This window comes from Pipistrellus hanaki, assembly GCF_964339955.1.
Source record: "Pipistrellus hanaki genome assembly, chromosome: 18".
NCBI lineage: Eukaryota > Metazoa > Chordata > Mammalia > Chiroptera > Vespertilionidae > Pipistrellus > Pipistrellus hanaki.
The window spans coordinates 40056560-40181188 of NC_140520.1; the positions used below are offsets into that span (position 1 = coordinate 40056560).

General features: G+C 53.6%; 5 protein-coding genes and 1 long non-coding RNA gene across 14 annotated transcripts in view; 2 read left to right on the forward strand and 4 right to left on the reverse strand.

Moving 5' to 3' along the window:
- Window positions 1–1640, reverse strand: part of LOC311612364 — a 2362-nt gene extending 722 nt beyond the window's left edge. The window contains exons 1-2 of the long non-coding RNA XR_014793282.1: window positions 276–1640; window positions 1–193 (exon numbers count right to left, since the gene is read on the reverse strand). The exon at window positions 1–193 is cut by the window's left edge and continues 722 nt beyond it. This is a non-coding gene — a long non-coding RNA (uncharacterized lncRNA). The remainder of the gene's footprint in view (window positions 194–275) is intronic.
- A 9024-nt stretch (window positions 1641–10664) lies between these two features.
- On the reverse strand, window positions 10665–19363 carry LOC311613343 (low affinity immunoglobulin gamma Fc region receptor III-like). Of its 2 annotated transcripts, none has more exons than XM_084867154.1 (5): window positions 18804–19363; window positions 18413–18433; window positions 17924–18184; window positions 14879–15133; window positions 10665–13379 (listed from the first exon to the last, which is right to left on the reverse strand). In XM_084867154.1, exons 1-5 carry the CDS (start codon window positions 18877–18879, stop codon window positions 13207–13209), a joined length of 786 nt encoding a protein of 261 aa, XP_084723280.1. In that variant the 5' UTR covers window positions 18880–19363; the 3' UTR covers window positions 10665–13206. The 2 variants fall into 2 exon arrangements, with proteins under 2 accessions (XP_084723280.1, XP_084723281.1); XM_084867155.1 differs by having other exon boundaries at window positions 17924–18178; window positions 18804–19359.
- An 18178-nt stretch (window positions 19364–37541) lies between these two features.
- On the forward strand, window positions 37542–47466 carry CFAP126 (cilia and flagella associated protein 126). 2 transcript variants are annotated; one of them, XM_084867188.1, is made up of 7 exons: window positions 37542–37567; window positions 43528–43861; window positions 44232–44408; window positions 45401–45463; window positions 45585–45665; window positions 46064–46240; window positions 46550–47466. In XM_084867188.1, exons 3-7 carry the CDS (start codon window positions 44382–44384, stop codon window positions 46748–46750), a joined length of 549 nt encoding a protein of 182 aa, XP_084723314.1. In that variant the 5' UTR covers window positions 37542–37567; window positions 43528–43861; window positions 44232–44381; the 3' UTR covers window positions 46751–47466. The 2 variants fall into 2 exon arrangements, with proteins under 2 accessions (XP_084723314.1, XP_084723313.1); XM_084867187.1 differs by lacking the exons at window positions 37542–37567; window positions 43528–43861 and having other exon boundaries at window positions 44160–44408.
- A 206-nt stretch (window positions 47467–47672) lies between these two features.
- Window positions 47673–83763, reverse strand: SDHC (succinate dehydrogenase complex subunit C). Of its 4 annotated transcripts, none has more exons than XM_084867191.1 (6): window positions 83684–83763; window positions 75103–75159; window positions 72488–72589; window positions 66335–66396; window positions 62470–62633; window positions 47673–48378 (listed from the first exon to the last, which is right to left on the reverse strand). In XM_084867191.1, the coding sequence occupies exons 1-6, from the start codon at window positions 83701–83703 to the stop codon at window positions 48274–48276; spliced, it is 510 nt and encodes a 169-aa protein (XP_084723317.1). In that variant the 5' UTR covers window positions 83704–83763; the 3' UTR covers window positions 47673–48273. The 4 variants fall into 4 exon arrangements, with proteins under 4 accessions (XP_084723317.1, XP_084723320.1, XP_084723319.1 ...); XM_084867194.1 differs by having other exon boundaries at window positions 83616–83728; XM_084867193.1 differs by having other exon boundaries at window positions 75103–75237; window positions 83684–83723.
- On the forward strand, window positions 82701–90901 carry MPZ (myelin protein zero). 4 transcript variants are annotated; one of them, XM_084867146.1, is made up of 7 exons: window positions 83787–84085; window positions 86353–86433; window positions 88514–88680; window positions 88819–89032; window positions 89182–89317; window positions 89624–89684; window positions 89758–90901. In XM_084867146.1, the coding sequence occupies exons 2-7, from the start codon at window positions 86367–86369 to the stop codon at window positions 89857–89859; spliced, it is 747 nt and encodes a 248-aa protein (XP_084723272.1). In that variant the 5' UTR covers window positions 83787–84085; window positions 86353–86366; the 3' UTR covers window positions 89860–90901. The 4 variants fall into 4 exon arrangements, with proteins under 4 accessions (XP_084723270.1, XP_084723269.1, XP_084723272.1 ...); XM_084867144.1 differs by lacking the exons at window positions 83787–84085; window positions 86353–86433 and adding an exon at window positions 82701–83601 and having other exon boundaries at window positions 90196–90901; XM_084867145.1 differs by lacking the exon at window positions 83787–84085 and having other exon boundaries at window positions 86324–86433; window positions 90196–90901.
- A 1369-nt stretch (window positions 90902–92270) lies between these two features.
- Window positions 92271–105168, reverse strand: PCP4L1 (Purkinje cell protein 4 like 1). The gene is made up of 3 exons (XM_084867201.1): window positions 104930–105168; window positions 94611–94665; window positions 92271–93829 (listed from the first exon to the last, which is right to left on the reverse strand). The coding sequence occupies exons 1-3, from the start codon at window positions 104936–104938 to the stop codon at window positions 93678–93680; spliced, it is 216 nt and encodes a 71-aa protein (XP_084723327.1). The 5' UTR covers window positions 104939–105168; the 3' UTR covers window positions 92271–93677.
- Between the last annotated feature and the right edge of the window lie 19461 nt (window positions 105169–124629).

The following is a 124629-nucleotide window of genomic DNA, read 5'->3' on the forward strand; positions in this document are numbered from 1 at the left end:
CCGCAAAGCAGTCTCCGTCAGAGCCGCGCTCACGTCCCGGGGCTGCCGGGCCGGGGTGCCGCGGTGGGACTCGGCTGCCACCGCCGCACGTCGGTGCGCGAGATGAACCGAAGGAACGGTGGGAATTCAGAGTTCGGGGCTGACGGCCGAGCTGGGACCTGGGGTTCTCCTCTGGCGGGCGGGAGAAGGCAGCCTGCCGGCAGATCAGATGGGATCTTGATTGTAGTGTTAATGACCCAACGCGTTTCCCGCAGAACCAGTCAAACCGCACTCACCAGAACTGTTGCCCGTCATCCACGAAATTCTCAGGCGGGGCGAACTCTGCAGAAAACCTAGCGTTCTGCAAGAAGAACCTTTGTGTCAGCAAAAGGAAAACATGGACAACGGCTTGGAGGGAAAAGGACACGACCTCCCCGTCGGGGAATCGAACCCCGGTCTCCCGCGTGACAGGCGGGGATACTCACCACTATACTAACGAGGAAAACCATGGAGACACTTTCAAAACCACTGTTTAGGAATCTACTTCTACGCTTCCACAGCGATTTCTTCTGTAACAGTTGCAAGTTGCTAGCAAAGTTGCACATTTGCCTCCTAGAAAGGGCGTCGGACCCTGTCGGCGATTGGAACGGAGGATCGAGGGGAGACCGCCCGCAGGGGGCACAACGTAATGGGAGTCCGATAGAAATTTAAATTTTCCAATGGTCACATTTAAAAAAAATCAGAAGAAGCAGGTGATAATTTTCATAATCTACCTTATGTAACCCAATATATGCAAAATACCATTTCAACACGTAACTAACATGAACACATTAATCAGATTGTTTTCTGTACTTCGTCTTCACGCCGGTATGTAGGCTACACTCACACACAGCAAATCGTAGCTCGGACGTTACATTTTCACAGGGAAAACTTGGTCACTGCTTAGATTTCATAATCTTGATGGAGGAGTGAGAGTAAAGTCATACACCCAGTTTGCTCTTGGCGCGGAGAAAAACACGCATGCGTTGGCCGGGAATCGAACCCGGGTCAACTGCTTGGAAGGCAGCTATGCTCACCACTATACCACCAACGCCTTGGCTAACTGCTGTTCGAGAATCCGTACATGAGGCCAGTGCAAGCCGTACACTCTCCCCAGCTGTTTTCTTGTGTTTTGTCTGTGACCCCAAGGCGTCCTTTGAGAAAATCGCATCTCATACTCCTCCTGTCCTCTCGCCCATATAGCGCCCCAGCCCCGAGTCCACCAGGCGTCAAACCCTAACCAAGATTTGAGACCGCCGGCAAGGGGCCACCAGGCGTGGCTCGCCCGCCAGAGAAGAGGCGCCAGGGAAAATAGGTCTTTACCGCTTAGGATGGTGAAGAAGGGGGGCAATTCTATTGGCAGTGCTTGGCGAAGGAGTCCAGGAACAGTTCTATTTTATTTAAAATCATTCACGTCACACTGATGTCACCTGACATGACACGACGTGGTAAGATATGTAACCTTAGGGTTAAATAAGAGCTGCTTCCTTTGGTGTCAGGATGGCCGAGCGGTCTAAGGCGCTGCGTTCAGGTCGCAGTCTCCCCTGGAGGCGTGGGTTCGAATCCCACTCCTGACAAAGTGGGTTTTTTCTCCTTTTCCCCTCAAATTTGGAGCGGATATAGAACTCAGTATTTCTTCTGTAGACAAAAGACTAGTCTATTTAGGGAGCAGTCTATTCCTAACTGTGGAAAACACTTTTCCTTTAGACTCCAGTTTCACAATGCCTATGTATTCTTTCTTTTTTCTTTTTTTAATATATTTTATTGATTTTTTTACAGAGAGGAAGGGAGAGAGAGAGAGCTAGAAACATGGACCAGCTGCCTCTTGCACATCCCCCACTGGGGATGCCCGCAACCAATGTACATGCCCTTGACCGGAATCGAACCTGGGACCTTTCAGTCCGCAGACCCATGCTCTACCACTGAGCCAAACCGGTTTCGGCTATTCTTTCTTTTTCTGTGATATTTCTTTCTTTTAAAAATATCTTTGTGGTTGAGAGTCTCCCCTTTGCTCCCCATTGCCCTCTTCCACCCGTCTCCCACCCCACCCTAGGCCTTCACCCCCCTATTGTCTGTGTCCAGATCTTTGGTTAATCTCTTCCTGCCTCCCCACTTCCCTCTGAGATTCGTAAGTCTGTTCCACAGTTCCATGCCTCTGAGTCTATTTTATTCATGATTATTTTTTTAATATATTTTATTGATTTTGTACAGAGAGGAAGGGAGAGAGATAGTTAGAAACATCAATGAGAGAGAATCATCGATCAGCTGCCTCTTGCACACCCCCTACCGGGGATGTGCCCGCAACCAAGGTACATGCCCTTGACTGGAATCGAACCCTGGACCCTTCAGTCCCCAAGCCGACGCTCTATCCATTGAGCCAACCGGTTTTGGCCATGATTATTTTTTTAATAAATCTTTATTGTTCAGATTATTACAGGTTTTCCTCTTTCCCCCCTCTTTCCCCATAGCTCCCCTCCACCTGATTCCCAACTCCACCCCGTGCCCTTACCCCCGCCCCTGTCTTCATCCATAGGTGTAAGATTTTTGTCCAATCTCTTCCCTCACCCCTCAGACTCCCTTCCTCCTGAGAATTGTTAGTCCAATCCCTTTCTATGTCCCTGATTCTATTATGTTTACCAGCCCATTTTGTTCTTCAGATTTCTTATTCACTTGATTTTTAGATTCACTTGTTGGTATGTATTTTATGTCTTTTTGTTGTTCGTAATTTTTACCTTTACTTTTCTTCTTCTTCTTCCTCTCCTTAAAGAATACCCTTCAGCATTTCATGTAATCCTGGTTTGGTGTTGATGAACTCCTTTAACTTTTTCTTGTCTGTGAAGCTCTTTATCTGACCTTCAATTCTGAATGATAGCTTTGCTGGGTAGAGTAATCTTGGTTGTATGTTCTTGTTGTTCATCATTTTGAATATTTCTTGCCACTCCCTTCTGGCCTGCATAGTTTCTGTTGAGAAATCAGCTGACAGTTGTATGGGTGCTCCCTTGTAGGTAACTAGCTGTTTTTCTCTTGCTGCTTGTAAGATTCTCTCTTTGTTTTTTGCCCTTGGCATTTTAATTATGATGTGTCTTGGTGTGTTCCTCTTTGGATTCCTCTTGTTTGGGGTTCTGTATGCTTCCTGAACTTGTAAGTCTATTTCTTTTATCAGGTAGGGAAAGTTTCTATCATTATTTCTTTCAATAGTCCTTCAATATCCTGCTCGCTCTCTTCTGGCACCCCAAAAATCCGGATGTTGGTACGTTTTAAGCAGTCCCTGAGGCTCCTTACACTATTCTCACACTTTTGGATTCTTCTTTCTTTCTGCTTCTCTGGTAGGGTGATTTTTTTTCTTCCTTATATTCTAGATCTTTGGTTTGATTCTTGGGGTACGTTGATCTATAGTTGAGTTTCTGTATATTCTTTATTTCAGAGATTGTATGCTTAATTTCTGATTGGTCCTTTTCCATTTTTTTGGTATTCTCTTTAAGGTCCTTGAAGGTCTCACCAAGCTTCTTGGAGGTCTCATCAAGTTTCTGAAAGGTTTTTAGAAGATTCTTGAGAAATCTTATAAATGTGATTCTGAACTCTGTATCATTCAGTAGTTTACTTTCCTCCATCTCTCCTATTTGTGACATGTTTCTGTGTCTCCTCACTGTGTTGATGGAGTGGCTTTGTGTGATAGGTGACCTATCAGCTTCCCCAATCACCTGAGGTGGTCGCTTTTGGTATATCCCTTTGTGTGCTGAGTGCAAAGTCTTGGTATAATTAAGCCTTGTTTACTGTTGGTACTCTGGGAGGAATTGATCTCCAGGACAATTGTCTGTGAGGACCCGCTCTGTCTATAAAGGAAGAACTGCTGCACTGGAGACAGTTTGTTTCAGTGGGGCTTTGGTGCTCACTGAGTCCATCTCCCGAATGTGTCACTTATGGGTGTGAATGGTTGAAATTGACCACTAGGAACACTGGCTTCTGGATCTCCAATGGGATTCAGTTCAGGAGCTACAGCGAGAACTACAGTTTTCTCCTGTTTGCTTGGAACTTGGCGGTTTTGTTGCTGGAGCTGCAGTTTATATATGGTTAAGCTGTCTCAATACAGGCCATTCATATGTAAAAGTAGCTTTGTGGTGCCTGGGAGGGTCTGTAGAATCTGCGGTTGGGGCCTCAGGGCAGGGTCTCGGGGCAGGCGGGGCCTCAGGGTGGGCGGGGTCTCAGGACATCAATAGGTTGGGGCGTGGCTAACAGCAATGGCTGCATCAGCTGTCCCTGCCCTTCCGTGTTTCCAAGTCCCCGCTCCAGCGCAGTAAACAATGATTGCGAGCACCTCTGCATGAGTCGCCCTCACTTCGGCCTTGATGGCCCAGCTTCTCCCCGGAGGCGTCTGGGTCCCCCATGTGACCCCAGAAACTGGATTTCAAAGTGATAGGGAGCTTGTTTCCTTTTGGGTTGAAAAGAAAAGCCTCGCCAAGCGCCCAGTCGCCCGCCACCAGCTCGATTCACCACCAGCTCGATTCACATGCCTCCATACCTAGGCTCCTCAGCTTTTCAGCCAGCCTTCCCGTGGTTTTGGATGATAGATGTCCTTTGTACCAGTATTAGTTTTAATTTTTTTAAATTGTTGTGCAAGCGGCAGACCAGCTGTTCACCTATGCTGCCATCTTGGTTTCTCTTTATTAATGATTATTTTGTTCATTAGATTTCTTGTTCGTTTATTTTGATTTTTAGATTAAATTGTTGACATATCTGTATTTATTGCCATTTCATTGTTCATATTTTTAATCTTTTTCTTCTTCTTCCTCTTCTTAAAGAATACCGTCCAACATTTCATGTAATACTGGTCTGGTTATGATGAACTTCTTTAGCTTTTTCTTGTCTGGGAAGCTCTTTATCTTACCTTCAATTCTAAATGATAGCTTTGCTAAGTAGAGTAATCTTGGTTGTAGGTCCTTGCTACTCATCACTTTGAATATTTCTTGCCTGTGAATATCCCTTCTGGCCTGAGAAGTTTCTGAAGAAATCAGCTGATAGTTGTATGGGCGTTCCCTTGTAGGTAACTAACTTTTTCTCTTGCTGATTTTAAGATTTTCTCTTTGTCTTTAGCCCTTGGCATTTTAATTATGATGTATATTGGTGTGGGCCTCTTTTGGGTTCTTCTTGTTTGGGACTCTGCACTTCCTGGACTTGTGAGTCTATTTCTTTCATCAGGTGGGGGAAGTTTTCTGTCATTATTACTTCAAATATGTTTTCAATATCTTGTTCTCTATTATTGTTCTGATACACCCATAATGCGAATGTTGATATGCTTAAACTTGTCCTTACACTATTTCATATTTTTGGACTCTTTTTTTCTTTTTGCTCTTCTGATTGGGTTCTCACTGAGCCTTTCCTTTGAGTGCGTTGCTTGTGGATATGCACAGATGTAAGCTATGGTCTGAAGCTCTCCATTGGGTGACTGGGTCTGCCTCTCCCCTCGGAACGTGCAAAATCAGCCACTGCCTGGGGCCATTGAGCTGGAGCTACAGAGAGATCTGCAGGTGGCTGCTACTTGTATAGGGCTAGAAAGTGTTCAGGAGAGATCCAGCTGTGAAGCAAGGCAGGTTGCTGCTAGCACCAGGTCTTGGACCTCTTATTGATAGATTTGAGTCACACTGATACCAGCTGCTACTTGCTTGAGGGATTTTTTTTAAAGTCTGAGGCCTGAGCTAGGACAGGCCATTCATATGGAAAAGCTGCTGCAAACAGCTTGGGTGGGACTGCAAATTGGGTAGGGCTGGATCTCAGGGAATCACCAGGGCAGAGCCAACAGTGTGAGCCACTCAGGAACAATGATCTCAGCAAGCTCCCCCATCTGGGAGAAAGCTGCCCCAAGTTATTGCTCCAATACCAGACAATCCAGTTTCTCCCAGGATGTCTCTGCATCCCCCAAAGCCACCGCCTGGCACTGGAGCTCAGAGGAAGAGGGAGGCTGTAAGTTCCTACCCTAGCCCTTCAAAATGCACTACCTGGAGCTCCAGCAGCCTCTGTGTCACTCAGCCACGATTCCTGCTGATTTTTACAACCCAAAGTAATGAGGACTTCTCTCTTTCCAGCTCTGGAACCATGGGCCAGGGGTCTGGTGTGGGGCTGGGACTCCTTGTTTCTCACAGGAAGCTTCTGCAGCTGAGATATACCTCCTGATTTGGGGGCGGGGGGGAGAAAAAAAGAAAAAAAAAAAACCTCCACACGTGGTTGTAGGACCAGTCCATTCTTCTCCGCTGCCCCACCAACCAGCCTCAGTGTACTATCTTTACTGTTCTAGTTGTAGGACTTCCATTTGGCCAGATTTCAGGAGGTTCTGTGTGGAGGTTCTGTGCCCCTGGGAAGGCACATGAGCATTCTTTAATTCTGTCAGCTGAACCCAGTGGCGAAGACACACCCTGGGAACAGGCCTCGCCAAAAGGGCAAGGGTGTTGTCAGCTGGACCTTCATTTCAGCCCATGGTGTGGAGAAGTGGGTTTTGCTATCTAAATCCAGCCTAGCACCAGGAATGCTCAGGCCTACTCAAGAATGTAAATAATCTCCTTTGTCTTGACCTTTTGGTGAAACTTCCTGGTATTTGGGGGTATAAAATGAACACTCTGCATCAGCTCTGGGTCACTGTCTCTCCATCAGAAGAGGGTAGCAGTCCACCTGGCCCCAGGTTTTCTTTCTTCTTTCTATCTCTGTGTCTGGTCTTCTCTTTCTTTCTTTTTTTTTTCTTTTTTTCTTTTTAATATATTTTATTGATTTTTCTTACAGAGAGGAAGGGAGAGAGATAGAGAGCTAGAAACATTGATGAGAGAGAAACACAACCAGCTGCCTCTTGCATACCCCCTGCTAGGGATGTGCCCGCAACCAATGTACATGCCCTTAACCAGAATCGAACCTGGGACTTTTCAGTCTGCAGACGGACGCTCTACCGCTGAGCCAAACCGGTTTCAGCTTGTCTTTCTTTTTTTTCTCAATCCCCAGCCACTTCTACTCAGGAATTCCACTCTCTACCTGCACTGGACGTGGAAAAGAAAAAATAGTTACAGTTCTGCATGATGGTTGTTCTGTATTTTAGTTGTAATTTTGATGTGGTTGTGGGAGGCCTCGAGTACCAGTGTTTAGTTACACCACCATCTTCTCATTCATTTGTTTCTTCGACAGCAATGCATCGAGCCTTTTCTAAATGCCAAGCACACTAGGGCAGGCCAATAACAGTGACTCCTCTGATGAAAAGAAAAGGCTTCAACCCAGATCCCTCAGTTTGCTGTAATTGTCCTGAGACTTTTCAGTGCTCAGGCAGTGGCGGCAAAGCCTCAGATTCCCAGCCCTGACCCACTCCCACCACCAATTCAAATTCAGTAGGTTTGCCAAGTCACTAATACCAGGAAGAGAACTCACCCAGTGGAATAGGGTTGGGGGGAGTCACAGAGAGGAAAGGGCAAGTCATGGAGTGGCTTATTCCAACTCTTTTTTCTTGCTGATGCAAAGAAGCTGGTTTCTGATTTGGGAGCAGCGGCGATGCAGAAGTCTTGCTGTTGTTTGGGGAAGAGGGACAGAGTTGGCGGAAGAGGTTGGTGTGTGAAGTCCCTAAGTGTGAGGACAGATTAGTGTAAGTCGGCCAAACTGCACTCTTGGTTATTTCCTAGACTCTGATCTTGGGAAATGCCTTTGACCTCTTTGCTTGGGGTAAATGGAGGTGGCATTGCTGTTAGTGAGATAGCCTAGGAGCTTATTAGCAATGCAGACTTCAGACCTGGGAACACATTGTAAGGCCTCCAGGGCTCCATATGCTTGTTGAATGTGGTTAGCACTGGGCCGTCTCATCTATCTTTGTGAAGGCTGGCATTTAACTTGGACTGTTCTATCCCTTCTTCTACTCAGGCACCCTTTATTCTGGATCATTCAAGCACTTACACCGTGCCGAGAACAAAGACTACAAAAGTTAAATTACAAAATGTGAACTGAACACGATGGTAGTGCACTCCCAGGAGACAATGAACACTGAAGCCAAATTGGACCTGCACCCTGAAGTATGTAGCAACCATACTTAGGTAAAAACTGCTGTTTGAACTTTAACCCTGCTCTTCTGGCTTATGCACTCACTTACTTGCTTAAACAATAGGGCAGTTGCCTCAGCTTCCAGATTGAGACCTGGAAACTCACAAAGGTAACTTTCCTGTGCCTGTGGACCAGAACCACAGGAGACTGATTCCCACTAACTCAGTAGCTCCAGGAGTTGAAACTGCAGATAACCTTTAGAGATTAACTTTGCTCCGTTCTGCTTCTGTACTATCTGCTTCTGCAAGATAGGGTCACATTCCTACGTGCAGCAGGATGAGGCTGGGAACGACCCTGCAGCTGTTCCCAGCCTTTAGAATTTAGAATTTGGGACAAAGGAAAATGTTTGTGGTTTAGACCTTTAAAAGGACTGCCTACACCTGGAATAGTGCCATCGAGAGGGTGGACTCCTCCTGTGTGTGGTGCTCTCTCAGCCGTCGCTGACCAGCTCAATAAATCCTTGCCTGCTTTTTTATTTTTTAAATATTTTTTATTGATTTTTTTTTACAGAGAGCAAGGGAGAGAGATAGAGAACTAGAAACATTGATGAGAGAGAAACACAACCAGCTGCCTCTTGCACACCCCCTACTGGGGATGTGCCCGCAACCAACATACATGCCCTTGATCGGAATCAAACCTAGGACCTTTCAGTCCGCAGACTGACGCTTTACCGCTGAGCCAAACAGGTTTCAGCTTGCCTGCTTTTTTAATCAATTAGCAGCCTCCGCTGTGTTGGAGACCGGGTGTAAGCTGACATGGTCCTTGCACCCAAAGGGGCTAGCAAGGCTGGTCCCCTACCCACACAGTTTTCCCAGACTTGTTTGGATGGCGGTTATCAGTAGAATGAGAGCAATCTTTGTAGACTGAGAGCCACCTTTCATGGCTTACCAAGAAGTCTGTAACAATGTACTGAGATTTGCTCTACTGAGAATCTGCCTGATTTGCTGTACTGAGAATTTGTCCTTCTGCTTTGTCTCTCCCTTAGAGATTAAGAGGAACAAAGAATACATTCCTCTTGACAGACTTCCGATTCAGTGTTTTGTGTATAAAAGGCATTTCGCAGTTAATAAACTTGCTGCAGTCTCTCGGTGGCCTGTAGTTCTCCTGATCCCGCTCTCCTGTCTCCCTTTCTTTTCTTTTCTAATTAATTTATTTATTTTATTGATTATGGTATCACATAATTATCCTTATCCCCCATTCCCATCCCAAACCCCTCCCTACATATGCCCCCACCCCCTGTTCTCCATGGCCACTGGCTAGGCCCATATGCATGCACACAAGTCCTTTGGTTGATCTCTTCCCCTTACCCCTACTTTCCCTCTGTCCTCCTCTCTTTTCTCAATTCCCACCTCCCTACCTCTGCCCGTTCAACCTGTCAGGCTGGCCCTGGTACCGTGGTCTTATTTTTGACTACAGGGTTGGACCCCACAACACGCCCCATGATGGAGGTAAATGAAACAGGCCAGGGAGCCGGGACAAGTGGAACAGGGAAACGGAGGCAGGGAGCTGAGCACACTGCAGAGCAATGCCCAGCAGATCAGAAGGTCCCCTCGGAGAGATGACACTGGGCATCCGTGGTGTTTCAGCTCCAGCGGCACCAGGACCAGTGGTGATGACTGACGACCTGCCCTGACACTGACCCGTCGGTGGAGACCACGGCCTGGAGGAGCCCACCCGGAAAATGGTGACTGTTCTGCTGAACCCTCCCTCCGACCTCCCCTAAGGTTCCGCCTGTGAGAGAGAAATGAGCGCCTCAAGACAAAGGACAGGGCCTGCTCCCCTCCGGAGGGCAGCCCGCCAGTCCCTCTCCCTCCTCTCCCCTCCCTCCCCCAAAGGCACCTCCGACCCCAAAGGACCCCGCAGGCTCGCAGCCAGGGTCATGGGCAGCGGCAGCTCCCCCTGGCCTGACCCCAGCCCCTTCGCTCTGACCGCCCGGAGAGCGAGGCAGCCCGGGCTCCCGCGTCTTCTGGGGGAGCCACGGAGGCTCCACAGACGCTGATGAGATGCAGTGAGACAGGCACTCGCCCTGTGACCTTCCCCCAAACACCTGCCTGACAGCCTCACGGCGGGCCGGCCGCCGTGCAACCGCCGCTTTAAAGTCTCCAGACTGCCGGCAGCCTCTGCATTGGGAGCGGGGGCGACCGTCCCGCTAAGGACGGACCCAGCGCCCGCGGAGAAAGGGGATGCTGCAGGAGCCATCTGTGTGGGCATTGGTGGTTCAGTGGTAGAATTCTCGCCTGCCACGCGGGAGGCCCGGGTTCGATTCCCGGCCAATGCAGCTGCTCTTTTCTCCTTTTCCCGCGCCCTCACAGGAGCTGGGGCCCAGCGCTGGGCTCCTTGTGGCGCGACCCCTGCGGACCGCAGCCTCAGCTTGGCCTTGGCTGGCCCCTGGGACCCGCCTGGCGGCAGGGGGCGCCAAGGTCTCCATCAGCCTGCTGTTGTGTGACCTTTGGAATTTGCCGATTCTTTTTTTTTTTTTTTTTTAATCAATCTTTATTGCTCATATTATTACAAAGGTTCCTTATTTCTTCCCCCCTCCACCAGGTTCTCACCCCCCCTCCGCCCCCTCCTCATTCCCCATTGTCCTCATCCATAGGTGCACAGTTTATGTTCAGTCTCTTCCTCCCTCCCTTTCCCCGATAGTAAACGCTTTTCAGATAGTAAATCAGTTACTTAGCATTTTCTCATATCAATAATACTCCACATGCCCAATGATACACTTCACACAAAAGACATTTCCAAATAGGTCAACCAACCTCATCCAGGCCCCACCCAAGGCACTCACAGATCAACACCCCAGTGCTATACTAACTCAACACATCCAGATCTAAGCCTTCATCACTTGATTCAGCAGACCCTCAAGTTCCCACAAAAGTTTCCAGCCATGTCTGAGAGGCAGCCTTGGGGCGGGGGCAGGCGAGGAGCGAGCTGTTCCGGGCCTGGCTGCTCCGGGCCTGGCCTCTGTTGCTCTGGTTCGTTCCACAACCAGCTGCTCCGGGTCTGGTCACTGCCGCTCCCGACCTAGTTGCTCTAGACTTGGCTGCTGCTGCTCCGGGCCTGGCCGCACCAGACCCGGCTGCTCCGGGCCTGGCCGCTCCCAGCCTAGCAGCTGCTGCTCCCGGCCTGGCCGCACCAGACCCGGCTGCTCCGGGCCTGGCCACTCCCAGCCTGGCAGCCGCTGCTCCGGGCCTGGCCGCTCCGGGCCTGTGGAATTTGCCAATTCTAATGAAACTACTACTGTTAAGGAGAAGCTGCATGTGGCTCTCTCCTTCTCAGATGGCTCTCCTCCTTCAGGAAGCAGGGCCTGGGGAGGGTGCGGCCGGGAAGGAGCTCCGTCAGCCCTCACTTCCTCCAAGCTGCCCTCCTGGTTCCCTGCCTTCCGGTCGAGGCCAGCGGCCAGGGGTGTTGGGCATTTTAGCCAAAGGCCTGAGAGAGGGGGGCCGGAGCCTGGCCTCCTCAGGGACGGCCTGTCCCAGCTCCCCACCTTCCTCCCAGCCTGAGCCACAAAGCCCCACCGACCCCCAGAGCTCCAGGCAGCACCCTGAGCCTGAACTTGGACTGCAGCATCCATCAATCACAGCTGCCAGTGCACCCACCGCTCCCCCTGTGAGCGCAGACCTCCCTCATAGACCTGCTCACATGTCACCTGTGAGCTCAGGCCTCCCCTCAGAGACCTGCTCACGTGTCACCTGTGAGCTCAGACATCCCCCTCATAGACCTGCTCCAGTGTCACCTGTGAGCTCAGGCCTCCCCTCAGAGACCTGCTCCCGTGTCACCTGTGAGCTCAGGCCTCCCCTCAGAGACCTGCTCCCGTGTCACCTGTGAGCTCAGGCATCCCCTCAGAGACCTGCTCACGTGTCACCTGTGAGCTCAGGCATCCCCTCAGAGACCTGCTCACGTGTCACCTGTGAGCTCAGGCCTCCCCTCAGAGACCTGCTCATGGGCAGGAACTTCGTTGGAGCACTGGGAAAAACAGAACTGACACCAAAGCGATGGCTTTCAATAGTGCTGTGAAGTGTCTGAGGCTGATGGCCGAGGACAAAAAGCAAGTTGTAGAACAAAGCGTGTCCTATGTCCAGCACCACGTCCATAAAGGTCTGCGCTTATGCACCGGTGACATCACCCACCGTACATCCTGAGCAAGCTCATCCAGGCCACTGCTTCCTCCGTTTTAAAACAAGGAGACTGCACTACATCGTTTCTAGATTTAAAATTCCCTACATTTGCTAAAGAATTTACTCATTCCAGGAGCACTGATTGAGTTCTTTATCACGTGCCAGACCCTGCGCTGGCTGTGGGTGCACAGCAGTGAACAAAGGCCTGCTCTCCTGGGGCCCCACCCGAGGGCAGAGGCTGGTGACAGCACAATGAGGAAAAGCACAGCAGATGGGTCAGGAGAAGGCGGGAGTGGAATCATATTGAATGATCAGAGACCTCACTGATAAGGTGACATTTGGATAAAGACCATGATGAAGTATGATGGCACATCTGTAAGAAAGAACATTCCAGAAACAGGGAATAACATGAACCCTGGGCAGAAGTATGATCAGTGAGTGGAAGGAAGGAAGGAAGGAAGGAACAGGAGCAGTGAGGTGAGGTGGAGGCAGTGAGGCCTGAGAGCACTGCACAGGCCTTAGCTTGTATTCTTAAGTGCAAGGAGTGCTAGGGCGTGGCTTGGAGCAAAGACGTGGCCGGTGAGCACATTGAAGAGGACTCTGGCCAGAACAGACCGGGCAGGAGGCTGTGGCAGTGCAGGGCTAGCAGGCCTAGAGGTCAGAGCCGTGGTCAGGTGTGGGGCTGATGTGAAAGTGGAAGCAGGACTTAGTGAGTGTGTGTGTGTGTGTGTGTGTGTGTGTGAAGAGAGAGAGAGAGAGAGAGAGAGAGAGAGAGAGAGAGAGAGAGAGAGGGAGAGGGAGAGAGAGAGAGAGAGAGGAGAGAGAGAGAGGAGCCTCTGTGAGGCCTGTGGAGACTCAGGTCAGTCCTCTTGACCAGCAGGAAGTCCGTGAGGGCGAGCCTGGGGGTGGGCCCTTCCTGCCCCAGGCCCAGCGCAGCTGCGGCTCGCCCAGCAGGAGGGCGGGAGGCAGAAGTCTGGCCTGCAGAGCCTGCAGCTCCTGCAGGTGAGATGAGGGGTCACTTGTCTGCAGGGCTCTTGGTCCATGTGACTTGGTCATTCCTCCTGTCCCTCGCTGAGCTTCGAAGCTCTTTCTGCACAAAGAAGTAGAGCCTCGTGTCCACTGCGAACAGGAGCCCCATCACCAGGCAGAACGCGAAGTGGGGCCACAGAGGGAGGACGGGTGATGTGGCTGCGGGTGGAGAGGACATTGTTAAAGGCCCGGTCAGAAGTTAAAGGCCCGGTCAGAACCAGAGCCAGGCCCCCAGGGCGCCCTCCCGCTGTGGAGTCCTCCAGGCCAGGGGCCGAGGCCTGCGCCTGCCAGGAGCAGTGGTCCGGAGCAGCGGTCCGAGCCTCCTGGCCTCCCCAGCACAGCTCCGCCAGCCCCTGCCAGGGGGCGCTGCGCCCGCTTGGAGGACCTGACAGAAGCTGGGGGCTCGCCTCCCGGGGCCACTTTGGCATGTGGGTGTTTTGAGCTAAGGCAACCCAGACCCTGTGGGCTCATGAGAGGCGTTTCCCATTGATTCTAGAGAGTGGAAGAGAGAGAGAGAGACAGAGAAACACCGATGTGAGAGGAACATGGGTGGGTTCCTCCTGCAGGAGCCCAGGCCCGGGAGGAGCCTGTAACCGAGGTACATGCTCTTGACCAGAATTGAACCCAGGACCAAAGGGTCCACAGGCCGAAGCTCTATCTACTGAGCCAAACCAGCCAGGGCCAGAAATAACTTTTTATGGCCTGTGTAGAGGGCAGAGAAAACTAGCTCAGAACTGAACATCTGCTCTTCTTATCATCTTCCAATGACCTTCCTTCATGTCAAAGCCCCTCCCCACCACCACCACCACCAAGCCTCATCTCATCCTCAGCTCAGAATGTCTTATGTCCCTCATTATCCCTTTCTGTCTCTGCAGGTCCCCATACGCATGTGTGTAATTAAATTTGCTCATTTTCTTGTTAATCTGTCTCATGTCATTTTAATTATTAGACCAGATGAGAGAAGCTTAAAGGGTAGAGAACATTTTTCCTCCCCCACAAAGTCATAGAGGAAAAGGTTTTTGTGGTCACGTAGGTTTTGCAAATGCCTTATGAATTTTAGTTTAAAAGTTTTCTTTACAACAAGGCTTCTCGAGACTTAAATGTGCGCCATGAATACAAACTGTGCCGGGGCCCGGCCTGGGGAGCAGTGAGCGGGGAGACCGCACACCTCGCCCTCGGTGTCCCGCGCCTCCTCCCAGCCCGGGGCTGGCCGGCCACTGGCCCGGGAATGTCCCTGAGGGACGCACTCCGAGGTCGGGCGCACAGCTCCTCTCCTCAAGGTCAGAAGACCGTGCTTTGTGCGGCAGACGCCCTGCTGCAGGCGGCCCTGACCGGAGCTGAGGTTGGAGCTAGGCGGACAGGGGCTGAGGGACACAGCGCTCAGAGCCTGCCGAGGGCCACGTGCCACGTCTGCAGGAGGGGGAAGGGGGAAGGCGGTGTGTCTGCGAGGAGGTGAGAGGGCGAAGGTGGCTTTTATCCCGAGAGCTAAACTCCGAGTGTGTGGCACCGTTTCCTAGTCCCTCAGGAGGGAGCTGGACCAGGGCTCCATGCCCTCCCGGCAGTGCAGCTAGGACGGGCGGTCCCCTGGGTGCCCGCTCAGGGGAGCCGGTGCTGCGGGGACCCTGCCCTCCCTCCTGCCACCTGGGCAGGGCTCCCACCTGGGACGGTGATGCTCACGGGCTGCGATGAGTGCCGCGTCTGCCCCAGGAACCCCGAGCAGTGGTACGCGCCGCTGTGGCTGGCGTCTGCGTGTGGGATGGAGAAGCTGGAGTTCGTGTGGGCAAACCACTTGGGCTTCCCGTCCTGGAAGAACGTGATCTTGTACAGGCGCCAGTTCCTCCAGCTGTGGCACCGCAGCACGATGGGCTCCCCCTGCGGGACCAGCAGGCGGGGCGTCTGGAGCAGCAGCCAGGCTGGAAGACACAAAGGGCAGGAGAGGGGCTGAGGCTGCATGCTGGCCCTGCAGCCCATGTGGGGCTGCCTCACTCGGGGGGGGGGGGGGGGGGCAGCAATGGAGATGCCTCCTGGCAGGCATGCCGTTCCATTATCCTGAGGCTGCGGGCCTGAGGGAGGAAGTCTTGCAGAGTCTCAGATGTGAAGAGTAGGAACCCCCTCAGGCCGCGCCAGGCCTTAGAAGCTTCCCCGGAGGGAGGGTGGTGCCCCGGAGGTGACAGCGGTCTGTGGGCACAGCGGGCACAGCGCTGTGGGCCGGGTTCCCAGCGGAAGGACACTCCTGAACACGCTGGGGAAGGGAAGGAGTGACCCTGGGGCCTGGTGAGGCCTCACCCACCTTCCACCCGCAGAGCAGCGCGGGCGGTTGATTCAGGTCCGTGTGACTGAACCAGAGCAGCAGTGGCACAGGCTTCCCTGCCTGCCACAAGCTCGGGCGCCCTCCCTGCCAGAGGAGGCAGAGTCCGGAAGCGGGTGCTGAGGAGCACGGTCTGGAAAGCACATTTCAGAGACACTGGAAAAGCCCTTCTCCAGTTGCTATAAAAGCTCAGCCGGAGCTCAAGGCCCCTCACTTAAGTGATCGCTCAGCCAAGACAACCTGACTGTGGAGGGCGGGGGAGGGAGGGGGGGGGACCTGATGAGACGGCGGGAGACGCATCTGGAGTTGGGATTCTGGTCCTGGCTTTTCCCAGGAGCCCCTGGGCTCTGAGGCCTGTGGCTGCGCTTCTTTGCAGTGAAGGGGTGGGACCAGCTGGCTTCCCTCTAGCAATCCTTCAGAGCAAAGGTCTTAAAAATCTCAAGTTCTCTAGCAGACAGGAGATCAAAAGACACCTGATGTCTTCAAGTAAGTTTACCTGGTCTTCTATTTGAAGGATGATTTTTCATCAAAAATGACTGAAAACTTGGGAAAATCAGTCATAAGTAAGAATAATTCATTATGAAAGCACCCGGTAAATTGTTTATTTTTCCCAGAAAGTCTGGAGAAAAAGTCCTAATGTCACTAATTTGTCTGTTGCATGGATTTTAGTGTTCGCCGTAACACAGCATGAGGGTTATCAGGCCAAAATTCATTACTGTATTTCCGGTACAATTTACCTTGAGTGTTTGTCTCTTAAATCAGTTTGTACTTGTCAGTTTTCTTTCAGCATTCTTACCATCATGTAGAATCTATCTTTTCAGAGAAAATTAAATCAGAGCAAAATTTCAAAGTTAAAAAAATAAAATAATAAAATCTCAAGTTCTACTTTTTGTAGGAAAAGTCGGGAGCACAGCCAGCTGTTGGGGCGGCCGTGGGCAGAGAGCAGACGGCTGTGCTGTCAGGGGCAGGTGTGGTGGCCGAGTTGGGGGAGGAAGGGAACCTTGTAGGTTCATGTTCGGTTAATAGTTAAATAACCAGGAACAATGAGCACACGTAAGTGCGTGCACACTAGTATGTGCAGGAGCACAGACATGAGAGACAGGCTGGGTGAGGCGTGTATGACCGAGCTAAGGGTGAGGCAAGGCCCGGGGCCTCGGAGAGGAGGAAGGGCAGGACATGCGAAGAGGAGATGTGCAGTAGTCAGTGGTGTGCCTGCCCTCTGCATGGGCCACAAGCAGTTCCTGCTGGTGACAGCTCTGCCTTCTCTCCGGGAGCGGTGAGGGCTCCTCAGGAACCTGCTGGGTCTCAGTCACCTTCAGCTCAAAACAGTTCCCAGGCCAAAGTCACCCGGCGGGGAGCGCTGTCTGGACCCCTGGGCAGTCCTGATGGCCGCTCACTGGGGCTCCACCGGAGAAACGGGGCTCTGAGGAAGCAGGATCTAGAAGACGGCCCAGCCCCCTCACACAGGACTGAGCGCTGCCTGCCTCCGCGCAGCGCCCTGAATCAGCCAGCTCGGGCACAACTGTGCCCCCATTTCACACCCGGGGCGTGGTCCCTGTGGAGGAGGGTTTCTCCGCAGTCTATGAGGCTGAACGCTCAGACATATATGTAACCCCAAGTCAGATCAATTTAAAGCATCTAATGACCTCATCTCCGTCAGGAATAAAAGATGACGTCATTGCATTAAACTCCAAGCCTCCCCCCACTTCTGCCTCATCTTCCAGATCCCACGACCCCTGGCCTCCTGCCTGCGAGGAAGGCCTCCTAGTTAGTCTGACAGCTCCCCTGGGAGCTGGCCTGGAGGCCACTTCACAATGGACATGCCACTGGCTGAGACCACATTCCACTGGCTGAGACCATTCTCTGTCCCCCCCGAAACCCACACCGGCACAGAGTTCTCTGCCCAGAGTCTTACCAGCCTGACTCCCCGTCTTTGGGGGCTGGGCCATGGGGGCTCAGCCCATCTGGGGTCCAGATGACCTGACACATTCAAATCCCTCCCCACTTCGGCCTCGTGCGTTCCTCCTCTGTTGACCCTCGCCCTCCTCACTCATGCCCGGCGTGCCCAGCCGCGCCTCTGCCTCCTGTGGGTCTCCAGCCGCCGTCTGACCACACAGCCATGAGGGCAGGCAGGCTGCACACATATTTCCTCTGCTGCTCTCACCCCTGTTTGTGGCCTTGTCACCTTCTTGCTCAATCAGGTCTGAGGCCAAGCAGCCTCCCGTATTCTGAGGAACCCACAGAAGCAAAGAGGCAGGGTGCGAGGGGAAATGACTGGGCAGAAACCACTTCCAACAGCGCGGGCCACACTTCCCAGAAAGCGGCCACACCTTCCGAACCCTCTGCCAGGCCAGCGGCTCTCAGGCCGCCTCCCAGTCCCGGCCCCTCCACTGACCGGAAGTCACGTCCAGGTGCACGGGGTCGCTGAGGCTGGTCTGGCCCGTCTGGCACCGGTAGGCCCCGCGGTGGCTGCTGCTGGCCTTGAAGCTGTAGCGGGGCTGGGCCTGGGTGGGGATGGCGGTCCCGTTGTGGAACCACCGGGTGGAGTTGTCCCCTGGGCTGCGGGCCCCCTGGCAGCTCAGAGTCACGTTGTCCTCGGGGAACACCTGGAGCCAGGGGGGCTGGAGGCTCAGCACGGCCTTGGGGAGACCTGGCGGCGGGAGCAGACTGGCGGATGAGTGACCTTGGAGGCCCATGGGTTCCTCCAGGGCCCTCGGGCCAGAGTCCCCTGGAGACCACCCACAGCCCCGTGTGCTTCCGGCGCCGCAGCCCTTTGTCTTTGTGGATCCAGCAGGAGTCTCACCAAGAACCAAACCCCAGGCCCCTCTAAAGAGGGGGACTGCCCACGCCCGCTCAACCACCAGGAAGCATTCAGCAGACTCACCAGCTCCCCGGTCTGCAGAGGCTGTGAAAGAGAAGAGGGCGGTCAGCGGGTCAGCAGGCGCAGAGGAAGCCCGGGGAGCAGATGCAGTTGTGTGTGTGCGGGGGGAGGGGGGGGGCACAACAAGAGCCTGCTTCCTTGGATGTGGTGCAAGATGCTCACTGCTCACGCCCTAGTCTCACCCTGTCTCCCCTACAAAGTCCACGTGAGTGCCTGGTGCAGGAACTGTGGAAGGGCCTCTGAACTGTGGCTTAGGGACTGGCCGATGGCTAAGAGGCAGGCTTCTCTCTCTGCCCAGCTCCACAGGCCCAGCCTGCTCCTCACCAGCAGGTCCCTGGTGGAAACCACCCTACCCCAGGGAGGCCCTCACTCACCCAGGGAGGCCCTCACTCACCCAGCAGCAGCAACAACGCTAAAACTGTCCGTGGGTGAAGCAGCCGCAGACAACTGGGATGCACATTCTGAAGCATTTTGGTCTTCAAAGTCCACGCAGGACTGGGCCTGAGTCCATCAGGGTTCCGGAAATGAACCAAGGAAAGAGGAAGGAAGCTGCCCACCCCCTCACAGAACGTCCAACAGTCACCAGACTTCGATTCTGCTAACGAATCAGCAGCACGATCAAACGAGCGTCCAGTGTGTCTGAGAGGAACCCTTTCCCATGTAGCTGGTCCTGCACCCTGGGACTCCGGCGGTTACAGCGCCGGCGAGCAACGGGGCGCCCAGGAAGCAGCGCTGGGGGCGGGCCTTGTGGGCCTCAGGTTGGGCCTCCCAGACGCCCTGAGCCTTCTCGCCGGCACACAGAGCGCTAAAGGACTGAGTCCCGGACAAGACAGAACCCGTTTATGTCTGCAGCCGATAAGGAGGTCTGCTAAACAACCACAAGCAGAGGGATAGTTCTCTGTGGGCAACACCCAACCCCAGGCAATCTCTAAAGACACCACTGCCCCCTTCGTCTGCCCTTCAAACCCCGACTCCTCCAGCCCTCCAAATACAGAGGAAAGTTTTCAAGTTTGAGAAATAATTTTGTGCCCAGATGGCATGGCTCAGTGGTTGAGCACAGACCGGTGAGCCAGGAGGCACAGGCTGGCTGTGGGCTCGATAGTTGTACAGGAGGCTTCTCTCGCATCATTGATGTTTCTATCTCTCTTTCTCCTCTGAAATCAATGAAAACATATAAAATAATTTTTAAAATAATTTTGTTAAGAGAGCCATACAATAATGTAAAGGCTGTTGTATATCCTGTGCAGGTGGTTGGACAGTGTAAGTCAGTGGAACAACATGAAATAACTCGCAGTCGGGCGAGTCTCAGGGGAGGGATGGGAAGCTAAAAGCTTACTGAGGTATTTATTTGCCTAAGCAGGATCACATAAGCTCTTCTTCAAACAAAAATACTTCAGAGAAAAAATCCAGTAAGTGGTTCACTCTCCCAGATCCTGCTGCCACTGTCCGCCTCCACTGTAACTTTTTTTTTTTAAATATGTTTTTATTGATTTCAGAGAGGAAGGGAGAGGGAGAGAGAGAAGCATCAATGATGAGAATTACTGAAACCGGTTTGGCTCAGTGGATAGAGTGTCGGTCTGCGGACTGAAAGGTCCCAAGTTCGATTCCGGTCAAGGGCATGTACATTGGTTGCGGGCACATTCCCAGTCAGAGGTGTGCAGGAGGCAGCTGGTCGATGTTTCTCTCTCATCGATGTTTCTAGCTCTCTATCCCTCTACCTTCCTCTCTGTGAAAAATCAATAAAATATATATTTTTTAAAAATGATGAGAATCATTGATGGCTACCTCCTGCACGCCCCCTACTGGGTATAGAGTCCACAGCCTGGGACCCTTTAAAGCTGCCATTTTCATAGAAATGTAGGTTTATTTCTATAGAAACGTGCTTAATACAAAGGGCTGAAATAAATGAGTAATTGTTAACGTAAAATAATAGAACATTTTAATAAAAATTAATATTTTTCTTGAACATTAACTTACCAGATACTGAATAGCTGCACAAATTAATAAGCATAATGCAAATAAACCTATTTTTGTTGTCTCCAAAAACAAAATATTTCCTGTTGCGCACACCAAACAAGTCAATTCAAGAAAAATGACATGGCCAAAACCGGTTTGGCTCAGTGGTAGAGCGTCAGTCTGCGGACTGAAAGGTCCCAGGTTCGATTCTGGTCGAGGGCATGTACCTTGGTTGTGGGCACATCCCCGGTAGGAGGGGTGCAAGAGGCAACTGGTCGATGTTTCTCTCTCATCAACGTTTCTGGCTCTCTATCTCTCTCCCTTCCTCTCTGTAAAAATCAATAAAATATATTTAAAAAAAGAAAAGAAAAATGACATGGCCGAAACCGGTTTGGCTCAGTGGTAGAGCGTCGGTCTGCGGACTGAAAGGTCGCAGGTTCGGTTCGATTCCGGTCAGGGGCATGTATGTTGGTTGCCGGCACATCCCTGGTGGGGGGTGTGCGGGAGGCGCTGGTTGGTGTTTCTCTCTCATCGATGTTTCTAGCTCTCTATCTTTCTCCCTTCCTCTCTGTAAAAAATCAATAAAAATATTTAAAAAAGAAAAGAAAAGAAAAGAAAAATGACATGGCCATCGGCTGCTAAAATATTTGCTGCTGGTATAGTGAAGAGAAATGGTGAACCTGCACATAAGGCACATAAGGAAAATGAAAGCAACACGATTATAGTCATCAGTCATTAGAGAACATTGTAGTTCACTATTAATAACTAGAGGCCCGGTGCACAAAATTCATGCAAGGGACTTGGGCCCTTGCAGCCCTGGCTTCGTCTGAAAGGTCGTCCGGAAGATCTTATCCTTTCTTTACTATCCCCTCTTGATAGGGGGGATATCAAGAGGGTGTGTGGTCTAATTAGCATATTACACTTTTATTATTATAGATTACATATAACAGGATATTATAAAAATTAAGTTATGAATTTTTTAATAAACCTTTATTGTTCATATTATTACAAAAGTTCCTCATTTTTTCCCCTCCACCAGGCTCCCACCCCACCCTTTGCCCATTCCCCACCCCCCATTGTCCTCATCCATAGGTGGACAATCCATGTTCAGTCTCCTCCCGCACCTCCCACTCCTCCCTTCCCTGAGAATCATCAGTCCACTCCCCTTCCATACTTCCGACTCCACTATATTCAACAGTCAATATTGTTCATCAGGTTTTTTATTTTTTATTATTTTTTAAAATATATATATTTTATTGATTTTTTACAGAGAGGAAGGGAGAGAGATAGAGAGTTAGAAACATCGATGAGAGAGAGTCATCGATCAGCTGCCTCTTGCACACCCCCTACTGGGGATATGCCCACAACCAAGGTACAGGCCCTTGACCGGAATTGAACCCGGGACCCTTCAGTCCCCAAGCCGACGCTCTATCCATTGAGCCAAACCGGTCTCGGCAGGTTTTTTATTTTTTATTTTTTAAAATATATTTTATTGGTTTTGTACAGAGAGGAAGGGAGAGAGATAGTCAGAAACATTGATGAGAGTCATCGATCAGCTGTCTCTTGGACACCCCCACTGGGGATGTGCCCGCAACCAAGGTACATGTCCTTGACGGGAATCGAACCTGGGACCCTTCAGTCCCCAGGCCGACGCTCTATCCACTGAGCCAAACCGGATTCGGCTCATCAGGTTTTTTTAATTTCCTTGGGGTTTTTTTTTTTTTTTCTTTTCTTTTTTTCACTGGCTTCCAAAGGGGAGTCCAAGGTTAAAAGGAATTTCAGGCTGGGACCGGTTTGGCTCAGCGAATAGAGCGTCGGCCTGCAGACTGAAAGGTCAGAGGTTCGATTCCAGTCAAAGCATGTACCTTTGTTGCGGGCACATCCCCAGTAGGGGGGGTGCAAGAGGCAGCTGATGGATGATCCTCTCTCATGGATGTTTCTTGCTCTCTATCCTTCACTCTTCCTCTCTGTGAAAAATCAATAAAATATATATTTTTTTAAAAAAAGGGTGTGCCCAGATCCCACTCATCAAAATCTGGGCAAGCTCCCCATTTCCTCGGCACAAGATTTAGCACACTGAGACTCGGGCAAGCCAAGGTCCCACTTGTTTCCCATTCCAAGCACATGGACCAAGAAATCAGCACTGATAAAGAGAATTCTGCCAGTGCCCTCGGGCCCAGCCGAGAAGAATCAAAAGAACATCCATGTGCCTTCTCAGGCGGCTCTCCTCACCCCACCCTTTTTCACCAATCAAAATAAAATCTAAACATCAATAACAGGACTCTAAAATTAAAAACAATTGTAAACAATGCCAATGCAAAAACCAAACCACACACACACTACTTTCAAAACCCGAATGTCAAGAGCAAAACTCTGGCTATTAAACAACAACAACAATGCCAATGCAAAACAGCTAAATGAGAAATTAAAACTATGGACATATTAATATTTTTAGCTACTAAGTGAGTCTCTTTTGTTGCTGGTGTAGATTCACTCAGAGTCCTTGGACTTGCTGCACAAGACTTTGCAGAAGACTGGAAGCCAACAGATGCCAGCACGAGCATGAACATGTAAAGAAGTAGCTTCCCCTCCAGTCTTTAATTTCCTCACATGACTCCATGTTGGCACCCCAGTCCCCCGTGTAACCTTCAACTCTCCTCTCCCACTTTGCTGTCGTCTGGGAAACTCTCTGTCCTTTTGGGTGAAGGAACACAGGAGCCTCTCTGAGTCTATTGTGATGACGGACACAACACTCTGGCACCCGAATTGGCCGCACCACTCCTTCTCTCCCCCCACCCTGAACCCAGGGTTCAACCCCACAACACTCCAGGCCTGGCTGCTGCTGCTGCTCTGGGCCTGGCTGCTGCTGCTCCAGGCCTGACTGCTCCGGGCCTGGTTGCTCCGGGCCCAGCTGCTGCTGCTCTGGGCCTGCTTGCTCCGGGCCTGGATGCTCTGGGCCTGGCTGCTGATGCTCCGGGCCCAGCTGCTGCTGTTCTGGGCCTGGATGCTCCAGGCCTGGCTGCTGCTGCTGCTTCAGGCTCGGATGCTCCAGGCCTGGCTGCTCCAGGCCTGCCATTCTTCCATTTCTCCAGCTGGTCACATTCTAAGAGCCCCATCGGTCCCCCATCGCTCCCACCATCATAACTGTTGACCACTAACTACCCAGTACCTCCTTCCTGCGGTCCCAGATGACAGATGTCCTTCATATTAGTTTCAATCCTCAAATTGTTGTGGGAGCTGCAGACCAACCCCTCACCCACGCCGCCATCTTGGTTTCTCCTCCAATTGGTACTCTCGTTTGTGTTCCATTTCCTTGTCTCGGCATTTTTGCAGCTTCCCTGAGTTGGTAATCTTAAAAGTCTCTGTGTTCTGCTTGGATGGGGTGGATTTTCAGGGTGGAGCCTACAGCCTTGGCTTCCGTCAGCCACGCCCTATGTGGCTCCTGAGTCTCAGTGTTCCTCAGTGTCCTTTGGTTCTCACTGCAAGCACCTCTGAGAGTGAGGTGCCCTCGAGTTTCGCCTGCTACCAAACAGTCTAGTCTCTCCCCCAATGAGCCCAGAACTGGGGTTCAATTCAGTTGGAAGTGGGATTGGAAGTGGGGTTAAGAGCAGTCCGTAGCTTTTGTCTCCTTCCCACCAGGGCAATCCCGGTGGCACAGCCAACCATCCCTTCTCTGCCTGCAACGTGCGTGCCTCTGGGGGCTCTGCCTTTCACCGCTCCCCCCGGGGTTCTGCCTTACAGCCCAAGCTCCCTCTGTTTGAGCCTGGGTCCCTGGGGTCTGGCCTAGAACTGTGGTTCAGTGCTGTCGGGTCTGGGGTTCGGCACAATCCGGAGCTTTTATTTCCTTCCCGCTAGGGAACGCCAGCCAGGCACTCAGCCTCCACCTCCTCTCCACATGCACAGCGTGTCTCCGTACCTTAGGCTTTTACAGCTTCTCTGATTTTCCTTCTGGTTTTCTCTTTCCTTCTCGTTGTAGAATTTCCAGTCATTCGACTTTCCTGTAGTTCTGGGTAATGTCCATTTTATATTTTAGTTGTATTTTATTGAAATTGTTGTGTGTAGCTGCGGTTATGTGTTTACCTGTGCAGCCATCTTGGATCCTCCCTGAATTTTTTATTGAAATGTTTCTTACAGCCAAAACTGATTTAGCTCAGTGGATAGAGCATTGGCCTGCAGACTGAAAGGTCCCAGGTTTGATTCCGGCCAAGGGCATGTACTTTGGTTGCGGGCACATTCCCAGTAGGCAGTGAGCAGGAAGCAGCTGATCGATGTTTCTCTCTCATCAATGTTTCTAACTCTCTATCCCTCTTCCTTTCTCTCTGTAAAAAATCAATAAAGTATATTTAAAAAAAAAAACAAACACGTTTCTTACATACTGTTGTATTGGTTAGGCCACAAAAATATTCACTGTGGGCCACATGTGGCCTGAGAGCTGCAAATTTGACATGCTTGCTTTAGTCCACAGGCTGAAGCTCTACCCACTGAGCCAAACCAGCTAGAGCTCCACTGTCACTCTTGCCTGTGACGCTCTCCTCGTAACTCCTCGGAGCTCTGAGGGCAAGAGAAGGTGTCCCTCTGCTGGTGTGGGGAGCACTACCCCACGGCCCTGTCTTAACGGCGGGAAGTTCCGGTAGGTCCACACCTTACCCACCACACTACGTGATTAAAAATAGGCTTGTTATATTTAAAATGGGTTTGCACAATTTTTGGAAACTCATGCGCCTGTCCATAGGGTATTGAAGAGGGAACAGTCAGGGCCTCTTCAAGAGGGAATAGTAAAAAAAGGATAAAATTTGTTTAATAATATATTTGATATAACTCAGCATACAGGGTGTCCCTCACTCGAACAGCTGAGTGTGCCGCACCAGCACAGCCAAGGGTTTGGTGAGCCTGAGCCGGGGCGACGAAGGATGGAGAAGTGATAGACAAAGAGGAAAGGCTGGGTCTAGGTGGAACTTCTGTGCCTGGCTGAGGCCACAGAACAGATCCAGACTGCAGAGCTGAGGCTTTACTTTATGGTCAGGAACGAACAAGGTAATCTGCGATGTTCTTGTAAGTTTCAGTTGTTTTGGCAGCACTTGCTCCCCCCCCACCCCCCCAGCCCACTAGCTACCCAGGAAAGATCTGGGGAGCAGTCACAAGATCAAGCTTAATTATGCTTAGAGGGCTGTGCCCTCCAAGCTGGGACTTGTTTGTGACTTTGCCAGCAGGTCAGTTCAAGGCTTAACCCTATAACCACTTCCTACAGCTGAGAGCTTGGTGAAATGAAGTGTACCTTAATAAACAGCCTTTGTGGTCAATCACAGCTGTGCACACGTTCTGGGGACAGCCTGTACCTAGGTCTGTCATCACAAAGTGCCACAACTCAGGGACTTAAATGGCAAAAACGTGTTGTCTCAGAGTCTCAGAGGCCAGACCTCAGACCAAAGCCTCAGCTCACTTCTCCACTGGCCCTCCCTGCAGACCAGCTTGGTCACTGCCCACAGCAGGCAGGGGCAGTCAGAAGGGCCTCTGGGCGGATGTTCTGAGAAGAACCCTTCCTGCCTCAGAGCAGCGTTGGTGGCACCTGGGTCCCTTGGCTTGTCACAATGTAACTTCAGGCTCTGCCTCCATCTCTGCCTACGTGGCCTCCTTACGTCTATGTGTCGGACCCTCTTCTTACAGGGAGACCAGTTATTAGATTTAGGGGCCACCCTAAGTCCAGAATGATTTTCTCTTAAGGTCCTTAGCTAATTACACCTGCAAAGACCCTATTCCAAACAAGGTCCATTCTCCATTCAGAGTAGATTCAAATCCTATAACACTATGAAGCCACTTCCACGTGTTGGGAGTGAAACCCTCACTCTTTGCTCTTAGTGTGGAGGTGCTCCTGTTATGCCGGATGTTGGGAGCCATTTGACGCCAGTGGTCTTGATCTGGCATCTGCAAGGGGAGTTCAGAAATCTGGAGAAGGGGCCAAAACCGGTTTGGCTCAGTGGATAGAGAGTTGGTCTGTGGACTGAAAGGCCCCAAGTTTGATTCTGAGCAAGGGCATGTACATTGGTTGTGGGTACATCCCCGGTAGGGAGGTGTACAGGAGGTAGCTGGTGGATGTTTCTCCCTTCCTCTCTGTAAAAAATCAATAACATATATTTTTAAAAAAAAGAAATCTGGAGAAGGGGCTGTGCATAAATTAATAAATAGTCCAGAGATGAAACCTAATTTTGAAAGGCATTTGGGGGGTAGAGGAGCTTGGCTGAAGAAACCAAATTCTCCTTGTCTCAGGACCCCTTGCTTTATTAACACAATTTGTCCTAAGGCAAGGTGGAGATATACACTTCAAAGGGTATGGTTTTGTACAGAAGCATTGTCAGATTGGGGAATTGCCTTCTGCTGGTCAGATGTTTGGCTAACAGGAGGCAATAACATGTAGATTAAGATGCCCTGAGCTGTCTGGCAGCAAACAATCAGTTTAATGCATCCTTTTCAGGTTTAGGAAAATGCCTTTAGCCATCTCCTATAGCAATAACATATGTGACTCAGCCCTTATTGAGTCCCCAAGTTCCATCAACCTTTCGATGAAACTCTTGTAATTATGCTGGAACTGGCTTCCGGCACTGTTAAAGAGAGAAAGGTGCTTCAATATCACAAGCTGGCGTGAGTTAGCCCACAGGTCACCGCCAGAAGGGCGGGGGGGGGGGGGGGGGGGGAGGGGGGGGGGCGGGGGGGGGGGGCTTGCCTGTTAGAACTTCACCTATGAAACCCTCATGGACGGTACATATTTGCCAGCTGTCTTGGTCTCCTTTTCTTACTGATTTCTGAGAAAACTAGATAGAGAATATAACTGATTTCCCTTGTTGAAATATTGCAAATGTTTTTGTTGTTCTATTTTTGCCATTTAACCCTGCATATGGGGATTTTGAGCATTTGAATGTTTTCATTAAAAGAACATGTGACTTTCCAGGCTGGTGTTGCTCCGTGGTTGGACCAGGAGGTTAGAGTGCCATTCTCTGTCGGGGGCATGCCTAGATTTCGGACCCCACCTCCAGTGTGGGCATGCAGGAAGCAGCTAATCAGTGATTCTCTCGCATCGTTGATGTTTCTTTTTCTTTTTTTTAATCTTTACTAGTATTGTTGAAAGTGTTATATAGGTCCTCCTTTTCCCCCATTACCCTCTTCCAGCTGCTCCCATCCCCCACCAGGCCCTCACCACCACCCCTGTGTCCACGGGTTATGCATATTTGCATTCAAGTTTATTTGTTGATCTCTTCCCACCAACAGGTTCAACAATCTGTTCATGCTTCTATCTGTCTCTGGGTCTATTTTTGATGATCAGTTTATTTGGTTCATTAGATTCCACATATGAGGGAGATCATGTGATACTTATCTTTCTCTAACTGGCTTATCTTCCTTGGTATAATGCTCTCCAGGTCCCTCTATGCTGTTGCAAATGGTAAGAGTGCTTTCTTTTGTATTGCCCCATAGTATTCCATTGTGTAGATGTACCACAGGTTTTTTATCCAGTTGTCTGCTGATGGGCACTTCCAAGACTTATTATAAATTGCACTGCTATGAACAGAAGGGTGCATATAATCATTGATGTTTCTCTCTCCCTCTCTCTCTCCCTGTCTCTAAAAATCATTTTTTTAAAAAAATGTGACTTTGTCATACAAAGAAATAATCTATCCACACCAATATTGTAATTGCTCTGGTACCATGGTTTGGATTATGTAAATTTGAATATTTGACACATCACAACTGTATCAAGGTATACAGAGGCAGTAAAGAAACAATAAGCCTAAGACTCCCATAAGCCCCATCCCTGGGACCCAAACCGTTTTCCCACAGTGTGTCAGAAAGAAACATACCAGCAACAACCTAAAGAACCATACATGTCTAACGGGACACCAGCTGCTCCAAAGGACAGATCTAGGAAACCAGGAAATAGACTAACTATGATTATTTGGATACCAGAGGCCCAGTACATGAAATTTGTGCACTGGAGGGGGGGACATCCCTCAGCCGGGCCTGTGCCCTCTCACAGTCCAGGACCCCTTGGGGGATTTTTGGGACCCCCTCGCTCCTTACAGCTAGACTTGCTACTCTTTAGCGGGGGTGGGAGAGGCTGCACTCAACAGCTGTGAGCCTGGCTTCTGGCTGAGCAGTCCTCTGGGAGCGCACTGACCACCAGGGGGCAGCTCCTGTGTTGAGCATCTGCCCTCTGGTGGCCAGTATGCATCTTAGCGACCAGTGGTTCTGGTTGTTCTACCTTAAGGGTAGATTAGGCTTTTATTGTATAGACTAGAGTCCTGGTGCACAAAATTTGTGCATGGGGAGGGGGTCCCCTAAGCCTCTCCAATCCAGGACCCCTCAGGGGATGCCTGACATCCCTCTTACAATCCTGGACCACTGTCTCCTAATCACTCACCTGCCTGCCTGCCTGGTTGCCCCCAACTGCCCCCCTGATGCCCTGGTCGCCCCTAACTGCCCACCCCCCCCGCCGGCCTGGTCACCCAAGCAGCCTGCTTGTTCAGTCGTTTGGTCGTCCCCTCACTAACCCTCCTGCTGGCCTGGTCATAGGCAGCCATCCTGTGAGGGCGTGATGGTCACTTTGTATACTACCTCTTTATTATATAGGATTATATAGATAGAGATGAGATAGAGATATACCAGATGATATGGATAGCTATAGATACAGATATATAGATATAGATATAGATAGTGATAGTGAAATATTTGGAAAGGTTAGCATTCACACCACTCACTGGAAATCAGGGTGGTCCACATTACATGGAACAGGACAGGGCACAGGTGAAGATGCCAAAACTACATCTGTATGCTGGGCCACAGCGGGGAGGGAACCTGCCACCACAGGAATGAAGACCGCAAAGGCCCGCTTTGCTGAGAGGAACCTAAATCCACCCACAGGTTAGCGGGCCAGGCCCTGGGCGGCGGGAGGGGCAGAGCCGGGGCCGAGGTGGCGGCAGGATGGAGCGGACCGGCGCGGTCAGCTGTGCTCACAGGAGCGTCCTATGGGGAGAAGCCCCGGGAGGGGCAACAACTCCAGGAACGAGAGCACAGGCCCCACGGAAAGATCAAGCCCGCGTCCCGACGGAGCACGCCCGCCGCCGGCGCGGAGCCGGGGCGGCTGCCGGAGGGCGGAGCTCCCCCCGGGAGCGGGCGGGCGGCGAGGCGCATCCTCCGGGAGAGGCTAAGCGACCGCCTCCAGCGCCACCCGCCGGGCAGGGCCCGGTGACCCGGGCGTCCGAGCCCTTTCCACCGGACCCTCTGGCAGGCGGGGGGTCGGGTCGGGGCTGCGGGCGGGACCAGGGTGAGCTCCCCAGACGGAGGGGAAAGGCCACAGGCGTTCCGGCGGCGAGGCGGGCTGAGGGTTGGGATGGAGGCGTAGCCCGGCAGGTTGAGCCCAGACGTGCAGGGAGGCGGGAAAAGGGGGCGGCTACCGTTGGCTAAAAGGTGAATGGGATGCGGGCTCGCTGTGGACCAAGAAGAAGCTTCCCTGACCGGGAATCGAACCCGGGCCGCGGCGGTGAGAGCGCCGAATCCTAACCACTAGACCACCAGGGAGCGGCGAGTGGAGCGCCTGGCCTGCGCCTCCTGCCCCCGCGCCTCCTGCCCCTCCGGGCGCCGCGCCTCTGCCTTTCCCAGGGCAGCTGCCCAGCGCCCGGCCCATCGTGCCCGCCCCGCCGCACCCTCAGCAACTGCCAGCCCCGCTTCCTGGAGGCCCACGACCCGGGTGCAGCCCCAGGTCCCGCACTCAGCTGCGGGCGGAATGGAGCGGGGAATACAAGCAGCTGGGCCCACACAGCGTTCTCCTCCGCAGGCCCGGCCGCCTCCCGGCCCCTCGCTGCCCGGCTGCTCCTGGTCCCTGGGTTCCTCGCCGCAGCGCCTCCAGCGCCCTGGTTCCCAAAGCCCTTCTCCGCCGGTGACACTGCCCGCACCGACGGGGCTCCTGGCCCATCAGCAGCAGCTCAGCTGTGCTCACGTCGCCAGTCCGTTCCCGCCGCACTTATGGCGCCGGTGGGCCGGAGCTGGGGGTCGGGAGGCCTGGCTGGGAGTGGGCGGTGAACCGCGGGTGTAAGGTGGAGGCCGGAGTTTGCAGGGCCCCAAGGGTGTCAGTCAGGAATCCGCTGAAAGGGCCCCGTCTCCAACCTGCGCCAGTGAGCACAGAAAAAAAGCTTCACCTCCCCGTCGGGGAATCGAACCCCGGTCTCCCGCGTGACAGGCGGGGATACTCACCACTATACTAACGAGGACGGCACGGGGTACCCTCCAGGGACCGCCCGTGGTAAGGCTCACGCCTACCCCTGCCCTCGCCGCCCTGCTGCTGTGGAAGCTCCACCTGAAAACCTGCGGCTCCCAACGAAGCAGCCGGTGAGCGCAGCCTGTCCCCGCCCCACACCCGCACGGAGGCACTGACCCTCCGAGGGCGCGCTGCCCGTGGCCTCCAACGCGGGGCTGCCCAAGAGAAGGAGGCCCAAGAGGGCGAATGCGCCCCGAAGACAAGCCGGTTGGCGCGCGGCGTGCCCGGGCCCAGGTCGCCTTCCCTGGCTCCCCGTTAGCGGCCGTCCATTGGGCACCCGACAGCCGCCTGACCGGAGAGACGTGGGAGGAGGCCTCAGGGGGGTCACAGTTGGGTGTCAGCCATGTGAGCGCCAACACAGCTAGGCCTTCCGTCAGGATGGCCGAGCGGTCTAAGGCGCTGCGTCCAGGTCGCAGTCTCCCCTGGAGGCGTGGGTTCAAATCCCACTCCTGACAGCTGTTTAAACTTTTGCACGAGGTTCCCCTGCTGCATTATATCCATCGCAGCTTTTTCCCTCCTTGCGGCTGGTCCTGACTAGCACCCTTGGGGCCCTGCAAACTCTGGCCTCCACCTTACACCCTCAATACATCGCCCACTCCCAACCTGCACCACAAATAGGCAGAAAACCCAGACGCCGTAGGCGCTCAGCTATTCCCTCCACACGTCACCTGCCGGGGCTGGGATCTGAGCACGAGCCAGGCTTGGTCCCGCTCCTGGCCTCCTCTGGTGACAATGCTGTGTGTTCTCAGCCTGGAGCACTACGAACACACAGCATTGGCCGGCAGAGTCTGCCTTGGTCTCTTGGTCCTTGGTTGGGCCGCGCGCAGGGGTCATAGACGTGCCTGCGGCCTCGGTTTTAGGTCAGGACTGCCGCCTGCTCAAAAGAAACGGGTGTTAGTGTGGCGCCTGGCACTACTCTCACTGGTGCATGGGTGGTTCAGTGGTAGAATTCTCGCCTGCCACGCGGGAGGCCCGGGTTCGATTTCTGGCCCATGCAGCTAGGTTTACTTTTGGTCCCACCGGCCGATACCTCCCTGGTCTCTCCTCACCAACCAGATACCGTTAGAGTCACGCCATTCACTACAAAGCAATGCGAGCACTTGCGCACTCCCCTTGACTATTCATCACGCTCTAGCTCTCTCCCACCCTACGCTGGCAAAACTACCCGAGCCACTCTTGGGAGATGGAGACATCGCGCCCTCCTGTAAGATCACAAGTCAACATGGCGCACAAGTAGGTGGAAAATAATTCCAGTCTCATCTCACCGAATTCCCCGCGTTCTCTTTTCAAGCACTGGGCCGCTGCTCCACCATTAACACCCAACGTGCAGGAAGGCAACTTTTCAAGCACTGGGCCGCTGCTCCACCATTAACACCCAACGTGCAGGAAGCCAGGTTGCCGCGGGCGGGGGATAGGCAGAGCACTTTGCCTAAAATGAGTGAGGTCTTGCTGGAGAGGCAGAAGAAGACTTTCCACCAGGGACTAGCGAACTAGTGTGTGAGCAAGTGTCTCATGTATTAAAGCACTTCTGGGCCACCTATGTGGAGCTTCCACAGTTCCAGTTTTCCTTGCTTTTCTAAGTATAGACTTCCTCTCTCCCCTACCCACACATGCCCTTACCCACTTCCTGCCTGTGCACCTTCAAAAAACTACCCGCTCCTCCTGGCGCTCACACGGCCCAGATCGCGGGTCCTGAGTCCAACACCCCTCGCAGGTGCAAGGGGCAAAAGCACCGCATCGCTGCGTTGGCCGGGAATCGAACCCGGGTCAACTGCTTGGAAGGCAGCTATGCTCACCACTATACCACCAACGCTGCAGCAGGAAGGCGCTTCAGAATCTCTAGTCCTAACTGGTACCAGCGCAGGGGCTTGCCGCTGCCAACAGAGCCAGCCCCAAGCAGCTGCTCTAATTTGTCGATCCGACTGCCTCTCCAGGACGCTCTCGCTGGCCAACTGCTCCTGCCCTCCGATTCCATGCCGCTGCCCCCAGGTCGTGTCTCCAGCCGGGGGTCACCAAACCCACCTCCACTGGGCGACACCGCGCGCGCAGACTGAGCGGCCTCCTCCGCCCCCAGCTGCGCTTCCCCTCCACCAGCCGCCTGGGGAGGGCCGCTCATAGACGCTGCGGTGGCGGGAGGAAAAGTGGGGAGAGGGATTGTTGGGGAACACCCGGCACCACCAATTGAGTCTCGACGCAGGGCGAAGGAGCGAAAAGAGGGACTCTCGTCGGCAAGCTACCAACGACCAAAAAGGACACGCCTCCCCGTCCGGATGCCCGGTCTCCCGCGTGACAGGCGGGATACTCACCACTACACTAACAGGACGGCACATAGTTCCTACCCCCCAACCCCCGCCCTCGCCCCTTTACCTTGCCCAGTGCAGCCCTGTGGTCCCCTACCGGACTTCAAACCAACAGCGCCGCCCACAGAGCAGGACTGATCAGGGCCTGTCCCCGCCCCACACCCACACGGAGGCACTGAATCCCCGAGTGCGCGCTGCCCAAGAGGAGGAGGCCCAAGAGGGCGAATGGGGCCCGAGGCCGAGCCAGTTGGCGCGAGGCGTGCCCGGGCCCAGGAAGGGCGAGAGGCCGTGGGCCGCCCAGCCAGGCCGGTCGCCTGTGCTTGCTCCCCGTCGGCACACTAACGGCCGTCCATGGGGCACCCCGGCAGCTGCCTGACCGGAGACGCGGGGGGAGGCCACAGTTGGGTGTCAGCCATGTGAGCGCCAAGACTGCCACAAGTCCTGTCAGGATGGCCGAGCGGTCTAAGGCGCTGCGTTCAGGTCGCAGTCTCCCCTGGAGGCGTGGGTTCGAATCCCACTCCTGACAGTTATTTTGCAGCCAGTTCCAAGCTTTTAATCCGGGAGCCAGCTAAGCTTGGTCCCGCTATTGGCCTCCTCTGGTGACACTGACAGTTTATTATTCATTTATTCATTTTATTTTTTATTTTTTTTAAATATATATTTTATTGATTTTACACAGAGAGGAATTGAGAGGGATAGAGAGCTAGAAACGTGGATGAGAGAGAAACATCAGCCGCCTCCTGCATACCCCCCACTGGGGATGTGCCCGCAACCAAGGTACATGCCCTTGACCGGAATCGAACCTGGGACCCTTCAGTACGCAGGCTGATGCTCTATCCACTGAGCCAAACCGGTCTCGGCCATTTATTCATTTTAATGCTTCATGAATTTGCATGTCATCCTTGTCCCAGGGACCATGCTAATCTTCTCTGTATCTTTCCAATTTTAGTATAGTAGTGGCCAGGTGCATGAAATTCATGCACATTAAAAAGGGATTAGAGGAAATATTTTAATATTGCTATTTGCCCTTTCTCTATAATAGAAGTGTCAGAGATTAAAGAAAATTAGTAAAATGTATATGAAAACCTTCCTCCTGTCAGAGTCTGGAGTGCACGGTGGGACCCAGAGTCAAGTCCCTGCCCACCCAAAGTGCCTCAAAATTGTGCAAGTTCCAGACCCAGCCGGACCCACCCCCATTAAGCACCACCTGCCAGGGCATGTGGCCTGAGATCTCCCATCAAACCCCACCTGGTGGGGGGCGTGGCCTGAGGTCGCCTGTCAAGCCCCACAGGGGTGGGAGGGGGGGTGCAGTCTCAGGTCGCTGCTGATTGCTAATTAAGGCTCATTTTGGGAACTAGGCCTCCGCTGTGGGGGCAGCCATCTTTTGTGGCAGAGTGACGGTCAATTTGCATATTCCCTCTTTATTATATAGGATGTGCTGCTGAAGCAAACAGACACTGACAGTCTTGCAGAGCAACCCTGAGCGATGGAGAAAATGGAGGATGAGCTGGCAAGTTCGCCCAATTCCTCTGTCCCACTGTCTCTGTGCTGTGCCCTAAACCTCTGACTGCCTGGCCTCTCTGTTTCAGGTCCTGCCTCTGTCTCCTGCACGAACGGAACCGGTGCCACGGGAGGAGCCAGTGCCATGGGGGGGAGAGGGGGGAGCCGGTGCCACAAGGGGGAGCAGGTGCCACGGGGGGAGCAGTGGCTGGCCTATCTATGGCTGCTGCTGGCGCCGAGTGGCTCAGTGTAGGGCTCTTGCCTGCCACTCGGGAGGCCCGGACTCAGTTCCCAGCCTCTGCAATCCACCGTCCATTTTGGGTCTGTAAGCGGGACATCCAGCTTCCGACTCAGGCTGCCCCTGAAGACACCTGTCCTCACGGGCCGCCCCACTCACCTCTCCTGTGGCTGCAACAGGGGACCCACTGGACCCGGGAGCTGAACTCCAAGCCCCGACATCTGGACTGCTCAGCCCCTCCCGCGCCCAGCACTCCCTGTCGCCTTCCAAGCCCCGCTAGAGCCAGGCCCCGCTGCGAGAACGCCTGCTCCCCCCGCCCCCGCCCCCCTCCCAGCTCCCGTACGCGGTGGGCAGCACCTTCCGGGAGGGTCACAGGTGCGGAGCCAGCCGTCCTGTCCCCGCGCACAGCCCCAGCCAGGGGCCTCCGCACCGGAGGCGGCCCCCCAAACCCCCCTCTGGCCCAGCACGGCCTCCACCACAGCACGGCCGCCAGCCCCTCGCCCCCAGGAGCACTAGCCGCCCCCTTCCACCCACAGCACCCCCTGACTCCTCACCCTCACCCACCCGGGGGGACCGCCTGCGGGGACCGCAGCGCCGTGATTGCCTCCGCGACAGGGCTCGTGCAGACGGGGTGCGTGTGCGCGGGCGACGGGAGCAGCAGCGCGTGGACAGAGGTCGGGCTCCGTCGCCGACGGGGAGGGCGCTGGCGAGCCAGGGCGCGCGGGCAGGAAAGCGGGGGGCGGGGCGGAGGCCCCTCGGCGGGCGCACCTGGTGTGGGCGCGGAGGGGCCCTGCAGGAGGCGGCGCTGGGGGTGCGGGTGGCCGGTAGGGAGGACGGAGAGCGTCCGGGGTGCGCCGCCCGCACGCCGCCTCCAGCTCCTCCGCGCGTGGCCGCCGGGGCGGGCAGGGCCCATCGCCTCGGGCTGCCGGGTCACCCCTCCGCCTGCGGGGGGCGCCGTCCTCCGAGCGCACACGACGCCCGGGCCCTGCACCCTCGATGGGCACCGCGGCTCCGAACCCGCTCGCAGCGGGGAAGGCCCTGCGAGGTGGGCCCGGCAGCCGGCCCCGGGTGTGGGAAGGGGGCTCCCTAGACGGAGGGGGCGCCGGACTCACGCGAGAAGGCCCTGCGAGGTGGGCCCGGCAGCCGGCCCCGGGTGTGGGAAGGGGGCTCCCTAGACGGAGGGGGCGCCGGACTCAGGGAGAAGGCCACCAGAGTTGGCCAAAAGGTGGGTGCGCGGACCGGCAGCCGGCCCCGGGTGTGGGAAGGGGGCTCCCTAGACGGAGGGGGCGCCGGACTCAGGGAGAAGGCCACCAGAGTTGGCCAAAAGGTGGGTGCGCGGACGTGGAGAGAAAAAGCGCCTGGCCGGGCACCGAACCCGGACAGACGGTGAGAGCGCCGAGTCCTGTGCCCTGGAGCAAGGAGCGGAGCGGGGGGACCTCGCAGCGCCTCCAAAACGGACTCGCTACCTCCCCGTCGGGGAATCGAACCCCGGTCTCCCGCGTGACAGGCGGGGATACTCACCACTATACTAACGAGGACGGCCCTGTCTGTGCCCTCCGCCGGCGCCTGCACGGCCCTCCACGCCCCGCTCAGAGCAGGGGTCCGCCTGCGCCCCCCATGTCAAACCAGCGGCGCCCTCCAGGAGAGCAGCCGGCACACGGACCTGAGATGACTCGGAGTCTGTCCCCGACCCGAGCCGGACCGCGAGAAGCAAGTGGGCGCGCGGTGCCAGAGGAAGGGAGAAGGATAGAGATTTAGAAACATCAATGTGAGAGAAACATCGATGTGAGAGAAACATCGATCAGCTGCCTCTTGCACACCCCCTACTGGGGATGTGCCCGCAACCAAGGTACATGCCCTTGACCAGAATCGAACCTGGGACCTTTCAGTCCGTAGGCTGAGCCAAACCGGTTTCGGCCCGTCCTGCTTTTTGGCTCCCGGAATAAAGCCCGGGTCATCGCAGCCCCCACAGAGCGGGTGCCCACCTCCCCGCTTTGTGTGACCCTGCTGTCTTACCTTGGGCATTTCCGCCTTCTTCTTTCCTCTTAGAGATACTCAGGGTTTGTGGGCCACAGGCTTTGAGCGGATGGAACCACCGCTGGCTTCAGGAGCGGCCTGAGCAGCACGCCGTTCCCTCTTCGGTGAAAAGCTGGAGGAAAAAGCCCTTTCCTGTGGGAGGAGGCGATGGCGAGCCGCGGGGGCGTGCTGAGAACAGGAGTGCACAGCCTGCTTGGGGATGGAGTCCACACTGAGGAACGACCACGAGAAGCAAACCCAGGTTTACTAGGAATGGGAGGCAGTTGCCCCTCGTTGTTAAAGCCAACGTTCTGTTAAGCGGCTTGACCTGATAAACTGCTGCCCACCGAGCGCTCAGTCACTGGCATTTCTGATGTCTCTCCAATTCTACACAGGCTCAGCCAGGTCACCTCCCATCTTGGGGTTCTCACCAACCCCCCCCCCCCTTTCCTTTGCTTATTTAGCCTACACCCACATTCTCCTCCAGGCTCCTGCCAGACCCCAGCTCTGGGAGCAGCCGGTCAGCAGGTGCCACGCAGTGCGCTGGGCATCTGCACCAGCCAACAGCAGGTGAGTGGTCACTGCTGTCGTAACGATCTTCTCTTCTTCATGTTCTAATGCCTCTTGCCCCTGTTTCATCCCCACACTGTCTCCACTCCCTGCCTCCCGGATAATCCACTCCACACCATTGCGAAGATGAAGTCATTTAACCTCGGCTGTCATTTTCAACAAGAAGTTTGGGGTCCTGAACGCCATCCACAGAGGTTCTCGCACCGCTGCAGGCCCACTCGCGCACTCTGGCCCGGGTGGGTCCGTCTCCACTCTCTCCGGCTTCCTCAGAGGAGAAGGTGCAGTGCCTATAAGAGAGGTATAACCCGACGTTAACGAGCTGTCAGTTTGACTTAGTTCAGTCGCTTTGTCTTTACACGTTTTAAAACCCCTTTAACACTTCCTTCATTGCAGTGTTAGAAAACTAAATGTAAGAGTGCAGAAAGGGAGCCCTCCACGCGAGCTCTCCATCCGTGGTTTCCTGTCCTGAGTCCCACTGACCCCGTGCACAGCGCGTCACTCCTTCGCTCCGGGCGGCTTCCCCACGCCCAGCAATCCTGTGACCCGCTGGGCGTCCTGCAGTCAACTGTGGGGGTGTTTGTGCCGTTCGTGACTCCCAGGAAAGAAAGACAGGAAGGAGCAATCAGAGTTTTTCCTGGACAAGTGTCTCCTGAATTAAGTGCTGGCAAATGTAAGGTGTATTTTTATATTTTCAAATATGAGCTGGGGTCCCTGTGGTGGCCAAGTCCCCAGCTCTCCTACTGCCTGTTGTTGGCACCATTTCCTGGCCTGGGTGCCAGAGATCCACACTCCCTGCCCAGCTGCTCCGGGGGCACCAGTGACCAGCACTGAGGGGCCCAGAGCCCAGCGGGCAGAGCGAGGATTTGCAGTTGTTTTGGGGCATCAGGGAGGTGGGTTGCTGGGGGTGGCACCTGGCAGGGATGCGCCCTCAAGGACTGTGAAGGGCTTTACAAACACACCTGTTATTGGCAGTTTCCGTAGTGTAGTGGTTATCACGTTTGCCTCACACGCGAAAGGTCCCCGGTTTGAAACCCGGCGGAAACAGCTAAGGTTCCTTTTGTGGCCCATTCCCATAAGTCTGGCCATAATTGGGGAATGGCTGATCACGGTCACAGTTCCGGACACTGAGGGATCACCAAGACGCGGTCCCGGCCACACACGGGTGGGAGGGAGGTAGCAGAGCAGGTGTTATGTAGGGGAGGAGGGTTGGGGCACTGGAGGGGATGACCCTGCCTGTCCACCTCCTCCCTGAGCTATTCCTTTAAAAGGCAGCTGAGGCCTTAACTGGTTTTGCTCAGTGGATAGAGCATCAGCCTGCGGACTGAAGGGTCCCAAATTTGATTCCAGGCAAGGGCATGTACCTTAGTTGCAGGCACATCCCCACCAGTAGGAGCGCAAGAGGCAGCTGATAGATGTTTCTATCAGAGCTTTCCTCCGCCCCTCTCCCCCTTGCCCCCCTCCCCACTACCGCAGCTGGCCCTGCCCCGGCCACTGCCACTGCTTGCTCCATGGCCAATCGCATCGCACCCGCCTTTGCTGGCCTGGCGCCAGTGAGTGTAATAGCGTGGTCATCGGATGGTTGTTCCGCTGTCTGGCCATTTGGTTGATTTGCATATTATACTTTTATTATTATAGACTAGAGGCCCAGTGCATGAAATCCCCTGGGGAACAGGCCTGAGCTGTCAGGGTGGAGGGCAGGGTGATGTGCTCGCAGCCATCAGCTGGGCTTTGGCTGAGCAGAGCTCCCGCTGTGGGAGAGCGCTGATCACCAGGGGGCAGCTCCTGTGTTGAGTGTCAAGGAGTTAGATTTTATAGGACCAGAAAATGATCTTAGGCACCTAGACCTTTTAATGTTCATTACTGTGTGTTACTGAAAGCTGTAGAGGAGATTAGAGATACATGCTGAGGTGGCAGTCCTCAAATGTTCTCTACAGAAGGCCAGACCACAGCATGGCAGCATGGTCCGTACTTTTAGGGGGGGGGGGGTTCAGCACTAAGCCCCTCCCGCCTCCGGGGAGGTCACTGTGAGGCCAGATGAGACGTAGGGTGGCGCACACACAAGGACTTCTCCTCATCCCCCCGGAGGCCACGTCCAGGGTGGGCTAGTCTCTTCCAGGAACTGAAGAGGATGTGCCAGCTCTCCCTCCCCCATGCCACCTGCCATCAGTGGTCAGTGAGCCGGGGGTCCTGTGGGCAGGGGACATGTCCCCCCATCCCCATCAGCCTGGCCTGGCTCAGGAGACTCACTGTGCATCACTACCCGGCACTATTTCTCACCAGGGTTTCTCCCAGGCAATGCCCTGTGGGGTATTTTCCTAGGCACGCAGAGACATGCTGTGTATGACCTCTTTCTGGCTAGAGGTCATGGCGATCCTCCACCAAGAGGAAGCTGAAGTTCCTTCCTGATTCTCAGCTGAAAAACCCAAATTTTGGCTCCTAGAGCCTCTCGTGCGCCTTCCCCTGCTCCCTCTGAAACGCCACGGAGCTGAGCCGCTGTTCCGCGCTCAGCACCTGCCCCAGCCCCGGGACTAACACTGGAGCAATTGAAGGGAGTGGCCGAGCAGGCGGGCAAGATTTCTTCCTTTGTGTGGCGCTAGTTCTGAAACTGCTCTCCCCTGGGGGAGACTTGGGCTCAAGAGAGAAAATGAGTCCTGCTCAAGTGGCTGAGTCGCCCAGGACCCAGGAGGTCACTGGTTTGATTCCTGGTCCTGAAACTGTTGTAGTTTCCTAGGGACAAAGGATCTTTTTCTAATGAGGCGACTCTGGTGGCTCCTGGATAGGGCTGGTCACCTGCGAGGCCGTGGTGAGAAGTTGGAATTTTCAGCCCCTCCACAGTCCTCCGGAGAGGAGGGAAGCTGGGGATGGAGTTATAATAATAATGCACTAGGCCTGTGTGATGAAGGCTCCATAAAAGTCCTGAGACTTTCCAGGTGGGGGAGCACATGGAAGGGTGGGGACGGTGAAGCCCGAGCCTGCCGCCTGGATGCTCACCTGTACCCTCTCTCACATTGTTTCTTAAAAATGCATATTTCAGCCCTAACCCGTTTGGCTCAGTTGCTATAGTGTCACCCTGTAGACTGGAGGGTCCCAGGTTTGATTCCAGTCAAGGGCATGTACCTTGGTTGCGGGCACATCCCCAGTAGGAGGTGTGCAGGAGGCAGCTGATCGATGTTTCTCTCTCATTGATGTTTCTGACTTTTTATCCCTCTCCCTTCCTCTCTGTAAAAAAAATCAATAAAATATATATTTTTAGCCGAAACCGGTTTGGCTCAATGGATAGATTGTCGGCTTGGGGACTGAAGGGTCCCGGGTTCGATTCCGGTCAAGGGCATGTACCTTGCTTGTGGGCATATCCCCAGTACAGGGTGTGCAAGAGGCAGCTGATCGATGACTCTCTCATCGATGTTTCAAACTCTATCTCTCTCCCTTCCTCTCTACAAAATCAATAAAATATATTTAAATAAATAAATAAATAAAGATGCCCCAGTAAGGCTGCTGAGGCTTTCATCTGTTCCGTAAAAAAAAAAAAAATAAAATACATATATATATATATATATATATTTACTACATATTTCAGCCCTCACTGGTTTGGCACAGTGGATTGAGTGTCGGCCTGCAGACTGAAGAGTCCCAGTTTTGATTCTGGTCAAGGGCATGTACCATGGTTGCGGGGACCATGTTTCTAACTCTCTATCCCTCTCCCTTCCTCTCTGTAAAAAAATCAATAAAATATATTTTTTTAAAATACATATTTCAGAGAGGAAGGGAGAGAGAGAAACATCAATGACGAGAGAGAATCACTGATGTGCTGCCTCCTGCATGCTCCACACTAGGAATTGAGCCCACAATCTGGGCATGTGCCCTGACCAGAATGAAACTCAGGACCTGGGAGTCCACAGGCCAACAATCTATCCACTGAGCCAGACCGGGTAGGGCTATCATACCTTTTACAATGAGCTGGTAAACAGTAAGCAGTGTTTCCCTAAACCTTGTGAGCTACCCTAGCAAAGGAGCCGGACCTGAGGAGGGTCATGGGAACCTCTGACGTACAGTGGATGGGTCAGAAGCACAGGTGGCAACCTGGACTTGAATGACCTCTGAAGTGGGGGCGGACTTACTGGCTGAGCCTTACCCTGTGGGCCTGAGCTCTCTCCAGTGAGTGGTGTCAGAACTGAGTTAAATGGTGGAACACCAGCTGGAGTCATGGATGGCCCGGTGTCGTGAGCGCTGTGTGTCATGTGACAGGAGAAACCCAGGAGGACTGGGTTCCCCACACAGAGCATCGGTGCTCTTCCTGTTGCTCTACCCTCACACCTAAGTTTACTCCTAGTTCATACCTAGGATGGCAATCAGGGCCATGCCTTCTCACAAACTCTCCCTAACCTCTCCTTGTTGATAACTGTACTGTGTACAAGATTGCTAAGAAATCTGTAAATATAAATGTGTGAAAGAAAAGAGCCACATGCTGACCTGACAAGCTCAGGGGGGCCTGTGTGGCAGTCTTGCAAACCCAGAGACCTAAGATAATCATAAAAGATGGTTTGAAAATTAAATATTTTAAGTACAAACAGGTTATAGTGGGTAGTCATTTCCTAGGCCGATATTTTTCCAGACAAAGATCAACTTAGATCTTCTTTACTGAGCCCATTTGCCTTCCTGCCTCTAAGATAACATATCTGTGAGATGTCTGGGTGGCTTGTAACTTCCCCTTTTCCGGAGCCCCTGGTGAACAACCAAATGTGGTGGGCAGCTGGGACAGATGCCTCAAATTCCTTCGTTATCATGTTAATTGTTCCTGCACTCACCTAAGTACCCGTCCATCATTTTACTTTTTATCCAATCCCAGGGGTTTCCCACCGCTTTGCTTTCTCCCGCTCCTTACTCCATCACCAATGAATTTCATGTAACCCACCTATGTCCCTCCTTTGATTTCAGTGTATAAATAGAGTAATGTAGCCCACCATTCTCCGGAGCATTATCTCAATCCATTGAGGTTCTGCTTCCCAGTATATGTCGACAGTTTGGCTCAAATAAACTCACAAAAATTCTTAAAGGTTTCAATGGTTTTTTTTGTTAACAAATGAATACATGTGAGTGATTTGTTGATATTCTATTTCAGTACATTATAAATAACTAGGGGTCCGGGGCACAGAATTCACACACTGGGGGGAGGGGGTCCCTCAGCCCGGCCTGTGCCCTCTTGCAGTCTGGGCGTCCTTGGGGGATTCCAGCTGACATCCTCAGTGCTGCCATGGAGGCAAGAGAGGCTCCCGCCAGCACCACTGCACTTGCCAGCTGTGAGCCTGGCTCAGGGCTTTTGGCTGAGAGGCACTTCCCCCTGTGGGAGTGCACTGACCACCAGGGGGCAGACACTCTGCAGGAGCTGCCCATGGTGGTCAGTGCACATCATAGCAACCGGTCATTTTACTGCTGTCAATTTGCATATTAGCCTTTTGTTACGTATATAAGACAGTATCTATTTCCAGATTTTATGGCCACCTTGTATACTGTGGAAGCACACAGCTACCACATACTACACTGCTTCCATAACCACCATTTACTCTTAACCTGCTAGGGCACATGTGTCAAACACAAGGCCCGCGGGCCAAATCCAGCCCGCCAGGCCTTGCAATGTGGCCCGCACCGCGCTGTCATCACTGCACTCCGCTGTCAGTTTATGACATTGTCAGTTTATGACTGTTCAGTAAACCATTCGGCCCGCGATTTAGGCTGGATTTTAGATTTTGGCCCCCTTCTCTGATTGAGTTCGACACCCCTACGCTAGGGAGAGACACTGATGTCTCTTCAGTTGCTCTGATTGCCTGCAGCTGGTCCTTCAAACGCCTCAAGAAGTGCTGTTGCCGGGACCGGTTTGGCTCAGAGGATAGAACATTGGTCTGCAGACTGAAAGATTCCAAGTTCGATTCCGGTCAAGGGCATGTACATTGGTTGCGGGCACATGCCCGGTAGGGGGTGTGCAGGAGGCAGCTGGTCGATGTTTCTCTCTCATCGATGTTTCTAGCTCTCTGTTCCTCTCCCTTCCTCTCTGTAAAAAGTCAATATATAAAAAAATATTTTTAAAAAAATATTTTTTTAAAATATATTTATATATTTTTAAATATATATATATATATTTTTATATATGTTTCAGGGAGGCTTAGATCCTTCCGGAAACACGGCAGGCCAGAGTGTGCTGTAAGGATCCCCTGCACTGGGTTCTGTCATCGACCTCCTCCAGGTCCACCCCAGCTCCTCACCTCCTCAGCCCGCCACCGACCTGGGGCTCCAGGGAATGAAGCAGGACAAGAAGTCACGTGAGGATCGCAGCCAAGATGTGCTCTTCCTTCCGGAACAAATCTGAGCCGGCAGCTTTTTAAAACATTACTCCTTTGTTCCGTGTCTGGGAAGATAAAGTAGTGGCCCCTACCAACAGGCCTCGGCAGTGCTGACCCCCGACTGAGCCTGGCATCATCCGGTTCCGTACTCACTCTGCCTTTCACCCTGCGAAGCAGGGCTCTGCCACCCCCACATGAGTCCAGTGCCCAGTGCCACACAGCTCCTATGTCCCCACGGTAAGGCCTCGACCCCAGGTCTGGCTCTCACGTCCATGCTACACGGCAACACACTGCCCACGAACACACCTCTGGGGACCCTCGCTTGTCACTTGAGTCAAAGACTGCCTGGAAGTTGATAAAAGCAGGTGAGTGATACTAGAAGAAAAGGGTTGCTGCCCATCTGGCGGGGCTCAGCAGTTGAGTGTTGACCTAGGAACCAGAGGTCACGATTTGATCCCAGTGTGGCGTGTGCAGGAGGCAGCCAATCAATGATTCTCTCTCATCGTTGATGTTTTTCTCTCTCCTCTCTGAAATCAATACAAATATTTAAAAAGAAAGAAAGGGTTGCTATTTAGCTAATTTTCTCCCATTGACATACTACTCTTAGCTTCTAGGGAACAAGGTCAGGGTAGGGTCATCCAAAGAAGTGAGTAAGACGAAGAGCAAGGGGCCTGCCTGCTCATTGGGAGGTTGTCTCCAAGGCCAGCCTTCTGCAGTTGCCAGGCAACCAATGTAAACAGCACAGAGTCGCAGGATCATGGCCACTAACTACAGTGCCAACCAGGTAAGTTCTCTTTTTCCATCTCTTTAACGTTTTGAATTTTGCCTTTAAAATTCTACCTTTGGACTGACACCTCCCCTAGGATTCTGGTCACTGAATGGCTGGCTGGCTCCGCGGGGGTAAGGTAGCATTTCCCAGCTCCTCAGGGTAGGAAGGGCCCAGGGACCAGCAAAAGGCATTGCTGGGTTACTTTTAAGGTCTAAACTAGAGGTCAGCACATTTTCTGGAAAGGGCCAGAAACTAAACATTTTAGCTTTGTGGGCCAAGTGACAAAATGAGATAGGAGACACTTACATAACAACAGAAAACACAGAAGTCAGAGTGTAACCACTGAGTGCCATTGCTTGTAACATAATGAAAAGAATGGATTCTTTTGGGAGAAACATTTTGCTTGATTGGGATACAAACTTAGTGTTCCCTTTTTTCAAATTAACTACAATTGTTCATCTATAAAAACGGTTTCGGCTCTCAAGCATCAGGGTGGATTGGCATTTGCTGACCGCTGGTCTAGACAAACACGGTCTAACAAAAAGATAATGCGAATCACAAATGCAAGCTGAACTTCCTAGTAGCTACATAAAAGTTTTAAAATGGTTAATTTTAATAATCTAATTTAGCTCAATAAATTAAAAATTATTTCAACATTTAATCATCAATATTTTAAAAGTTACAATCAAATGTTTTACGTTCCCTTTTTTGTACCAAGTCCTCCAGATCGCACGCCTCCCCACTCTGCTCCCGTTGCCGGTCAGAATGGAGGCGTGTTCTTCTATTATACAAGCACCTGTGTGGAGGTCACGTTTCAAGTGCTCAGGAGCTGCCCTGTGTGGCCAGAGGCTCCATCAGGACAACACACTCTAGTCCAGACAAACTGCCCCCCACCCCCTACCCCACCCCACACAGTGCAGGCCTTTGATCCTCCAACCCAGCGACCAGCGTGGCTGTGGTCCGCGGGGCAGGGCTCGGAGCTCAGAGGCTTCCCCTTCTCTCCGCAGTACGAAAAAGCATTCTCAGCCAAGTACCTGCAGAACTGGTGTCTTGCCAAGCCAACAAAGGAGGTATCCATGTTTCTACGTAATCACTGCCCCAGCCTCCTTCCCACATCCTCCACTCCCTCAGCCCTCCCTCAAGCCCCAATACTTTCTCTGCTTCGCCAGCGCTTCTCTTCCTTTCCCCCAGAGCATTCCTTCCCACGAAGGCTACACTCAGATAATCGCCAACGACCGTGGCCATCTGCTGCCTTCAGTGCCCCGTTCCAAGGTGAGACACTCGCCTCCGTTCTGACCGACGACGGGAGCAGTGGGGAGGCGTGCGGGCTCGCCGCCGCTGCCTAGGAAGTGAAGTCCAGTCTCCTTCACGTTGGAATTCGAGTGCCCCCAGCTGCCAGCCAGTCTACCCCACAGGGCAGGGCATTAGCAGCAGGTCCCTACACTGTGGGCGGCCTGTATAAAACGGACGCCCTCGCGGTGACACTTCCGTGGTGGCATGCTGCCAAACAGCCGGAGGTCGCAGCGGTGAAGCCGGCAGAGGCCACTGCGTGGGGGAGGGGCTAGCTCTCAGTCCCGTTTCATTGCCACCCAGCCCCAAAGGAAAGGATGAACACAGGGTCTGCCAGGCAGGCACTGCCAGGAGTGAGAAGCCCTGCTTCTTCCTTTTAGGCAAGTCCTTGGGGTTCCTTCATGGGCACCTGGCAGATGCCTCTGAAGATACCCCCTGCTCGGGTGACCCTGACGTCCCGCACAGCTGCTGGTGCTGCCTCCCTCACCAAGTGGATCCAGAAAAATCCTGACTTACTCAAGGCATCCAACGGGCTTCGTCCAGAAATCTTGGGCAAGGTACCTCTCATCCATCCCAGCATCTCAATTCCAGCCCATGTTATACCCCGGCTACTCCAGCAGGGGGCCCTCTAACCATCTGGCTTGCCCCGTGTGTCCCTCAGCACCTTCAGGGCGCTTAAGGGCTGAGCTAAGGACATCTTCCCACACCACACAAGGCCACCTGACCTCACCAGGGTCAGGGAGCGCATCAGCGCTAACTCTTATTGTTTGGAACCTGACCTTTGACCCATGGTGCGGGGAGAGACAGAATTCTCTGGACTGGGAAGGCCTAGGCCTGACCTAGCTCTTTTCTGTTCCACCCGACAGCCCCAGGAGCCAGCCAGTCAGAAGAAACCCCGGCACTCTGTCCAGCAAGCACCAAGTCCAACCATCATCCCAGGCTCCCCAGCCACAAACGTCAGCTCCCCAGACCAGCCCCGAAGTGCACACCCCTCCGCAGGTCACACCCCGGGTCCCCTCAGCCCCGCCAGCGCTCCCAAGTGCCCACCTGGAAGCCTATGCACGTAGGACCTGGGCCGGTCACTCTAGCCGGGCCGGGGACCCCGCCTGGGACTCTGCGGGCCCCGCTGCCCAGAGATGAGTGAAGTAGGAGCCCAGGCAGGGAAATGTAGAAATAAAGGCAAATTTGGAAAATAAACATCACTGTTTACTCTTTCACGGATTCTGATTTTTCCCTCCTGCCTCTTATCACCAATAAACAGAAGGGCTGGGGAAGGGAAAACATGACAGAGGCTTGGGGGAACACATCTGTGCGAGGACCACTCCAGAAATGGCCAAGGGAAGTTGGTCTGCATCACAGGACCCGCTCCCACGGGCACACGGAGGACAGCGCGGGGTCCGCGCTCACTGCCCTGCACAGAGTGCTCTTCTAGAACCCGAGGCCACTGTTTGGAAAGGAGCCTCTTTGGTCCAAGTTGTATGACCATGTTCGGACCAGTAGGGAGCTGGCCTTACGGCCGCTTACAGAACAGAGTCGGTTAGCCAGCAGGAAGCTGGCTCGGACACCAGCTCCTGCGCGGGGAGGATGCACTGTTAACCAGCGGGTGCGGCCGCCTGCTTCAGGGGCTGCTCTGAGGAGCTGTTTTTTCTGGTGGCTCCTTGTAGCCATGGCTACTTGGGCTACAACCAAGAATCTCTACTATGCCCACGACTTCTCATGTCTCCTCCGTCCAACCCCCGGCGTCCCAGCAGGTAGGTCCCTGGCAGAGGAGCTGGGCCATGCTGGCGTCCTCAAGGCTCCCGCACGGCAGGACAGCTCCGTTCCTGTACCGAGTCCCTGAAACTCTCCCCCGATGCCAAACAAACTGTTTCCCTCCTGAGAGGTCAGATCGAGGGACGGAAATGCCTGCGACCTGAGGGAAGGGGGGAAACTGGCTCCTCCTCACCGCCATTCTCTTGGTTCCTCTAGATTTCAAGGAAGAGTCAAAGATAAAATTAGTATTTTTATTTCCAGAAAAAGATGTCACATGAACATTGATTAGAAAACATGACAATTAGAGGCTTGTTTTTCTAGAATTGCAAGGAAAAGAAATAACCCTCCACAGGTTCAGCAATACTTTTTTGGATCTTCTCTTGTATCAAAAACTATATATCTTCTCCCCAAAGCACCTGCTTCAAAAGCCAACCCCTCTGGCCGGGACAGGCTAATCTCCCACCATGTGGGTGCCGAGGACCCTGGGTCTGACCAGTGAACAGAACTGTCCTTGAAGCCACAACCCACAGGCAGCGGCACCCACAGCCCCACTCCCAGTCCGCATGGCGGAGGCCATAGAGCTGGCTTTGTTTCCACCGTCTCGGGAAGAGGAGCCAAGAGCTGACCCTCAGCACAAATCAAGGCCCAATATGGAGAGAATAAGGGCTGCAAGCGGGGGCAGGAGCAGGGAGCTGCTGCAGCCACCTTAGAAACAAGGGGGTCCTGGGACCCTTTCTACAGCTGAGCTCCAGGGACAGCGCAAGCACACAGGTCTGAGCAGCGAGAGTGAGGAAATGTGCGACTGATCATCGGGGCAGGAGGAGCGGGGCGGAGCTCTTCACATGGCTGCCAGCCCCAGCGAGGACAGCACGCTGAGGACCAGGACAGCCACCCCAGACTGGGTCAGCTGCGGGATCTTCAGGCCTTTTCCCAGGTCCCACACCTGCAGGAAACGGAAGAAGAAAAAGAAAGAATCTCAGCGATCAGGACCCTGGGCTGGGCCCCAGCGCCCTTCCCAGAGGGCACCTGGCGGTGCAGCCTGCAGCGGGCTCCAGGCCCCAGTGCCCACACAGCCCGCCCAGCACCGGGCGCCGTGCCTGCGGGCAGGCTACCAGACTGAACAGACCAGCTTCCCAAGCACCTTCTTTCAAAAACTCTCCTCAGAATGCTAAAGGGTGATAGGGGTAGTTTTGTGGTCAAATAAGCTGGTAAACATTTAACTGCAAGACTTCCAAGCCATGCGTGGATGTGCACTGAGTCTCCAAGCGGGGACTTAAAGACAAGGTCTCCTAGATACAGTCATCCCGGGTCCCTTTGGAGAAGGCTATCAGCCCCTGAGGCCTAACCAGCATCTAGAAAAAACTCTGGGCTCTAGAACACTATTTCTCAATTTTGTCTTGGCTGTGACCCTCCACTGAGAAAAAAATAAAAATAAAAAATAAAAAAATATATATGTGTGTGTGTGTGTGTGTTAAATACTTGTACTGGTTTTTAGAGAAAGGGAGAGGGCGGGACAGACGCGTCAATGAGAGCATAACATCCACACTGACCAGCTGCCTCCTGCACACCACCACTGAGGACCAAACCTGAAACATGAGCAGCGCCTTGAGCCAGAATCAAACCAGCAACCTTTTGGTGCCTGGGACAATGCCCAACCAACGGAGCCACACTGCCAGGGCAAGAAATATATTTTTAATTAGTGCCCACTCCTGTTAAAGGAAAAAGCACAGACTCCCAGAAACATCCTCGCAGCCACCCCGCTGGAACTCGCTGGCAGCACAGGAAGGCCACCTGGCGCCCAGGCCCTCTCCATCCCCACAGAAACGTGAACCCGTCTGCAGGATAAGCCCTTCTCCTCTCTCCCAAAGAAGACCTGCCCGACCCAAAAATAACCCTTTCTTTTCTGTTGTCAACATCTCCCTTGCCCGACTGCTCTTCCTATAAAAACCTTCCCCTGGACACAGCCCCTGAGCGCCCTCTAGCGGCTGGAGGGGAGGCTGTGCTCAGGACGCCCTCACAGAGCCAACGGGTGAGTCTTCCATGGACTCAGCTGGCTGTTACTGACATCTGCACAGAAGAGTTCACGGAATAAAAAAACAATACTTATAATCACCATGTGCTACATTCTATGTGTAATACTCCACTTAAATTTCTTTTTTTGTTGGTAGCAACCCACTAATTGGTTGTCTACCCATTGGGTCAAAAACCATTTAAAACCACTGACTTAGACTCTCTCGTGCCCCAGAGAATTAACACATTTTTCAGCTCGAGCTGAACGATGGGTCCCTTATGGTGAAAGGGAGGTCTTCAGATTCCACTTTCCCACATGATGGCCACACACACCCGCCCACATTCCGAATGTGATGGTAAACGTGACCAAATCAGCAGCACTTCAGAGAAAACAGAGCCCAGAGAAAAGGAAAAGGACGCCCCACCTCAGCCCCAAACAGCTTCTTCCCAGCTTAAGAGGGAGGCCACAGTCACAAAAGCTGTATGCCCATCAGGCAGTCTCACCCAGCGGGAGGCCTGCTGGGGGGGGGGGGGAGGTGCCTCTGGAGCACTGCAGATCCTGGCCCTGCTTCACAGAACAACTGGCCACACCCGAGGCCCTACCAGCACTCAGAGCCCGCACCCGGGGCCCTATCCGCACTCAGAGCCCGCACTCAGAGCCCGCACCTGGGGCCCTACCCGCACTCAGAGCCCGCACTCAGAGCCCGCACCCGGGGCCCTATCCGCACTCAGAGCCCGCACCCGGGGCCCTATCCGCACTCAGAGCCCGCACCAGGGGCCCTATCCGCACTCAGAGCCCGCACCCGGGGCCCTATCCGCACTCAGAGCCCGCACCCGGGGCCCTATCCGCACTCAGAGCCCGCACCCGGGGCCCTATCCGCACTCAGAGCCCGCACCCGGGGCCCTATCCGCACTCAGAGCCCGCACCCGGGGCCCTATCCGCACTCAGAGCCCGCACCCGGGGCCCTATCCGCACTCAGAGCCCGCACCAGGGGCCCTATCCGCACTCAGAGCCCGCACCCGGGGCCCTATCCGCACTCAGAGCCCGCACCCGGGGCCCTATCCGCACTCAGAGCCCGCACCCGGGGCCCTATCTGCACTCAGAGCCCGCACTCAGAGCCCGCACCGGGGCCCTATCCGCACTCAGAGCCCGCACCCGGGGCCCTATCCGCACTCAGAGCCCGCACCCGGGGCCCTATCCGCACTCAGAGCCCGCACCCGGGGCCCTATCCGCACTCAGAGCCCGCACCCGGGGCCCTATCCGCACTCAGAGCCCGCACCCGGGGCCCTATCCGCACTCAGAGCCCGCACCCGGGACCCTATCCGCACTCAGAGCCCGCACCCGGGGCCCTATCCGCACTCAGAGCCCGCACCCGGGGCCCTATCTGCACTCAGAGCCCGCACTCAGAGCCCGCACCAGGGGCCCTATCCGCACTCAGAGCCCGCACCCGGGGCCCTATCTGCACTCAGAGCCCGCACCTGGGGCCCTATCTGCACTCAGAGCCCGCACCTGGGGCCCTACCCGCACTCAGAGCCCGCACTCAGAGCCCGCACCAGGGGCCCTATCCGCACTCAGAGCCCGCACCCGGGGCCCTATCCGCACTCAGAGCCCGCACCCGGGGCCCTACCCGCACTCAGAGCCCGCACTCAGAGCCCGCACCAGGGGCCCTATCCGCACTCAGAGCCCGCACCAGGGGCCCTATCCGCACTCAGAGCCCGCACCCGGGGCCCTATCCGCACTCAGAGCCCGCACCCGGGGCCCTATCCGCACTCAGAGCCCGCACCCGGGGCCCTATCCGCACTCAGAGCCCGCACCCGGGGCCCTATCCGCACTCAAAGCCCGCACCCGGGGCCCTATCCGCACTCAGAGCCCGCACCCGGGGCCCTATCCGCACTCAGAGCCCGCACCCGGGGCCCTATCCGCACTCAGAGCCCGCACCTGGGGCCCTATCTGCACTCAGAGCCCGCACCTGGGGCCCTATCTGCACTCAGAGCCCGCACTCAGAGCCCGCACCGGGGCCCTATCCGCACTCAGAGCCCGCACCCGGGGCCCTATCCGCACTCAGAGCCCGCACCTGGGGCCCTATCCGCACTCAGAGCCCGCACCCGGGGCCCTATCCGCACTCAGAGCCCGCACCCGGGGCCCTATCCGCACTCAGAGCCCGCACCCGGGGCCCTATCTGCACTCAGAGCCCGCACCCGGGGCCCTATCTGCACTCAGAGCCTGCACCCGGGGCCCTATCTGCACTCAGAGCCCGCACTCAGAGCCCGCACCAGGGGCCCTATCCGCACTCAGAGCCCGCACCCGGGGCCCTATCTGCACTCAGAGCCCGCACCCGGGGCCCTATCTGCACCCAGAGCCCGCACCCGGGGCCCTATCCGCACTCAGAGCCCGCACCCGGGGCCCTATCCGCACTCAGAGCCCGCACCCGGGGCCCTATCCGCACTCAGAGCCCGCACCCGGGGCCCTATCCGCACTCAGAGCCCGCACCCGGGGCCCTATCCGCACTCAGAGCCCGCACCCGGGGCCCTATCCGCACTCAGAGCCCGCACCCGGGGCCCTATCCGCACTCAGAGCCCGCACCCGGGGCCCTATCCGCACTCAGAGCCCGCACCCGGGGCCCTATCCGCACTCAGAGCCCGCACCCGGGGCTCTATCCGCACTCAGAGCCCGCACCCGGGACCCTATCCGCACTCAGAGCCCGCACCTGGGGCCCTATCTGCACTCAGAACCCGCACCTGGGGCCCTATCTGCACTCAGAGCCCGCACTCAGAGCCCGCACCGCGGCCCTATCCGCACTCAGAGCCCGCACCCGGGGCCCTATCCGCACTCAGAGCCCGCACCTGGGGCCCTATCCGCACTCAGAGCCCGCACCCGGGGCCCTATCCGCACTCAGAGCCCGCACCCGGGGCCCTATCCGCACTCAGAGCCCGCACCCGGGGCCCTATCCGCACTCAGAGCCCGCACCCGGGGCCCTATCCGCACTCAGAGCCCGCACCTGGGGCCCTATCTGCACTCAGAGCCCGCACCTGGGGCCCTATCTGCACTCAGAGCCCGCACTCAGAGCCCGCACCGGGGCCCTATCCGCACTCAGAGCCCGCACCCGGGGCCCTATCCGCACTCAGAGCCCGCACCCGGGGCCCTATCCGCACTCAGAGCCCGCACCCGGGGCCCTATCCGCACTCAGAGCCCGCACCCGGGGCCCTATCCGCACTCAGAGCCCGCACCCGGGGCCCTATCTGCACTCAGAGCCCGCACCCGGGGCCCTATCTGCACTCAGAGCCTGCACCCGGGGCCCTATCTGCACTCAGAGCCCGCACTCAGAGCCCGCACCAGGGGCCCTATCCGCACTCAGAGCCCGCACCCGGGGCCCTATCTGCACTCAGAGCCCGCACCTGGGGCCCTATCTGCACTCAGAGCCCGCACCCGGGGCCCTATCCGCACTCAGAGCCCGCACCCGGGGCCCTATCTGCACTCAGAGCCCGCACCTGGGGCCCTATCTGCACTCAGAGCCCGCACCCGGGGCCCTATCCGCACTCAGAGCCCGCACCCGGGGCCCTATCCCCACTCAGAGCCCGCACCCGGGGCCCTATCCGCACTCAGAGCCCGCACCCGGGGCCCTATCCGCACTCAGAGCCCGCACCCGGGGCCCTATCCGCACTCAGAGCCCGCACCCGGGGCCCTATCCGCACTCAGAGCCCGCACCCGGGGCCCTATCCGCACTCAGAGCCCGCACCCGGGGCCCTATCCGCACTCAGAGCCCGCACCTGGGGCTCTATCTGCACTCAGAACCCGCACCTGGGGCCCTATCTGCACTCAGAGCCCGCACTCAGAGCCCGCACCGGGGCCCTATCCGCACTCAGAGCCCGCACCCGGGGCCCTATCCGCACTCAGAGCCCGCACCCGGGGCCCTATCCGCACTCAGAGCCCGCACCCGGGGCCCTATCCGCACTCAGAGCCCGCACCCGGGGCCCTATCCGCACTCAGAGCCCGCACCCGGGGCCCTATCCGCACTCAGAGCCCGCACCCGGGGCCCTATCCGCACTCAGAGCCTGCACCCGGGGCCCTATCCGCACTCAGAGCCCGCACCCGGGGCCCTATCTGCACTCAGAGCCCGCACTCAGAGCCCGCACCAGGGGCCCTATCCGCACTCAGAGCCCGCACCCGGGGCCCTATCTGCACTCAGAGCCCGCACCTGGGGCCCTATCTGCACTCAGAGCCCGCACCTGGGGCCCTACCCGCACTCAGAGCCCGCACTCAGAGCCCGCACCAGGGGCCCTATCCGCACTCAGAGCCCGCACCCGGGGCCCTATCCGCACTCAGAGCCCGCACCCGGGGCCCTACCCGCACTCAGAGCCCGCACTCAGAGCCCGCACCAGGGGCCCTATCCGCACTCAGAGCCCGCACCAGGGGCCCTATCCGCACTCAGAGCCCGCACCCGGGGCCCTATCCGCACTCAGAGCCCGCACCCGGGGCCCTATCCGCACTCAGAGCCCGCACCCGGGGCCCTATCCGCACTCAGAGCCCGCACCAGGGGCCCTATCCGCACTCAGAGCCCGCACCCGGGGCCCTATCCGCACTCAGAGCCCGCACCCGGGGCCCTATCCGCACTCAGAGCCCGCACCCGGGGCCCTATCCGCACTCAGAGCCCGCACCTGGGGCCCTATCTGCACTCAGAGCCCGCACCTGGGGCCCTATCTGCACTCAGAGCCCGCACTCAGAGCCCGCACCGGGGCCCTATCCGCACTCAGAGCCCGCACCCGGGGCCCTATCCGCACTCAGAGCCCGCACCCGGGGCCCTATCCGCACTCAGAGCCCGCACCCGGGGCCCTATCCGCACTCAGAGCCCGCACCCGGGGCCCTATCCGCACTCAGAGCCCGCACCAGGGGCCCTATCCGCACTCAGAGCCCGCACCCGGGGCCCTATCCGCACTCAGAGCCCGCACCCGGGGCCCTATCCGCACTCAGAGCCCGCACCCGGGGCCCTATCCGCACTCAGAGCCCGCACCAGGGGCCCTATCCGCACTCAGAGCCCGCACCCGGGGCCCTATCTGCACTCAGAGCCCGCACCTGGGGCCCTATCTGCACTCAGAGCCCGCACCCGGGGCCCTATCCGCACTCAGAGCCCGCACCCGGGGCCCTATCCGCACTCAGAGCCCGCACCCGGGGCCCTATCTGCACTCAGAGCCCGCACCTGGGGCCCTATCTGCACTCAGAGCCCGCACTCAGGGCCCGCACCAGGGGCCCTATCCGCACTCAGAGCCCGCACCAGGGGCCCTATCTGCACTCAGAGCCCGCACCTGGGGCCCTATCTGCACTCAGAGCCCGCACCTGGGGCCCTATCCGCACTCAGAGCCCGCACCTGGGGCCCTATCTGCACTCAGAGCCCGCACCTGGGGCCCTATCAGCACTCAGAGCCCGCACCTGGGGCCCTATCTGCACTCAGAGCCCGCACTCAGAGCCCGCACCTGGGGCCCTATCTGCACTCAGAGCCCGCACCCGGGGCCCTATCCGCACTCAGAGCCCGCACCCGGGGCCCTATCCGCACTCAGAGCCCGCACCCGGGGCCCTATCCGCACTCAGAGCCCGCACCCGGGGCCCTATCCGCACTCAGAGCCCGCACCCGGGGCCCTATCCGCACTCAGAGCCCGCACCCGGGGCCCTATCCGCACTCAGAGCCCGCACCCGGGGCCCTATCCGCACTCAGAGCCCGCACCCGGGGCCCTATCCGCACTCAGAGCCCGCACCCGGGGCCCTATCCGCACTCAGAGCCCGCACCCGGGGCCCTATCCGCACTCAGAGCCCGCACCTGGGGCCCTATCCGCACTCAGAGCCCGCACCTGGGGCCCTATCCGCACTCAGAGCCCGCACCTGGGGCCCTATCTGCACTCAGAGCCCGCACTCAGAGCCCGCACCTGGGGCCCTATCCGCACTCAGAGCCCGCACCCGGGGCCCTATCTGCACTCAGAGCCCGCACCTGGGGCCCTATCAGCACTCAGAGCCCGCACCTGGGGCCCTATCTGCACTCAGAGCCCGCACTCAGAGCCCGCACCTGGGGCCCTATCTGCACTCAGAGCCCGCACCAGGGGCCCTATCCGCACTCAGAGCCCGCACCAGGGGCCCTATCCGCACTCAGAGCCCGCACCCGGGGCCCTATCCGCACTCAGAGCCCGCACCCGGGGCCCTATCCGCACTCAGAGCCCGCACCCGGGGCCCTATCCGCACTCAGAGCCCGCACCCGGGGCCCTATCCGCACTCAGAGCCCGCACCCGGGGCCCTATCCGCACTCAGAGCCCGCACCCGGGGCCCTATCCGCACTCAGAGCCCGCACCCGGGGCCCTATCCGCACTCAGAGCCCGCACCCGGGGCCCTATCCGCACTCAGAGCCCGCACCCGGGGCCCTATCCGCACTCAGAGCCCGCACCCGGGGCCCTATCCGCACTCAGAGCCCGCACCCGGGGCCCTATCTGCACTCAGAGCCCGCACCTGGGGCCCTATCTGCACTCAGAGCCCGCACTCAGAGCCCGCACCGGGGCCCTATCCGCACTCAGAGCCCGCACCCGGGGCCCTACCCGCACTCAGAGCCGGCACCCGGGGCCCTATCTGCACTCAGAGCCCGCACCCGGGGCCCTACCCGCACTCAGAGCCCGCACCTGGGGCCCTATCCGCACTCAGAGCCCGCACCCGGGGCCCTATCTGCACTCAGAGCCCGCACTCAGAGCCCGCACCTGGGGCCCTATCTGCACTCAGAGCCCGCACCCAGGGCCACACTTGCTAAGAGAAAAGGAACAGCAGATGCAAAGGCAAGGGAAGCCACACTGCTCTGGCTTGGCCTTCAGGTGGGCGTCGTCCAGCCACCAAAAAAGGAGGAGGGTTCAGTGTTGCTCTCTCACATCAGTGTTTCTCTTTCTTTCCTTCTCTCTCCTTCCTCTTTCCCTCCTTCTCTCCCTCCCACCCTCCCTCTAAAAAAACAAACAAACCAGAATCAGCCGGGATTAAAAAAAAAGCCACACCTTAGTCCTGAGATTCTTTTCCCCTCCCCTCCCCGAGAGGAAGCCCAGACAGGAGGCCCTGCCCGCCAAGGATGCCGGCCCCCCTGAGAGAGGGGAGGACACTGGCCACCGCCCCTCAGAGGGGGTGATGCCGCCCCTCAGAGGGGGTGATGCCGCCCCTCAGAGGGGGTGGGGGAGCTGCCCCTCAGAGGGGGTGGGGGAGCTGCCCCTCAGAGGGGGTGGGGGGAGCTGCCCCTCAGAGGGGGTGATGCCACCCCTCAGAGGGGGTGGGGGAGCTGCCCCTCAGAGGGGGTGGGGGAGCTGCCCCTCAGAGGGGGTGGGGGAGCTGCCCCTCAGAGGGGGTGGGGGGAGCTGCCCCTCAGAGGGGGTGATGCCGCCCCTCAGAGGGGGTGGGGGAGCTGCCCCTCAGAGGGGGTGGGGGAGCTGCCCCTCAGAGGGGGTGGGGGGAGCTGCCCCTCAGAGGGGGTGATGCCGCCCCTCAGAGGGGGTGGGGGAGCTGCTCCTCAGAGGGGGTGGGGGAGCTGCTCCTCAGAGGGGGTGGGGGAGCTGCTCCTCAGAGGGGGTGGGGGGAGCTGCCCCTCAGAGGGGGTGATGCCGCCCCTCAGAGGGGGTGGGGGGAGCTGCCCCTCAGAGGGGGTGATGCCGCCCCTCAGAGGGGGTGGGGGGAGCTGCCCCTCAGAGGGGGTGGGGGAGCTGCCCCTCAGAGGGGGTGGGGGGAGCTGCCCCTCAGAGGGGGTGGGGGAGCTGCTCCTCAGAGGGGGTGGGGGGAGCTGCCCCTCAGAGGGGGTGGGGGAGCTGCTCCTCAGAGGGGGTGGGGGGAGCTGCCCCTCAGAGGGGGTGGGGGAGCTGCTCCTCAGAGGGGGTGGGGGAGCTGCTCCTCAGAGGGGGTGGGGGGAGCTGCTCCTCAGAGGGGGTGATGCCGCCCCTCAGAGGGGGTGGGGGAGCTGCCCCTCAGAGGGGGTGGGGGAGCTGCCCCTCAGAGGGGGTGGGGGGAGCTGCCCCTCAGAGGGGGTGGGGGGAGCTGCCCCTCAGAGGGGGTGGGGGAGCTGCTCCTCAGGGAGGGGGGATGCCAGCCGCAGCCCCTCAGAGGAAGGCCCTCCTGCAGGAAGCAGAGCCCTCTCTGGCCACACTGAGCCTGTCTCCGAGCAGCCCACAGACACAGACTTCAGTCATTTGTCCCTCACTTTTCTATTCTTTTAAACTGCTATTGGACCAGACTGAAACACAGTGCTTGTCTCCAGGCTCTAAAAGGTCAACAAAGGCAAAAGCACTCATGTGACAGATGGCTCAGGCTGGGAAGTAATGGAAAACCAGAGAGAACTGAGCTGCATTTGTCTTCCTGGGAACGGAAGCAAGACTAGGGGGAGGAGACACAGAATTCTCAATCTCAAAGGTGCTGGAGGAGGGAGTGATCTTCTTTATAAAGAAGAGACACGAGTCTAAACTGACCCCAAGGTTCTCAGGCCATTAAACATTCCTACACCCAATATCAAAATCTGGGACCCGCCCTAGCTGGCTGGGCTCAGTGGATGGAGCATTGGCCTGCAGACGAAAGGTTCCAAGGTTCAGACCAAAGGTTCCCAGGTTCGATTCCCATCAAGGGCACAGACCTTGGTGGCAGGCTCCTCCCAGCCTGAGCCTCCCTCGCCCTTTCCATGCAAGAAGCAACCAATCGATGTGCTTCTCTCACATCATTGTTTCTCTCTTTCCCTCTCTTTTCTGCTCTCCCTAAAATCAATGAAAAAAACATCCTTGGGGAGGATCCAAGATGGCTGCTCAGGTAGACACCTAACCGCAGCCGCACACAACAATTTCAATGGAATACAACTAAAATATAAAATGGACATTGCCCAGAGCTACAGGTAGTCGACTGACTGAAAATTCTACAACAAGAAGGAAAGAGAAAACCAGAAGGAAAATCAGAGGAGCTGAAAAAAAGCCTAAGGTACGGAGACATGCTGCGCGCGCGTGCACGTGCGCAGAGGGAACAGAACCGGAGAAGAGAAGGCTGGGTGCCTGCCTGGCGTTCCCTAGCAGGAAGGAAATAAAAGCCCCGGACTGGGCTGAACCCCAGAACCGGCAGCGCTGAGCCCCAGTTCTGGGCCAGACCCTGGGGACCCAAGCTCAGGCAGGGGGGGACGGAATCCCAGGGGAGCAGCGAAAAGCAGAGCCCCTGGAGTCGCGCACATTGCGCGCAGAGGACAGTCTGTTGACTCTGATGCTAGACTCCCCTGGCGGGAAGGAGAAAAAAAATCCAGACTGGGAGGACTGCGATGAGGAGCAGGAGCCGCTGCCAGACACCGGCCAGCCGGGCGCCGGCAAGGAGCCGGGCGACGTGGCCCCCCCCCGGGGGGGTGTACCGCTGGGCCCTCGACCGCTGATCACAGGCCACGGAGCCGAGGCTGGGGGCTGCTTCCCGGGCGGCGCCAACCCCGGCAACAGGCTGAAGCCGCACAGGAGGCCGTGGAGAACAAAGGGGCACCGCAGGCCAGCCTGCTGAGCTTCCAGGATGAGGAGGAAGAAACCAAATAAGTTTTCAATGTGAAGAAATCAAGTTATAGCAAAAGATAGTAAAATTACTTAAGAAAGAATACAAAGAAGATCTTGAAAAATCTAAGACTAAGCCGGGACCGGTTTGGCTCAGTGGATAGAGCGTCGGCTTGGGGACTGAAGGGTCCCGGGTTCGATTCCGGTCAAGGGCATGTGCCTTGGTTGCGGGCATATCCCCGGTGGGGGGTGTGCAAGAGGCGGCTGATTGATGACTCTCTCTCATCGATGTTTCTAACTCTGTATCTCTCTCCCTCTCTGTACAAAATCAATAAAATTTATTTAAAAAAAAAAAAAGAAAAATCTAAGACTAAGACAGAAATCAACTCAGCAGTCAACATTGCAACATAAATGTGTTTAAAAAAAAAAAAAAAAGACAGAATGTTGGAACGGCAGCAGTCAGGCCCAGATTGGCCAGGCCCAAGGCAGTGGCAGCCGGGCCTGGATCAGCAGCAGCCAGGCCCCAGAGCAGCAGCAGCCAGGCCCAGAGCAGCCAGACCTGGGGCAGTGGCAGCCAGGCCTGGGGCGGAGGTGGCCAAGCCCAGGGTGGCCGGGCCCGGAGCAGCCAGGCCCAGAGCAGCAGCAACCAAGCCCAGAGCAGCCAGGTCAGGAGTGGCCGGGCCCGGAGCAGCAGTAGCCAGGTCGGGAGCATCCAGGTCGGAAGTGGCCAGGCCCGGAGCAGCCGGTCCCAGAGCAGCCGGTCCCAGAGCAGCTGGGTCGGGAGCAGCCAGGCCCAGAGCAGCAGCAGCCGGGCCTGGAGCAGCTGGTCCAAGAGCAGCCAGGTCGAGAGCAGCCAGGCCCGGAGGAGCAGCATCAAGGCCGGGAGCGGCCAGGCCCGGAGCAGCTGGGCCCAGAGCAGCCGGGTCGGGACCAACAAGGCCCAGAGCAGCAGCAACCAAGCGCGGAGCAGCCAGGTCGGGAGTGGTCGGGCCCAGAGCAGCCCAGAGCAGCCGGGTCGAGAGCAGCCAGGCCCGGAGCAGCAGCAACCAAGCCCGGAGCAGCCAGGTCAGGAGAGGCCGGGCCCGGAGCAGCCAGGCCCAGAGCAGCCGGGTCGGGAACAGCCAGGCCCGGAGCAGCAGCAACCAAGCCCGGAGCATCCAGGTCGGAAGCGGCCAGGCCCGGAGCAGCCGGTCCCAGAGCAGCTGGGTCGGGAACAGCCAGGCCTGGAGCAGCTGGTCCAAGAGCAGCCAGGCCCGGAGGAGCAGCATCAAGGCCGGGAGCGGCCAGGCCCGGAGCAGCTGGGCCCAGAGCAGCCGGGTCGGGACCAACAAGGCCCAGAGCAGCAGCAACCAAGCGCGGAGCAGCCAGGTCGGGAGTGGTCGGGCCCAGAGCAGCCCAGAGCAGCCGGGTCGAGAGCAGCCAGGCCCGGAGCAGCAGCAACCAAGCCCGGAGCAGCCAGGTCGGGAGAGGCCGGGCCCGGAGCAGCCAGGCCCAGAGCAGCCGGGTCGGGAACAGCCAGGCCCGGAGCAGCAGCAACCAAGCCCGGAGCATCCAGGTCGGAAGCGGCCAGGCCCGGAGCAGCCGGTCCCAGAGCAGCTGGGTCGGGAACAGCCAGGCCTGGAGCAGCTGGTCCAAGAGCAGCCAGGCCTGGAGGAGCAGCATCAAGGCCGGGAGCGGCCGGGCCCGGAGCAGCCGGGCCCAGAGCAGCTGGGCCCAGAGCAGCCGGGCCAGAAGCAGCCAGTCCCAGAACAGTAGCAACCAAGCCTGGAGCAGCCAGGTCGGGAGCAGCCAGTCCCAGAACAGCAGCAACCAAGCCCAGAGCAGCCAGGTTGGGAGCGTCCAGGCCCAGAGCGGCCAGATTGGGAGCAGCCAGGCCCGTAGCAGTAACCTAGAGCAGCCAGGCCCGGAGCAGCCGTGTCGGGAGCAGCAGCAGCCAGGCCGGGAGCGGCAGTGGCCAGACCCGGAGCAGCTGGTTGTGGAACGGACCAGAGCAACAGAGGCCAGGCCCGGAGCAGCCAGGCCCGGAATAGCTCGCTCCTTGCCTGCACACACCCCAGGGCTGCCTCTCAGACATGGCTGGAAACTTTTGTGGGAACTTGAGGGTCTGCTGAATCAAGTGATGAAGTCTTAGATCTGGATGTGTTGAGTTAGTATAGCGCTGGGGTGTTGATCTGTGAGTGCCTTGTGTGGGGTCTGGATGAGGTTGATCGATCTATTTGGAAATGTCTATTGTGTGAAGTGTATCTCCTTGGGCATGTGGAGGTATTATTGATTTGAGAAAATGCTAAGTAACTGATTTACTATCTGAAAAATTTAAAGTTCTGAAAGTTTAAGGTCTCTTGCCAAAAAGAGGTTTTAAAGCTAACACCTTAATTTTAATGGAGAAAGGGGAGGACAAGCCCTTCCCACCCAGAACTGGTGATCTAATTCCAACCAGCAGCTATCTTTAAACAATGTGTTCATTTACATTTGAATGGCTACACCTTTTGATAGCCTAAGGGCAAGTTTACATGTAAATAAGTTTGCTTCTCAATTCCCAGGGCAGAAAAAACAAGGTTTAAAATTATTAGATTTTAAAATTTATTCTTAGAAGTGTAAAAGTTTATTAATTAAAAAAACAACAACAAAAAAAGGAGATTGAAAAGCCTGATGAACAATATTAGCTGTTAATTGTAGTAGAGTCAGAGATACGGGAGGGGAGTGGACTGACAGTTCTCAGGGTAAGGGGGAGTGGTGGATGAGGGAAGAGACTGAATATAAACTGTGCACCTATGGATGAGGACAATGGGCGGGTGGGGAGGGGGTAGAGGGTGGGGTGGGAACCTGGTGGAGGGGGAAAGAAATGAGGAACCTTTGTAATAATATGAACAATAAAGATTGATAGCAAAAGTCAGCCCTGGCCACTTTGGCTCAGTGGGTAGAGCGTTGGCCTGTGGACTGAAGGTCCCAGATTTGATTCTGGTCAAGGGCACATACCTGCACCTCCGATGCAGGCTTGATGCCCGGTAGTGGTTGGGGTGAGTGTAGGAGGCAACCAATTGGTGTCTCTCACATCAATGTATCGCTCCCTGTCTCTCCCTCCCCCTTCCACTCTAAGAATCAATAGAAAATATCCTCGGGTGAGGATGAATAACAACAACAACAAGATACAAAAGTCAGTGTATTTGGCACCAGCCATACCTCACTCTGAGCTGACAGCAATGTCAGACTGAAAGCAGTGGCCAGTGTCCTCTGGCTCACAATGGAATCCCCGGACCTGCGACAGGGCCTAAGCCAGGAGGCACCAAGTCCTCGTCTAGGAAACACGCCTTCCATGCCAGATGGCTGGCCTGGCTTCAGGGGTCCCTTTAGTAACAACCCTCTTACAACTGTCAGGCCTCACAGTGCTCCGCTCCGCCCCCAGCAGAGCTGTCCAGAAAACCCTGAGCACAAGTAGCTCTCTGACAGCACTGAACGCAGACAGCACTGAACCCAGCCTGCCCACCTCCTTCACCCGGACACGCCGGAACCTCAGTGAACTTACCAAGTGTCGGACGCCGTTCCAGGTGTGATACGTGAGAGGGAAGGCGAGCGCAAACTTGGCAGAGTGGATCAGCACCGGCCCCAGACTCAGGGACTTCACCAGCTCCAGATGAGACTCAAAGTTCCCCGGGAGCAACAGGGCTGACAAGCCAAAGAGAGAGACCCCTGCGGAGACAACCACAAAAGCCATTACCGCTGCCCACCAGCCAGCCCGCGGCACCATCGGGCTGGCTGACAGCGCCCCATTCTGGACCGCCTGCGCCAGAGCGCATTGCGTTCACAGCTCAGTCCCTCTGAGCACCTGCTGTTCGGCCGTCTTCTCCTCCTAAGCACTCCTCTCCTGTTCTGTTCTTCGTGCTAGCTTACCCCGCCCCAGGCTCCCTCGACTCTCACCTGCCGTTCTCAAGGAATTTACCTGGTCTCACCCACATTTCCACACCATCTTCACTGTGAAAAATCGTGAGTATATTAATCCCCACTGAACCTAAGCAATGGAAGGCTGTCACTAGCCATCACTTTCTATCTTTTTTTTTTTTTTTAAGGTTTTAACATATCACTTACTGAGAGGACCTCAGAAGCTAGATATATTTATTTTATTATTTTTTAATATATATTTTATTGATTTTTTACAGAGAGGGATAGAGACCTAGAAACATTGATGAGAGAGAAACACCGACCAGCTGCCTCCTGCACACCCCCTACCGGGCATGTGCCTGCAACCACTGTATATGCTCTTGACCGGAATCGAACCTGGGACCTTTCAGTCTGCAGACTGACACTCTATCCACTGAGCCAAACTGGTTTCAGCCACTTTCTATATTTTAAAGAATTGTCTGTAAAGTTCTTTTTCAATAAATTCTATTTTAAAGTCAAACTAGTGTCACCCTTCTTTTCAAGTTCAACCTGCTTTCTGGAGTTCTACATTGGCCACCAAGTTTCTACAGCCTGAACAAATACCTCCTGTCTCTACCAGCTGCTCTGCTGCAGGAAGAAACGACAGCAAGAACCTCTCCGCCCCCACGGTCACGGGGCCACGTCCCAGCGTGTGCACCAAGGCCACTCCGTGCTCTCCCACAGGCCCTGCTCTCAAGCAGCAGTCCAAATCATCACTCCAGTGACTGGCACTTCCAATCCCTAAGCCTGTGGAATGCCCTCCTCCACCTCCTCGTCATGAACTTTCAACTCACCCTTCCCTCAAGCTCGCCAGCTCCTCAGCTGGCCTCTCCTCTGAGATTGCCTCTCTATCAAAGTTATCACAATGCATTGTAAGCATCTGTCTTACTCCTCATACTCCTCTACCCTTGAGGGTAGAGGCTATTAATACCATTCCCCAATTTCCAACGTGTATCGGGAGATGAATTAGAAGGGAGGAGGAATGAACAGTTCTGAAATGACACTGTGAGCAAAGATTTCCTACGAGCTAGTGTGTATGAGTGTAAACAAGACAGATGCAGGCCCACTCTCTGCAGTCTAATAAAAGAGACAAGTTTATAAGAATGAATCAAACAAAATAATTACAAAGGATATAACACAAACTATGAAACAACCAATGTGGTAGGAACTGTGAAGGACAGTGCTGTGAAACTGAAAACTAACAATAGATCTAGCACAGAAGCCGCTTCATCATGCAGTGAGCACAGGACATGGGGATGTCCTTTGTGAGGAAACTAAGCACACATGACACAGCCGGGCGTGGGGGAACAGAGCACGGGGGCAGATCAGGTGGCACTTAGGCCGTGGTGGAGACCTGAATTTCAATCTAAGAGAAAAGGCAAATAATAGTAATAGAACAGTGAAAATAGAAGATTCTAAGCCTGACATGATTCAAAAATATTTTAAAAAAATTTTTCTTGCTATTGTGTGAAAACTAAATTGGAGGCGAGCCACAACATGCAAAGATCATGTTGCTGGGACGGATTCATTTCAGGCCAAATGAGCCGAGTCTTGCTGCCATCTGGCCAGTACACTTCCCCCTCCGAGAGGCTGTGGCTATTAAACTGATTGTGCTTCTCGTCCCTGTTCCTGTAAGTCAACATCTAGAGTCTAGTTCCTTGAAATCCCATCAATGCTGGGAGAAGCATCATTGAGTACCATTTTATAAGGAATAAACTGAGGTTTGGAGAACTGACGAAGTCGCCTAAGTCATCCACCTGGCGACCTCTGCTCCCTTCAGCACTGGAGAGAACACGGGGCTGCTGCCACAGGAAACAGCTACTACCTCCCGCCCTAGAGCCAGGGAGATCTGGGAAGAACAGGATACATGCCGACTACATGGTCATTCAAAGGGGTAAAGAAAAAAACACAAAAACAAGTAATTACTAAGTACAGTTGTGAAAAAATATATTTAATTTCAGCAAACCAATACTTTATCATCGGAGTCCATGATCAGTCTGTCCCCATTCAGTGGTGAGAGTTATGCTTAGGCAACACAGAGAACTACAGCCAGAGAAATAAGCTGCTCTGCTCTCCCAGTGCTTATAGGGTGAGTCTGCCCATCAATACCCCCACTAAGCAGAAAGCACCCACCTAAAAATGACAAGACTCAAGCAAGCAGAAATACAGTAACGATGAACTTCCAGGTAAAATAGCCTAATCATGAACATATCCCGTTATTTCAGTGCAAGTAGGTTAACCACCAGAAACCATCCCGGATTCCCAGGTGACAGTCAGCCTTATACCTGGGCCCCATTCTTCCCCAGCCCAGGGAATGGCAGCATCCATGGGATCTCAGCTGGGAGTGCCCATCCTCACTGTCACCAGCAAAACGAATTTGGCTGCGAGTGGCAGAGACATGGCTTTAGATAAAGTCTGCCACTGTCTCAGCTGCAGCTCCCTCAATGCAGGACTCCTACACTGAAGCCACCAGCCTTGCTGATGACCACAACCACTTCGGTAAAACAGTCCTCAGAAGCCTAGGAGCCCTGGCCGGGTTGGCTCGGGGGACAGAGCGTCGGCCTGCAGAGTGAAAGGTCCTGGGTTCAATTCTGGCCAAGAGCACATATCTCGGTGGCAGGCTCCTCCCTGTGCAGGAGGCACCCAATTGATGTGTTTCTCTCACATCAACATTTCTCTCTCTCTTTCCCTCTCTCTTCCACTCTCTAAAAAGCAATGGAAAAACACATCCTCGGTGAGGACTAAAAATAAATAAATAAATAAATATAAAAGAAGCCTAGCATGTTATGAAAAACAAAAATATCTCCATGTCTCCAGCAGCTGATTCTCTTACAAACTATCTCCCTCCTGTGGAAAGATGCATCCAATCCCAGAAGCTGTAACAAACCTCACTACTGGAAAAGGAGGAACTGAGACCAGTGTACCATCACCCGGGGCTCTACTTACATCACATAAACAGGCAGCACTGTGGTCTGTGACTGAGACAGGGAGACTGGAGAGTGAGTCAGGCATTGGGCCTGATCAATTCTGGGTGACAAGGAATGAGGCTAAAATGGAGACTAGAAACAAGGCTGATGACTGACCTCAGATTGTGTTGGGTCTGCGTTCAGCCAGCCAGCCATCTTATCACATTTCTATCTCTGCACTGTGAGTTTAGTAAATATACCAGCAGGACATGCTAGGGATAATTTTTAAATCCCTAAGCAAAGAATCTGAGCATAATGGATACTCTTAATTAATTGTTAAAGTAATGAATGAAAAATAAGCTTAAAACAGACTCGTCTTTTTCTCTAAAGCAAGTTGCTGAGTTGCAAGAAAGGCAGTGCCCGGATCCAAAGAAACAGCAAAGTTATTCTCAGAAGTGCGTGCGCACGGACGTGTTTGTGTGTGTGTGTGTGTGTGTGTGTGTGTGTGTGTGTGTGCGCGCGTGCGCGCGCACACGCGCGCGCGCGCGCAAAAACAGACAGACGTACCTGCACTCAAGGCAACACCAGTGCCGCGGTGGCCAATGGACATCGCCATGGGAAGAGACCAACTGCAAAGAAACATAAAAGCAACTGAAAAAGGGAAAGATGAGCCCTAGCTTGGCCAGAGTGGCTCAACGGTTGAGTGTTGACCCATGAAGCAGGAGGTCACGGTTCAATTTCCAGTCAGGACACATCCCCCAGTTGTACCCACTTGTACGTTCATAGGCTCGATCTCCAGTAGGGATTGTGCAGGAGGCAGTCGATCAATGATCCTTTCTCATCACTAATCTATCTTTCTTTCTTTCTTTCTTTCTCTCTCTCTCTCTCTCTCTCTCTCTCTCTCTCTCTTTCTCATCACTAATCTTTCTTTCTTTCTTTCTCTCTCTCTCTCTCTCTCTCTCTCTCTCTCTCTCTCTCTCTCTCCTTCTCCCTCTCCCCCTCTCCCTCTCTCTTTTTCTCTCTCTTCCTCTCACTCCCTCTCCCTAAAACCAATTTAAAAAATACTTAAAAAAAAGAAAAGATGAGCCCTAGCTGGTTAGAACATCAGCCCATGGACCGAAGGGCAGTGGGTTCGATTCTGGTGAAGGATACATACCTTGGTTGCAGGCTTGATCCCGGCCCCAGTTGGGGTAGATGTCGCAGGCAACCATTAATACATCAATGTTTCTCTTTCTCTGTCTCTATCCCTCCCTTCTATCTATAAAAAAGTCAACATGATATCCTTTGGAGAGGACTAACAAAAAAAAAAAAAAAAAAAAAAAAGGAAAAGATGAACACACTAGAGTCCACTCTGGCAAAGAGAATAGAAATCACTGTTGAAACAAGCAATATTTAAACAGAAACAATCAGCTTTCACATTCCTGTGGTCCACGTTCTCGTTTTTATTTTTTTTTAAATATATTTTTATTGATTTTTTACAGAGAGGAAGGGAGAGAGATAGAGAGCTAGAAACGTCGAAGAGAGAGAAACACCGACCAGCCGCCTCCTGCACACCCCCCACCGTGGATGTGCCCGCAACCAGTGTACATGCCCTTGACCGGAATCGAACCTGGGACCTTTCAGTCCGCAGGCCAACGCTCTATCCACTGAGCCAAACCGGTTTCGGCACGTTCTCGTTTTTAATGAGAGCACTGATCTATTTAAGCAGCAGCCTTCCCTTTGACTAGACCACATGTGTCAAACACAAGGCCCGCGGGCCAAATCCAGCCCGCCAGGCCTTGCAATGTGGCCCGCACCGCGCTGTCATCACTGCACTCCGCTGTCAGTTTATGACTGTTCAGTAAACCATTCGGCCCGCGATTTAGGCTGGATTTTAGATTTTGGCCCCTTCTCTGATTGAGTTCAACACCCCTAGACTAGACTGTGTCGCTGACGGAGCTGAAACGAGGGATGAAGGTAACTCACGCACCTCCTTTCACAAAGAAAAGCACCATGCTCAAAGACAGCAGTAAATCTGCACAGTTAGGAGACAGTCACTAGAATGCAGCCCCTGTTCCATTTCTCCATCATAAAACAGAAGTAGAAGAAAACCTAAGTGAGATTTACTTATCCACTGTTTCATATAATATACAACCATCCTTGAGCTTCTTTGTTTTTTTAAATTTTATTTTCAATTAAGTTGACATACAATGTTATATTATGTTTTTATTAATGTGTAGCGAGAAAGAAAGAGGGAGAGGGAGAGGGAGAGAGAGAGGGAGAGGGAGAAAGAAATATAAATGGGCTGCCTTCTGCATGTCCCCTACTGGGGATCAAGCCCGCAACCTGGGCATGTGCCCTGACCGGGAATCGAACCGGTGACCTCTTGGTGCACGGGAAGATACCCAACTGAGCCACACCTGCTGGACTAAAATCTTTCTCTAACATCCTTTTCAAGAACTCATTTTCCCTTAATACACTTTTGCTTTGATGAACTGACTCAATATATTGAATATAAAGAGTGCTTCAGAAACTGCTAACTCCACCATTTACTTCAATGCCTCCTCCAAAAAAACTCCAGAACTTGGAAACAGGAATTATGATTCCAGACATCTCGGGCGTCTTTCCCAGACATGTCACCGTGGAGACAGCCCCGTTCACTGCTATCTCACTTTTTTCCACAAACGTGTCTAGAATTTCAAAACAGGACAAACAGACAAGACTCATCTCACCAGCCCACTACCGTTTGTGATGACCCATGAAGAAAGGCCAGGGCTTTAAATATAGATTCTGAATACTTTGAAGAGTTCTTTATCATTATAATCCTCCCCAAATCCTTTCTGTCTAAAAAAAAGTTTCACCATAAAGTAGTAAGGATTGAGATCACTTATCAGTATCCTTCTGTTTTAATATTGGACATTTGTCCAATTTCTGCAATCAGAATTATTTCTGGAATCCGCCTCAGAAACAATCTGAAGGGCTGTGGTATGTGTGGAGGTGGCTGAAGAATGGCCAGGCTCCCTGGCAAGAACACAGGAAAGAGGGCAGCAGGGCTCAGGATGCTCGCTGGGTTAGCCAGAAAGGAGCAGATCTTCAGGAAGACACTGGCGTTACAGCTTCAGTGCTACTTCTGAGGACAACGGATAACAGACACACATGTGCGTGTTCACACACACATGCCCTAGCTCTACTGACAGGGTCTAGAAGCAAGGACCGCTGGGAGCAATGAGCACATCTAGCCCCAGGTCATGATGTCACAGGACCCCCCTGAAGAACTGGCCAAGCATGGAACAACCTGAACATCAAAACAGATGAGCTAACAGTGTAAAAAAAGACATCTACCCACCTCCGCCTCTGCTCTGGTTCCTGAGACAGAGCGCCTAAACCTTACAGTCTCCCGAGGAGCAGGGCCTAGGGGCATCTTTTTTTTTTTTTTTTAATATATTTTATTGATTTTTTACAGAGGAAGGGAGAGAGAGAGATAGTTAGAAACATCGATGAGAGAGAGAGTCATCGATCAGCTGCCTCCAGCACGCCCCCTACTGGGAGGTGCCCACAACCAATGTACATGTCCTTGACCGGAATCGAACCTGGGACCCTTCAGTCCGCAGGCTGACGCTCTATCCACTGAGCCAAACCAGTCTTGGCATCAGGAGCATCTTTTGTTCTAACAGTTGGTCTCCTGAGCCCCCAGTTCCTAAATCCATTGGAATGTCCTGGGTGGTAAGAGCATCCTTTGTTCTAATGAAGTGGCTCTGGCTGTGGGCTGGTCACCAGAAAGACCAAACCATGATTAGAAGGTTGGAACTTTCAGCCCAACCCGCCTTCTTCCAGGAAAGGGGAAGGGCTTCAGGTGCATTACTGATTTACCAGGCCCAGATGATGAAGCCTCCATAACAAAACAAAAAGTGGGGTTTGGAGAGGGGTTTTTGTTTTTGTTTTTGTTAGTCCTCATCCAAGCATACATTCCCACTGACTTTTAGAGAGAATGTAAGAGGAAGAAAGAGAAAGGAACATCGACACGAGAGAGACAAATCAATTGGTTGCCTCCCGCAAGAGCCCCGACCTGAGCCTGCGACTGAGATACATGCCTTTGACCGAAATAGAACCTGGGATCCTTAGGTCTGCAGGCCGATGCTCTACCCACTGAGCCAAACCAGCTAGGACTGGAGAGTTTTTAGGTTTAAATACATCTTTAGGTCAGGAACCTATACACACACAGGAACCTGTATCATCTGTAATACCCTTTATAATAAATGAGTTAATGTAAGTAGACATTTCCAAGTCCTGTGAGCCCAAATCACTGAACCCAAGGCAGGGATCGTGGGAAGCCGACTGATACCTGGCCAGCAGAATACAGGTCTCAGCCTATATGAAGTGGAGGCAGTCATGTGGGACTGAGCCCCTAAACTGTGGGGCATTCGCTAACTTCAGACAATTAGTGTCATAATATCAGATACCTAGTGTTCAGATCACAGAAGATCCAATTGGTGCCCAGAGTTGGAAAACTGGTTGGTGTGGGGGGGGGGAACCTTACACATGGGTGACATTGAGAAGAAACTGTGGTGTTTTCTGTTAGTTGGTTTCACAAAAGTGGAGGAGATACAAATGAGTTTTTCCTTTTAGAAATCCTTGAGTCTGTACCAATGAAGAAAGCAAGCCTCACCCTAGTAATAAATAGATCAAGAAGGTATGATGGAATTAGAAAAAACACTCTTTGGCAACCATCATAGTAATAACGATTCAGGGGGGTAAAAGTCTGATGAGAAATAGAGTATTTATAGGCTCAGGGCATCTCCCCACCAAAATCAGTATTAATAACACAAACCTAGCAGACACATCTTAATCCATGATGCAAGTCTGTGTCAGCAGTGATGGACTGAGCCATCAGCTGCCTCCTGGACACTAAGAGCACAGCATCTCTTAGAGGCAGTCCTGCCCATAAAGTATAAATCACAAGAGTGCATCAGAAAAACCTGATAAGCAACATTCTAAAAATGTCAAGGTGATAAAAGATAAGGAAAAACTAAAAACTGTTCCATCCTGAGGAAGGTTAAAAAGACCACTGAGTGATACACAGCCTGTGGGGTCTTGGACCTATATGAAGGACATTACTGGGGCAACCAACAAAATATGTGTTGGACCTGATGATCAGATGCTGACTGGATCAATGTTAACTTTCTTTTTTAAAAAATTTATTTCTTTAATTTTTAGAGAGAGGGGAAGGAGAGGGATAGAGACAGAAACACCGATGATGAGAGAGAATCATTGATTGACTGCTTCCTGCACGTCCCCTTCTAGGTTTGAGCCAGAAACCAGGCATATGTCCTGACTGGGAATCCAACAGTGTTCTCTTGGTTTTTGGGTTGACCCTCAGCCACTGAGCCACGCCAGTTGGGCGTGACCTCTGTGATGACTGCACAATGAAGAGGCCTTCATTTCAGGAAGCACAGATGCAGTATGAAGGGACGGTGGTAGGCAGAACCACCACCTCCCTCGTGTTGTAAGACTGCAGGTGAAATGAAGGTTGCTGACAAGCTCACCTTACAATAAGGAGGCCCCCTGGAGGATCTGGATGGGCCTAATGTAATTGCAAGGGGGGCAGAAGAGCACAGTCAGGGGAGAAATATGAGATGAAAGCAGGGTCAAAGTAATGATGGGAGACAAATTTGACCCCTCACTGCTGGTTCTGAAGATGGAGGAAGGGGCCACAAGCCAAGGAATTCAGAGCAGTTTCTAGAAGCTGGAAAAGACCAGGAAGTGATTCTGCCTTGGAACCTCCAGAAGGGACTGGCCCTGCCCACACTTCAGCTCACACTTTAGCCCAGGGAGACGCTGTAAGACTCTGACCTCAGAACAGCTGGATAATAAATGTGTGTTGTGAGCCACAATTGTGCTAACTTGTTACAGATGTAACAGAAAACTGCATCATCATCTCTGCATTTGTTCTTTTTTTTTTTTTAAGTAGTACATTTTTAATGTGTGTTTTTTTTTAAATATGTTTTTATTCATTTCAGAGAGGAAGGGAGGAGAGATAGAAACATCAATGAGAATCATTGCTCAGCTGCCTTCTGCACATCCCCTACTGGGGATCAAGCCTGTAACCAGGCATGTGCCCTGACTAGGATTGAACCAGCAACCTCTTCGTGCATGGGAAAATACTCAACCACTGAGCCACGCCAACTAGGGCTGCACTTGTTTTAAAGTCCTCAGACATATTAATATCTTGTGAATCCTAGTAAGTTATATTGGAACTCTGTGTACTATTTCTGCAACACTTAGGCAAATTTGAAATTGCTTCAAAATAGTTTGTGGTTTTTTTGATGAACAGCATTTTTACTTACCAGGATTTTCCAAATGGTAACTCTGTAGAATAGAGTTACCCTTACCCTTATAAGACCTTGGTCTTACCCTTATAAGACCAAGAGATATAATTTAGCCACACACACACACACACACACACACACACACACACACACGGCTAATATGCAATATGCAAAGTGTCCCTTCAAGAGTTAACCGGGAGTTCAATGATTGCTCGCTATGGCATGTGCTGACCAACAGGAGGAAGTGTGGAACCTATCGCTGACCAGGCCTAGGGACCCTACCCATGCCCGTATTTTATGCCCCAGGCCTCTAGACCTTTTATAAAAGGCCTGACCGGAAATAACCAGGGAGGCCATGGGCCAGTCCAACACTTTCACCCACACCTGCTAGGTTCCCTGGTCCCAGAGCCCTTACCTGTAGATAGTGATATGAGGAGAAAGAGGGCGGTTTGAACCAGCGTTCTTATTCCAGAATCTCTCCATCTCTTCCTTGGCTGAGGTTCCCAAAGGAACAGCACTAAAATGAATCCAGAAGGTTTTTAAATGATTAAAAGTAAAGTTGGTTTAAAATTTTTTATATAGCAGAAAGTTAAAAATACAAACAGGTAAGCTGGGCTGGATGAAACACTATATAAGGAAAACATGTTCAACCACTCACTTATCTTTATGCCAAGTTTGACTCAGTTATTAATCCCCTCAGCCACCCAATGAGGTCATATCAGAGGGTAATCTTCCCATCCCCCACGCCCAGGTCCACCAACAGAAGCTCCAGTGCTTTGTGGCTGGGCATCAGGGCAAACATAATACTTCAAAACCTGCTCAGCTGCTCAAGACTCCCTGTCAGGTCACAGAAACCAGGAGCTGCATCAGCAAGCGCCTCTGAAGGGTTTCTGGGTTTCCCTGGCCCTGGGCTGGGTGAAACCCACTGTTAAACAGCTATGTCAACAGCGTTACTGATTATGTGCCTACACTTAGCACGACTCCATCCCCCTCAGAGAAGTATCTTCCCAGAGATATGTACTAATTACAAAAGAAAAAAAAAACAGTATTTGCAGACTGGACAAAGCCTAGTAGACATTTCCTTAGTCAGATGATCACAGTTGAAATAACTGATAGAGACAAATGGCCCCTCCTCCTATTTACTGAGGCTGCACCATCACTCAATACTCCTCCTGCCAGGAATGGGTAACCTGACTACTCATCAGGGCAGTCAGACAAGTCAACCTCGAAGACACTCCTCAAAGCAACTGGCCCGTATCCTTCAAATTGTCCATGTCATAAAAGACAACGGAGCCCTACCTGGTTTGGTTCAGTGGATAGAGCGTCGGCTTGCGGACTCAAGGGTTCAATTTCAGTCAAGGGCATGTACCTTGGTTGCGGGCACATTCCCACTAGGGGGTGTGCAGGAGGCAGCTGATTGATGTTTTGCTCTCATCGATGTTTCTAACTCTCCCTCTCCCTTCCTCTCTATAAAAAAATCAATAAAATCTATTTTAAAAAAAGACAACGGAGGCTAAGAAACAGTTCCAGATTCAAAGACACTAAAGAAACATGACAACTAAATACAATGTGTGAGATCTTTGGTGGGAACAGGCAAACTAAATTTCTATCAAGTGCATTATTTGGGACAAATAGAAAATCTGAAAATGAAGTGTATAGCAAAAAAAGTACATCAATGTTAAATTTCCTGAACTGATAGTTGCACTTGTATAATTATACTGTGTTCTGTAAGATCATGTTCTTGTTCTTATGAGTAGTTACAAGTAAAGCATCATGATTCCTGCAACTCGATCACAAAGAACTCAGAGAAAATGATAACAAAAATTAAATACACAATGAACTACATTAAATTACCAATATCAGACCAGGTTAGACCTACGAAAATACCAATTTCATGTGACACAACCTAAAACAGGGGTCTTCAAACTACGGCCCGAGGAGTCTGATCCGGCTCGCCAGGTTTTTTGGGCAGTGAGCGCAGCCGAGGTGTTACAGTAGGAATTAGTAGTTCATATAGTCCGGCCCTCCAGCTCTCTGAGGGACCGTGACCTGGCCCCCACTTTAAAAAGTTTGAGGACCCCTGACCTAAAACATACGGTATATAGACCTTCACTGTATTAGTCTTCTAACTTTTCTGAACGTACATTTCCAAAATTAAGTTTTAAAAAAATAACAGGCAACTGTTGAAGTCAATAGACTAGAAATGAATATAGCAGAGAAAAATATAAAGATTAATTCCTGTCCAAAATTAAAGTTTACAAGAAAAAGCAATAAAGAAAGAAAAGACTAATCAGAAAGGAAAGTAATTAGTTATCAAGGAAGGATCAAAAAGTGGGTTAAGTCAATGGAGTTAAATATAACATAAAAGCTGAAAATGAGGAAGATTTTTAAAAGAACAAAGAAATACTCTTTAAAATTTTTTTGATTTACAGAGAGGAAGGGAGGGAAAGAGAGAAACACTGATCGGTTGCCTCCTGCACCGCCCCAACCTGGGACTGAACCCACAATCTGGGCATGTGCCCTGACTGGAAATCAGACTCACCACCTTTTGGTGCACAGGATAATACTCTAACCAACAGAGCCACATCGGCCAGTCCATAGAAATATTATTATCTTTCCTTCTACTACAAGATGAGAAAAATAGTAACCACAATCACTGTATTTTCAGCCAACTACGTACAACGTCTTGCTTTCATACATATCCCCAAAATCTAAGCTAACAATCTATTGCTTTTCTGAGGGAAAAAAGTAATAATAATATCCACAGCCCTGGCTGGTGTGGCTCAGTGGATGAAGTGCTGGTCTGTGGACTGAAGGGTCCCAGGTTTGATTCCAGTCAAGGGCACATGCCTGGGTTGTGGGCCCAACCCCAGTGGGTGACGTGCAGAAGGCAGCCGATCAATGGTCCTTTCTCATCATTGATGTTTCTATCTCTCTTTCCCTCACCCTTCTTCTCTGAAATCAATAAAAATGTATGTTTTTAAAATAATAATAATAATAATAATAATATCCACAAATTTAAAAACTTACTTTCTGATACAGAGCTGAGGACTGAAGTGGCCATGGAGGCAATAACGGCCTACAGGTCTGCAAGACAAGAGAGCCAGAGTCAATGCCACTCAGCGGTCCTTCCGGAGAGCCTTCTCTGCTGCCGCACTGTACAGACTAGGGGTTGAGGGGAAATTAAACGTAAGATGGAAGCAATGATGGTACCAGTGTCCTGGAGATTATGTTTACACATCTTACTTACAAATACAAAAAAAAGTTTTGGCTATACACAACACAAGGTAGAAAATGATCAGAGTTGGTACTATTTAACAGAAATAAAGAAAGTGACTTTTTAAGTTAGGTCTTAAAGGAGGTGATGGTAAGACATGACTTTAAAAAAAAAAAAAAAAAGACCAGGGAAAGCCAGTGACAACTCCAAGCACACAGCTGAGCTACCCGTGACCCCACTGCAAGAAGAGGGTTAAGAGGTTGAGAACAGGGGTATGTGCAGGGAGGGGCCTAAATGCTAAGTTCTCCTTTTAGGAAGCACATCAGTTCCTGACAACCTGGATGACTCCAAGTCAAAAGTCTCATATAACTGCAAAAAATATGGGAACACAGACTTCTTTACTACCTACAGCTGGTATTGAAGGGGACACACAAGTTTTCTACTAAAAAAGTTGCTACTTTTCAAGTCTGAGACTAAAATGTGCCTAGACAGTCTACCTGAAGAGAACTGCCCCGACCCAGGGTTTACACAGTATGATGACATGATGACTACACCACTCACTCACTTTATACCAAATCTTCCAAAAGCACTTAAGGAAGTTATCAGATGCCCTGGATGGTTTGAGTCAGTGGCTAGAGTGTCAGCCTGCAGACTGAAGGGTCCCGAGTTCGATTCCGATAGGGGGAATCCGTACCTGGATTGCAGACTCAATCACAGGGGGCAACTAATCAATGATTCTCTCTCATCATTGATGTTTCTCTCTTTCCCTCTCACTTCCTCTCTGAAATCAATAAAAATATATTAAAAAGAAAGTTATCAGCCCTGGCTGGTTTGGCTCAGTGGATAGTGTCGGCCTGAGGACTCAAGGGTCCCAGGTTCGATTCCCGCTGAGGGCATGTACCTTAGTTTCGGGCACAACCCTAGTAGGGGGAGAGGAGATGAAGGAGGCAGCTGATCGATGTTTCTAACTCTCCCTTTCCCTTCCTCTCTGTAAAAAATAAATAAAATGTTAAAAAAAAGAAAAAAAAAAGAAAAGAAAATTATCAGAGTGAAGTTCTGGGACTAAAATTTAAATACACTGACTCTGCAGAAGTTCACCGTCTCTACTATGTCAAGGCACCTCTGGGACAGATTTATCAAGACCCTTTGGTCTACACCAGCTCACGATCATCTGCCACCCTGAGAGGAGATGCACCAACATTTCAAGAACCTCATCCTTACACTAGGAAACGAGAAAGACCATCATGTGAAGGACAAATAATCCAACCAACACTTCCTTCAGCTCTCCCCTCTTTCCAGCTTTGGAGGCAGGAGGTGAATAGGACATTGTGTATCCAGGGCTCCCAGAAAGAAGTGGGAGCAAATCTCTCTCAATTGAAGTAATTGTGCCTCTGAAGTTGCGGGGCTCGCATTCCTCACACCAGGGAGTCCAGGCCCTCGCTCCCCAGGCGCTCCCCCAGGCGCCTGCAGATGTGGGCTGGAATCTACAGCCTCTGGGCCAGTGCCATTGTTTCCCAGACAAATACCAAAGCAAACTTTCCACAGGCTCTAAGAGAAACCAGCTGCACAAACTCCTAACTTTATTTGCTATGTGACGAAATATTTATCTATCCTGCCTTTCAGGTGAAACCAGGAATTCTGAAGACCTTTTCCACCCAGGAATAGCCCTGCGCCATGTGATAGCTAGAAAGTAATAGTATTCCTTTTTTACTTATAATAAACAAGCCTAGGACTTAGCATCTCTATTTAGTGTTGTCCCCTCATAAATGCATTACCCATGCTCCCCCCAAATTCAATCATTGCTCAAATCATTTTCTGCAGCTTCTCTGGGTTGGGCAATAACAGCAATGTAGAAAGAACATCGGATAAAGTGAAAGGCCAGATGGAATTCTAAACCTGTGTAACATCAGTGCGGCCCTGAGCTGCAGCTTCTTTGTCTATAAAATGCTATTGATACTATCTGTCTTCCTAGTGCTGAGAGAGTTCCATGAGAAAACATATGAGGAAGCATTCTCTAAACTGTAATGTACCACATACAGGGAAGATATTAATATTTCATTGGTCTCCCCAAGGTCTTTAGAATTTGTATCACATTCTATTTAAAACCCTCAGTGGTGATAAAATATTTGGCTCAGTGGATAGAGCGTCGGCCTGCGGACTGAAAGGTCCCATGTTCGATTCCGGTCAAGGGCATGTACCTTGGTTACGGGCACGTCCCCAGTAGGGAGTGTGCAAGCAGCAGCTGATCGATGATTCTCTCTCATCGATGTTTCTAACTCTCTATCCCTCTCTCTTCCTCTCTGTAAAAAAAATCAATAAAATATATATATTTTAAAAATTTGTCGGCTGAAAATGAATTTGAATTTTTGGAAGAAAAAAATCCCACAAATTATTCAAAGCTAAATCCAAATGAAAAAATTGAACAAAGCTATTTTTTGGCCCAAAATAAGATGTGACTGTAATATAATGAATTTCTTATATGATCTCTACACTTAATTTGATGTTATGCCAAACAGTTTCATAAAAGACTGGGATAGCAGCAACACTAAGAAGATGTGTAGCCTTGAAAAGCAATCACTGATGTACGGAAGTTCTGATTTATGGGGATGGGCCCACAACTAACTCCCAAGCTACAATGCAAGCCAACCTTGATTTCTCCTTCCTCTCACCTCCTTATATGCTAGGCCTCCCCACACCAGCTAGAAACGCCGTCCACTGTGTGAGTCTGCCCGCTCTTCATTCTCACTAGGAACACTGTCACAGAAGCTCCTGCGCTAGCTCCCTGGCACCATCTCCTCCCTGTCGTTCAGTATTACCAGAGCTGACTTACTGAAAAACAAAGCTCATTTCCACTGCTCTTCTGCCTAAAAGTCTTTAACCACTTCCTACTGCTTAGGGGGCAGGTTCCTACTGTGGCCAAACAAGGCCCTTCTCAGCATTGCCCAATCCAATCTCTGGACCTATTTTTCAACGAATTCCCTTTAGCCCTATACTTTCTCCACCCTGGATGCTACGTCACATCCCCATGGCACAACCCCTCTTATGACCACATGCCTTTGCTCATGCAATTCTCTGACTGGAACCTCCCTCATAGCCTGATAAACTCATCCTTCAAAACCCAATAATCCCTAGGTGGCAACTTCACCATTTCTTTCTTTTTATAAAACATTAGAGGCCCGGTGCACAAAAATTCGTGTGCTTGGGGTGGGGGGTCCTGGTCTGTGCCCTCTTATAGTGTGGTAGTGCGGGAGCCCCGTGATCAATTGCCCCAAAGCGATAGGCCCCGCCCACCCATCTAGGGCTCCTCAACAGATTGCTCCAAAGAGGTATGCCAGAGTTGGGGGGTCCCGTGGCAGCACAGAGCCACGGGACCTTCGCGCTGTGCACGCGTGTCAAGCCACTGCCCAGCCATGTGTGCCTCGTCGCACACACAGCCTCCTGGTGATCGTTCATTATAGCATGAGGGCATCACAGTGTGAGGGCATCATGCGCACATAGGCTTTTTTATATAGGACTAGAGGCCCAGTACACAGATTCATGCAAGGGGAGTTGGGTCCCTCAGTCTGGCCTGTGCCCTCTCGCAATCCAGGACCCCTCGGGGGATGTCGCAGTGCGCCAAGCAGCAGGCGGCCAGGAGGAGTCCAAGCTGGGCTTGCTGTGCCTGCCACTGCCACTTGGGAGCACTGCCAAGGAGTCAGGAGAGGCTCCTGCTGCTGCAGCTGCACTCGCCAGCCATGAGCCCCGCTTCTGGCTGAGTGGTGCTCTGGGAGCATGCTGACCACCAGGGGGCAGCTCCTACATTGAGTATCTTCTCCCTGGTGGTCAGTGCGTGTTACAGCAACTTTGACTGTCATAACAATTGATTAGGCTTTTATATATATTCTAGTGGCCTGGTGCACGAAATTCGTGCACATTAAAAGGGGGACCCAGAGTCGTCCCTGCCCACCCACATGTGCCTCAAAATCACGTGATACCCAGACCCAGCCCCCTCCCCCCCATTGAGCTAAATCCAGACCCGGCCAGTCCCACCCTTGTCAAGCCCAGCCAGGTCCCTTGGCCCAGCACCAGGATGGGGGTGTGGCCTGAGGTTCTCCAGATGGTGCAGGGAACATGCCTATGGTTCCCCATCAAACCCTACCAGGTGGGGGACACAGCCCGAGATCCCCTGTCAAGCCCTACTGGGTGGGGGTATGGCCTGAGGTCCCCCGTCAAGCCCTGCTGGGCTGAGGGGGGAGGGCGCGGTCTGAGTTCCCCTGTCAAGCACTGCCAGGCAGGTGGGCACAGCCTCAGGTCCTCTGGCCTGGTGCTGGGGCAGGGGGTGTGGCCTGAGGACCCCCAGCCTGGTGCCGGGGTGTGGGGTGCGGCCCGAGGTCCCCCGGCCTGGCACTGGGGTGGAGGGAGCAGACTGAGGTCCCCTAGCCCAGCACCAGATGGAAAGCACACCTTGAGGTCCTCCCTCAAGCCCCGCTGGTGTAGGAGGTGTGGCCTGAGGTCCCCCAGCCTGACACGAGGGTGGGGGCATGGCCTGAGGTCCCATGTCAAGTCCTGCAGGGTGGGGGGCGAGGCCTAAAGTCCCTTGTCAAGCCCTGCCAGGTGGGGGGCACAGCCTGAGGTCATAGTCTCAGGTCCCTGCTGATTGCTCATTAAGGCCCCTTACGGGAACTTGGCCTCAGCTGTGGGTGCAGCCATATTTTGTGATGGAGTGATGGTCAATTAGCATATTTCCTCTTTATTGATAGGCTAGATGTTTTTATTGATTTTTTTTTTTTTTTAAGAGAGGAAGGGAAAGAGGGAAAGTGATAGAAACATCTATGAGAAACATCATTTGGATGCCTCCTGCACACACCCCCACTGGGAATTGAACCCACAATCTGGGCATGTGCCCTGACTGGTAATCAAACTGATGACCTCTTGATTCATGGGTTAACACTCAACCACTGAGTCACACCAGCCGAGAGACTTCACCATTTCTTTAGCTTTACCTGCTATACTTGTCAAGATCCCACACCAGCCGGGACCGGTTTGGCTCAGTGGATAGAGCATCGGCCTGCGGACTGAAAAGTCCCGGGTTCGATTCCGGGCAAGGGCATGTACCTTGGTTGAGGGCACATCCCCAGTAGGGGGTGTGCAAGAGGCAGCTGATCGATGATTCTCTCTCATCGATGTTTCTAACTCTATATCCCTTTCTCTTCCTTTCTGTGAAAAATCAATAAAATATATTAAAAAAAAAAAAAGATCCCACACCACTTGTTCATATCTCTACATCAACATCCTACATAATAGAGGTAATATGTAAATTGACCATCACACCTTTACACAAAATGGTCACCACCAGATGGCCAGCAGGGGAGCAGATTGGAGAGGGTGTAAGCTGGGCTGAGGGACATTGCCCTACCAGTGCACAAATTTCATGTACCAGGTCTCTAGTCAATTATGATGGTTAATGATTAACCTTTTTTTATCTCCTCTCTAGACTTTGATCTTTTCAGATTAGGACTGGAATACTTTGCACCTATACCTCTAAATGTCTGACACATAGAAGAGGCTCAAGAAAATGGTCTGTGAATGAGCATGCTTATTTTAAAAAGAATGTCACGAATATAGCTAAAACTTATTTTTGGAGATGTTTCACATGTAAAATCTAATATGAGCAACGCCCCGAAGGTTAGTGATTCTTGGTGACTATGGGCTTAAGAGGTATGAACATGGTCACATAGAAGCCCAGCTGCTCTCTATCTCATTCCTTAACTGAGTGCCAATGGAGTTTGGGTTACTTTGCTGGCTATTGGTCAGTGGCTAATCCATGCAAACTGTCCCCTCAGGAGTTTGACTGCTTGCTGTGACATGCACTGACCACCAGGGGGAAATGCAAAATAAGGAAGGCCCCAGCTGGCAGCTGCTAGAAACCCTACCCATGCATGAATTTTGTGCGGTGGGCCTCTAGTCTTTATACATAAAAGCCTACTATGCTAAGTGTCCAACTGTTCACTATGATGCACACTGACCACCAGGGCAGACGCTCCCACTGTTAAGTTAGTTTGCTACTGGGCTTGGTGAGAGGGGCTGGACATGCCCTAGAGCTAGCCAGGCTGAGGGACCCCACTGGTGCACAAATCCCTGCACCAAGCCTCTAGTATAAAATATAGACTATTCAAAAGCCATGACATACAGTACTCTGATGACTAATATTTAACCAAGTATTAAAAATGCTTAACCAGCCAAAACCAGTTTGGCTCAGTGGATAGAGCGTCAGCCTGCAGACTGAAAGGTCCCAGGTTCGATTCCGGTCACGGGCACATACCTTGGTTGCGGGCACATCCCAAGTAGGGGGTGTGCAAGAGGCAGCTGATCGATGATTCTCTCATCGATGTTTCTAACTCTATCCCTCTCTCTTCCTCTCTGTAAAAAAATCAATAAAATATATATTTTAAAAAAATGTTTAACCAATATTCCTCTTCAGTGGGCCCAAGTTATTATTATTTTCTTTCTTTTTTTTAAATATATATATATTTTATTGATTTCAGAGAGGAAGGGAGAGGGAGAAAGAAACATCAATGATGAGAGAGAATCATTGACTGGCTGCCTCCTGCACACCCACTACGGCGTGTGCCCTTGACCAGAATTGAACCTGGGACCTTTCAGCCCTCTGGGCCAAACCAGCTAAGGCCAGTTACTGCTATTTTCATTCACAAATAAGGAATCCATAATCATGGAACCAATGACCTTGAGTTGTTCCAAATAAAGCAGTGACACTAGAACTAGAAACCCGTCCTAATTTCTTAGAAGGTATTTTCCTTTGAGGTTAAATCAGTACATTGTAAACAGTTCCAAATCCCTCTTGTGCAGTGAGTCAGAACTAGAAATGCACCAGGAATTTTTTTTTTAATTTAAAAAAACAAATACACACCTTCTATAAAATCCCTGTGAGAAATGAAGAGAAGTCTCCTCCTATGAAAGCTTCGGATTGCCACTAATGAAAAGTCTACTTCTTGGCACAGAACCATGGGGGTGACAGTCCTACAGAACTGAAGATGATGATGTCTAAACACAGTTCATGAGGATAGTGATCCTCAGCTTCTAAACCCAAACTTGAAACTCCTAAAATGAACTGTTTAAAAATGGTCATTTCAAACTAAATGTTAATTCCACCACTACCAAAATATGATACATCAAAGAATCCAAAAGCATTGAATTATGGAGGCAATTCTGTAAAAAATGGGCAAGACACTCCTTAGGGAAAAAGGACTCATCTATATATACATGAGCCAAGCAACCAGAACTACCCAAGGACCTGTGGCTATGGCACACTGCCGAGGCCAGCCACCGATGGAGCCCCAATCACGCTCCCCCCCACCTCCTGCACCCCTCAACCTCCGCAGCCCCTCGTCCCCCGAACTCCAAAATACCCTATCCGGTGCTAGCGGGACCCCACCCCTGCACGAATTGGTGCACCAAGCCTCTAGTTTGGAAATAACAGGCAGGGAGAAAAATAAAGGACTAAGAGGACTCATTCCTGATCTCAGCTCCAAAAGGAATCATTTTGTCAACAGAGAGAAACTAAAGTCTATTTTTATATTGGGTGACTTAAGTGGAAAGTGAGGAGACACTTGGGTAAATCAGGAATTAAATCTCAACGTCATTAAAGCTAACTTTCCATGACAAATAGTTTCCAAAAATAGGGCTGGCACAAAACCATGCTGGGATTTGTACCGAGTGTGCAGAGCCGCCGCAGCCCCCTCGCCAGGCAGGCGCGCAGGGGGCGAGGCCGCAGCCGCAGTTCAGAAGGAAAGCGCCAGTGGGCTTCGGGGCGGGAACACGGCACAGAGAGAGCTGGGTTCTGCTCCGCCCGCGGCGGGACTAAGCTGAGCTCCGGCTCACCCAGCCCGCGAGCCCGGGCCTCCCGCTCTCGGCGGCGGAGCCGGTGGGAAGGACGCGGCCCGCCCGCCGCCGGGGCGTCCGAGCGTTGGAAGCCACGGCGAGAAACCGCGGTCTCCGACCCAGGCCCGTCCCGGGGCCGCGGAATGGCCGAGCCCCTGGCTGTGACCTGCGCCCATTAAAGGCGGAGGCCGCGCCCCCGCGAGCCAAGCCGCCGGCTTCCTGCGACCCCACCCTCACTCTCCTGCGTGGCCCGAGGTCCGCCTGCATCCCCTCCCGGTCCGGCTCCGGGCGGGAGGATGACCCGGGACGAGTTCGGAGGTGGGAGCAGGAGCAGCGGGGGAAGACGGCGGCCATGACCCCAAGCCCGCGAAAGGGGGCGGCGGGCCGCTGGGTCCCGGCGCGGGCGCCGCACGGGCCCCCCGCTGCCCGGGCAGGTGAGCAGCGTCACCACGCAGCCAGGCCAGGCCGAGTCTCCGGAGAGACGCCGGCACCGATCCCGCCCCGCACGAAAGTCACCTCAACAAGAGCGCAGCCATCTTGGTTTCCGACCTGGACGGAAGTGACGCGCGGCCAAGCTCGGCGCGGGGCGGGCCTGCCGAGCGGGGCGGGGCTTCTGCCACGTGACCGCACGGGGCAGGGGCGCGAGTCCGGCCGCCGGTGCTTGCGGCGCGCGCCTCCCGCCCGGGAGTTCTTCCGGAGCCTCCCCGGCGCCGCACCGATCCTGGGCCCGCTCTGCAGCGGACGTTTCGGTTGTTGTGGGAAGCGCTGCAGGCCGGGCCCAGACGCCCCCAGGCCCTGTGGGTCCCCCCGCCCCCGTCCCCGTGGGCTCAGAAGCGGCCGGTCGCCCCTGTGAGGTTCCCTCCGGGTCTGACGCGCAGCCTCCCCGCACAGACATCGACAGTCCAGACCCGGCTGGGAGTGAGTGAGTCTGGGGAGAACTCGCAAACCCCGTTCCCAGGGCCCGAGCTCTAACGCCCCGCAGTCCGCCTGAGCTGGAGCCCACTAACCAAGGACAGCGCTCCCTGGTCCCTTGGTTCAGTTTTGGGGTGACACCCTCAGCCGAAGATCCAGGGTGGGCTGGGGAGAAGTCGCTTGGATTTGATGGATAGGAACGATTTTGAGGAACCAAGCACAACAGTCATTTCCAGAGACGTTAGAACTTCGGGGAGAAAGGGAGCAAGTGAGAAAGAAATGGGGAGGGGAACGTTCTTGAGTCTTTTTGGGGGCAGAGGGGAGAAGGAGGAGTGAAGGGAACAACTCCTAATCCACAATAAAACATATTATTACATTAATATTCAGACTTTACTTATATTTAACACTGCTGCACCCTTCCTTTCAGGATTTACTAGTAAATAGCATTAACGCACTTATTTCTGTATCAAATGAAATGCTATTTTGCATTTCCATAATGCAAATTTGATACTAATCACAGAACCCACAGGACCGCCAGGAAGGAGGTGCGGGAGCTGTGGCTTTACGTGAACCTGCAGTGTCCCAGAGCGGGAGCAGCAGGGACCTCTCCCTCAGACTAACTTCCAGAGCCCAGAATTGGTGGAAATAATTCACACTGAAATGCAAACCAAACATTAAGGCAATCCTCTTAACACCAGGACTCATCTTAAAAATAAGCAGGAGAAGAAGCAGAATCTGCCTGGGGCTTGGGGTGAGAGAAGGGAAGATGGGAGTATGAGAGGTTCCATGGAAAGCAAAATCATTTCAGATGATTCCAAGGAGGGAAGGAAAGGAGGCAACAATCAGGAGAGCTCTGATCTGAATGATTTTCCTGGCCATGTTTGTTGTATAATAAAAGTCAGCTCTGAGCATATAGACACTCCCATGGTTAGCTTTAAACACTACCCCAGACTTCAAATCCTTGCCCATCAAAACCACCTTCAATTTTCATGTACAGACTTGTTTCCTATATGCCTCTTCGGGTTCTCCCAAGTCAAAGTGGATGGCCCCAGATCTGCCTGGAATATGCCCAATACTTCTCAACACACACACACACACACACACACACACACACACACACATCACCACTACCACCACACACAATGCACACGTTCTTACCTCTTTGTTTCTGCTTTCGCTGTTTACTGCCTAGATACTCCCACCCCCTGGGCTCATTTCTCTTTTTCAAAATGGCATGGATCCTTCCTAGTTGGCCCACAGCTAATACTGTCTCCCAGACATGACTCCCCCTTCCTCTGAACTTCATTTATTAAGTAAACCTCCTTTTTTCACATCTCCGCTACATAACGGTCTCCCGCCCGTGCAGCTGAAGGTACCTCCTGGGTCCCCAGCACATTGTTCCTCGTTCTCCTGTGGCAGGTGTCACAATCTGTTATGGTCCATTGTTGATAGGCTTGTCCTCTGACCTTCCTCTCTCTGCCTTCACAAACTAGATTCTGAACTCCTTGAAGGGAGGACCTAATTTTTATTCTTCTCTCTGTTGCCCGCACACCCGCATTTTACATTAGGTAGCACAGTATGGTGTTGGTGACTTGTTCTAAATTGAAATGGGCTAAGACTGCAGCATCCAGCATTGAAGAGCTTCCTGACAGGAGGGAGAAGACAGGAGATTTCTTCCCTGGGCATTTTCCAGGGAGAAAAGCTTCCATCTGGGAAGAATCACCCAGGACGAAGGGAGGCGGGTCCAGTGGAAGGCTCCAGGGACCTGGTCCTCTCAAGAAGCCTGTCCTGCAGATTGAGGTCATCAGGATGACAGCGATGCCTGCTTCCCAGGTTCTCTTGGGAGCCCTGCCTGTAGCTCCCAGGGTTCTTGGGGAGTCATCTCAGGCAAGGCATCTGGGAAGAAATCCCCTTCTCATGGCCTTGGGACTCCGGCCGTCTGTCCCTTAGAGAAGTGTTTTTGTGTCCCTTTTTCTGTCCCTCTCCCTCACCACCACCCTCGACATTCCAGCCTAGGGCAGGGGGAGGCCAGCAAACACAAAGCCCTCTGTATATGGGGTGGTATGTGTACCCCACTCTCCACCCTGAGGACACAATGCTCCTTCTGCTCCCTGCAGTCGGCCCCCCTACCACCACCTCTCAACTGCACATGCCAGGCTGCAATTGGCTACTGGCTCAGGACAGCCCCCTCATACTGGGGCCCTGGGGGATTTTAAGCGGGTTCCAGGAATCCCCTGCTCAGTTCCTGGTCCCCCACTCTCCTAAACCTGCAGACCCTGCCCCAGCAATGGCTCCTGGGGCTCCCTCATCCAGCCCCAGTTCTGTCCTGGCTGCACTGCTCTTCTCCTCGTTGGGTAAGTGGAGCCACCCCAGTCTGGGGGCCCTTCTCAGGTTCTCTCAGCACACTTTCCACTGCCTTCCCTGTGCTGCTCACTGCAGTTAGGAAAGAGTGAGAAGGATCAGGACGGGGATGTTCTATTCAGAGAAAAAATCGTTTGGAGGGAGGCATGAAGGTATTCCGGGCAGGGATGAGGTAGGGAATGTGGAGAGCCGCTCTGAGGTGGACATACTGGACCCAGGCTGGGAATCAGTGACATGGCCCAGAGCCCTGCTGAGGGCCTGGGGGCAGCAATGTTGGAGCAAGATAAGGACCAGGGTCAGACATGACTCTGTTTCCTACTCATGGTCCAGTACAGACCCTTAGTTTCCATGAAGGGAGGGTCCAGGGATTGTGGTCCAAGGAAAGGTCCCAGGTTTGTGGTCTCAGCTCCTTGGGCCCTTTGCCTCTCGGTGCCTCAGTTTCTCTCTGTGGACCAGTCGTCTATTATGTGAGAGGAAGGGTTTATGAGATTCTAGGATTTTGTTCATCGAAAACTGTCTTCCTTCCTAAGTTGGTGGACCCCTTCCTTGCCCCAGGCTGGGTGAGCAGGGTGATGGAACGGCTCCTTCTTCTGAAATGTCCTGGAGCGGCAGGCCAATGGGTGGGGCTGCTCAGGGTGTCCAACCTTCTCTGTGTCCACTTCTTGAGTCCTCAACCCAAACCCAGATTCTTCCGGGCTGTACTGGTCTATCCAGGGACCCAAGGAAACACTGGGGAAGGGAGGGGAGAGGGGTGAGGACAGGGGATCTTGAAGTATAAGGGCGAGAGTTCTTTCCCAGCACCTGCCTCATTCACTGAGCAGAGCTGAAGGGCAGTGGGGACATTAGAACAGGAAGACTCGGAGGTAGGCCCAATGAATAATGCTCCTTGTTGTCAGAGGTCTTAGGTGGCGAATCAATGATATTACATGCTGAGGTGGGAGATTCAGGACTCTGTGGGGGTGGCATGAGCCCCCAACATTGCTCAGACAGTGGATCTCTCTGTTTGGCTGCTTGCTCCCCATCTTGTAGAACAAAGGAGTCTACAATTGCCCCCACTCGGCCAGCCCACGCACATAATCTTCCTGGAATGGCCTTTCTTGTGTGGGTGGGTCTTGGGCGTGGCACTGACCCAGAACGGCCAGGAGGAGGGGGAGCAGGGCGAGCCACAGAGTGTTGCATGCAGCCATCCGAGCTCTGGGCTCGGGGTCTGCCTGGTGCCCAGCTTCCCCGGCCTCTCCTCCCTGACCTCCCGGTCAAGAGGAGGCAGCGTGGCAGCCAGACAGCAATGAGGACCACGGGCTAGGGGAGAAGACTTAACGTTTTGTGGTTACCTTCTTTTTCTCCCGTACAACATTTTGATTTTGCTCTACTGAGAAATACTGTGCAGCTTTTAAAAAGAAAATTGTTTCTCTGAATCAACGTGGAAATCCCTACATATATTCTTTTATATACATATATTCTTAAGCATAAGTATCTGCAGATCTTGAGTTTATTAAGCCTATATTGAATTTGATTCACTAACAGCGTGGCTGTTGGGGCTCAGCGGGTGAGTGTCAGTCCAGGAACCAAGATGCCCCTGGTTCAGTGGTTCAGTTCCCCGCAGGGCACAAGCCTGGACTGCAGGCCTCACCCCCAGGAGAGGCGTGCAGGAGGCAGCCGATCAGTGATTCTCCCTCATCATTGCCGGTTCTCTCTCTTCCTCTCTGAAATCAATAAAAATATATATTTTTTAAAATGATAGTCAGGAAAGGAATTGGTTGAGGGGGCCTCAAGAGAAACTTTAGCCTTATCTCTATTGCTTGAGTAGTTTATAACAAGAGTGTAATATGTGTTACCTGTGTAATTTATTAAAAACTTTAAACATTGGAAGCCTGCATCAGAGGGCGGCTTCGGGGACACTGAGCCCGAGGGAAAGGGAGGCTGCGGACGAATGGCTGACCCAGGGAGCAGTCACTGCCACTCATCCCGCAGACCCGGCCAGCTCGGACCACACAGCCTCACCCCGCCGGCTGCTCAGGGGCGGGGCTTGGGCCTCAGAACCTGTCATTTCTGCTTGTCTGCCCCTGTCCTCAGTGCTGCCGCCGGCCCAGGCCATCGTCGTGTACACGGACAGGGAGGTCCATGGCGCCGTGGGCTCCCGCGTGACCCTGCACTGCTCCTTCTGGTCCAGCGAGTGGGTCTCGGACGACGTCTCCTTCACCTGGCGCTACCAGCCCGCGGGCGGCCGCGACGCCATCTCCGTGAGTGGGGCCGGGCTGTGGGAGGGCGCTGCGGCCCTGGAGGGAGCTCGGGCTGGGGGAGGGGAGGGCAGCGGGCAGAGGAAGGGTGGGCAGAGGCAGCACCCCCGCCCCCGCTGGAACCGCCCGCACCCCCCGCAGATCTTCCACTTCGCCAAGGGGCAGCCCTACATAGACGAGGTGGGGACCTTCAAGGAGCGCATCCAGTGGGTGGGGGACCCGCGCTGGAAGGACGGCTCCATCGTCATCCACAACCTGGACTACAGCGACAACGGCACCTTCACCTGCGACGTCAAGAACCCCCCGGACATCGTGGGCAAGACCTCGCAGGTCACCCTCTACGTCTTCGACAAAGGTGCGCGAGGCGGCGGGCGGGGTCGGGCCCTGGGGGCGGGGGGCGGGGGGCGGTCCGGGGCGGAGGCAGGAGGGTGGGCAGAGGCAGCGGGGTCCCGCCCGCAGGGGAGCGGGCAGGCCGGCGGGTCTCTCACCGGCTTCCGCCCCCAGTGCCCACGCGCTACGGGGTGGTGCTGGGCGCGGTCGTCGGGGGCGTGCTGGGCGCGGTGCTGCTGCTGCTGCTGCTCTTCTACCTGGTGCGGTTCTGCTGGCGGCGCCGGCAGGCGGCCCTGAGGCGGCGGCTCAGGTAGTGGTGCCCGGGGAGCAGGGGGGGGGGGGAAGAAGAGGGGAAGGGAAAGGGAGGGGAGGGGGGAGGGAAGGGGGAGGGGGAGGGAGGGGAGGGGAAGGGAAAGGGAGGGGAGGGGGGAGGGGAGGGGGAGGGGGAGGGAGGGGAGGGGAAGGGAAAGGGAGGGGAGGGGGGAGGAGGGGAAGGGAAAGGGAGGGGAGGGGGGAGGGGAGGGGGAGGGGGAGGGAGGGGAGGGGAAGGGAAAGGGAGGGGAGGGTCTCGGGGCAGGGGCTCCGGCAGGCCCCGCCCACACCGGTCTCCCCGCAGCGCCATGGAGAAGGGGAAGCTGCACAAGTCTGGGAAGGACTCGTCGAAGCGCGGCCGGCAGGTTAGCGGGGCTCGGGGCCGGGACCGCGGGGCGGGGGCGGGGCGGGGCGGTGACTGACTGCGCCCCTCCCCAGACGCCCGTGCTGTATGCCATGCTGGACCACAGCCGGAGCACCAAGGCGGCCAGTGAGAAGAAGTCCAAGGGGCTGGGGGAGTCTCGCAAGGATAAGAAATAGCGGTTAGCGGGCCGGGCGGGGGCTCGGGGCGCAGGGGCGGAGGCCCCCCAGGGCGCGCAGGTGGTGGTCATCGAGATGGAGCTTCGCAAGGACGAGCAGAGCTCGGAGCTCAGGCCCGCGGTCAAGTCCCCCAGCAGAACCAGCCTCAAGAACGCCCTCAAGAACATGATGGGCCTGGACTCGGACCCGTGACCAGCCCAGGCCCTGCCAGAGCTGGGCCCCGGGCTCCTGATGCCCCTCTAGGTGCTTTCCGCCTTAGCACCCAGGCCTGCCCTGCCCTGCCCTGCCCTCACTTCCCTCTGAGATGTAAGTTTCATTCCAAAATTCATTCCCCAGGCACGTCATATTCTCCCCCACCTTCACCCCCTGGCTTTCTGGGAGTCCAGGGCCTGATCCTACCCTGCACCGCCCCCAAGGACTGTGTGTTTGGTGCCTGTCCCTCCGGCACCGAGAAGAAAGGGACCTTGCTACCCTGCGCCTCGACTCCAGGCCACCTGCGCCCCTGCCCTGCACCCACCCTGCTCCGCTGCCTCTTCCCGCTCTGACACTCCCGCCCTCCCAGGGGTCCTGCCCAGACTGTGTGCTCTGCCCGAACACTGGGACCATCCAGATCAGCCTCTCCTGCAGGGTTTATTTGGGTTATTTTTATTTTTTTAATCCATGCTTGTTTGTTAGTTTGCCGGTGCCCTTGCTCTGACCCCCATGACTGAGTACCAATGACGTCATGTGGATGTTTCGATTCCCGCCCCCATTACATCCTTCAGGGAGCCAGCCCGCCGCCCCCAGCGCTGTCCTGGAACTCGAGGTCCTGGGGGAGGAGAGACAACGGTCCTCGGGGCAGGAGTAGAGGAAAGAGGCAAATGAGCTTTAAGAAATGGCTTTTAGACGCCACACAGAAAGGAGGAACACAAATGGGAACAAGGGCCAAAGAGAAGAGGCTGCCCTCCCAGCCACAGGGGATTCTTAGAATTTTCCTACATTCTGTATATTTCTTCTCAACCCCGGATGTCCTTCTGTTTAATAAACACTGACATTTCCAGAAGCCGCTGCCTCGTTCTTCTGGGCAGAAGCCCTGCCTTCTCCATCCCTCCCCGCGCCCACCGCTGGTTTCCACCGAGAGCTTGTCTGGGTGGCTCCCAGCGAGGGAGGGGGCTGAAATAGGCTCACAGGACCCATCCCTACAGCCCAGCACCCAGGAGCTCCTGCTGTGCGGCCAAGGCAGGCTCTGCCTTTCCTGGGAGAGGAGAGGGCGGAGGGAGCAGCAGCTCCCGGGTGATGGCGGGGGAGACTGGGGAGCCGTGGCGGCCACGTGCCCTGCAAACAGCCCCAGAGAAGATGGAAACCGGCCCGGGGAGCAGGCAGAGAGCGGCAGAGGCGGCTGGAAGGAGCTCCCAGAGAGGTTAGGCAGGAATGAGAGATGGAAGGGACCCACGTGGGAATGCTGATGGCATCGGGGCAGGGTGGAGGAGAGGCCAATGACCGAGTCCAGGCAGGCTCCTTGTCCCTTCAGGGACCTGACTTTCTGCCAAGATCATCTCCCAGTTTGGGGTGTGAGAACGTACCCCAAGTACCCTGCTCAGACCTGCAGACTCTCCACCTCAGGGCCGCACACCCAGCTCTGCCACCGCTTCAGCCGGAGACACACCGGAGGGGACCAGGGAGATCCCGGAGGGGGCCGGGGAGACCCACCGGAGGGGGCCGGGGAGACCCCGGAGGGGGCCGGGGAGACCCCGGAGGGGGCCGGGGAGACCGGTGGAACCTCGGTGCTTCAGCACCGTCTCTTCTGCTGACCGCTCACTAAAGTAAGGCACTCAAGCAAGTCATTGGCGATTGGTATTCAAGATCGTGTCTCCAGCAGTAGGATCTGGGGGGACAGGAGAGAAAAGGGGCTCCAGGGCCCAGGAGTAGGGGCGCAGAGGTGAGGCTCCGTTAGCGGCGGCGGAACTGCGCAGTGGGCAGAGGGGAGGCCGTCAGGACCTGCGGGAGCGGCCACTGGCTCACAAAGGCGGCCTCGCCCTCAGGTCAGAACTCTCTCCCCAAACTGCAGCCCGTTTGCCACCACACCCTTTCTTATCGTGCAAGGAGGCAAGTGTAACACTTTTGGAGCAAGAAATGGGAAAGGGATACAATCATTTCAGCAGACGCCCTCTGAGCAGTGGAGCTGCAGGAGGGGCTGGTGACAGACCCACCGCTGCCTCCCCAGCCAGGCCGAGCCTGCCCAGCCGTCCCCGCGGAGTCCTCTCTCCAGGGATGTGGGGACCGGAGGCAGTAACACGGGCCTCCCGCTGAATTAGCTCCACCTCCCATGCCCTGGGCTTGGAGGCACAGGAGCCGGGCTCCCTGCTCACAGCTGTTACTGGTTTCACTTCGCGTTTGGCTTTGTTTCCATGTATGAAGGTCACAATGCAAACTCACTTGAAAGCCATCGTTTTATTTAATTCATGGTTTAAAGTCTTCAGTGTGACGCAGTCTTCTTTCACTGCTTTTGCTGAACAGCTGTGTGTGTCCGGGGAGGAAGGGGGCAAAGCAGCAGGGGCAGCTAGGACAGGCTGCGTGCTGGTGGATGGCTGATGGCTGGGTGTGCCCTGGCTGGAGGGGAAGGGAGAGGGGGCACCAGCAGGTGGGGATGGGGAGACAGGGAGGTGGGCTTCAGTGAGAAAGCGCTCAGGCACCTGCCCCGTGTCGCCCAGCACTGCCCTGCCCTCCCCGGGGCCAGCTCCAGCCAACATTCACACTCCTCCCAAGAAAATCAGAAGTAGAGGTTAAATGACGCCACTTGAGGGGTTTGTTTTTTTCTAGAATTATGAAACATGCTAAAATCTCAGAGTGGCCATTCCACTTCTGTCCCAATTCCACAGTGGGGCAGGTAGGCGCTCCAGGGGTCACCTGGGCTACGAGGCCTCTGGGGAGCTAGATGTGAGGTTCGGGGCAGGCAGGCAAGCACTGCCCAGGAGTCCTTCCCCAGCACTCTCCCTGGCAGCAGCCTGTCCTCAGAGATCCCTCTCACCCACATCTACCCCCACCCCATTCCCCTGCCCTGCCCTGCCCTGCCCCAGGCTTGATGGTGAGGGCCACACCCTTTGCTTTGCCCAGGCCCCTGCGTTCCTTGGGACTCATGCACTCAGCAGGCACTGATGTGGAAGCTGCTGTCCTGGTGTCCGAGGGGCAGGGGGCTCCTGTCCCCTCCGTGGCTTGGCGCAGAGCAGCAAGTGGAGGCGGCAGTGCAGAGGGTGCGAGGGGAATGTTACCTGAAGTGTGACTGCTGTAAGGACAGGCAGACAATGAGTATTCCCCCCCACCATGTACCCTACTCTGAAGACTTCCCCTCCCTTCCACATGGGGGGGGGGGGGCCCTCATCCTCAAAGCCTCTTTCTTCCACTTCAACTTCATGGGGCAGAGGTACCGGCTAAGGAGGCTTATTCCAAGGAGAAGCTGGCAAGCTGGAATTCTTCCCCTTTCCCTTGTGCCTCATGCTCTGCTGCTGTGATGACTTGAGGGGCCACAGAAAATAGCAGATACGGTCAAACTTGCCCTAATGAGGGGCTAGCAGGGTGAGGAGCCTTTCTGCCGAGGGCCATGTGGATATTTATAGCATCGTCAGGAGCCACACAAAACTATCAACTGAGACATTAGCCGCTGTATTTGGTCAAACATTTGACTCACCCCTGAGGCCTTGGCCAAACCAAATAAATGATTTTGTGGACCTCATACAGCCCGAGGGCCAGATATTCCCCACCCCGGGATAGAGGGACAGGGAGACAAAGGTACATGGAAGTCAGCGCTGTGGAGTGTGGGCTGGGGAGGGCGAGGCTGGCATTCAGGAGCTGGGGTCCTTTTTCCTCTTCTGGAATCGCCGGAACTTGCCCTGAATGGCCAGGGCAGCTTTCTCCGTCTCTGGCGCTGACAGGTCTATGTCCACCTCCTCCTCCTCCTCCTCCCCCTCGGCCTTCTTGGTGTTGCCAGCTTCCCCTGCAGGTGGGTGAGATTCCCAAGTGAGTGACCTGCATCACCCAGCCCGTCTCCAGACCCCAAATGCCCAGGTCAAGCCCACTCCCTGCGGCCTCTGCGCGCTCAGACTCTGCTAGCACTCAGCAAGCCGAGTGTCGCTCCTGGAGGCAGGGACCAGGCCCATGGAGCTCCACTGCGCCTGCACCAAGACACAGGTGTCCTCTCCCACCTGTCCCCGAACCGACAGTCCCACCCAGAGCTCATCCTGCTCCCTGTCCCTCGGCTTCCAATTGAGACCGCGGCTGCAAGTACTGATTAGTTCCTTCCTGTCTTGGGCCTGTCTCCTCCACTCCAGAGCCCGCTTCTAAGATCAGAGAGTAGCCGAAAGCGGTTTGGTTCAGTGGATGAAGCATTGGTCTGCAGACTGAGGGGTCCCAGGTTTGATTCCGGTCAAGGGCATGTACATTGGTTGCGGGCACATCCCCTGTAGGGGGTGTGCAAGAGGCAGCTGGTCAATGTTTCTCTCACATCGATGTTTCTGGCTCTCTGTCTCTCTCCCTTCCTCTCTGTAAAGAATCAATAAAATATATTAAAAAAAGAAAAAAAAAGAAGAAGTTGTAAGATCAGAGAGTAAACACTGGAAGGTGTCTGGGGGAAGTGGCAGGAAGCCTGTAAGTAGTAGTTCTAACCCAGTGCTTTGTCCCCTTATCCCCGCTCAGGGGCCCCAACTGCCAGCCGGCCTGTCTTCGTGTCCAGGCCTCACCTGCTCTGAGCAGGCCCCCATCCCCCCCGCCCCACTCACCCTTCTCCTCGGGGCTGGGGGCCTGGCTGGCTGCTGGGGACGTTTGGGTGTTGAGCTGGAAAGAAAAACCAGAATATTAGACATTGATGGCAGCCGCATGGTGCATCCCCTCAGACACACCGCTGTCATATCCCAGCCCTCCTCATAGGGGCGCATTCCCTAGTCTTTGGAAAACGTGGGGTTTGAGGTCAGAAAGGTAGAAAGTCATCAGAATCCAGTCCACAGGTGATGATTGGTGCCAGGGAAATTGCAGAGGACAAAGCAAAAACCTCGCCCTTGTGAAGTTCACATTTGTGTAAAGATTAATAAAACGGCTCGTGGCCGGGCGGCTCAGCTGGCTGGAGGTTATCTGCGCACCAAAAGGTCATGGGTTTGAGTTCTAGTCAGGGCTCATGCCCAGGTACCGGGGGATCCCCAGGTGGGGTGCAACTGGGAGGCACTGATTACAACAACACGGGTATTATGTCTGGTGCTAAGTGCTACAGAGAAAAGGCAAGGAAGGGAGCTAGGGGTGCAAGTGGATGTGGAGAACTACAGCTCCACACCCAGCCCATACCCAGCGGGGGCTGAGGGAGAGCGGAGTTAGGGTATAGCATCCAGGCCAGAGCTCTCAGGAGCCTGGGGGTAGGGGTGGAGGTGGTAGGAGGGGCGGGTCAGGTGACTGGCCTGTGTGATGGACATGGCTGGAGTGGAGAGAGAAAGGAAGGAAGGGTGTGGAGAGGAAGGAGGGAAGGGTGTGGAGAGAGGAAGGAGGGACGGGTGTGGAGAGAGGAAGGAGGGAAGGGTGGACAGAGGAAGGAGGGAAGCGTGTGGAGAGGAATGAAGGAAGGGTATGGAGAGGAAGGATATAAGGGTATGGAGATGAGCAGAGATAAATGGTTGCTGGGCAGTTTCTTAGGGCCTTACAGGTCTTTCTAAGGAGTTTACTTTTACTACAAGTGAGAGGGGATGGCATTCAATTGGCATAAAAGGGGCCTGTGAGAGGAAGCAGAAACACCTGCAGGAGGTTGTTGCAGTAAACCAGGTGAGAGTAGTCAGCCTGGGTTGGCATGGTGGCATGGGGGGTGGTGAGCTGTGGTTTGATTCTAGGTATATTTGCAAACTATGAGCAATGTGATTGGTTGACTGATTGATTGGATAAGAGACATTGCAAGAGAGAAGTCAAGGATGACATCCAAAGAATGCCATTTGGCCTGAGGAACTTTAAAAGATGGAGTTGCCACTTCTCAAGATGGAGGAGTCTCAGGAGGAGCCTGAGAGGGTCAGGAACTTCTCTTGGACAATCTGAGATGCCCATTAATGATCCCCGAGGAGAGGGTTACAAGCCACTGGGTATTGGAGATGAGGTAGCGAGAAGCATCCGCCCTGCAGAGAGAAATGAGCAGCAATCCACAGTGGATGGCGTTTAAAGCCAGGAGACTGGATGAGCCACCCAGGGTGAGTTCATACAGAGCAAACAGAGAAAAGGGTCAAGTCCTGGAGTATTTAGTGATTAGAGGTTACAGAAATGAGGAAAAATCAATAAAGAAAATGGAAAAGGGAGGATCCAAGATGGCAGCTTAGGTAAACACACCTAAACTGCTGCCATGTACAATTTCAAAACTACAACTGAAAGACAAAATGTCTATCACCCAGAACCATGGGAAAGCTGGCTGAAAGGAAGCTCTACAACTAAACTGAAAGAGAAAGGAGCATTCAGGACACAAGCGCTGAAAAACTGAGGTACAGGGTTGCATGCTTCATACAGGCTGGCGGCGGGTATTCTTTCTTCAACCCAAAGAGAGACAAGCTCCCAGTCTCTCTGAAATCCAGTTTCTGGAGAGAAGCTGGACTGTCTGCCATCAGGTCGGAAAGTGAGGGGGGCTTGCTTGCAGAGCTGCATGCAAGAATAATAGTTTGCTGGGCCGGGGGGTGAGATGCGGGACACAGAGAGGCAGAGACAGTTCACTGCCAGCCATTGCTGTTTGCCAGGCCCTAGCCTAGTGATGCCCTGAGACTCCGCCCCACACAATCTACAAACACACCCTTGCTCCAAGCAGTGGCTTTTGCATATGAATGGCCTTCTCTATTGCAGTTTAACCTAGCAAACTTGCAACCTGGTGCAGACAGCTCCAAAGCCTCCAAGCTCTGAGCAGGGAGGAGAGGACTGTGGTTCTCGCTGTAGCTCCTGCAGGGTGGCCTCAGACAGTAGCTGAACTGCACCCCATTGGAGATCCAGAAGCCAGTGTACCTAGTGGTCAGTGTCAGACACCAGGCTTCAACTCCTCACATCCATAAGTGACACATTTGGGAGGCGGACCAGTCAGAAATTAAGCATACAATGTCTGAAATAAAAAATATACAGAAACTCAACTGTAGATCAACGTCCCTCAAGAGTCAAACCAAAGATCTGGAAGATGAGGAAACAAAAAAAAATACCTAACCAGAGAGGCAGAAAGAAAGAAGAATCCAAAAGTTGACCGTCTATCCCTCTCCCTTCCTCTCTGTAAGAAAAAAAATCAATATATATATATATATATATATATATATATATATATATATATATATATATATATATATGAAAATGGAGCCAAAACCAGTTTGGCTCAGTAGATAGAGCATCGGTCTGTGGACTGAGGGGTTCCAGGTTCGATTCTGGTCAAGGGCATGTACATTGGTCGCGGGCACATCCCTGGTGGGGGTGTGCAGGAGGCAGCTGGTCGATGTTTCTCTCTCATCGATATTTCTAGCTCTCTATTCCTCTCTTTTCCTCTCTGTAAAAAAATCAATAGAACATTTTTTTTTTTTTTTTTAAAGAAAGAAAATGAAAAAGACATCAGGTGGGAGGAAAGCCAAAACAGAAACCATGAGAAGCAGACATGTCCCGGAGGAGGGCTACCCCACCTGCGGGCCGATGCTGCAAGGAAGGCTGAGCACTGGCAGCTGGGTTTGCTACAGAGATCATGGGACAGACCAAAGGCGGCATGGGGAAGTGGGATGAACCCTGGATGTGGTGGGTTCATGCGGACAGGGAGGCACATTCTATAGTTCCATGATCTCTGGCTTCAAGTCCAACACACTATCACCAGCACATCCCTGACTCTAGTCCTTGCTTTAACCATTTTCTTCTGATGGACTCTGAGCCTGTTTCCTTAATCCATCCACTCTTTTCTCTCACTGCTGCTCTAGACACCTCCCCTCTCTTCAGCTCTATGTCCCCTCCCACGTCAGAGAGAGAACCCACTAAGGAGGAATGTGTGTCCCGACTGAACCCCACAGGCCAGCCTCTTCCTCCGAACTCCCTGCCAGGTCCCGCCTGAGTCTCTCCTGAGGCCACTGGCCCGGAATGGAGCCATGGCCGCTGATGGAGCCCCGGCACAGCTGCCGTCTGGCCCCCAGGCTCACAGGGCACTCAATCCTGTTCCTGTCGCCTCCGTGTTGTGAAAGCTGCTGTCTGAAATTTCCCACTAAACACAGAGGGTCCTTAGTTCTGTGAATTAACCCCGCTATTCTTGGCTTCTGTAAACACGCTTGCTTGAATAATAGGGAAAATAAGCTCAATTATCTGGCCTGTGGGCCGCTCTGTGTTAGCTCTGCTGCCGTAAGGGTCTGGTCCGCCCCTGGTTCCTCCCATGCCAGGTGTCTTAGTTATCTGAACGTGATGTGCTCAAGGCTACAAGCGTCCTGCAAAATATCCCCAGCACACAGGGCTCTTTGTAAAGCCTGTGAAAGGCCCGGAAGCCCCATGTTTGGGAGACAGAGACCGGGAGGGTATGAAGGACAAGTCCCTCCATGTTGCTTCGCTCAGACTCTGGGGCCACTCCTCTGAGACCCGGCGTGATAAGGACTCCACATGTGGCTGACTAAGGCGTCCTTGCTCAGCTCGCTGGTTTCCAACATAACAACAGCTCCATCAGGCTTACATGTATGAGAGGTCACTGGGGAGATAAGAAAAGAGTGCTTTAAAGAGAAGAAACCCCTAGTACCCACAATGCCCTCTGGAGCACATAAACCATCTCTCCTGACCAGTTCTGCTGTTCACCTTTGTATCATAAAGATGATCTGTAAACCCCTCACCCGGAAGGAGAGTTTGTCGTATTGTCTTGGCAAAGCACCTGGAAACAGTCAAAGCGGAAGCAATTTAGACGTCGTTTCCCTGTTGCCACTCTGGTGAGCAGGCTCTCGGCACTCCAGCCCACTGGTCCTGCCGCTCCTCCAGCCGTGCTCCGTCCTCCCTCTCCGCACCTCTAGCTGTGCTCCGTCCTCCCTTTGTCTCCTTTATTTTGAATGGTGTTGCCTCAGCAACCACTGTCGCCAGGAGAGGCAAGATAGTGTCACCGCCTCTGCTCCCAGCAGCAAGTGAGAACTAACCTTGGGAAAGGTAACCCACCCAGCTTTCCCCTCCGGGCCCGTGGTACTCTTCGGGGTCACCGGCGTTGGCAGCAGCAGCAGCAGACAGGACGGCACATCAGGCCCTATTCTGCGCGGAACAGCTTGGATGCCGTGCGATGGAAACCCGGCACACAGCGCAGCAGTGCTGCCGGAATTGCTGTCCTGGGAACAGGCACTCAATCTCGCCCCCACAGCCCAGGGCAGGCAACGTAAGCAGAGCCCAAATTCTAAAATCCTCAGCACAAGCCCAAGACCCCTGCTGCCTTTGTACTGGGAGAGTCCTGGGCTTGGTAAGCTCCCTGCTTTAGAGGCAGGAGGTGAAGGGAGACAGGAGTTGATGCTTCCAAGTGAAAACAAAGAGACTTGGCTCCCTGCCCCCATCAGGGGCCCTCTGGCCCTGCTGACACATTCTCCCCATGTTAAGTGAAGGTCACGGCCAGAGACCAGAGACTAGAGAGGGCTCAGCTGGCCGGTGCCAGAGCTCCGCCTGCTGCTTCTGGAGCACTGCCGGAACCAGTCTGCACAGCCAGCTGCCGTCCTCCACAGCTTCAGAAGGTCACCCTCAAGTTCATAACAGAAATAGAACTAGGTGCACATTCTTCTCCCAACGCATGGAATAAACCCAAATACCTGCTATCCCAATGCCTCCTCCGAGGACCAGAGTCCCCAGCCCCCAGGCCTGTCCCTCTGCCCTCAGCCACCTCACCCTGTGCCCTGGAAGAGCAGTATTCCTGGGCGTTGCCAGTTCAGGGACGCAGGGAGTCAATAGCCCTTCCCGCTCCCACGGCAGGGGCCGTGGCACTTTAATGGGCAGTTATTTGTTGAGCTCGGGGCACAGCCTGCAGAGGGGAGGAGGGGGTGGTGCCAAAGCATCGCTCCTACTATAATCTCAGTGTGCACCCCACCTGCCCTGATGCCCCAAAGCAGACGCACTCACCCCCCCCCCCCCACAAAGCACTCAGCTGGGTGGAGGGAGGCAGCACCGAGGACCACAGCGGGGGTGCCCCCCCCCCCCCCGCTTCGGCGGGCCAGCCTCCCCCCCCCCGCCCCCCCCCCGCTTCGGCGGGCCAGCCTTCCCCCCCCACTGCCCCCCCGCTTCGGCCGGCCAGCCTTCCCCCCCCTAGCCCCGCTGAAGCAAGTCAGGCTTCAGGGAGAGGGTGTGAGAACGGCTAGGGTTGGAGCCCTTGTTCAGAGGCACTGGCAGCGATCCAGGTCTCTGGAAAGTGGTTTTGATCTGCTTCTGACTGGGCTTACTCACGCCGGCAAAGCAATTCCCGGCAGCAGGCTAAGGGTGGATTCAGAAGATCACGCACTTAGCAGGGCCACTGCTTGCTTGGCCAGCCTAACATTCTTCTTCCCCTTCGTAGGTTTCTCTTCCCAAAGCCTGTGGTCTCCTGAAGTCAAGTGGCCAAACGCCGAGGCCCACACCCGCCTTTGGTCACAGGCATGCTGGCTTTCCGCAGACGCCTGCTGCGCTGCGGGTTGCAAGTCAAATGCTTCTGCTGCTCAGAAAAAGCCTGTCTCTGGTCCTGGCTGCTCTGCCGCTCTGGGAACATGATGGACAGAAACGCAGCACAGGAAAGAGGGCCCCCAGCCGCCCCTTCGCGCACTCCCTTCACTGACTGCACACCGCACGCTCCCACGCTGCCTACAAGGGACCCAGTGAGGAAGGTAGTATGTGCTCTGCCTTGTATTCCACCAGCTGTGCCCACTGATAGATACCATTCTGTGCGCCCTCTCTTCTTTCTCTCTCCCCTTGTGCCGAACCGAAACCTAACATTGTCACAGGTAATAAAATGTAAAAAGAGCTAGCCAGGCTTGATGGCTCTGAATAGTCAGAGCTATTAACTCATTGACTCTAAGTTAAGTCCCTGGTAGTAAAATGTAAAAAGAGCTAGCCAACCTTGATGGCTCTGAATGGTCGGAGCTATTAACTCATTGTCTAGTTGAGATAGTGGTGGTTGAGGCAACTTTAATTTGTTAATCATGTGTAAATATAAGTTGATTTTCTGTTGTTGGAACTTCCCACCTAAGAGATGTCTTTGTTTCAGAATCTCAGTAAAAGGAATGGTAAAAGGCCAGAGAGGGGTTAGTCTTCCCACTAGAGGTGGACTTCCCGCCTGGCCCCCATTTTCCCAAATTAACTCTTTTCCAGTCTCTCTCTTCATTTTAGTGTGCGGCCTTCTCCAGAAACCGGACCCTGAGTGGGCCCTGAACCACGCGGGTCGTGTTAAGGGATCCCACACTCTTGTTCAACATTTATTAAATCACACTGCTTAGATTTCCTACAGATAGTATTTATAATAATTCCTTAAAAGTTACATGTTAATTGTTAACAAAAAAAACATTGAAATCTGTAAAGAATTTTTTTGTGAGCTTCAGCCTTACTGTCGACATGTGCTGGGAAGCAGAACCTCAACGGATTGAGATAATGCTCTGGAGAATGGCGGGTTACATTTCTATACATTGCAATTCATTGGTGATAGATTAGGGAGGTGGGACAGAGCGAAGGGTGGGGGGGGACCTCTGGGATAGGGTAAAAGGTTAAATGATGGACGTGAGCTTCTTTTACAGAGATGGATACAGGATACATAAGGCAATTAACAGTTGACAATTAACTTGATAACAATAACAATGAGGGATGTCTCATTTGTTGTGCCCTGAGGGGTCCGGGTAAAAAGGAAGTTACAAGTTACCCAGACATCTCACAGATATGTTATCTCAGTAAAAGATCAAAATTGATCTTTGTCAGGTGAAATATCTGGGACATGACTACTACTATAACCTGTTAGATATTTAATTTTCAAACCATCTTTTGTGGTTATCTTAGGTCTCTGGGTTTGCAAGACTGCCACGCAGGCCTTCCCTGAGTTTGTCAGGTCAGCATGTGGCTCTTTTCCTTCACATAATGAAGTTATTCTATATTCACTGGAGTAACATGATAAAGAAATCTATGGGAAATTCTTTTGGGATGAGAAGTCAGCAGCCTGCTCTAGTCTTGGTTCAGGTACCGTGTAAATTTAGGTAATGTTTGTAGGTTTCCTTACATGTAAAACGGTAATTTTGGACCAGATGATTTCAGGGCTCCTTAACAGATCTAAAGTATCACTAAAATGTTTTGACATATTATTTGATATTTTCTTGGTAAAAGATATACCTGTATTTCTACCCTGAAGAATGCTTGCAAAGTTGTTTATTTTTTTCAATGATAAAATAGACTCCTGAAAGACAAATTGAAACTATAGATGGAGAGGGCGGGGCGGGGCGAGGATAAACTCCGGACTCCACTGTGGGGCAGGGCGGAGCTATCCTTCATTTTGTGTAAGGACCCTAGCCCTCACCCAACCAATCGGGGTCAGCCAAAGCAGTGACATCACCACCGGAGTAGAACCCGGGCTTGGTGAAATTCGCGCTCTTCCATGCTATCGGCCAGAGTGGGACAGAGCCCATGCTAGCATGGAAGAGGTACTTTTGTTTATTGCATCGGACTCCCTGGTGGTCCTTGGGGATCACGAAGTCTGCGTGTAACATAGATAATAGGAAGAAAACAGGGAGACACTCATAGAACCACTCCCTAGATTAAAGCCCTGACCTTCCTCCCTTCCCTCCCCGCTCCCTCCCCCATCAGCTAGGACCCTCCACAGACAGACAGGAGCTGCATCAGGTTTGCATGTTTGGACCCAGCCCCGTTGCTCAGGGCCCTGCCCTGCAGAGACCTGACATTCTGAGGGAACTGATCACAACTGCAGCTGGGAAAGTTGTCCATATTCCCAGGTCACGGATGGCAAAGTCACCACTTGCACTAGCCAGAGGCTTCTGCTCAAGCAGCTGAAGCCGACATCAGGGATGGGGACTGAGTTCTGGTTTCTCTTCCTTCAGAAGACGGATGTTCCCAGCAGTGGAAGGCATCCCGATCTTAGATGCCAACACAGCCATGACAATAACAACCACCAATGAGAGGGAAACCTGGACTTCCCCCACACCCGCCAGGGTTCTAACAACTGGCCCCTGGAAGACACACACGGTGATGTCACCCTGAGCAAACTTCCATCATGCAGACTCCGGCAGAGCACAGGAAAGAGTGTGAGATCCCATTCTTAGTATTTAAAAGGACAGAAACAGTATAATAAAGGCGGGAATACCAGTTCTATCCCCTCGTGAGATTTCTAATTGCTCTGCCCTTTCTGCAGCCCCTGGCTGTCACAACAGGACAGACACCAGGAGCAGTCACCGTGGCCCAAGACCTCCATGTCAGTGGAATGACTACTGGGCCAACACACTCCTCCAGCTGAGTCCCTCACAGCTGGGGAGCAAAAAGGACTTGCCAGTGTGCTTAGAGCGAGCTGCATCATGTGACAAGGGATTATGGGAGAGCCCTCAGGGACCAAATGCATCTCCCCATCTCATCCTTCGCTGAAACCAGAGAAAAGTTATTCAACTGTAAAAGCAGATTGCGATTCACAGCAGTCAAGTCCTGCCTGCAACTGTGAATGCAGACAAGCTGGAGAGGAGTCCCGCACACACACATACTCACACACTCACACACTCCCTCACATACACACTCACACACACACTCCCTCACCTACACACACACACACACTCCCTCACCTACACACACACACACACACTCCCTCACCTACACACACACACACACTCCCTCACACACACACTCCCTCACATACATACACACACACACTCCCTCACACACACACTCACACACACACTCCCTCACATACATACACACACACACTCCCTCACATACATACACACACACACTCCCTCACATACACACACACACTCCCTCACACACACACACACACACACACTCCCTCACATACACACTCACACACTCCCTCACATACACACACTCCCTCACCTACACACACACACACACACACTCCCTCACCTACACACACACACACTCCCTCACCCACACACACACACACACACTCCCTCACCTACACACACACACACACACACTCACACACTCACACACACACACACACACACACACACACGCTCACACACACACAGCCACAACCAGCGGAGGGTCCATCCACAGCCCCAGAGGAGCTGCGTTTTCCAGGAGCTTAGCGGCCATGGCAGCCGGCACGGAGCAGTTGGCACTAACGGGCTCCCTGGACCGCGGCTTCCGGAGACAGCAGGCTCCCTGCAGCTGGAGGCTGCACTGAGACCAGCTCCAGGCTCCCCCAACCCGCATCCGTGAGGATTCTCGTGCTGGTTTCCTGTCACACTCTAGAATATATATTTAAATGGATAAAATGACAATAGCTAGCCAGCCGGCTGCTACTCTGGGCCAGGCCAGTCCTGAGAGCTCCGTTATTCCCCGGCACAGCCAGCATCGTCCTCGGTTGACAGACGAAAGCCAGGAAGCGCAGGGAGGCGAGGCCACAGCTACGAGCCTGGGCTCAGGGGCTCGTGCGGGGCTCGGATAGCCGGTGCGGGGGCTGCAGACCGCTGTGTGCCGCCGCCAGACCGCTCCGGGCGGGGAGGGCCCGGGTCCGGACAGGAGGCCCCCGCCGGGCAGCGCTGCGTGGGGAGGACACGGCGTGGGGAGGACACGGCGTGGGGAGGACACGGCGTGGGGAGGACACGGCGTGGGGAGGACACGGCGTGGGGAGGACACGGCGGAGGCCGGGCGGCGGGCTGGACCAGGGGCCTCACAAAGGACCCGGGACGCCGCAGCGCTGGGGCAGGGCCGGAGGGCGCTCCGCAACCGGCGGGCCCGGAGGCGTCGGACCCAGGAAGCCCGCAGCCGTCTGGGGCTGAGCGGCCGCCGCGGGCCTGCGGGGCCGGGTCAGGGCGTCCGGGGAGCCCGGCAGCCGTCGGGGCAGAGGCAGAGCCCCGGCTGCTGGACGGTCTCCGCCCGGCTGCTGCCCCCGCGCCGCCCGGACTCCCCCCTCCCCCGGGAGCGCAGGGCCGCTCACCTCGCTCATCTCGGCGGACGGACAGACGGAGCGGGCGGCACGTGCAGCGAGGCGTGGCCCTGCGGCGACGGCGGGAGTTGCGGGCTCGGCACGACTGCGGGTGGGGCGAGGAGATCGGTGCGGGGCCTCCGCTCCCGCCCGGCTCGCTCCCTCCGGAACAGCCGGGCTCTCGGTTGTCAAGTCGCCGCCCGCATGCACCCTCCGGCCTCCCGCAGCCTCGGGCCCCGCCTTTTATAGTCAGCTCGGCCCCGCCTCCAGCCCGACCAATAGGCGCCTCCGCTACAGAGTGACAGCCCTTGCATCCAATGGAGGAAGGCTCCGAGGTCTCCCGCGGCTCCAAGTAGGGTCCCGCCGTCGGTCGGAGCGCGGGAAGGAGGGGCCACGCCGCAGCCGCGGGGGAAGGCGAAGCCGGGCCGAGGCGGGGAGAGGGTGGGAAACAGCCGAGGCAGCGGCGGAGCAAGAGGAAAGCAAGAGGATGCATGGGATGCGGGAAGCAATGGAGGAAGGAGTGAAGGCGAGAGACATTGCCTACTGAGACTGGGGGGTAGGATAGCAATCGAGTGAGAGAAGGGCGTCAGGGGGACAGGGAAGGGACAGACCAACCGAGAGACGGAGGGGTGGCACGTGGACAGTTCTCTGGGGCCAAGAGCAGGGGATGGTCGGGTAGCCTGTTTGAGTTGGAAGTTCGTAGATCCCAGGAGTTGAAAGACATTTAGGATTCATCAATGCTACATCCCACATAGTGAAAAACAAACAACACACACCAACCAACCGACTAGCCAAACAAACCAACCTCCCCACCAAGGTTAATGAGCTCCTCCCAACAGCTTATTCGTTCAGTTTCAACAAAGCAATGTGCCCTCCATTGTGCCAGGCACGCTGGTGAAGCTAAAAAAAAAAAAAAAAAAAAAAAAAAAAAGGAGATACCTTATGACTTTGCACCTATTGCACCTATTGTTGTCGTTAAAATAGCTTTCAAGCCCTGGCCGGTTTGGCTCAGTGGATAGAGCCTCGGCCTGCGGACTGAAGGGTCCTGGGTTCTATTCGGGTCAATAGCACATGCGTGGGTTTCCGGCTCGATCCCTAGTTGGGGGACATATAGGAGGCAGCCAATCAATGATTCTCTCTCATCATTGCTGTTTCTAACTCTCCCTCTCCCTTCCTCGCTGAAGTCAATAATAATAATAATTATATATATATATATATATATATATATATATATATATTAATGTTTTCAATATGCAAGTTCCATGCCCTAGAGTCTTGCTTGTTTCTTTCAGTAGTCCAGGTAGCAGCCAATTTGGTGGTCCAGGTTTGAGGACCAACACTAGCCACGTGGACTCTGCCCAGGTGCAGGGACAGTTGTGAAAGATAAATCCCACAGTCCAACCTAGGCAGATCATTTTTAATAAGATGGAGCTTTAGGGAGGAGGGGGGAGTGGAGGGGATCAATGAGGAGGGGGCTGGGACATCTGTAATACTTTCAACAATAGAGATAAATTAAAACATAATTTACTAAATAATTACTGTGTTGTATAAGTTTTAAGAAAAATATGAATAGAGCAAGATTAAAAGAAACAGAATGGCTTGGCAAATGTCATGATCTTTCTAATAACTTCAACTGCTATTCCTGTTTATCTGAATATCTAGCTTGCCTTCCAACTTTAAGGGAGCCCTTCCAGTTGTCTGGCTTGGGACACTCCTAAGCATTGCTCAGCCTCTTGACAGATCCTTTCACGGGACACCCTCTTGACAGATCCTTTCCTGAGTCCTTCACAGCTGAGCCTCTCACCCAGGACCACTGATCTCTCTCCACAGCAGCTCCAGGGAAGATCTCAGTGCCCTTTCGCTAGGGCCACCCTCTAGGCTGTACATTTTCTCGGCCAGGTCAGAAACCAAGGAGATGGGAAAAGACCCTGTTTCTCCCCATCCACCTGCAGCCCTGACTCTCACTTTCCCATGGGAACCTGGCTGCCTAAGGTACTAAGTTTCTAAGTTGGGGTCTCTTACTCTTCTGGCTCCCCGCCTTTCTAAGGAATTGCTAATTAGCATGGGAAATCTGTGAAACAGGCTCTCCACAGCTCTTAACCAGCTGTGCAAGGGGATAAAGGAGTTTGAGATCCTAGACCAGGGGTCTGCAAGCTTTTTCTGGAGCAGCCAGAGAGTGAATGGCTGATGGTCTCTGTTGAAACTCCAAGTCTCTCCTTACAGTTTATAAGCATAGGCAATATGTAAACCCATAGGTGGGGCTATCCTATCTAATAAAGAGGGAATGTGCTAATTGACCCTCACATTGTCACAAAGATGGCAGCACCCACAGCCAATAAGGAGGGAATATGCTAATTGACTGTCACACCCTCAAAGATGGCGGCACCCAGTCCCCTCAGCCCTGCCAGGCAGGCCGGGCCTTGCTGCACCTGCCTCTGGAGTCCCCCAGTCCCCTCAGTCCCACAGCCACTCAAGATCAGCCCATGGTGCAGGCAAGCCTCAGATGGTGGCTGCCCAGCTGCCCAGGGCTACCTGAGGCTCAGGTAACCAGGGCTGGCCCAGGCTTGCACTGCTGGCAGTGGCAGTAGCAGAGGTGTGATGGGCTGTCACCTTCCCCTGATTGCCCCTGAGGGTTCCCAGACTGTGAGAGGGGGTGGGCCAGGCTGAGGGAACCCCTCCAGTGCATGAATTTTCATGAACCAGGCCTCTAGTGTTTTAATAAAACTTTATCTGTGGACACTAAAGCATGAATTTCATATAATTGTCATGTATTATAAAATATTCTTTTTCTTCTTTTAAAATTTTAATTTAAAAAACATTATTAGTTCAAAAGCCACAGACCAGATGTGGTTCACAGGGCATAGACTGCCCACCTTGCCATAGGTGATTAAATGCCCAAGGACAGCCTTAGCTGGTTTGTTCCAGTGGCTAGAGCATCAAACTTGCTGACCAAAGTGTCCTGGGTTTGATTTTGGTCAAGGGCATGTACCTTGATTACAGGTTCCTCCAGGCATGAGCATGTACAGGAGGCAACCAATCGATGTGTTCCCTCATATTGATATTTCTCTGACTTTCCCTTTCTCTTCCACTCTCTCTAAAAATCAATGAAAAAATATCCTCAGGTGAGGACTAAAACACACACATACACACACACACACACACACACACACACAAATGCTCAAGTACACTGTAATAGTAACTTATCCTAAATAATAAAAGCCTAATATGCTAAGTGTCTGACTGTTCCTTTGACTGTTTGACCAGTTGTTATAACCCGCACAGACACTCCAACTGGTAGGTTAGCTTGCTGCTCAGACTGGGCGAGATGGCCCTGATGGTCTCCAATTAGCCCCAATCAGGATTTGGCCAGAAGAGCAGAACAGGCCCTGGGGCCCTCCCGTAACCCTTCCCCAGCACCAATCGGCCTGGCCTGTGCCCTCTCACAATCCAGGACCCCTCAGAGGATGTCGGAGTGCCAGTTTCGGCCCAATACCCACAGGCCAGGCCAAGGAACCCGACCCCACCAGTGCATGAATCCATGCACTGGGCTCTAGTATAATAATAAACAGTAACAGGTCAAAGAAGAAAGACACTATTCAGGACCAAAAGAGTCCAAAGCTTCCTGGGGAAAGTGGGGTCTGAGATGGATCTTTAAAAAAGAGTAACTTTCAGGTTGCGAGTTTGGTTCCCAGTCAGGGTGTGTACAGGAGGTAAGTGGTTAATGTTTCTATTTCTCCCTCCCACCCTCTTGGGACTCTGAGAGCTTCTTGGATTTTTTCTTCCTCCCTCTCTCTATAAAAAAAATCAATAACAGCTGAAACCCGTTTGACTCAATGGATAAAGCATCGGCCTGCGGACTGAAAGGTCCCAGGTTCGATTCCAGTCAAGGGCATGTACCTTGGTTGCGGGCACATCCCCAGTAGGGGATGTTCAAGAGGCAGCTGATCGATGGATTCTCTCTCATCGATGTTTCTAACTCTCTATCCCTCTCTCTTCCTCTCTGTAAAAAGTTAATAAAATATATATTTAAAAAAAAAAATCAATAATAGTGGGTAGTGGTTGAGTGTCAACCTGTGAACCAGGAGGTCACAGTTCAATTCCCAGTCAGCACATGCCGAGGCTGCGGGCTCAGTTCCCGCTGTGGAGTGTATAGGAGGCAGCTGATAATGATTTTTTCTCTCACTGATGTTTCTATCTCTCTCTCTCTCTCACTCTCCCTGCCTCTCTGAAAACAATGAAAATATATTTAGAAAAAAATCAATAAGAACATATTTTATAAAAAGGGTAAAACTTAGACAAAAGGTCAAAGGGAAAGAGGGAAAGATGGGTCCATCTGGCATCTGGAGATAAGAGAAAAATGATGAAAGACGTCTGAGTTTTATCATGGGGAAGTTGTGAGATATGTATCAGAATAAGGAACTCAAACCTGATCCTCACAGAAATAACACTTTTATTTATTTATTTATTTATTTATTTATTTATTATTTTTTTTAAATCTTCATTGTTCATATTATTACAGATGTCCCTCTTTCCTCCCCCCACCCCCTCCGTTGCTCCCCTCCACCAGGTTCCCACCCCACCCTCTGCCTTTTCCCCACTCCCCATTGTCCTCATCCATAGGTGCACAGTTTATGTTCAGTCTCGTCCCACATCCCCATCTCCCCTTTTCCCCGAGAATCGTCAGTTCACTCCCCTTCCATACCTCTGATTCTATTATATTCAACAGTTAATATTGTTCATCAGATTTTTTTAAAAATTTCCTTGGTTTTTAGATTCACTTGTTGATAGTTACATATTTGTTGTTCATAGTTTTTATCTTTATTTACTTTCTCTTTCAAAAGAATTCCCTTAAGCAATTCATATAATTCTGGTTTGGTGGTGATGAACTCCTTTAGCTTTTTTTTATTGGTGAAGCTCTTTATCTGACCTTTGATTCTGAGTGATAGCTTTGCTGGATAGATTATTTTTGGCTGTAGGTTCTTACTATTCATCACCTTGAATATTTCTTGCCATTCCCTTCTGGCCTGCATGGTTTCTGTTGAGGAAATCAGCTGACAATCGTATAGGTGCTCCTTTAAAGGAAACTACCTGCTTTGCTCTTGCTGCTTTCAATATTCTCTCTTTGTCTTTTGCTCTTGGAATTTTAATTATGATTTGTCTTGGTGTGGTCTTCTTTGGATTCCTTTTGTTTGGAGTTCTGTGTGCTTCCTGGACTTGTAAGTCTAATTCTTTCACCAGGTAGGGGAAAGTTTTCTGTCACTATTTCTTTCAGTATGTTTTCGATATCTTGCTCTCTCTCATCTTCTGGGACCCCCATAATTCTGATGTTGGTTCGCTTGAAGTTGTCCCAGAGGTTTCTTACATTATCTTCAACTTTCTGGATTCTTTTGCCTTCTAGCTTCTGCGGAGGAGTGTCTTCTGGCTCTTTATGTTCCAAATCTTTGACTTGATTCTTGCGATCTTCCATTCTGTTTTTAGGACTCTATATAATATTTTTTTATTTCAGACAATGTATTCTTTATTTCTTGTTGATCCCTTATTATTTCTAGTTGATCCCTTTTCATATCCTCATAGGTCTTATCGATCTTTTCTAGGAGATTCTTGAACAACCTTATAAGTGTGGTTTTTAACTCTATATCCAGTCGCTTTTTGTCCTCCATTTCTTTTATTTGTGATCTATTTTCTTGTCTTGGCATTTTCACAGCTTTCCTGATGGGGCGGAGTTTCAGGGTGGAGCCTACAGCCTTGGCTTCCGTCAGCCACGCCCTATGTGGCTCCTGAGTCTCAGTGTTCCTCAGGGTCCTTCAGTACTTGCTGCAAGCACCTCTGAGAGTGAGGTGCCCTCGAGTTTCGCCTGCTACCAAACAGTCTAGTCTCTCTCCCCCAATGGGCCTGTAACCGGGGTTCAGTTCAGATGGAAGTGGAGTTGGAGGTGGTGGTCAGAGCAGTCTGGAGCCCCTGTCTCCTTCCGGCCAGGGAAATCCCGTGGCACAGCCAACAGTCCCTTCTCTGCGTGCAATGTGCGTGCCGCCGGGACCTCCTTTTGCTGCTCCCCCGGGGTTCCGCCTTACAGCCCAGCTCCCTCTGGATGAGCCTGGGTCCCTGGGGTCTGGCCTAGAACTGGGCTTCAGAGCAGTCGGATCTGGGGCTCATCACAGTCCGGAGCTTTTGTCTCCTTCCCGCTAGGGCAATCTGGCAGCAGAGTCAACAGTCCGTCCTCTTTGCTCAATGTGTGGGCCTCCGGGGCTCTGCCTTTCTCTGCTCCCCCGGGGTTCCGTCTCACAGCCCAGGCTCCCTCTGTTTGAGCCTGGGTCCCCAGGGTCTGGCCTAGAACTGGGGTTCAGAGCAGTTGGAACTGGGGCTCAGCACAGTCCAGAGCTTTTATCTCCTTCCCACTAGGAAATGCCAGCCAGGCACTCAGCCTCCCTCCTCTCCGGCTCTGTCCTCTCCGAGCACCGTGTGTCTCCGTACCTTAGGCTTTTACAGCTCCTCCACTCTTCCTTCTGGTTTTCTCCTTGCTTCTCGTTGTAGAATTTCCAGTCAGTTGACTTTCCTGTAGTTCTGGGTAATGTCCATTTTATATTTTAGTTGTATTTTATTGAAATTGTTGTGTTCGGCTGCAGTTAGGTGTTTACCTGTGCAGCCATCTTGGACCCTCTCAGAAATAACACTTTTAGATTATTCTTCCTGGGAAACATAGAACTTATTTGATAAGAGAGAACAGGGGACCAAGCAGGGGAATTGTAACTTAGGAAGTGCAGGAGTCTGAGTGAGTATGTACAGCAACAGAAGGGAAGGGACACTGAGAGCCACAAGGCATAAAGAACCAAGGAGACTTGGTGACTAACAGGGCTTATTTTATTTTTAAAATCATTATTGTGGAAAACAGTGTGACATTGGCCCTCCTTTTCTCCTCATTAACCTCTTCCAGCCTCTCTCTTCTCCCTGCCCCTTCCCCCGCCCTCATCACCCCATTGTCCATGTCCATGGTTATGCATATGTGCAAATAAGTTCATTGGCTGGTCTCTTCCCACTCAAGATACCCTCCCCTCCCTTCCCGCTGATGACTAACAACATTTATAAGAGGATTCAAAGTGATTTAGGATTCAGGATAAAAAATCAGGAAAGCTCTTCAATTACTCATAGGCAACTCAGCACCCATCACCACCACCAGACCCTGGGCGGACATTGGGAGACCCATGCCCTAGAACTCACAGCCCTGTGGGGAGAGACGGCCAAATGGATGCACCGTGCAGTGCTGTCCAATCTGAACGCACAGGGCAGTGCTATCATATGTGAACGCACAGGGCAGTGCTGTCATATGTGAACGCACAGAGCAGTGCTGTCATATGTGAACGCACAGAGCAGTGCTGTCATATGTGAACGCACAGAGCAGTGCTGTCATATGTGAACCCACAGAGCAGTGCTGTCATATGTGAACGCACAGAGCAGTGCTGTCATATGTGAACGCACAGAGCAGTGCTGTCATATGTGAACGCACAGAGCAGTGCTGTCATATGTGAACCCACAGAGCAGTGCTGTCATATGTGAACCCACAGAGCAGTGCTGTCATATGTGAACGCACAGGGCAGTGCTGTCATATGTGAACGCACAGGGCAGTGCTGTCATATGTGAACGCACAGAGCAGTGCTGTTCTAGGTGAATGCACAGAGCAGTGCTGTCATATGTGAACGCACAGAGCAGTGCTGTCATATGTGAACGCACAGAGCAGTGCTGTCATATGTGAACGCACAGAGCAGTGCTGTCATATGTGAACCCACAGAGCAGTGCTGTCCAATGTGAACGCACAGAGCAGTGCTGTCATATGTGAACGCACAGAGCAGTGCTGTTCCAGGTGAATGCACAGAGCAGTGATGTCATATGTGAACACAGAGCAGTGCTGTCTTATGTGAACGCACAGAGCAGTGCTGTCATATGTGAACACACAGGGCAGTGCTGTCTTATGTGAACGCACAGGGCAGTGCTGTCATATGTGAACGCACAGGGCAGTGCTGTCATATGTGAACGCACAGGGCAGTGCTGTCATATGTGAACTCACAGGGCAGTGCTGTCATATGTGAACTCACAGGGCAGTGCTGTCTTATGTGAACATAGAAGACAGGTAGGGAGGTGGAAACTAAGCCTTAGAGAAAAGCCTATAAGTTTTTGTAACCCATAGGCTTAGAAAAAAAGGGGAATCCAATAAAAGGAAAAGAGAAAAGAGCTGTTAGAAATGAAGGCGGAAAACCAGGAATGCGTAACATCATGGAGGCTAGTGAGAAAGACTTGGCGTGGGAGAGACCCAAGAGGAAGCCCATTGAATTCAAGAGGCCTCGGGAGCACCGGTGAATTCAGAGAGAAGACTGAAATCAGATTATAAGTTGCAGAGGAAAGGAGCTGGTGTAGCTGGAACACTTCAAACAAGTGTTTGTGCCAGAAGTGGGGCGGGGGGGGGGGGGGGGTGGTGGTGGTGGTGGTGGTGGCAAATAGGACAGAGCAGTCTCAGCCAGGAAATTCGGCTCAGGGGACACCTGAGTGAGGTCACCACATGTCAAATGCAAACAAGGCAGGTAGCAATGGTTCCGAAGACAGACAGAATCAGAGTCAGACCAGAAGACTGCTGTGTGTCTGCTCAGAGTCAGGACTGAAAGCCAAGGAGGAACACTGAATCCCGAGGAGAGGTGGAACCCTGGCCGCTGGAGCGGGCCTGGCACAAGCAGACACCTGTCAAATGTTTGCCGAATGAATACATGCAGCACAGATACCAGCAGCATGCCACATGGAAAGAGTATGACTCTGGGATCAGACCTTAATTCACATCATAACCCATCCTATATAATAAAAGAGCAATATGCAAATGACACTAACGTGCAACCGCCAGTCGCCATGAGGACACTAAAGGGGGTGGGAGTGGAGTGGGGCAGATGCTCAATGCAGGAGCTGCCCCCTGGTGGTCAGTGCGCTTCCACAGGGGAGTGCTGCTCAGCCTGGCTCATGCTGGCCGGCCTGCCCACGGCAGTGACCGTAGCCTCTCCCACCTCCAAGGCAGCACTAAGGATGTTTGACTAACGACTTAGGCCCACTCCCCGAGTCAGTCAGACATCCCCCGAGAGGTCCCGGACTGCGAGTGGGTGCAGGCTGGCCTGAGGGAACTCCCACCCCCACCCCTGCCCGTACAGGAATGTTTGTGCGCCCGGCCTCCAGTTTAATTCATAAAGTCCATGAACACTGTTGTATGTGGCAGGAGTACACCAGACTCTGTGGTCCAAAATAGAAGACTTAGACCACGCACATTTGATTGGGATTGCTCTGCAGGGTGGTGAGTGCTGGCACCAGCGTGTATACGAGGTGTGGCTTTGGTCCCAGGCTCCCAGAGGTGACGCTCTGCTCAGCCTGAAGGGCAGGGGGACCAGGAGGGCCTGGCGGCGGTGCTCAGGACCAGAGGTCAGAGCTGATTCCCAGTTAGGGCACATGCCTGGGTTGTGGGATGGATTGATCCCATCAACGATTCTCTCGCCATTGATGTTTCTATCTCTCTGTCCTTCTCTCTTCCTCTCTGAAATAAATAAAAAATATATTTTAACAAGAGGACCAGGAGGACCAGGGACCAGGGGAGGGGCCAGGTGGATGAGTAGCAGGGCAGGTGCTGGAGGTGAGGCAGTGCAAAGGGTGAGCACATCAGGGCAGCGTAGGGTGTGTTAAGTCAGGGAAGGAAGCTGGGGCTGGCCTGGAGAGGCCAGATCACAAACCTAGTGATGTGCTAAAGCGATTAGATTTTATCCTGAAGGTGATAGGAAGCAAATGAAGAATTTTAAGTAGTGAAAACACAATTAAATTTGCATTTTAGAAATAGCGACTGCTGGAGGATGGGTTGGAGGAGAGAGCCGGTTGGGGAGAATGTGGAGGTTACTGTAGAAATAAGTGGGTGTTGTGAGGGCCCGCACTCAGCTAGAGGCAGTGGGCATGAGCGGTCCAGAGATGGGGATGGAGGTGAGGGTGGGGGTGGGGGTGAGGGTGGAGGTGGAGGTGGGGGTGGGGGTGGGGGAGGAGGTGGAGGTGGGAGTGGAGGTGGGGGTGGGGGTGGAGGTGGGGGTGAAGTTGGGGGTAGGGGTGGGGGTGGAGGTGGGAGTGGGGGTGGAGGTGGGGGTGGGGGTGGTGTTGGGGGTAGAGGTGGGGGTGGAGGTGGGGGTGGAGGGGGAGGTGGGGGTGGGGGTGGGGGAGGAGGTGGAGGTGGGGGTGGGGGTGGGAGAGGAGGTAGAGGTGGAGGTGGAGGTGGGGGTGGGGGTGGGGGTGGAGGTGGGGGATGAATGTGGGGGTGGAGGTGGAAGGGGGGGTGGAGGTGGAGGTGGGGGATGAATGTGGGGGTGGAGGTGGAGGTGGGGGTGGAGGTGGGGGTAGAGGCAAAGGTGGGGATGGGGATGGGGATGGAGGTGGAGGTGGGGATGGAAGTGGGGGTGGGGGTGGGGTGGAGGTGGGGGTGGAGTTGGGGGTAGGCGTGGAGGTGGGGTGGGGGTGGAGGTAGAAGTAGAGGTGGGGGTAGGGGTGGGGTGGAGGTGGGGGTGGGGTGGGGGTAGGGGTGGAGGTCGGGTGGGGTGGGGGTGGGGGTGCAGGTGGGGGTGGAGGTGGAGGTGGGGATAGGGGTGGGGGTGGGGGTAGAGGTGAGGGACAGGGAGCAGACACTGTCTACACCTCAGCTTCTGCCCCATCTCCCCAGACTCTTCCTCCCTCCCCACCGGAAACATCACTCCTGCAGGGCCTGTCTGTGCAGCTGCCATGTCCACTTCTGTATCTGGTACCCTCTGCCTGAGATGGTCACCTCCTCCTTTTCCTCCTTTTCCTTATAAACATCAGCTCAGGGAGAATCCAAGATGGCTGAACAGGTAAACACCTAGCTGCAGCCGCACACAACAATTTCAATAAAATACAACTAAAATATAAAATGGACATTACCCAGAACTACAGGAAAGTCGACTGACTGGAAATTCTACAACGAGAAGCAAGGAGAAAACCAGAAGGAAGCGCGGAGGAGCTGTAAAAGCCTAAGAAACGGAGACACGCGGCGAGCGGAGAGGACGGAGCCAGAGAGGAAGGGCGGGGCAGCTGAGTGCCTGGCTGGCGTTCCCTAGCCAGAAGGAGATAAAAGCTCTGACTGTGTTGGGCCCCAGTTCCGACTGCTCTGAATCCCAGTTCTAGGCCAGACCCTGGGGACCCAGGCTCACACAGCGGGAGCTGGGCCGTAAGGCAGAACCCCAGGGGAGCAGCAAAAGGAGGGATGGTTGGCTGTGCCGTGGGATTGCCCTGGCCGGAAGGAGACAGGGGCTCCAGACTGCTCTGACCACTACCTCCAACTCCACTTCCAACTGAACTGAACCCCAATACCAGGCTCAGTGGGGGAGAGCCTAGACTGTTTGGTAGCAGGCGAAAATCGAGGGCACCTTTCTCCCAGAGGCGCTTGCAGCGAGTACTGAAGGACCCTGAGATGCAGGAGCTGCATAGGGCGGGGCTGACAGAAGCCAAGGCTGTAGGCTCCACCCTAAAACTCCGCCCCATCAGGGAAGCTGTGAAAATGCTGAGACAAGGAAATAGATCACAAACGAAAGAAATGGAGGGCAAAAAGCAACTGGATATAGAGTTCAAATCTACGCTTATAAGGTTTTTCAAGAATCTCCTAGAAAAGATCGATAAGACCTATGAGGATATGAAAAGGGATCAACTAGAATTAATAAGGAATCAACAAGAAATGATAAGGGATAAACAAGAAATAAAGAATACATTGACTGAAATAAAATAAAAAATTATACAGAGTCCTAAAAACAGAATGGAAGATCGCAAGAATCAAGTCAAAGATTTGGAACATAAAGGGCCAGAAGACACTCCTCCGCAGAAGCTAGAAGGCAAGAGAATCCAGAAAGTTGAAGATAATGTAAGAAACCTCTGGGACAACTTCAAGCGAACCAACATCAGAATTATGGGGGTCCCAGAAGATGAGAGAGAGCAAGATATCAAAAACATACTGAAAGAAATAGTGACAGAAAACTTTCCCCTACCTGGTGAAAGAATTAGACTTACAAGTCCAGGAAGCGCACAGAACTCCAAACAAAAGGAATCCAAAGAGGACCACACCAAGACACATCATAATTAAAATTCCAAGAGGAGCCGAAGCTGGTTTAGCTCAGTGGTAGAGCGTCGGTCTGCGGACTGAAAGGTCCCAGGTTCGATTCTGGTCAGAGGCATGTACGTTGGTTGCGGGCACATCCCCAGTAGGGGGTGTGCAAGAGGCAACTGGCCGATGTTTCTCTCTCATCGATGTTTCTAGCTCTCTATCTCTCTCCCTTCCTCTCTGTTAAAAATCAATAATATATATATATATATATATATATATATATATATATATATATATATATATATATAATTTTTTTTTTTTTTTTTTAAAAAGCAGGATCTGTGGATTCTGCAGTGCATTAAAAAAAAAAAAAATTCCAAGAGCAAAAGACAAAGAGAGAATATTAAAAGAAGCAAGAGCAAAGCAGGTAGTTACCTTTAAAGGAGCACCTATACAATTGTCAGCTGATTTCTCAACAGAAACCATGCAGGCCAGACGGGAATGGCAAGAAATATTCAAGGTGATGAATAGTAAGAACCTACAGCCAAAGATAATCTATCCAGCAAAGCTATCACTCAGAATCAAAGGTCAGATAAAGAGCTTCACTAATAAAAAAAAGCTAAAGGAGTTCATCACCACCAAACCAGAATTATATGAATTGCTGAAGGGGGTTCTTTCAGAAGAGAAAGTAAATAAAGATAAAAATTATGAACAACAAATATGTAACTATCAAGTGAATCTAAAAACCAAGGAAATTCAAAAAAAATCTGATGAACAATATTAACTGTTGAATATAATAGAATCAGAGGTATGGAAGGGGAGTGAACTGACGATTCTCGGGGAAAAGGGGAGATGGGGATGTGGGACGAGACTGAACATAAACTGTGCACCTACAGATGAGGACAGTGGGGGGTGGGGAAAGGGCACAGGGTGGGGTGGGAATCTGGTGGAGGAGAGCAATGGAGGCGGGGGGGGGAAGGAACATTTGTAATAATATGAACAATAAAAAATTATTTTAAAAAAAATCAGTTCAGCTGTCACTCCTCCAGGCTGTCCTCCCTGCCTCATCCTCAGGACCCTCCGCCCCTTTGTTCACAGGGTGTCAGTGACCCCCTCCCATCTTTCTTTTTTCTTTTTTTCTAATATATTTGTTGATTTCAGAGAGGAAGGGAGAAGGAGAGGGAGATAAAAACATCAATGATGAGAATCATTGATTGGCTGCCTCTTGCACACTCCCTGCTGGGGGTCAAGCCCACAACCCAGGCATGTGCCCTTCACTGGAATGGAACTCAACCCAGGACTCTTCATTCTGCAGGCGGAGGCTCTATCCACTGAGCCAAACCAGCTAGCTCCCCCCGCCCCATATTTCTTTATATCTACTTAAAGCTCTGTCTCCTCGCGCCCCCAGCATGTTTAAACTCCATAAGGACCAAGAGCATCTGATTACTTTTTCTCTTTTGACGGTCACACACCTGCCTTTATCGGAGCAGCGGGACATTCCAGCCACAGGACAAAATTAACCTCCCGCAGCGGCTTCGGCCAGACGCCAGCGCAGAGCAGCAGGAGAGAGAAACCCTTTGCAGCTCACCAAGCAGTGGCCCTCATCTCCCCGGTCCTCCAGATCTGGGTCCTGGGGCCCCACACCCCCTCCTGCTGCTCTGGGGGCGCTGGTCCTGACCGGCCCTGGGCAGGCCCGCACTCCCCGGGATGTTTCCGCACCGCGTGTCCGAGGCCTCCACATCCCGCCCTGCGGACAGATGGCAGCCATGCAGAGGGGAGCTGCAGGGCGCAGGCAGCAGGAGAGCGCAGGTTTGGTTTCAATTTCTTTAATTTTACAGTAGACCCTTTAGTATTTCTTGCATTGCTGGTTTGGTGGAGATAAATTCCCTTAGTCTGGGAGAGGATCCAAGATGGCTGCTCGAGTAGACACCTAGCCGCAGCAGCTCACAACAATTTCAATGGAATACAACTAAAATGTAGAGTGGACATTGCCCAGAGCTACAGGTAGTCGACTGACTGAAAACTCTACAATAGGAAGGAGGGAGAAAACCAGAAGGAAAATCAGAGGAGCTGAAAAAAAGGCTAAGGTATGGAGACATGCTGCGTGCTCGCACGCACGCGCGCGCGGAGAGGTCGCAGCTGGAGAGGAGGAGAGGGCTGGGTGCTGCCCGGCGTTCCCTAGAAGGAAGGAAATAAAACCGCCAGCCTGGGCTGAACCCCTGATCCGGCAGTGCTGAGCCCCAGTTATGGGCCAGACCCTGGGGACCCAGGCTCTGGCAGGGGGAGACGGGGCTGTGAGGCGGAATCCCAGGGGAGCTGCAAAAAGCAGGGCCCCCGGAGTCAAGTCGCGCACACTGCGCGCAGAGGACAGTCTGTTGACTCTGATCCTGGACTCCCCTAGTGGGAGGGAGAAAGAAAGCTCCAGACTGGAGGAATGCAACGAGGAGCAGGAGCCCCTGCCAGACACTGGCCAGCCGGGCGCCAGCAAGGAGCTGGGCGACGGGGCCCTCAGGGGGGTGGGGGGTGCCCCTGAGCCTTCAACTGCTGAGCGCGGGCAACGGAGCCAAGGACGGGGGCTGCTTCCTGGGCGGCGCCGACCCCGGTAACAGGCTGAAGCAGCGCAGGAGCCTGCGGAGAACAAAGGGGTGCCACAGGCCAACCTGCTGAGCTCCCAGGACAAGGAGGAAGAAACCAAAGAAGTTCTCAATGTGAAGAAATCAAGTGAGAGCAAAAGATAGTAAAATTACTTAAGAAAGAATACAAAGAAGATCTTGAAAAATCAAAGACTAAGTCAGAACTCAACTCACCAGCCAACATTGCAACATAAATGCGTTTTTTTTTTTTAAAAAGAAAAAAAAGAAAAAAGGGACAGAATGTTGGAACAGCGGCGGCCAGGCCTAGAGTGGCCAGGCACAAGGCAGTGGCATCTGGGCCTGGAGCAGCAGTGGCCAGGCCCCAGAGCAGCAGCAGCCAGAACAGGAGCATCAATGGCCAGCACTGGAGCAGCCAGACCTGGGGCAGTGGCAGCCAGGCCTGAGGCAGAGGCGGCCAAGCCCAGGGTGGCCAGTCCAGGAACACCCAGACACGGAGTGGCCGGGCCCGGAGAAGCCGGGCCCAGAGCAGCCGGGTTGGGAGCAGCCAGGCCCAGAACAGCAGTAGCCAAGCATGGAGCATCCAGGCTGGGAGCGGCCAGGCTCGGAGCAGCCAGGTCGGGTGCTGCCAGGCCCGGAGCAGCGGCTGCCAGGCTGGGAGTGGCCAGGCCCGGAGCAGCTGGGTCTGATGCGGCCAGGCCCGGAGCAGCGGCTGCCAGGCTGGGAGCGGCCAGGCCCAGAGCAACAGCTGCCAGGCTGGGAGCAGCCAGGCCCGGAGCAGCCAGGTCTGGTGCGGCCAGGCCCGGAGCAGCGGCTGCCAGGCTGGGAGCGGCCAGGCCCAGAGCAGCCGGGTCTGGTGCGGCCAGGTCCGGAGCAGTGGCTGCCAGGCTGGGAGTGGCCAGGACTGGAGAAGCGGCTGCCAGGCTGGGAGCGGCCAGGCCCGGAGAAGCGGCTGCCGGGCTGGGAGCAGCCAGGCCCGGAGCAGCGGCTGACAGGCTGGGAGCGGCCAGGCCCGGAGCGGCTGGGACCGGAGCAACCGGGCCCAGAGCAGCCGGGTCGGGTGCGGCCAGGCCTGTAGCAGCAACAGCCAAGTCCAGAGCAACTAGGTCGGGAGCGGCAGTGACCAGACCCGGAGCAGCTGGTTGTGGAACGAACCAGAGCAACAGAGGCCAGGCCCGGAGCAGCCAGGCCCGAAACAGCTCGCTCCTCGCCTGTCCCTGCCCACGGCTGCCTCTCAGACATGGCTGGAAACTTTTGCGGGAACTTGAGGGTCTGCTGAATCAAGTGATGAAGGCTTAGATCTGGATGTGTTGAGTTAGTATAGGGCTGGGGTGTTGATCTGTGAGTGCCTTGGGTGGGGCCTGGATGAGGCTGGTTGACCTATTTGGAAATGTCTTTTGTGTGAAGTGTATCATTGGGCATGTGGAGGTATTATTGATATGAGAAAATGCTAAGTAACAGATTTACTATCTGAAAAGGGATTTACTATCGGGGAAAAGGAGGGAGGAAGAGACTGAACATAAACTGTGCACCTATGGATGAGGACAATGGGGGATGGGGAGGGGGCAGAGGGTGGGGTGGGAACCTGGTTGAGGGGGGAAGAAATGAGGAACCTTTGTAATAATATGAACAATAAAGATTGATTTAAAAAAAAATAAATAAATTCCTTTGGTCTGTTTTTGTCTGTGAAGCTCCTGATTTCACCTTCACTTTTGATTGATAGCCTTGCTGGGTACAGTATTCTTGGATTCAGACCCTTCCTTTGCATGACTTTGTATATTTCATCCCATTCCCTTCTGGCCTGATAAGTTTCTGTGGATAAATCAGTTGCTAGTCTGATGGGGGTTCCTTTGTATGTAACTTTCTGTCTCTCTCTCGCTGCTTTTAAAATTCTTTTTTTCAAGGCAGTGGCAGCTGGGCCCGGAGCAGCAGTGGCCAGGCCCCAGAGCAGCAGCAGCCAGAACAAGAGCATCAACGGCCAGCACTGGAGCAGCCAGACCTGGGGCAGTGGCAGCCAGGCCTGAGGCAGAGGCGGCCAAGCCCAGGGTGGCCAGTCCAGGAACACCCAGACACGGAGTGGCCGGGCCCGGAGAAGCCGGGCCCAGAGCAGCCGGGTTGGGAGCAGCCAGGCCCAGAACAGCAGTAGCCAAGCACGGAGCATCCAGGCTGGGAGCGGCCAGGCTCGGAGCAGCCGGGTCAGGTGCGGCCAGGCCCGGAGCAGCGGCTGCCAGGCTGGGAGCGGCCAGGCCCGGAGCAGCCGGGTCTGGTGCGGCCAGGCCCGGAGCAGCGGCTGCCAGGCTGGGAGCGGCCAGGCCCAGAGCAACAGCTGCCAGGCTGGGAGCGGCCAGGCCCGGAGCAGCCGGGTCTGGTGCGGCCAGGCCCGGAGCAGCGACTGCCAGGCTGGGAGCGGCCAGGCCCGGAGCAGCCGGGTCTGGTGCGGCCAGGCCCGGAGCAGCGGCTGCCAGGCTGGGAGCGGCCAGGCCCGGAGCAGCCGGGTCTGGTGCGGCCAGGCCAGGAGCAGCGGCTGCCAGGCTGGGAGCGGCCAGGCCCGGAGCAGCGGCTGCCAGGCTGGGAGTGGCCAGGCCCGGAGCAGCCGGGTCTGGTGCGGCCAGGCCAGGAGCAGTGGCTGCCAGGCTGGGAGCGGCCAGGCACGGAGCAGCGGCTGCCAGGCTGGGAGCGGCCAGGCCCGGAGCAGCCGGGTCTGGTGCGGCCAGGCCCGGAGCAGTGGCTGCCAGGCTGGGAGTGGCCAGGCCTGGAGAAGCGGCTGCCAGGCTGGGAGCGGCCAGGCCCGGAGCAGTGGCTGCCAGGCTGGGAGTGGCCAGGCCTGGAGAAGCGGCTGCCAGGCTGGGAGCAGCCAGGCCCGGAGCAGCTGGGTCTGGTGCGGCCAGGCCCGAAGCAGCGGCTGCCAGGCTGGGAGCGGCCAGGCCCGGAGCAGCCGGGTCTGGTGCGGCCAGGCCAAGAGCAGCGGCTGCCAGGCTGGGAGCGGCCAGGCCCGGAGCAGCAGCTGCCAGGCTGGGAGCGGCCAGGCCCAGAGAAGCCGGGTCTGGTGCGGCCAGGCCCGGAGCAGCGGCTGACAGGCTGGGAGCGGCCAGGCCCGGAGCGGCTGGGACCGGAGCAACCGGGCCCAGAGCAGCCGGGTCGGGTGCGGCCAGGCCTGTAGCAGCAACAGCCAAGTCCAGAGCAACTAGGTCGGGAGCGGCAGTGACCAGACCCGGAGCAGCTGGTTGTGGAACGAACCAGAGCAACAGAGGCCAGGCCCGGAGCAGCCAGGCCCGAAACAGCTCGCTCCTTGCCTGTACCTGCCCAAGGCTGCCTCTCAGACATGGCTGGAAACTTTTGCGGGAACTTGAGGGTCTGCTGAATCAAGTGATGAAGGCTTAGATCTGGATGTGTTGAGTTAGTATAGGGCTGGGGTGTTGATCTGTGAGTGCCTTGGGTGGGGCCTGGATGAGGCTGGTTGACCTATTTGAAAATGTCTTTTGTGTGAAGTGTATCATTGGGCATGTGGAGGTATTATTGATATGAGAAAATGCTAAGTAACAGATTTACTATCTGAAAAGGGATTTACTATGGGGGAAAGGGAGGGAGGAAGAGACTGAACATAAACTGTGCACCTATGGATGAGGACAATGGGGGATGGGGAGGGGGCAGAGGGTGGGGTGGGAACCTGGTGGAGGGGGGAAGAAATGAGGAACCTTTGTAATAATATGAACAATAAAGATTGATTTAAAAAAAATAAAATAAAGAGATGCACACTGAAATAGACAAAAAAAAAATAAATAAAATTCTTTTTTTGTCGTTGGTATTTTCCAGCTTAATTATAATGTGCCTAGGGGTGGGTTTTCTGGGGTTCATTTTGCTTGGGACTCTGCGAGCATCTTGGATTTGTGTGGGTTTTTTCTTCTCTATCTCAGGAAAGTTTTCCGTCATTATTTCTTGAAATATGTTTTCCATGTCTTCCTCAATTCCCTTTCCTTCTGGAACCCCTATTATTCTAATATTGTTTTGTTTTGTATTGTCCCAAAGTTCCCTTAGACTTTCCTCCTGTTTTTTAATTTTTTTTTCTAGAAGCTGTTCTAGTTGGGTATTTTTTTCCATCTTGTCTTCTAGCTCACTGATGCGGTCCTCTGCTTCTTCTAATCTACTCTTGATGCTTTCTATTGAGTTCTTTTTCTTTTTTTCTTTTTTTAAATATATTTTATTGATTTTTTACAGAGAGGAGGAGAGAGAGATAGAGAGTTAGAAACACCGATGAGAGAGAATCATCACCAGCTGCCTCTTGCACACCCCCTACTGGTACATGCCCTTGACCGGAATCAAACCTGGGACCCCTCAGTCCGCAGGCGGACGCTCCATCCATTGAGCCAAACCGGTTTCGGCTCTATTGAGTTCTTTACAGTAGCAATGTCATTTTTCATTTCTTCTTGGTTCTTCTTCATTTCCTCTTGGGTCTTACTCATATTGTCAAATTTGTCTTCCATTCTTTTCAGCCATCTTATGATCATTACTCTGAATTCTTGCTCTGGTAGGTTGCTTGACTCTATCTCATTTACTTCCTTTTCTGGTGAAGCCTGCTTTTCTTTCATTTGCGGACTGTTTTTTGGTCTCCCCATGATCTAGAAGAGAGAACTACACAACCAGACATTCTAGATTCTAGAATGTCTGGTTGTGTAGTTCTCTCTCTCCTTTTCGCAGAGCAGTGGGGCACTCCAGTGCAGCCAGGTGTTTGCACCGCCTGGGATCCGCGTTCTGAGGGTCACAGCTGCTTGGTGGTCGCTGCGGCTGTGGATATTCAGGCCTCTGACACGATCCTATCTTCCTCTCAAGATGGCGAGGTTTCCCCGTCCAAGCCAGTAGGTAGCTCCGGGCAGGGACACAGCCCGCGTGGGTGCTTCCCTGTGAGGGGTACCTCCGTCAGCGGCCCCCCAGCAGTTTCTTCTGGTGTTCACTGTCTCCCAACTTGCTATTAAACACTCACAGCACAAGACCATCAGTTGCTCTCTCTTTCTGCTTCAGGA

Coding starts and splice junctions, on each gene's coding strand:
- MPZ (XM_084867143.1), top strand. CDS start 83,520: ATGACCCCAAGCCCGCGAAAGGGGGCGGCGGGCCGCTGGGTCCCGGCG. Junction 83,602..88,513: donor GCCCCCCGCTGCCCGGGCAG/GTGAGCAGCGTC, acceptor CCCTGTCCTCAG/TGCTGCCGCCGGCCCAGGCC. Junction 89,685..90,195: donor CGTCGAAGCGCGGCCGGCAG/GTTAGCGGGGCT, acceptor TTCATTCCCCAG/GCACGTCATATTCTCCCCCA.
- LOC311613343 (XM_084867154.1), bottom strand. CDS start 18,879: ATGCTTCAGAATGTGCATCCCAGTTGTCTGCGGCTGCTTCACCCACGG. Junction 18,185..18,412: donor CTCTGCAGACCGGGGAGCTG/GTGAGTCTGCTG, acceptor GTCTGCTCCCGC/CGCCAGGTCTCCCCAAGGCC. Junction 15,134..17,923: donor GCACCTGGACGTGACTTCCG/GTCAGTGGAGGG, acceptor TGTGTCTTCCAG/CCTGGCTGCTGCTCCAGACG.
- SDHC (XM_084867191.1), bottom strand. CDS start 83,703: ATGGCTGCGCTCTTGTTGAG. Junction 72,590..75,102: donor CCTCAGCTCTGTATCAGAAA/GTAAGTTTTTAA, acceptor GATTCATTTTAG/TGCTGTTCCTTTGGGAACCT. Junction 62,634..66,334: donor TGGTGTTGCCTTGAGTGCAG/GTACGTCTGTCT, acceptor TTGTCTCCGCAG/GGGTCTCTCTCTTTGGCTTG.
- CFAP126 (XM_084867188.1), top strand. CDS start 44,382: ATGGCCACTAACTACAGTGCCAACCAG. Junction 44,409..45,400: donor CTAACTACAGTGCCAACCAG/GTAAGTTCTCTT, acceptor TTCTCTCCGCAG/TACGAAAAAGCATTCTCAGC. Junction 46,241..46,549: donor GTCCAGAAATCTTGGGCAAG/GTACCTCTCATC, acceptor TCCACCCGACAG/CCCCAGGAGCCAGCCAGTCA.
- PCP4L1 (XM_084867201.1), bottom strand. Junction 93,830..94,610: donor CCCCAGCCCCGAGGAGAAGG/GTGAGTGGGGCG, acceptor ACCCACCTGCAG/GGGAAGCTGGCAACACCAAG.